This window comes from Chiroxiphia lanceolata, chromosome 20 (assembly GCF_009829145.1).
Source record: "Chiroxiphia lanceolata isolate bChiLan1 chromosome 20, bChiLan1.pri, whole genome shotgun sequence".
NCBI lineage: Eukaryota > Metazoa > Chordata > Aves > Passeriformes > Pipridae > Chiroxiphia > Chiroxiphia lanceolata.
In genome coordinates, this window is record NC_045656.1 from 8,532,509 (window position 1) to 8,673,646 (window position 141,138).

The following is a 141,138-nucleotide window of genomic DNA, read 5'->3' on the forward strand; positions in this document are numbered from 1 at the left end:
ACCAACCTACCTGAGCAAACCACAGCTCAGCATTTTCCAGGGAGCCTGCAGCAGGCTGCAGGGAGCCTGTCCCTGTCCTGGCTAGTGATGGGGCCCTGGCCCTGCCTGGGAAGGTTACTGGGGGGGTGCTGAGCATGGCTACACTGGCAGGGAGCCCTGGCCCAGCCCTTCACTCGCTCCTCTGCGATGCTCTACCTGCTGCATCGCTCCACGCCACAGCCGCACGCTGGCAGGGCGAGGCTGTGCCGCCCGGGCTGTGAGCAGGAGCCATGTGTTGCTTCAGTCCCTGGTGCTTCAGTCCCAGCCCCAGGGGCTGGGGGCGGCTCACCCAGCCCCCCGGCCGGTGCTGAGCTCTGGAGGGGGCGTTGCTGTGGGCTGCGGGCAGCTAGGGCAGCAGGGCTGCGAGTCCGGGCTGTCCGTACCCCTGCGGGCTGTGGGGAGTGGGCAGGGTGTGACCCCTGCCCCTGCTCAGGATGCGGCACAGCACCTCCCTGGCACAGTCTGCGGTGAGCCGGGAGGGCACGGGGGCTGCCGTGGTCCCCGTGGGCTGCCACCATCCCCGTGGGCTGCCACCATCCCCGTGGGCTGCCACCATCCCTGGGGGGCTGCCACCATCCCTGGGGACCGGGGCAGCCCTGCGTCCCTGTCCGCAGCACGCCGGGATGCGACCCAACAGGGTCCTGACACTGCGTGGTGACCTCTTCCCCCCCGGAGGGGTCTGGCAGGGACCAGCCCTGCTTGGGCAGGCAGATGGGTCGAAGCCCACCTCCCCATACCCCATCACCCCAACTTCTGCTTGGCTGCCCCGGGGCTGTGCCGGGGAAGGGGCGGGGGGCTGGCTGCCCACGCCGGTGGCCGTGCGGCCGGGGCGGCAGGCCGGCCACAGCCCTCATTCCTCCGCTGCTGGGTACCGCTTTGTTGCTAGCTGGTGACATCACCCGAGAGCCCACCCCCTGCCTCTTATCCGTCTCTGTGTCTCGCTCATTTATTCACAGGCAGCGCTGGCAGGATCAGGGGCTGTGCGAGCGCCAGGGCAGGCGGCAGCAGCATGTGTGCGGTGTCTGGGGCTCAGGGCGCGAGAACCACGTAAGGTGCCCACCGGAGCCTCCCTCCTCACCCGCCTCCGCGGCCCCCGGCAGAAACTTCACGGCTTCCCCACGCACGGTCCGGGCTTCTCCGGAGGGGCTTGGCACCGACAGCCGCATGCATGACACTCCGAAAAGGAGAGAAAATGACCATAAGTATCCAGGAGCACATGGCTATTGACGTCTGCCCCGGCCCCATCAAACCCATCAAGCAGATCTCCGACTACTTCCCCCGCTTCCCCCGCGGGCTCCCCGCCGCCGTCGGCCGCAGCAGTGCCCTGCGCCCCGCGGTCAGCCAGCCCTCCGTGAGCCCCGCCGAGGGACCCCGGGAAGATGATGAGGACGTGGACCAGCTTTTTGGAGCGTATGGCACGACGCCCGCCGAGCAGCCGGCCAAGAGCCAAGCGCCCGAGGAGGTGGTGGACCCCGAGGGCTACGAGTCCGACGACTGCAGTAAGTTCCTAAGTTTCCGTGGGAGTTTGCTGGGTGCTGAGGGCAAGGGTGGGTCTTAGGGCTGGTTCCCCATCCTGGTGCCTGAGTCGCGTGCCCTTCCCGGCTGCCAGCCATACTGCCCATCCCTGGGATCACACTGCAGCAGTGAGAAGCCCCCAGCTTTAGCTGGGAAGGCTGTTACGGCACTGTTTCGGGATGGAAGGGGGCCCTGGGAGTGTCCCTGCTGCAGCCAGGCTGGCCGCTGAACCCAAACTAGGGAAGTCTCCCAAGAGCCACCAGTTGCTGTGCTTTGCTGTTGTGGTTGGTGCACTTCTCTGCCTCGTCCCTGCTCGGCTCCGTGCCTCTGAAGGCTGCCAGCTGGGCTCAGACCCTTCGGTTAATCCACCTCGGTGGTGCAGGCTGCTCCAGCCACCCTGCTGATGAGCTGGCGATACGCTCCAGCATCGCCCGGCTCCACATCGGGGAGATTTGTTTGGAATGACATCCACCCTGGAGATCTCTGCCCCTCTCCCTCGGCAAACTCTGACATGTCATTCCTCCATTCCTCGCCCTCCAGCTGCAGGCAGAGCCCTGCAGGAGACCAGCGGGGGCTTTGGAACAGAAGGCTTTGGTTCTGGTAGATGCAGGTGCTTGCAGCAAGGGTTAACCCCTCCCCACCCAAAACGTCCTTCCCACCCGGCGTGGTGGAGCTTGCAGGCTGCAAGGCAGCTGCTGCCTGGCTCTGCCAGCCGCGGTGACTGGGATAATACGATTTCCCTTGGAGTCAGATAAAACCCAAGGGCTCGATTCAGCCTAACCTTCAGAGGCCAGATCCTGCGAGGGGCTGAGCACAAAGTTTGAAGCAGGGAGGTGCCGAGGAAGGGAGTGGGTGCTGCTGAGCAGTGCTGCGTGCTCGTCCTGGGGGAAGGGGAGGCTGAGCTGTTTACGGCCCAGCGCCGGGCAGGCGGTGGCTTTTTCCTGTGCAGAATGTCACAGCCCTGCCTCGGCCTCACTGTCGGGCTCTGGGCTGGCCTGGGCTGCTGTCATCTGTGCCAGACCCCGCAGCGTGACCCCAAGGAGGGCTGCAAGGAGGGCTGTGCTGCTGCAGGGTGGCACAGCCATCCCTGTGCCCCCCTCTGCCTGCTGACCACCAGCTACAGCCCCAGGAGAGGCTGGGAACTGTGTGCCAGCCCCAGACTGATGCTCCCTTTCTCCCCATGCCGGTGTCAGGGTCATGCTCTCTGGAGAGGCGAGAGCCTCGGCGCTCCCGGGGAGAACATCTCTGCTAAGCCGCGTTTGTCCGAGCCGGGCAGTTAACGGTGACTTTAACCGGATTTGGGTTATTTGCTGCTCTAATTATTAGATCGTCTTTGCTCACTGTGGCAGTAGAAATGGGAGCAACTGGGCTGCAGGGCCAGGGGTGTGTGTGGGAGCCAAAGCACTCGGGGCCCCAGAGTGTGGTGTTTTCTCCGGGTGACTCGCATGGAAATAGCCCAGGGTGCTGCATTCTGCATTTTTCCGCCGGCAGCGCTGGCTGGAAGAGGCTCGGCTCCCTGCCGGGGGCGGGCGGGTGTTTCTCTCACCCCGGCTGGTGTTAGGAAGAGTGTTTGTTGCAGCGTAACAGGTGTCAGGCAAACTGCTGAGGCTCTTTTGCCAGATGTGGTGGGTTTTCGGCTGGTGAAAGCACATCAGTGCTAGGAGCAGAGTGGGGAGGTGGGACTGCTGGTGTCACATCTCTGGGGACAGGACAGGGTGGTCCCAGCCACCCTCAGGACACTGGTTGGCATAAATGTGCAGGATGAGACTGTCACTCCCCCATGTTTAGCAGCCAAGTTGTAAAGCCAGACAAGAGCTCCTTGTCCCAATTTCCCAGCTGGGGAGCTGGGAGGGGATTCGTGCAGCCTGACTCGAGCCATCAGCTACGCTGGGAAGTGTTGTTCAGCTCCCCCACATCCCTGGAGGGTGATTCAGGGCTGCTGCATTAGTCACCTGCACTAAATTTCCCCTGGAGAGCCTGTGTCTGCCTGTACATCAGGGCAGCACTGGGGTTTAGGTGGTGCCAGTCCCCTCGGGTGTCACACAGAGTTCGGGGAGGTGACTGAGATCTCAGGGGATGATGGTGTCAGATCCAGGTGCAGCACCCACAAATCAAAGTGTTGCTGGGCAGCGGCACATCTTGCCTCACTCCCCACAGGTACTCCCAGCCCAGCCCCAGAGAGGTGGAGGGAGAGGGATTTTGCCATGGCAGAGTCCATCCAGAGCAGGAGGAGAGCTCCTTCCCAATTGTCCCATCTGCCTGCGGGTTTCCCTCCTCCAGCGCCAAGCGATGCTGCTGGCTGGGTGAATGGGAGGAGGAGAGCTGCCCCTGCCTGGAGAAATGCAGCATTTGTCTGGGTTTCCCCAGGCTTGTTGCTTCCTGGAGTTGCTGCTCTGGGCTGGTTTCTGGCTTTGCAGCAGCAGCAGCCTCTTAGGTGCCATGGATGGGTTGCTCTGTCACCGCTGCCGTGCAGGGCGGCATCGGCAGGGGCTGGACCGGAGCTGCCATCCCTGCAAAACCTTCGGTACCCCAGCAGGGCTGTGGGGAGAGAGTAGGGTAGGTTCTGCCTGGCTCTGCTGCGGCTCACCTGGGCTGGTACCCTGCACCCCATTCCTTAATCCTTTGCTGAGTTGTGCTCCAGATGCCATCAGCAATTCTTGGAGTGCCTACGGAGCCAGTGGGAGCTGCCTTTTTCCGGATGGCTTCTCCCTGGGATGGGGCAGCTCCAGAGCAGCGCAGCCCTGGGAGAAGCATCAGTGTCAGCTCCCATCCAAGCAGGGTGGCCTGACCCAGGGGTTCGTCATCTGCAGGGAGCAGGGACATGCTGGGGAGCGGATGTATGTGCATGCATAATGTTGGTGCTTTGGAAAATTAGGAATCCCCAGGCTGCAAGAGGCAGGGACAGATGGGAGGCTGATGCAGAGGCTCAGGCTGATGGCTCTGGGACACCTTTCAACCAGCCTGTTGAATGCAGCGAGTGGCAGGGAGCAGGCAGGGCCAGGGAACAAACACAGCAGATAATGAGTGGAGACATCTGGGCTGGCTCTGGGACTACTGGGAGCTGCATGGAGCCAGCTCTTCCCATCAGACCTGCCAACAGTGCTGCTTGAGGATTTGCAGGGTTGTGGTGGGCACCTGCTGCCATCCCAGGACCCTTGGGAGACCCTGGGAGAAGGACTCATCACTGCCCTGCGCCTCCTCCATCCTCCATCTGCAGGGATGCTCTGGGACCAGAGCTCAGGCTGTACAGGACTCTCTTCCTGCAGTGGGTTTGTCCCCAGTGGAGCTGCTGAGGAGGTGGAATGAGACAGGAGAGGTGGGAAGTGTGTATTTGGTGAGAAAGGTGATTTGGTGCTGTTGGACCAGAATTAGCATCTGCTGTGAGCTGAGAGGACCAGCCAGGATTTGGGGCTGGGAAGGGGGGGATTCACTCCTGCTGCCTCGAGACACTTGGCTGTCACCTCGTCTTTGGTTCCTCTGGCTGGTGCCTGGTGACAGCAGCAGTCCTGGCCCCTGGGGTCCCCAGCCACCAGAGATGCTTCCCACCCATTCAGGCAGCACACTGCCAGGGAAACTTGGTTTGCAAGGAAAATAAGCAAATGCCAGCTAGATGGCAATGTGCCACCTGCGAGGAGCTGGCTCTCGCCTCCCATCTCCCCCGATTTCACCCAAATTGCTGCCCCTTCACTTCTCGCACTTCCCCCTCCACAGCACCAGTGGGAATTTGTACCTGATGGGTTTTTAAAGGTCTCTCAAATCCCTGCACGAGCAGCACAGAGGTGGAGACAGTGTCCCTGTGAGGGAGCACTGCTGGGGCTTCTGTCACAGGGGACAGCGCTGGAGGGAGCAGCTGTAACCAGCAAGCAAGTTTCCAGCCCTTGCAGAAATGCCCTGTTCCCCTGAGCTGCTGTTTGGCTTTGGAAAGAGGCTGTGGTCACACTGGAATTTTCTCCCTCCTCCGTATACGTTTGGCTCTGGATTTTCCAATGGGAACACAGCCTGAGGGCAGGGAGCTGCAGTGGGAGCTGGAAGAGCTGCCCCGTACTGTTCCTGCCAGCGCTCCAGGGCTGTTCATATATGCACAAACCCAGCCAATTCCATAGCATGCCCAGTTGTTATTCACAGAGGAGCAGGCTCGTGAGCAGGCTCCGGAGCTGCAGCAGCATGGAAACGACTTCTCCAAAGTACAGCTGAGAGGCCAGTCCTGGTGGCGGCGGCTCGTGACGCCTGCTGAGAGCAGTGCCACGCAAGTTATTTAGGAAGACTCTTATTTTGAGCAAAGAAGATAATTAGGCAGGCAAAGCCGTCATGGAGATATTAATTACTGGCTGCTCAAAGACGTAAAGAGGAACGTCTTAAGGGGTGCAGGGTTTGCAAGTCACCTGGCAGTGCTTTTGGCCAGACAGGGGGAGGGAGAGGAGACAGTGAGGGGAAATGTGCATTGGAACGGGGAGGATATTTACTTCTGAAATGCAGCTCCTTAGCATATGCTGCCACTGCTATTTATAAGCTTTGAATCGTCTTTTCAATCCAGAGAAGGCCAAAAGAAGTATTTTTTTTTACTCAGGAAACTAAACAAACCACCACTGATTTCGGCAGAGCCTGGAGCGTGGCTTTGCCCACCAGACCACAACCCGAGCTGCCAGTGCCAAAGGAATGTGTGTGGGTACTGGGCAGTGTGGAACCGAGGTCTGAGGGCATCGAGGAGCTTGTAGCCTTCCCAAAGGAGACATGAGGTGTTAACTGGGGTGACTCTGGATTAGCTCCTGTCTGGTTTCCTGCGGGGTAGGTGGGTATAGGGAAGGTGCTGGTGTGGGGTGAGCTCTCACGCTTTCCCGCTGGCCACCCCTTCAGTGATCCAAGTGGAGGCTGCACATGTGTTCCTGATCCCCAACGAGCCTTCAGCCCCCAGAGATGCCTGTTCCCAAGGAGTGACCATGGGCAGGGACACCCTGAAGTGCTGAAGAGGAACACAGGGCACCTGGTGAGGCCGGCACACGAGGGTGAGCAGGGTCTGTGTGGGCATCCCTCCTGCAGCAGCGATGGAAGCAGCATATGGGCCGTGGCCTCTGGCATCTCTGCTAATGAAGGAGCCACACGGCTGCTGGTTAATGAGGGGGCCCTCCCGCTGCCTCCTCCCCACCAGCCTGCCCGGCCCTTCACCTTCCGTGGTTCCAGGGTGCAGGAGGAGACACAGTGCCCGGCTGGAGAAGGGAACTGACACCCCTTACTCCACCATGCTGGAGCTCAAGGGGGTTCCCAGATCTTTCATCTTTGTATTTAACAGTAAAGGCAATTTTGGGGGGTTGTTAATTGCAAGACTGTATTTCATTAAAGGAAGAGAGAGGGAGAGATTTTGAAGGCCATCTCTAAATTGAAATTGCTGAAAGTCTAATTGCTGCTGACATCAGGGACCATTTAGTGCTGTAAAACATAATTGCATCTCTGAACTGTTCTGAGCAGATAAGTGTTCCTCTGAACACTCCTCCTGGAGAAGACAGAAGAGCTGATGAGCATCCATCAACCAACCTCGCGAGGAAGCAGCTCCCTGCTCCAGAGCTTACCAGGGGCTGGTGCTGTGTCTCCAAAATGAAGAAATATTAATTGCTGTAGATTTTAAGTGAGAAACCCACGGTCAGGCAGGGAGCAGTTGCAAGAAAGGAAAGTTGTGCTTTTTTCTCATTCCTGATCCTATTGAATTCAGCCACATCTGTAGATCTCCCGAGGAAGGAAAGTCTCCTACCTGTGTGCTGGATCTGGTCCCTGCTGGGTTTTTCTGTAGGAGTGAGGATGTCCTGCCTTGCCTGCAGCAGCAGATCACAGTCCTATGATGCAGCCAGTTGGCACCACGTGGTCCAGGACTCACAGGAATGTCTGAGTCCCAACATGCTGTGCTGCCCCCGGGGCGTGTCCCAAAACCTCCCACAGGATGCATTTTCATGGAATAGCTCCTGGCAGAACTTTCAGAAGTGTCCCATTTCCACCTGCCTTCACCACCTTCCCTGGCTGATGCTGAATCCTGTGGCTGGAGGATCATGCCAGAGGTCAGTGCTGCCATCAGACCTGGGGGTTTGCAGCCTTTAGCTCCTCAGCTGAGCACCTTGTGGGATCCATCCCTGACTCTACCAAGGCATGTGAGTCACAAGCAGCATCCCAAGCAGGTCTGTGCATGGACCAGGAATGCTGTGGATGCTGGATGAGCTCAGCCTCAGCTGCAGGAGGCTGCAGGATCTGATGGTGCTGTTTTCCAGGGATAGCCCTGGAGGGTTTTAGGGGCTCAGGGAGTCAATCGTCAAGCTGCCCCAGCACTGTCTGCCTGCACTGCCCCATTGTGAGCCTCTGGACCAGGTCAAGGCACTGTCATTCTCAAGGAGGCAGGAGCACACAGAGCCACCCACCAAAATGCTCTTCAGCAGTCCTGCTTGGAAATGGCAGGAGATAATTTCTGTTCCTCCTGAGGAGTCATTTACCAACATTTTACATGGGGCTGTAAGTGCACAGAACTACTTACTGCCTTTCAGGACCTTTAAAATTATCTCTATTGCAGGGGAAAATTAAAGCAATGGAAGAATAGGGACCTATCTTTTATAGTGCATTAAAAAATACCCAGTCTGAAGGTTACTGAACCTATGCTTTCTGTAAGGGAGAGCTAATCCAGACAATCCCCAGCAGTCTTTTTACTGCTCCACTCTGATCTCCCTGGCACAAAATCCATGAGCAGATTATCTTGGGAGCAGCAATGCTGATAAGCAGAGGGACTTAAGGCTTTTGGACTTCTTTTTAATTAGTTCTATAGTGGGTTTTTTGTGTGCACACCTCAATTTCTCTTAGTGTGGAGCTCTGCTGTGAAAGCTTCCCTGACTTGGGAAGGTAAGGAGCACACTCCGTCATCTCTTCGCACCTCCACGGGCTTTGCTGAAGCTCATAGGTCTGTTCTGCAAGTCTCAGGGTCTCTTCCATGTCTTGACCATCCCTTGGGCTGAGAAACTCTTCTCCTTGGAGCATCCCAGGCTGCAGAGGGGGCGGATCCCGGTGTGGACCGGGCGAGAGCACGGCGCCTGCAAAGACGGCGGGGGGGGGGGGGGCTGGAGAAGGGAGCGGAGCAGGGATTTATCACCACGTTTTGCCTTTCATCCCGCAGGTATAAATAGAAGCTCCTGCAGCCTCCCCGTCACCCTGGGCGCTGATGGGAAATGTCAGCAATAAACAATTTCTGCCGACTCCACCGGCCAGGGCGGTGCTGCTGCTGGGGCCGTGCCGGGACGCCGCGCTGCCCACGGGCTCCGGCCGCGCTCGCCGCGTCCCCCGGCTGAGCCCGCGGACACATCTGCTGGTTCTGCTGCCCTCTGGTAGTTTTGTGGCCCACTGAATTAATCAAAACGCCCAAAGGTCAGTGGGAGAGGAGGCCGCGTTCCCGCGCAAGTCAGATTTATTTTTCTTTTTAGAGCCTGTGTTAAACGCCAGGCCCTGGCCAGCGCCTTCCCATCAATCTCTCCCAATTCACGGAGAGGAGAGAGGGTCAGAACCTCCTAATGAGTTCAGCTTTCCTAATGGTTATTTTATCATTGGAGCAGAATAATTGTAATAATAATGATACATCCTGCCTGCTGTCTGGAGAGCACCAAGCTGCCTTTGTAGTGCCTGACAAAGACATTTATTTATATTTTTTATTTGCAGCCTGTGTGATTAGAGGACAGTGTTTAGAATAGCCCAGTCGAGTTAAATAATCCTGGTAACAGCGCTTTGAGTCTAGTTGCCGCCCTTTTCTTTTTTAGGTACTTGCTCCCTTAATTAAGAGCACAATCGAGTTGCATCTCTCGTGGGAGGGGGAAAGCAATCAAAAGAGGGGGATTCAGCTGCATTACAAAGGTTTTGGGCCCGATCCTGCCAGCTGGGGAGACAGAACTCCCACAGCCAGGGCTGGATGTGCTGCCAGAGATTTGCAGGAGGGGTGGGAGCAGTGACTCGTGCTGGTGTGGTGGTGTTGGCTTCCCTGGCCGCTGGCTCAGCATGCTGCCCGCTCCAGGAGTGCAGGGTTGTGGTCCCATGGGAATTTAAAGGGAGCTGCTGTGGGGTGCAGGGATGGCTCCCACCCCTGGTGCAGCTGGAGGTCTCCTGCCACCTCCTCGGCCTCTGAGCAGCTCGAGCACCAGCCTTTGTCTCTACCTTCACTGCTGTGCTGGATCCATCGCCTGGATGTGCCTCCCCTGGAGGTAACAGAGGTTGCAGGGCTGTGGCCGTGTCTTGGATGTGTCCAGCGTGTCCTGGGCATCCTCTGGGTCCTGGCTCTGGTGGCAGCACTACTCTTGGCTCCATGGTAGCACCTTGGCTGCCAAACCCAAAGTTTGCCTGACTGCTTTTGTCATCTCCATACGGCCACGTTTGTAAGCAATTAGCTCATGTTCTGCTGGTGTTTCCACATCCCTCTGCTAAAGGCAGGTCTTTCTCTGGTTATCGAGATCACCACCAACAAGAAAAAAAACCTATGTGGAGGAAAACCCCTTCAGAACTGGAGGAGAGCTGGGGCTGGAGCCTGGCAGGGCTGGGGGAACTGTGCACCCCTATCCATGCCCTCCCAGCTCCTGGCAGCTCCAAGAGGAATGGGAACTGCTCAAGGTTTGCTTATGGACTGCCAGCACTGGGAGCAGGACCTGAGTCCCCACCTGCAAAACAAGCACCTGCTGCTTGTTATGGTGATTTTAGGCTTTGCCTGTCTTGCAGGAGCGGGGGGCCCCCCTGCTGCCCTCGCCCCTGGGGCAGGCTGGGGCTTTGTCAGTATTTCCTGGCCAAAGTCTGTTTTCGTGCCAGGCTTTTAATTTGTTTTATAAATTGCCAAATCCAGCAGGCTGAGCTGTGGGCCCCCTCCTGTGATAAAAATAAAATAACAGCTTGAACCCGGGAGGGCTGAGCGGTGGGGCTGGCAGGAAGCGCTGATTAAAGGGCAGGTGGAAATGATGAGGCTCCGAAACCGGAGGCTTCATCTTCCGCTCTCGAGTGAAAAATGCAGATTTTGTGAAGTTTTGCTGACTTGGCTTTCACCCTTGTGCTGTAGAGCCTCACACTTCACCCACTGCCATCCGTGAGCTCCCCGTCTCTAAGCGCAGGCAGGGGCACCCAGGGACTGCTGCGCCTTCCTCCCTGTGGGATGAGGAGCGGTTTTGGGTGGGAATTGCTCTGGAAATGCCCGTTTGGGCCGAACCCAGAGATGACTCAGAATTTGCAGCAGGTTTGGCCTCACCCTGTACGGCTTCCATCTTCCCCTGGCAGGTAAAACCCCACTGATTTGTGACTTACCCAGACCAGCAGCTAATGTGCCATGAAATTGCTCCAGAGCGAGGAGGGTACATTATTCTGGCAGAAAATCTCTTTGGGTATTTATTCTGTTTTGAACTCAGGATATTTGCTCTGGAGCAATGATTTTTCTTTTGCTAGCAGGCAAACCTGTAGCTCATTTGCCTTTGGGCTGGGAGATCACTGTGAAATTGCAGCAGGTACGTTTCGGTCCCCCGAATATCCACCTCCTCTGTGGGTGCCTTGCTGCTGTTAATGCTGGGGGGAAAAAAAAGGACCTTATTTCCTGCCATAAAGTTTGTCCAACTTCCACACACCCCCCGGCAGCAAACCCTGCTTTGATATTGAGCAAAACTGTTCTGGTTTTCATTTTGGATTTTTTTTTTCATGCTCTGAATGCGGCGGGAAGGTGCAGTTACCTTGGAAACAGTGGTGGGATGCTGTTTGGTAGCAGGGCAGCGCTCAGGCAGACCCCTTTTGGGAAGGTGGGCATGGAAAAGTGGGGGTTGCTGGGTCCAGAGCCACCCTGGAAGTTCAAGGCTGGTGGCAGGTGAAGCTGAGCCAGCGAAGATGCTGCTCCATGTCCAGGCTTTGGCGTGCAAATAAGGTCTGGGAGCCTTGGAGAAGGTTAAGCCATGTTTTTGGAGAGCTTGTCTTTTTAAGGCTTTTTCTCTGCTTTGGATTAGCACGACTGGCTCAGATCATTCAAAGGGAAAGAATTTCTTAAATCAAATGTACTTTTGCTGCTGAGGCTCTTCTGGTTTTGTTCCGGTCTCCTGCCCTGTCCCTGTGTCCCATCCCAGGAGATGCCCCGTGCTGCCGTTCCTGGGTTGCGGATGTCGTAACGCAACACTGCTCCGATTAAAAGCTGTTGGTGTTTTTCATTTTAACCATAAAAGTATTTCCATCCCTCTCTGGGTTTAGTTTACAGTTTGCAGCCAGATTGGAGCTGGGAAGGGATCCCATTGGTGGCTCATTTGTTTGAAGGTGTCAGTGTACAAATACATGTTCTGGGAATGCCAGCGGCGCTGGAGCAGGGGGGATGTGCCAACACTGGGTCTCTTCTGTGTCCCAGCCATGCCTGGATCTTCCCAGAGAAGAGCCTTCAGCTCCTGGGGGACAGGAAGCTGCTGGCTGCAATGGGGCTGCTGTGGGATTGGGGGTGACCCATATGAAAGCCCACAGAGGCAAAGCTGGGCGAGCTGCATCCATTGATCCCGCTCAGTCCTCTCCCAGGACTGTGCCAGCCCCACCAGCCAACATGGGGATGGCACCAGCTGGAAACAAGGGCTCACATGAGGATGCTTATGTTTTATAATGTTTACAGCCATTTCTGTAGCATCTTCATCCACTCCTTTTGTGCTCTGAGGGAGAAAAGGCAGCGTTGGCTGGGCCACACAGGCTAACAGAATCTTCTCTCTTTCACAGCCACGCTGGGGACGCTGGATTTCAGCTTGCTCTACGATCAAGAGAACAACGCTCTCCACTGCACCATCAATAAAGCCAAGGTATGGCTCAGGGCGTGGGAACAGGGAGGACTGACTGTGCCTGGAGGTGGGAAACTTTGTCCTGCCTTATGGGGCCACCCGGGTGCTGCAGCTGTGCCAAATGTGCCAAAAGCCGCAAATGTGGCTGTGTCTGTGAAGCAGCTATTCCTTTGCCAGCTCCACTTCTATCCCAACACCCAGTGCCTCTGCCCTCTTCTTCCCCTCCAGCCCTGCCTTTCAGGGCGTTTCCAGCAGTACAGAGACGGCTGCTCTTCCCCTTTGACGAGATCGTTGCAGCTATTGATGCTTTTTAGAGCAGCCCCTCCCGATGTTGTTATTTACTTGGCGGCTGTGACCGGCTGTCAGTTTATAAATGGCTCTTTTAAATGCTGCTAATCACGGCCACAAAGTGCTGCAACTCAGCGCCTTTGCCGTCTGCGTGATTGAAGCAATTAGGGGCTTTTTGCACATTTTGGAGCAGAAACAGATAACTGAGGTCCTGATTCTGCCTCCAGGCCCGTGGGTGCTGCTGGGTTCCTCTCTGCTTCACCCAGCATGAGACCAGAGCAGTGAGGGTACCAGGTCACCATGGCAGTGGTGGGTTGGGAGGAGAAGACCTAAATCCCTGCAGATCTTGGGAAGGTGTGGAGGGTTTTTGCAGCAGGCAGGAAGAACGGGCTGTGACCTGAGCCCCAGAGGATCAGGCCATGCTGTTTGCCTTCATAGGATGCATGTTTGCAGCCCCACCCCGGCACCTGCTGCGCTGGGTGCTGGTCCTGGGCACTGAGAATGCACATCCCCACCCAGGGTTCTCCCTGCCTGGAACACTCCAGCACCAAAGCTTGGCTTTGGGGATGAGCATGGAAACATCTGCCCTGGCAGCTCTAGAGCTGCTCCTGGCTGGGGGCAAGTGCAGCACCCACAGCTCCTGGGCAGGGCTGCCAGGGCAGGGCTGGGGCAGACAGTGGGGTTTGTTTCCCTCCCTGTTTGTTGCCTGTGAATTCTCCAGCAGCCTCTGGGTCAGGCTTCCCTTGGCGCACTCGGGAGCGGTGCCAAGAAGGAGATTTCTAATTGTGTTTGGAGTGGGAGGAAGGAGACCTGTGAGCGGCAAGTGATAGATTTCACATCAGCGAGAGCAAGGGCAGGGCTGGCAAAGGAGACCCCTGCCGTGCCCACCTGGCTCTGTCAGGAATAGTGGTGGCTGATTCCACCCCACAGGACTGGGGGTACCCCTGCACCTCCCCTGGCCACGGGGTGGGCAGACCCCTCCTCGCCACCCTGACATTCAAGCACTCGAGTCCTGTTCATTTCCATTCTGCTCTCATTCTCCCATTTTTCTCTTTTATTTACATTGCCATCTGCTCGCTCTCATTTCATCTCTCGCCTGGGGAAAGCTGCCAAAACTTGACTACAGAAAGGTAAGGGCCAGGCCCCGGCTGCCGTCGGTGGGAGCCGGCGCCGGCTGTGTAGATGTTACAAGTAGTGCTGTAGAGGAGGAGATGGGCGAGTGCCAGGGCTGCACACACGAGCCCCAGCAGTGCTGGGACGTGCATTGCCCTTGCACATGGGCTGGGTGTCCTGGGTACCTGTCTCGGCCCTCTGGGGAAGGTGCCCTCAGGATATATCCAACTCCTGCAGCTCCTGGAGCCTCAGCTGCTGCCAGCAGCCGTTAAAACCTGGACTATTTCAGCCATGTGAGACATGTTTTTCTTTCTCTCCGATAACCCCAAACAACCCCTCTCTCTCCCTTTAGATCTCTTTGCTTCTCTCCATTTATTTTAGTCTCCAGCACTTTTCTATCTGCTGATGTCCCTCACGAGTCCCGTTATCGGTTCCTGGGGAGCAGGAAGAGGGGAGCAGGCTCTTGGAGGCACCGGCAGCAGGTTCAATCCAACCTGTTGTGCTCCACCACCAATTTCCTGCTCTGCAGCCGTCAGCTGCTGTACTTTGCACGAGGCTGGGATAGTCACTCCATGTGGGAATTTACCCTGGTGCTGTGCCTGGGGACATCTGAGGTGTTTCTTGGTGTAGGTTCACAGCAGGATCTGTGAGATGCTGGCAGTTTCCAGGCAGCCACTGTGCCACCCTCTGGACTCTGTGCTGGCAGGAGCACAGGATCAGGTAGGATAAGGTGGGATCAGGTAGGATCAGGCAGTGTGGCCACCTCACACTAATGGCTCTCAGTGCTGGCAGTAGCCCTGCCATACTCTGCCTATCACACTTCAGGCACGGCTGAACTCAGACACCTTGCAGCTCAGCTGGGATCAATAGGAGAATAAATCAGGGCATTATGGGAGCTAACTCCTGGACTGTGGGAACAGCCGTGTGCCCAGCTGGCAGGAGGGCTCTCCCCACTCACCTGCTGCCCTGCACAGACCCTGTGTACTCCCCCGGGGTTGTGCTGATCTGTACTGTCACATGTGGGAAAGAGCTGGGATGCTCTGGGCATCACTCTCTCCTAGAAAATGGGGTGGAGAAGGTTCAGTGAATGTGCAGGCACCCAGGCTGCTCAGTCCTACAAAGCCCGACCTGCTCCTTGGAGCGAGAGGATAACCTGCTATAGGGGGATCACAGAATCATAGGACCTATGGGATCTATAAGGGTGTGTGGCAGCACAGACACGATGGGCTGTGCTACCCTGTAGCTTCATTGGTCTCCTGCTTTCAGGAGGCAGATGCCCAGGATAAGCCTCAAGGGGGTGTATGGCAGTGGTGAAGGAGCTCCTGGCCCCAGGCAGGCCATCCCAGGCAGCTGCTGCCCGTGGGAGCATCCTTGGGCTGCTCTCCCCGTGCCGCTGGCCAGAAAAGACCCGGGAGTTTCCACCCTGCCGAGCATTTGGAAGCTCCCTCCCTCCCAACAGAAGCGAGTGCTGGAGGTCTCAGCAGTAATGCACTGAGCATTACTTATGGATTGAGTCATAAATATTTATCACTGCAGGGAAATTCCTGAAGTGTCTCCTCTGGGCTGCTGGGGGGGAAAGCGCAGTTTGCCCCGTTTCGGAATGGGATGCCTTGGCCTGGGAGGTATCCAGGCTGGTTTTTGGGCAGTGGGGATCCTGCTCAGCAGGCAGGCAGCTCGTTGTGGGGTGAATGATGGAATGAATCCATCTCCTGTGATTGCTGTGTGCCTCCAGCGTGGCGTTAATCGGCAGCCCGATTAGCCCAACTTGTAATTAAATCCTATTGATTAGCTAAATGTCACTGGCACGGAGAGCAGCTGGCAGAGGCTGGGATGCAGGGAGCTGGAGGTCTCCGTAGGATTGCAGCAGAGATTTTGGGGTTGGGCAGAGGAAGGGAAAAGACGAAACTCAGTCTCATCTCCATCGCCTGTGCCGTGATGCACAGCACCATAAATCAGTCCCAGCAGCAGGATTGGCTGGAGCCAGGGAGGTGCCCTGGATGGATCCAGGGGGAGGCTCTGCTTCCATATATGAGCCTTGTTGTTCTTCTCTGCCTCTCAGCTCTCTTGGAGCACCTTTAGGCTGGCAATCCCTCCACACAGGTGCTGATCACCCTGTGGGTCGTCCCTGTGGGAGGGATGAGCTCCCACGGGAGCAGCTTTGCAGGGCAGAGCCCTGTTAAATTCAGTTGTGTGCTGCACACGTATCAAGTGACATGGGAGGGAGGTAGACGTGACATTAGGAGCTATTTTCCAGGCTCCTGTCACTCCATCTTCCATAGCACATCTATTAAAAAAGCCTTTAATAGCCTCCTCAGAAGGTAATTTAATTGAGCTGAATTGATGGGTGAATTACAGAGCTGCCTGTCTTTCTCCATCCATTTTCATGGGAATCTGCTTGCTTGTTTCTGATTTCATTTGCTGTGCAGCACTGGGCAGGTGGGCACCTCTGACTGGGGAGGCTGGAGAGAGCCTGGGTCTCTGTGAGTGGACTGTGTAGGTGATCCCCTCTGGAGTCTGGGGACAATCCAGCCCATTCCTGCCCTGTCTGCCTGTGGAGGCACAGCCAATACCACCACCTTCTTCCCAGTATGTGCTGGGGCAGGGACATCACCCACAGGCTGCAGTTAAAGCAGGGACATTTCACCTCCATTCGCTGCTGGTATTTTTATCCTTTTGGCTGTGCTTTAGAAGCAAAATCCTCTTTCCTGAGCACCATTTGGCCTCCCTTGCCCCAGGGCAGCTTGCTTGTCTCTGAAGCAGAGCCCTTGTCTCTGAAGCAGAAGCCTTGCTCCAAATCAGAGACATTCCCAAGGTCAGGAACATCCTGCACCCTTGGCCAGGTTATGCAGCTCGGGAGGGGGACAGGGCATCCCAAGAAGCTTCTGTGGCTCTGTGGGTTAGGCTGGGTGAGTTCTTCCATACGTGTGAAATATGGAAGCAATTTCCCTCACTGATTTGCCCAAATCCAGGCCTTAATGATTAGATTTCCACTGCACACAGCCGTTCCAGCAGCAGTCCATACAAATGCTTTCCTGCCAGGTGGATCCCTGGCAGCTGCACGGACTCATTATCCAGACAGTGAGTACTCTGCTTATCACAAAAAGGGTGTGAAAAGTCTTTAGCATCACCCAGCCTGATCTCCACGCCCAGTTTGGAGCCAGAGTTGGATGGATACTTCTGCAGAGAAACCCTCCTCTGATCCAGGCACAGAATTGCCTTCAGCCAGCCCAGCAATAATTCCTGCAGGGATCCCACAGCCAGGCTGGAAACAATCCAAGGACTTCCACGATGGAGCCATTCTCATTTCTGCTTAGGGCTGGTGAAAATTAGGCTCCATTTTTCATGCTCCTCAGTTGCTTCCCTGCCCTGTGGAGTCTGTTTCCATGCAGTCTGTGCAGTTATGGCTTTGGGCTGGGTTTGTGCATCGCCTTGGGTAATTTTCAGGTTGTTTAGAAGAGGCACAGAGGCACAGCTTGTGTCCTCCCTCTTCCCAAAGCAGGATCAGCTCCAGAGCACTGCTATAACAGACGTGATCCACGTCATCCTTTAAGAGCTGTGAGGGTGTTGTGTAAAATCCATCAGGAATGGCTGCAGCGAGTATTTCCTTGTGTCTGTGCTCTGGTGCCCCCAGATTTCCTTGCAAACACCACAGCATTCAGCTGGCACCAGCCTCCCACTGGCCTGAAGCAATTCTTCCTTCAGCTGTGCCTTAATAACACGGAGTAGGTAGGTGCTATCACACCCTCTGGGAGCGCTTAGAAGTAGCACCACAACAGCAGAGGTGTGTGTTTGCTCATAAGCAATTATTAAATGACAAAACCCTGTAATTTCAAACCTCGGAAGTCACTGTGCTGATTTGCTTAACCCCCAAATTAATTGTGATGAGGATGGCAGAGTCAGGCTGCTGGGAGAGTGCAGCAGTGCCTGGTGGCCGATGCCAAGTGCAGGTGAGAAGCTTCCCACTTCCCACAGCCCCTCCTCGGCTCCACAGATGGCATTGGAATGCTGAGCATGTGTGGATTTGCTGCCCAGCCTGGATCCTGCAGCAGCCACGCTCCCCTCCATCCCCAGTCCTGAGGAAATGCAATTACTCCTTGGACCAGCCATATCCCAGGGAATCAGGCATTGGTGGATGGGCTCAGTGAAGCCACCCTACCTGCCCAGCATCCTGCTGTTATCCTGACTCCTGCTTTTTGCTGTTCCCTCTCCAGGGCCTGAAGCCGATGGACCATAATGGGTTGGCTGATCCATACGTCAAGTTGCACTTGCTTCCCGGAGCCAGTAAGGTGAGACACCTTTTCACTTCTCCTTCTCTTCCTGGGGCTTTGCCTTTTCCTTGGAAATTAGACCCAGGAGGTTCCCTAGGGAAAAGCTCCTCAGCCAGGGGCTGCTGCAGCCAGGCCTCGAGCCTCCTGCCCATCTCTTGAGTAAAAAGTCCTTAGAGAGAGCAGGAGGTAAGAACTGGGGCTAAATCCATCCTCATGGAGTAGAAAATACCTTTCTGGGAAACCACTGCCTGGGAGTCAGGTGCCATCCCTGACTCCTCATCTTGGGAGCAGGGGATGCAAATGCTGCTTTCCAGGAGCCCCTGGGAAGCACTGAGTGAAACAATCTGAAGCTATAAACAAACCAGACCCTTTTAATTTATTTTTTTTTTTGCCCTGTTTCCTTTACATTTTAAACCCCTCAGATCATAATAAAACAGAGTATAAATCATAAGGGAAATATTTCCATCTCCTTAGGTTCAGCGCTTGCTGGAGAGAAGAGTAATTAAAGATATTGATGTGTAGTGAGAGCTTGGTGTAACTGATGGGGATGTGGAATTTAAATGCTAAACGTGTGTGTTATGAATATTAATTGCACTCCTATTCTACACAAAAGGAAAGACCTTTTTTGGGGAGGTATATTTACTTGTTACGGTTCAGTTGAATTAATTCATAATGTTCAGGGCGGTAGAGGGAGTTTTTAACCACATTTCAAGTTCCGCTGGAATTAGGAGAGCCGGGAGCGCTTTCATCAGCGATATTATCTGTCATTTCCATGTTTTGCAAATGCATTGATTAGCATTTCTGCTGGAGGTGGTGGAGAGGCAGGAGGGGAGCGCTGAGCTGAGGGTAGTGCAGGAGCTGCAGACTCCACAAGCCCGGAGCGGCCGTGGGGGGACCCTCTCCTTGCCCCCACATTCCAAACAGCACCGTCCGGATCTGCCCTGGGAGAGGTGAGCAGGTCTGGGGGGATCACGGGTGTGTCCTGGGCTGGATGTTCCTGTACAGGTGTTCCAGCAGCAGGACTGTCCCTGAGTTCCTCGGGTGTTTCTGTCCCAGTCTTGGGCTCTCAGCCACCTGTGGCAGAGCTGTGGGAAGCAGGGCTGGAATTCATTCCCCATGCAGAGCTGGAATTCATTCCCTGTTCAGCCCTCCACGTGAGCCGGTTACTGACTACTGAGTCATTCCAGATGGGAGAAAAAGGCATTCCCAGAGCTCAGCTCCTCTGATCTAATTCATGTCCCTTGTCCAGGGCAGCGTTGGCTGCTGGGTGATGCCCATCGTGTCACCCCTGTGGCTAAACCCACTTTCCCTCCTGACCCCCAGAGCCCCAGCCCCAGGATGTGTTACCCACAGGTCTGAGCAGGCAGTGGGTGCCATCAGTGCTTTCCCTGCTGTCCTTGTCACCCTTCAGCAGGCTTTAGACTCCCTGTCTGATACGTATCCTGCTGCTTGGGCTGGAGCCTGGCATGGTGGCCATGATATCACCAAGAAATGAGGTAAAATAGATGTGAGATGGAAGCTGGTACAATAAAGTGCCTCGATTGAAGCAACTTTACAAAGTCAGGAAAGATTTAAGGCAAACAAGGTATTAAATCAAAGGTGACAGGAGGCCATAAACGAGAGCACCTGCCTGCAGTCCCCTTCAGTTTGCATCACTCTGTCGTTGGGCACGTGGGGATGGACTCAGCAAGGCTGGTGCCCGTGCACAGCCAGGCTGGCAGCTTCTCCTCCTGCAAACCAGCTCCTGCCTGAGTGATGGAAAAGCCATTGGCATTGCAGGGCTTTAGATGGTGCTCCTAATTGAGACCCTGCCCCTGCATCCCGCTCAGCTCATGGAGCATCCTGCCTTGCTCCAGGGGTATCCTCCTCCTAACGTGGCACTGGGTGTTTTGCAGCTCCACAGCTCTGGACAGGGCATGGGTTGATTTCAGAGTCAGAAATGGCTTTGGAAATGCAAGTGAGAGCACAGCACAAACTCCAGAGGGTTCTCTATCTCTGAGGGACCAAACCCAGAGCAAGCAGCTGCTTTGCACAACACACTGGAAGTGAGCCATCCCTCAATAGTTCTGCTGCACTGGCAGCTCCAACTGGTGGCCACCTCTAGCTGATCTGGAAGAGGTTGTGTGCTTGGTATGCTTTTGGTGTGGGAAGGACATGACAACAAAGTGACCCCCCTCGTGCTGCAAGAACGAGTTCTCTTCTTCAGCCTGTGCTTTGCATCCTGCTCACATTCAGCTCAGGGCTGGTGAACCCCAGGTGGGGAATGTAGCAGCTTCCCATAAAGACCCACGAGATGAGGTGTTGATGTCCTGAGAGTTCCTTATGCCCAGCAGCAGCTGAGGCAGGGATTGAGCTGTCTGACACCTAATTAGAGGGAAAATTGCTGCTCTGCCAGGCTGGGCTGGGCTGGGGGCTGGTGAGGAAGCCCCATCTGCAGCCTCAGACCTTTGCTCCTGCTCTCCCCCTGCCCCAACAGAAACAAGGATCTCAGGGAGTAAGGAGATTAGTGTCCCCTGAGCTGAGGAGTGGGTGTGTGCCAGGATGCCCCACCAATGACAGGAACACAAGCCGTGCTGTCCCTGTCCTCCCACTCTGCAGAGCTGCGGCGCTGGAAGGAGTTGCTGGTGCTGACAAAACGCGTATCAAGGAAGTTATTTTGAGTCAGGCAGGATTGGGAGCTGTGCTGGGAGTGGGAATGCAAACAAACAGCCAGAACAGCAAATTGGTATTTTTTAATGAACCTGAAAAGGCTTTTTTTCTTTCCCCTCTCTCTCGCTTTCTTCTACTGCATAAATGAAATCCGCGTCCCCGCTCCGCGCTCTGCCAAGGTTCCCATTTTGCTGGCTGTTTCCAGGATGCAGGATGTGGGGTTGGATTGCTTGGCAAATCAGTGAGTTGCTGTGTCTCTACCCCTCTTGCTGCAGTCAGGGTGGACTTGGGCCACCCCATGGAGGACTGGCCAGGTTACAGTGCTCGGGAAGAAGGGCAACAGCACCCATTGCCCCTTCATCTCCAGACTGGGCTTCCTTTTCTCCCCACTCCCCACCCAAATGACCTCCTGGGTCTGATTCCCACTGACCACAACCTCCTTTGCTCTTCCAGGCGAATAAGCTGAGAACCAAAACGCTGCGCAACACTTTGAACCCCACCTGGAACGAGACACTCACCTACTACGGCATCACCGACGAGGACATGATCCGCAAGACCCTGCGGTAGGGCCCGGGGGGTGAGGGGGTGCTGAGCCCAGCGCTGGGGGGACACAGCCCTGCCCCACAGGAGAGTCCTGGTGCTGCTCACAGCAGAGCAGGGCAGAGTTCTCACCCACCAGAGCCAAAGCCTGCACGCGTGCCCTGCACACATCCATCACCCCTGCGGTGACCAACACATGATTTACAGGCAGCCTGGGCTGGAATAACCAGTGAGGGGCATGTTCCTGCTTTGTCATTAACTTCATAACTCACTGGCTGGCTCCTGCCTGCAGAGGAGGTGGTGGTGTTTGGGTTTAACCTCTTCGTGCCCAGCTCTCGAGGGCACATGTTAAGGCTTTGTGGTCTTGCCTTGCTGAGAAAATCTCCCCAGGGAAGTTCTAGGGAACTCTCGAGGTTGAGCTTTTTGGACGAAAGCTGGAGGCATCTGTGAATTATTGTCAAACTAAACAAAGAGTGTTTGTGTTTATTCTATGATTTATATTCTGTTGGTTTGGTTCAGTCTCTGTGCATTCAGCATCTCCCAGGGGCTGGGAGAGGTTGTGTGGGGCTGGAGGTGGGCAGGGGCGGAGTGATGGGACGGGGTGAGGTTGGAAGTGATGCTCTGCAGGGAGCAGACGCCTGTGAATGCAAAGATTTTTATGTCTTGGCCTCTGTCCCACCTGGGTGAGGGTAGGGAGTGACCCAGATCCTGAGGACAGATCCTGCTCGGGGGGGGGTGCTGGGCATCCTTAGCTGCTCCATCACTGCGCTGATCTGGGACTGCGCTGCAGGATTTGCTGTAAGATCTGCTGTCAAACAAAGGAGGATTTTGCCTCCTGCTCCAAGGACTCAGGGCTTTGCCAGCTCCGTGGCTGGAATCCCACCCTCCTCATTTGCAGGTGCCCTGGGAGTTTGTGATTTTCCCCATGACAGGAGCACAAAGCTGCCTTATAAAAGGTCCTGCTCAGAGGTGAACCGGAGCAGAGCCCACCTGTTGTCTGCAATGTACATAGAGATGGGAAATTCAGCGCCATGGATTATTATTTCACTTGGAAAACATTAGTCATGCTGGAAGTGCTGCAGGCTGATGGGGCTGGAAAGCCTCTGGTTTGTTATTATTATTGGTGAGTATTTTTTCACTCCAGGCTTTGAAGTTTTCAGCCTCCTCAAGCGTGGAAATCAGTTTGTAGGGAGACGCTCGGCTGAGTTGTTTGTTGGAAGGCAACAGGGAGCAGGAGGACTCGACCCCCACCTTTTCAGGGCCCTGGGAGCTGCTTCTCCCTGGGAAAGGGCTGTGATCCTGGAGGCAGCAGGGAGGTGTGAGGTGTCCAATGGCTGGGGGGATGTGCAGAAACATGTGCAGAGCTGGATTTGCCCTCCTCCCCATAGAAATCCAGTGTTAGCACATCCCATTCCTGCCTGCCAGCCTGGGTGCTGTGGAGCTTCACAGGGAGATTCCTGACAAGGATGGTTAATGGCAAATTAACCAAGGCAGCTCCAAAGGCTCCTTTCCAGGGAGTTGAGGGAAACCTATGGCCCAAAGAATTCTTCTGCTAAAACAAAACTTATGAGCACCATGGCCTCATCTCTTATCTTGTGTGGGGAACCCAGAGCCTAAAATTCAAGAGCTCTTCATTTTTCTTAAGAGCAATTCCCCAGCCCCCTTTTCTCTTTTCTCCATCTTCGCAGTTGAAGATATTGGCAGAGGAGATTTTATTTATCCTGAGTCAGGTTTAGATAAGATGAGACTTCTTGCACACCAGACACAAGGTAAAAAAACACCCAGTCTTTTATTTAAATATCTTGCTTGGATTTGCTTCTCTTCAAACACTGCATGGTTCTTTGAGTAGAAGGATGCTGAGAACTTGAACCTCCTCATTTAGATATCAGCTGAATTACAGAATCTCAGAATGGTTTGCACTGGAAGGGACTTTAAAGCTCATCTCATTCCACCCCCTGCCATGGGCAGGGACACCTTCCACTATCCCAGGTTGCTCCAAGCCCCTTCCAACCTGGCTTTGGACACTTCCAGAGATGGGGCAGCCACAGCTTGTCTGGGCAACCTGTGCCAGGGCCTCACCACCCTTTCAGGAGAGAATTTCTCCCTAAAATCCAACCTAAACTGACAATCTTTGAGTATTTTGTTGTGGCTTGAGCTGTTTCTCTTCTCCATGACACCAGTGGCAATGGCTCCTCACTCTCCCAGTGCCCCTTCCCACAGGAAGCATCTCCCATTGCCCTATCTTTGGTGCTTTGCTTCACCCATCCATCATCTCGTCGAAATATCTCCTTCTCCATCAGGAAAAGCCAACTTCAAAGCGGAGAAGACGCTGGTTTTCCCTGTGCTAATCAGTCCAGGCTCCTGCCAGGCAGCTGGTGGTACTTGAAAGAGCATGAGTGATGCTCCCCTCGGTCTGGGTGGTGACCGTTCCCCGGGAGCCTCCCTGGTGCTGAGATCCAGGGAGGGGCAGGGAACTCGATTGCAAAGTCTCTTTAATGTGAAAATAACGGCGGAGATCAAAGCTGCCGCCAGCCTTCACCTCCCCGCTGCCTGGAGAGCTGGAAAAGCACCCAGAAATCATTCCTGCCCACCTGGGCTCCTGGAAGGGACGTGTCCAGCATGGATTGGTGGGGTGGTGCTGGAATGGGGCACTCTGCCAGAGCCTGCAGCTCTTTTCAAGGGGATGAGTGGCATTTGTTGGAGCAGCCGGAGTAGGGACATCCTGGAGAGCTGGGTGATGGATCCCCTCTTTCCTGAGCCCTCTAGCTGTACCCATTGTCCAAACTGGTCAAGTGGCTTTGCAGCGACAGACCCCAGGAGCCACCAGGGTTCACCTCCCCAAGCAGGGCCACCCCCCCGGGAGAAGGAGAGCTGAAGGCAGCCCAGCTGATTGCGCTGACAAGCGGGATTTTGTTAATGAATCAACCCCCTCAAATAACACCAGATACTTTGGATTTCATGAAGCACAGCAGGTGGGAGGATCTCGAAAGGTCTCATCCATTCATTGAATTAAATATCCCTGAGTCTAGCCCAAGGCTTAACAGGGATGAAACCACCCACCAGCCTGGGAGAAAGCAAGTTCACAGCCGTGTGGAAGGTGCTGGACTCCGAGTGCACAGATGGATGGGCTGGGGAGCAGGTTCCCTGGCAGCACTAAGAGGGAAAATCTCACCCCACAGTCCCCACTCCCATCTGGGCTCCAAGCATGACCGTGTGGCAGCAGTTTGGAAGCTCTGTCCAGTGGTGGGAAACCAAGGTGCGTGTCAGAGGGAGGCAGAGAAATGCTGCAGGGGAAATTGGAATAGGCAGAATACAATTACCTACATTTAAATAATACATATAATATGCAATAAATAAATTGTATTCATAATAAATATCAGAGCTGACCAGATATTGGATACAATTATTCATATCCAGATGTATTGGCAAAGTGATGCATTATTCATATGATACTCAGCTAGCCCACAAATGCCAGGAATTCTTTGTTTAATCATGTGTTTGACAAACATCATGACTCATTAAATATATTATTCAGAAAATAGTATTTGATCAGGACTAATAGGCGTAGTGAAGACACTTGGAGGTTTGGGGTCCTTAATTGCTTTACTCTGGAAGTGCTGAATGGGATTTGCTCAGAACTGCAGGTGCCCTTTTAATTGTATCTCACTTCTCTGTGGTTTCTGTGCTCACATTTTGAGGCTTTTTGTGATGGAGCCCAGAACCGAATCCTCCTTCTGTTTTTTGGACAGCTGGACAGTTCCCAGATGCAGACTTTTGCTGTTTTCCCTCCTTGCCTGGTGTTGCCTGTCCTTAAGCCAAGCCAGCATCACCTGCACATTCGCTCCTCATTGAGAGCCAAGTTGCTATAGGGACCAAAAGGGATCTTAGGCATGGAGGATGCATCCTCAGGCTCTGCTGCCTATTGTGTGTGTGTATGTTGTGGAAAAGGGTCTTTGTTGACCCCCATTTCCCCTTTCCACACTGGGAAAGAGGCAGGAGGAATATGTGTGAGAGCAGAAGCCGTGAGTCAGCGGAGCAGGGCTGCTGGAGCTGCACGGTGAGTCAGGGCTGTAACCCAGGAGCCCGGGCTGAGTAGGAGGCAGAATAAGTTTAATGAGCAGTGATTGTTCATTTGCTGCTTAGTTTTCTTCCAAGGTGGTTTTCACAGCCCTTAACTTAAAGATCAGGACCCCACAGTGAAGATATCAGACCAGACGCTGAGCTGGAGGGATTGGGATTCACAGGGAGAGACGAGGTGGTGCTCGAGTTACAAGCTCAGGATGGTAGGTGAATGAGGCTGCTGGAGGCGTCTCGTGCTGTTTGTCAGGGAGCTGATTTTCTAACCCAAGGCATAAAAATTCCATCACATCGATTTCTCGTAATAAAATTCAAGCTGGTGTAATTGCATTATGCCATTTTCCAAAGGGAGGGCTGGGGCTGGAGCTGCCTGCTCATCTGACTCACTGCTCCTGCCTTCACTGATGGGCCAGGGCACTGCCAGCCTGCCCGAGCTAAAAATACCATCCCAGTGGGGATAAACCACAGCCAGGCAGAGGGGTTGGGGTTGGGGACTGAGCCTGAGGCACTGGGAGGGCTGGCATGAACCCCTCTGGGCATCACACACAGATGGGCACAAAAGGTACGGACCCACCTGAGAGGTGGCTGGAGATACCAGAGGGAAAACAGGGCTGGCAGAAACCTGGTGATGTCTCTGGCTCCGTCGTGCTGCTCAGGGCAGCAGTGCTTCCCAGGTCTTGCAGATGTGCCAAAAACTACTTCCCAAGGGACACGGTTCTGCATAAACACAGGGACTTCCCGTGTCCCTGTGAGCAGTGAAACGAGGCTTGGTGGGGCTCTGGGGCCTCTCCCAGTGTGACAGTGGAGATGCCCTCCCTGCCACCACCATGGAAGTTTTCCATGCATTTCCTTCCTGGTTTTCTGCCCGTCCTGGACGTGCCTGGGGCTTCACAGCAAGCAGGATCTTGTTGTGCTTCTGGAGTGTACCTAGACATTGTCAGGACACTCCGTTATTGCTGGGTGTACAAACATTCCCAAGGCTGTCAGCTCCCTGTGAGGCCATGTCCCCTCCTGTCCCCCGCCCCGTTCCCTCCTGTCTCCTTCTCTCCAGCCTAGCCTTCACATCCCTGCCCTCTCCTTCCCTCCCCAGCTTTTCCCAGATGGACACACGCCTGGCAAGTGTTGTCTCTGGAGGTGCTGCTGCTCCTTTTTCAGTTTTGTTCTTTAAAAGAAAAGGTAAAGGAGGAAAGGAAATAGGGAATATTGTGCCTGCATTTGAGATCCTCTTTGAGGGTTTTACTGTTGCAGTGGGGTGGTTTTTTCGTGGGTATCTATAGTAACGCTGCATCCAGCTACAGTTTTCCGGAGAGCAGCATTCCCTATCTTCCCGCTTCCATTGTTTTTTTTCCAAACCCCTTTCCTCTGCTGCTCCCTGATCTTTGTGCCATGCCACTGAGCCATCCCATGGCTTCCTTGCTTCCTTTTTATTCACCTGTGAGCATGAGGGTGGTCAAACTATCTGTAGATAAGCCACTAAACTATCCACAGATAAACCTCCCATGGACAAACCATCCATGCATAAACTATCCACAGATAAACCATCTATAGACAACCCATCCACGGGTAAGCCATCCAGGTACTGAGCAGACTAGAGGTGTGGGGTGCAATTAGTTACTCTCAGGTGGGATCACAGCACACTGTTTATCTTTAATTACTTTTTCCCCCTTCCCGTGCCATCCCTGGAGGCAGAGGTGCCACCCGTGGGAAATGGACAACAACAGGAGTGGGTGAAAGAGAAGAAAGGCAGGTAGCAAAAGGATGGGAAGACACTGTAGGAATATTTTTTAAAGAAAGAGAAAGCAGAGAACGTAAGGGAAGGGAAATGTCTTTCCTTTATGGGCAGGGAGCCCAGCCGCTCCCTGCGTGGCACCAATGAGGATGCGGGATGCTGGATGCTCCCTCTGGAGGGGGATGGGATGGCATTCCCTGTCCCCGTGTCCAGACAGCACTGCTGGGGAACAGCTGGTCCCTCAAGGCAGCCACCACCCTCCTGGCCCCTCTCTGGGATTTCGGGAGCAGTGAGCAGAGGTTCCCTGCAAGCACTAACTTTGCTCTTCCGTCGTCTCTCCTCACACCCAGAGCGGGCTGGGAAGCAGCAGAGAAATGACTCATTAGCTGCCAGCTCAGGGAAAGGCATTTGTAGCTTTCTCACAGAAAACAGCCTTGGCTCAGCTCCACTGTCACTGCCCTCAGCTGCCATCACAGGGATGCATCCCGGGACCCCAGCAGGGCTGGGAGAGCTGCTCCTGGCTCAGGTGTGATGCTTTCCACCCGCTGGGGATGTAAATCCTTCATGTGCTCGTCTGCATGGTGGGAGAGGAGGTGGCAGATCTACCCCGTGCCCCAAACTGGCAGCCAGGGTCACCCTGAGAGCTGCCACGCTCTGAGCAGTGCCCGAGCCCCTGGGGTGGAAGGGAAGGAGCTCTGTGGGAGCGACACCTCTCCCGGCTGCACAGTCTGAGGGTGCTCTGAGGAAGAGTCTCCATGGCCAGGCAAAATGGAGCTGGGCTGGTGGCAGCTCAGTAGTTTTACTTTAGTCACCTATGACTTTGATGTTTTAGTGGAAGAGCCACTAGGATGTTTGAGGTTGCTTTTCCAACAGTGCCTGGGCTGGGACCTGCGTTAGTCACCGACTCACAGCAGGAGCTGCCCTGGGCAGGCTGTGGCAGCACTTGAATGCCCTCCAGCTGCCTGAGGAGGAGGTGCCCAGTCAATGGGCTGGGGAACAGTGACCTGAGTTGTCCCCTCTCTGAGGGGACCTGCAGTACAGTGGGGCAGCCCCTTCCCTCGTGCCATCACCTCCCCTCTCCCCAGCGTCCCCGCTCACCCCGTGCCCGTTGCAGGATCTCGGTCTGTGACGAGGACAAGTTCCGCCACAACGAGTTCATTGGGGAGACGCGGATCCCGCTGAAGAAGCTGAAGCCCAACCAGACCAAAAACTTCAACATCTGCCTGGAGAAGCAGCTGCCGGTGAGTGGGAGGTCCAAAGCCACGTCCCCACCGTGGGACAGTGTGAGAGCAGCTTGCATGTGGGACTGTGGGAGCACCCCTCGCACTGGGGGGGGTGGGTGTCTGGCTACGGAACAGCTCCTGGACTGGGTGCATTCCCTCCTGCAGATAGATAAAACAGAGGACAAGTCGCTGGAGGAGCGTGGCCGGATCCTCATCTCCCTCAAGTACAGCTCTCAGAAGCAGGCGCTCCTGGTGGGCATCATCCGCTGTGCCCACCTGGCTGCCATGGACGCCAACGGCTACTCCGACCCCTACGTCAAAACGTGAGTCCTGCCCCGCACCAAGTGAGGCACGGCCACGAGCTGTGCTGTCCCCTCCCGCCTCTCCCTGTAGTGGAAATTAATAGATCTCATTAGGAGATGCAAATGAGGGCGCCACGGCAGCAGCTTGTGTTTGCCCGGAGCGGCGTGTTTCCCTGGCAGTCGTTTTGCAGAGCTCCCAGGTAAGGTGGGTGCAGGAGCTGCCTGGTGGTGCGTGGCTGTGCCCACCCTGTGCCAGGGCATCCTGCCATCCCTGCTGTGATGCTCATTGCCGGGCTCAGCTCTGCCCTGGGAGACGGTCTGCAGAAGGGATGTGGCCCTGGGGACAGAGTTGGTGGCCCAAAGCAGACAGGTACAGTCGGGTTTTGCTGACGGGTTAGGGCACAGGCATCCCTCCCCTCCACCCCCAGGGGATGGGCAGGTAATCACCCCCTTCCCCAGGTCCCAAGGGAGAGGAGATTCCCAGTCCAGCTCTCTAGAGCCCAGCTCCCAGCCACCACCCTGCACTTGGGAAAAGCTCTAATAACAACGTGTGTGTAATTAGGTCAGACAGCACTTTAATGGCAACCCACGGCTCCGGCGGCTCCAGGGCCCTGTTAACAGAGCTGAGGGCACGTTTACAGGTCCGGCTGACACTTCCCGATGTGAATGACTGGGAACACCTTCCTTTTGAAAAACACCAGCGGTATTAAGTACAGTCATTCAAAATGACTGTAATGGGCTGCTGACTCAGCCTCACCCAAGTGATTCAGGGGAGTTGGTATCACCCAAGGGCTTTCCAGAGATGCTGAGGGAGGTGATGGTTTGCTGATGCAGAGCCTTTTGGGGGGAATGGTATTTCTCACATTCACTCTCTGCAAAGAAAGGGAGGTCATGGAATGGAAGGACCAGCAGCCCTCCCTGTGCCCATCCCACATCCCTGTTCCCACAGCACTCACGCAAACTTGGGCACTTTCAGGGACAGTATTTAAGGCAGAACTACTGGGATAAACCACGCCTGGGAGCCCAGTAATGGAATTTATCAGCAGGACACTTTGACCTTCCTATTTAATTGTTCTTTAGGGGTGGAGGTGTTTGTATAAAAATCTCCTCTTGCTTTTTTAAATGCCCACGAGCAACACAATTCCTATTGTTGTACCCAGCTGGTTTTGGGTGCCATCCACAGGAGACTGTATCTGCAGGGCTGGAATCAGAGCAGATAGAGAAGTGATGCTTCTCAGTACAAGCCCTAATTTTTTAATTATGAGCAAGATCTGGAAAGTGTAACAAGGAAGCAGAACTGATATTTAAAGGCACAGCACCAGCACAAAACGACAGTGGATTGACTCTGCTCTGGCCCAGATTTCAGGTGCTCTCTCTGATGACACTTTAATCTTGTTTGCTTTCCAGCCCTGCTGCTGTGCTGCAGAATATCCACAGGGAACAGTGATGCCTAAAGCTGCAGTTGCCACATTCACTCCTGCTCCCTTTTCCACACTGCATGTGCTTCCTGTCTCCTGGAGAGACTCTGGATGAGGAGACTGGTAGCAGAGTCCCAAGTCTGGACTGGGACTGGGCTGGGAGTGATTGGTTTTGGGAGCTGGGAGCGTGTGTGCAGTGCCAGTGTCCCCTAGGGACTGGAGATGGGATAATCAGTGCTCTCTGCAGCCAGCAACTTGCTTGTGCTAAGGTCAGGAAATGCTGCCTCCTCCCAGGCATTCCCAACATTTTAGCAGGGGAAGACAGGGGAAGGAGAGCCACAGGTTCATGGGACTCAGTTGCCCACCTCATCCTGCCTCCACTGGGATCTGGTCCCATCCTGCCCTCCTCAGCACCCACGTGTGATGGGGCTGCTTCCGTCTCGTTGCAGATACTTGAAACCAGATGAGGACAAGAAATCAAAGCACAAGACAGCGGTGAAGAAGAAAACACTGAATCCTGAGTTCAATGAGGTGGGTTTGGGGTGGTTGTGCTTCTCAACGAGGGGCTTTTCTCAGTGTTCAGACTTAAAAGATAAAAACAACACCTTAGTCACTATGTGGGGGATCGGGGTTGGGTTCCCTGTGGGTGGCAAAGGGCAGCAGCCCGAGGAGGAGGATGGGCAGCCCAAGCTCCTGTTTCATCCTGAGCTGTCTCCGCTCCCCCACAGGAGTTTTGCTATGAGATAAAGCACGGTGACCTGGCAAAAAAGACCTTGGAAGTCACCGTGTGGGACTATGATATTGGCAAGTCAAACGACTTCATAGGTGAGTGGGGCACTCCAGAAGGTCTCTTTTTTAATTTATCTTCACTGTCTGTGCCTCTTACTTTTTTATCTGCTGCTCTTCTGCACTTCTCCATCCCCACATTCATTCTTGTTGGGTTTTGGTTCTGCTTTTATCCTTCTCCTGCACCTGAGCCTCTTCTCCCACACGGACATCCCCCGTGTAAAGAGCATCCAAGCAGGGAGAGGATGCATCTCCCTCTCCCCTTCTGTTTTCAGATCTTTTCCTCTGTACAAAAAAATCAGGTTTAACAGGGAGGTTTCATTTATCTCTATTGGGTATCTGGGCTTGTTGTGATTTTGCTCCTGGTCTCTGTGATTTATCACTAACAAGTGCCTGGTATCTCTGACAGCTGCTGCGACTGCAGTGAGCCCTTGGCACAGGAACAAGCTGCCTGGGACAGGCCCCAGCTCCCAGCCATGAGGGGGGAGGGAAAGATGGGCTACAATTGCCTGTGTGTCACATCAGGTCGTGGCATTGGATGCTGTGAGGATGGTGTGTGCCCTGGCTCCATCCTGCATCCTCCAGCATCCCCTGGGCATCCCTCAGCATCCCTCAAAGGGCTGATGTTCCCGCCTCACCTCTCCCTGTCTCTGTCTCTCTCCCAAGGTGGAGTGGTGTTAGGAATTAATGCCAAAGGTGAGCGGCTGAAGCACTGGTTCGACTGCCTGAAGAACAAGGACAAGAAGATCGAGCGCTGGCACACGCTAACGAACGAGCTGCCGGGCGCCGTCCTCAGCGACTGAGCTCCACGGGGCCGCTCCCGGGCGGCCACAGCTCCGCCACAGCCTTTGGACTTCTCTCCTTTACGGCTTCGGATACGGGGGATCGCGGCACCGGGGCAGCCGGGAGAGCGGGACACCCCTCGGCACAGCCTGGCTGCGGGGAAACCCCTGCCAAGGGGAGAAGGCGGCGGTGCTTTGCTCCGCCCAGCCCGTCCCAAAACTGCCTCCCTGCACCCTGACACACTCACGGCCCCGCCCACGGGCATGCACGTGCACACACACATATATGTGTACACACACACACACACGTGTGCACACACACACACACATATGTGTGTACACACACACACACGTGTGCACACACACACACACACACGTGGACACCTCACGCCTGCATGCTCTGCAGTCTGGCTCCTCTCCCAATCCTGGCTGTACTGAGTTACCTTCTCGCTGCCTTGCAATTCAAGTGGCAACAATGAATGCGTCCGTCTTGCGTCCGTGTGTCCAGCATCGGCAAAAGGCGTCACTTAAAACCTGGAACTGTTTCCTCAAGGCAAAACTGTGCCATATCCCTGGTGGTTTGTCAAGTCTCTGTGGTTTGGGCCTAAACAGTCTTTTATGCATTTAAATCTCCTCTGTTGGAATGATTGTGTCCCTGGTAACCTGGAAAGAGTGTTTGCTTTTCTTCCAGGAGTGTTGTGCTCGTCCTCTCCAATAACTCATGTGAAGTCAGCACAGCTGTGCAGACCACGGTTTTCCTCTTGGGATCGGGCAGCTTCACGTTTGGGAGGCAAAATAAAAGGCTCAGTGAAGCCTCTGGCTGTTCCTGCAGCCACCACTCTCCTGATGAAACCACACCTTCCCGCCCAGAGCCATGCAGCAGCACAGCTATTTTTCCAGCAAAGCCAGTTTTCAGGGTAAATTTTTTCTGTCATTTCTCCCTTATTCATCCTTTTCCAGTTCATGCCATTAAATAAAACCCAGAGAAGATGCTGAGCCTCGGGACTGAGCTGGAATGTTGTTTGTGGAGATGCTTGGCTCTGGCACAGCTATCAGGTTGGCCCGTTTTCTGCCTCAAACAGCATCCAAACCAAACTTCTGTGTATGGCACAGTAATAATATAATAATATTATGATAATAATAATAATAATCCCAGATCTCATTCTCTGTGATCTACCTTGGCCTGTCTCTGCATCCTCATCCCACTGGACATCCAGAAGGATGAGCTAAAACTTTCTATGAAATGCTGCACGTTTCCCAAAATTTTTGAAGCCTTTAAACCATCATTTGTTAGGAAGAGCTGCTCTTTCCCCACAGATCTCAATTACCTTCAGCTTCCAAGCCCTGTGCATGCACATGAGCGTGTTGCTGACTTCTTCTTTTTCTTGGAAAACAGTGGGATCTCTGGAAATCCACGTTTACTTTTCAGTGATGATCATGTTACACCTTGTTTGATATGGTGGGGGGGATAAAAGAAATCAAGGTTCCTAGGGGTTTTTTTAATAACTTAATATTTGTAATGCATTCTACAGATATGCATGGATTTTATTTGAATGCTGGCAGCGTGTCAAGTCGGATGTTCCCAGTAATCCTTTCTGGTCCAACACCTTAAAACCTGGTTTGGGTCTGAGCTTCCAGGAAAGCTCCAGGAGCACCAGGTTGGCTGTGCCTCCCTTTTTCTTGCAAAATTCCTTTCACACCGTCATTTGTTCTGGCGTATCTTGCTATGAAACTGGTTTATGCCTGAGGTGGAGTAGGACATGTGTGTGTGGGTTCCTTCACTTTGTATCCCAGTCTTTTCTAAGCGGGCACCCCGTCCGTCCGTCCGTCCCAGCTGCATGCAGAGTTGGTGGTTGTCATGCCAGGCCTCGTGAAATGTTTGATACCAATGTTTTGCTACCATGTGAAGGCTGCAGAAACCGTCCTTACCTGCATCCTGAAAGACTTTTGTATTTCAGTATTACCTATCCGTGTACTTTTTGTCGGATTTGTTAATATTTATAACGAGAACCGAAAATAAAAAGGTTAAAAAAAAAAAAAAAAAAAAGCTGATGCTGGTGGTGCAGCTTTTGAATTTGGGGTCTGGCAAAGATTTGGGGAACAGGAGATGGTTTTAAACTAGAGCTTTGGGGGCTGCTTGGCCCAATGTAGTATATATACACTACGTGTATAAATGTATATAAAAATAAATAAATAAATACAGAGAGAGAAAGAAAATATATGCATGGCCCAATGTAGTATATACAGTACATGTATATTTTTATATATTTGTGTATATATATGAATATAGTAGCCTGCAGCCCAGCAATTCCCCCAGAGCACAGGGAATGACATCCCAGGTGCCAGGGCTGGGCAGGGGTCACTCTTACAAGAAAAGACAGCTGGAAAGCACAAGGAAAAAAATATTTACTCAATTAAATGATGCTCTGTTCAGTCATCAGATTTTTGTTTAAGTCAGTCTTTATCCCCTCGGGAATAAAGAGCTGATTATAAAGGGGGGGCCAGGGGCACAAACCCTGCAGATTAAAATAAAGCTTAATGCATTTGAATGCAAAGCTGCTCTGGGGCACGTCAGACCCTCCTGCTCTATAAAGAGGCTTTGCTTTTGGGGAGGGTCACCTGCACCAGGTGGAGCTCCAGAAGACCCATGTACTCCCCCGACAGCTCGCAGGAGCCCCCGAATAACGGGACCCCGGGGCCCTTTGATGGCCCCCAGTGGCCCCACCAGGCCCCACGGGCCGTGTACCTGTCGGTGGCCGTGCTGATGGGCCTCGTCGTGGTCTCTGCCTCGGTGGTGAACGGTTTGGTCATCGTGGTTTCCATCAGATACAAGAAGCTCCGGTCCCCCCTGAACTACATCCTGGTGAACTTGGCCGTGGCCGACCTGCTGGTGACGCTCTGCGGCAGCTCCGTCAGCCTCTCCAACAACATCAGCGGCTTCTTCGTGTTTGGCAAACGCCTGTGCGAGCTGGAGGGCTTCATGGTCTCCCTCACAGGTAAGGGCACGGGCCTGGAGACCTGCCTTGGTCTCTGGCTGGTGCTTTTGTCTTCAGCAAAATGGCTTTGGGAATGTTTCACCGGCTTTCTCATCTCCTGAAGTCAGTGTTTTCATGTGGTAAAACTCGTGTCCTTCAGCTCTTCTTCAGCACAGGGGAGGGTCAGGTAGATGGTTGGCTGTGCCAGGTCACCCTATACTCTGTCTTGGTCCTCACAGAGAGGGAAATGTCACTTGGGCACATGAGGAATCTGCTTGGTGTGCTTTTTGTGGGTGCTGGTGGCTGTGTCAGCACACCTGTGGGTGAGGGTGCACCAGGGACTGCACAAAACCCTTTGTCAAGGGCACTCCTGTGGAGAAACTGTGATTGCAACCACAAGGCATCACAGACACCCATTGCCAACTTCATCTTTAAGGGCCAAATACCCTCACAGCTCTCCCTGCTGTAAGAAAAACATCCGAATTCTTGTTAAAACCATATTTACTTGGACAGCTTTAGATCATCATCTACCACATCCTGGTGTGGGCAGCAGAGCCTGTCCCTAAGACACAACCCCTCCTTCTCCCCCCAGGCATCGTGGGGCTGTGGTCCCTGGCCATCCTGGCCCTCGAGAGGTACATTGTGGTCTGCAGACCCCTGGGAGACTTTCGGTTCAAGCACCGACACGCCGTCAGCGGCTGTGCCTTCACCTGGAGCTGGTCACTGCTCTGGACAACCCCACCACTCATGGGCTGGAGCAGCTACGTGCCTGAAGGTAGGGGAGGGGTGCATCAGACTCCACTGGGTCATCTTGCATATGCTTTTGAAGCACAGAGTAGCTGGAGAGTGTCTGTGCTGGAATTTAAAGTGTTGGTATCTCCTGCTGCTCAATAATCCTCCCTGGGAGGTTGTTCTTTGGAAGTTGCCCGCTGCAGGACCTGCTCTGGCTGCTGGAGCACTCAGAGCAGCATCCAGCATGCAGCCAGCCAAAACCTGCTTCTGTAGGGGCTGATCTCCAGGAAAAGTGAGAGGTGCTTGGGTGGCATTGCTAAGCGGGGTCAGCACTGGCTGTTTTGGAGCCTATTACTGAGTCCTGATCCAAGCCTGTCATTGGTTTAACCTTGTTTCCAACCTTTATTCCAGGTCTGAGAACCTCCTGTGGGCCCAACTGGTACACGGGCGGCAGCAACAACAACAGCTACATCCTGGCCTTGTTTGTCACCTGCTTTGTGATGCCCCTCAGCCTGATCCTCTTCTCCTACGCCAACCTGCTGATGACCCTGCGAGCGGTAAGCACGGCGGGCACAGGTGAGCTCACGGCTTTCTGCTCACAAAGCAGGTTTTTGTGAGGCTCAGTGGAGCTGACACCTCCTGGCACTGACATCGGGGCACCCAAGGGATGGAAATGCTGCTGCAAGTTGCTAACAGGCCTCTCTCTCCCTTCCAAACCCCCCGCAGGCTGCGGCGCAGCAGCAGGAGTCGGACACGACGCAGCAGGCGGAGCGGGAGGTGACCCGGATGGTGGTGGCAATGGTGATGGCCTTTCTCATCTGCTGGCTGCCCTACAGCACCTTTGCACTGGTGGTGGCCACCCACAAAGACATCACCATCCAGCCAGCTCTGGCATCTCTGCCTTCCTACTTCTCCAAGACCGCCACAGTTTACAATCCAATCATTTACGTCTTCATGAACAAACAGGTGAGAAAGAGAGAGGAGTCAGCCAACAAACCACAGCTTCCCTGGGGCTTCTGGAGAACAACTTAATGGGCTCATAAAACATGGAGGAACCTTGTATCCTATCTGGGAGCACAGTCACAGGCTCGATCCCGGATAAGCAGCGAGGTTTTGGGGAATAAATGGAAAGGGAGGGAGCAGCCTGCAAGCCCAAACAAGAGCTCATTTTCCGCTTCCATGATTTTATGGGGTCAGGCAACTTAATGTTAGATCACAAACGGCTCATTGAAGACACAGAACAAACAGAATGAAAATTTTATTGTCAATAAACTGCAAAGAGCGGGGCTGGGAATAGAGATGTCACCCAAAATATAACCAGCGTCCCACCCCTCAGAGGTGACACCAGAATTCTGCCATCACATGTAACCCACCCCTCCCCTGCCCAGTTTCAGAGCTGCCTGCTGCAAATGGTATGCTGTGGTTACCATCCCCGGGGCACTGGGAAAACCTCTCCGGCTGCCCCCCATCCCCGCCCAGGCGTCGCTGCAGAGGGGCTGCAGAATAAGGTGACGCCGTCTCACCCCGTCTGAGCGCTGCCAGATCCTGCCTGCACCAGCACCAGCGCCAGCTCCAGGCTCTGCATGGCCCACACAGCCTGGTACAGCACGGGCACAGAGCGGGCTCAGTGCTGGACATGAGGGAAGGGTCTCAGAGGTTGAAGTCCCCAGCAGTCCACAGGGTTCTCCAAAGAAAGCCATGAGTGTCTTCTTGCGGGAGAGGAGCCACCCATCATGGAATAAACCACAGACTTTTATTTCACTCTCCTAAGGACACCCCCTCCCTTCCAGCCCCTCACCTCGGGCAATTGTGAGCCTTTCAAGAACAAAACAAACAAACAAACAAACAAACAAAATAAATTTTTAAAAAAATAAAGAGCAGTATTTTTTCCTCGATGTAAAACATCCCAAGTTGCTGTTTGGCCCAGACGATCTGGCTGTGATGCCACATCCCAAGGGGTCTGAGGACAGAGCTGCACATTCCCCACCCTCAGACAGAACAAGTGCTGTTTGCACTGCCCAAGCTTGCTGTGAAGTTCAAGGTCATGCTGGAAATCTGGCATAAATCCAGCAGGCACGTTTAAGTGCAGACTGTGTTAATAAACATTAATGAACACTAACCAGTTCAGAGGCATCTGTTTTACCAGCTGATAGAGGGTTCGACAGAAAACACATCCCCTCCTGGCACGTCTCTTGTGGCAAGTGCCACATACACCATCATAACAGAGACCAAGAAAAAACTCAGTTCAAAATCACAAAAGTATTTTTTTTTAATATATTTAAGGCAATAAGGAAAGGTCTTAAATCCACTGATTTCCCAGCGAGGGTGAAAACAGAGTTGTAACAGGGCCCCTGAGGTCAAGGTACAACAGAGGCACCGCTGCCCATTAACAGAAAACAAAAGATGCCAAAGGCTGCAAGAGCAAAATAAAAGACAAAAAAACCTCCGTGGGGCTCTGCAGCTTTACACCTGATCTTGAATGTGTTTATCTAGACAATCACACTTCTGGTTTGCCAGGCAGATTCTGTGATTTAGGAGCCCAGGGAAAAAGCTTCTGAAGACAATTCTGCAGATAGCAAGTCTCTGAATCTCATTTTTACCCAACTCCTCTATTTTTAAAAAGAAACACCTGTCTGCCTTCAGAGTTAATTGTCTTTCAAATTTTTGCTCCTGAACACTTGAATTGCTTTCAAAATGAGATGATCCACAGTCACAGGATTCCAAGGCTCTCCCCTCCGTGGTTCTATAATCGCGCACAGGGATGAGCCCCAAACACGTTCCCTCCTCCTCCCACCCTCTCCCACAGCTTCTGCCGATGCAGCAAAGCCGTGAAGGAGTTAGAGGGAAGCAACGCTCCAAGTTGTTCATCACCTCCCTAAATTGCCTCACTAACATGCAGCCCACAGCCCGCCACAGACGGGCAGACCAGCAATTTGCACTGCCACGGATGATGAGATGTGGGAGACTGAGGGTTTTTTTTTTTTTCCTCCAGCTGAGATTCTCTGCTCCAAACCAAGAACAGAACAAAAATCCCCACACCAGACCGGTACCAAGGAGTGAAACAAGCTGGACGGGGCTTGCAGCAACCTGGTCCAGTGGAAGGTGTCCCTGCCCATGGGAGGGGGTTGGGACTAAATGATCTTTATTGTCCCTTTCAACCCAAACCATTCCATGACTCTACAACCTGCCAGTGCAGGGAGGTAGGACATTCATCCTCATCCCCATCCCTGTGTCTCAACCTCCCTCTCTCCACTTGCTTTCCTACGTGCAGAACAGCTCAGCTCGCACGTGAGCGGCTCAGAGAAGAATTAGAACAGCTCAATATCACTGTTTTAATTTAATTAATTGGCCTTTCATTCTCTGGGAAGCTGAAAAGCAGCATTAGATGGGCCCCTCTGATCTTCTCTGCTGTCTTGCACTGGTCCTTGTTTAATTGTTTCTGTTAATTACAGCTTTTGTGCCCATGCTTTTTGTGATCTGGATGATTTACAGTCATGCTAAACTTAAATCTAGAAAGTACAAGTGGCTGAAAAACTGAAATCTCTGTTGTGTTCTGGCCTCGATAAGGAGAGCAGACAGGCTATGGGGCTACTTGAAAGGCTCCCTACCAACAGAAATAAAAATTCTCCACATTAAGATTAAAAAAAGATAGGGAAATGGTTCACAGTCTGCTCACCATTTGGTCCGACAGATAAAATAGAACAAGAAATCCAAGGAGCTGAGGAGATTTCACATGTTGCAGACCAAAGTGATACATAATTACGTGCACGCAAAAACTCACGTGTGCCCCCCTCCACCACCCTGCTGCAGCCCTACGGGCTTTAATTACTTTTTATTTAATTGAGCAAGTCTGAAACACAACAAAACGTTGTCAAAGCGAGAGGGAATGACCCTCAGCTATGAGTCAGGAGCCACCAAGGACAGAATCACACCATAAATTTGCAGTTTCACTTTTGCATGCCAGTCGTTTCCCTCCGTTTCTCCAGTGTAACACAAGGCTCTGCTCAGCCCCAGGGCCATGAGGAGCAGGATCTTGTTACAGCAGCTTCTATCAGGAATATAAAGTTCTTCTGCCTGCAGCTCACAAAGCTCCCAAACAGAGAAACCAGTTGGTATGAGCCCGGGTTAGAAAATATTCAACATGTGCTTAATATTTTTCTATTTCTATTTCTATTTAAATTTCATATTAGTATTTATATTTTGCAGTTTATATTAAAATTATATTTAAATATTTCTATATTTAGCTTTAAATCTTTGCTTCATATTTATATTTAAATATGTCTATATTTAGCTTTAAACCTTTGCTTAATACTCTTCTACTTAGATTTTAATTTTAGATTCGTGTTCATATTTCATATTTTACTTACATTAAAATTTATATTTAAATGTTTTATACATTTATATTTAAACCTTTGCTTAGCATTTTTGATGTGATGCACAGGGGTGAGCCCCATTCCCAGGCACTGGCCCTGCTGTTATCCCGAGGTGCAGAATTCCAATCCCAGCCTCCTTGCTGCTGGCACTTCTGGTCCAGCTCTGTCACTATCACAACATGATAAATGGATGAAAGATTTCTATTTTCTCTTGATCTTTTCTGAAGAAAGCTCCCCCACCTCTGCCAGTCCGCAGCACCTTCCCTGGAGCAGCTCCATCAGTACCTGGTTGTGTCATGGTCTGATGATGGGAAACATCATTAATAACAAGTAAAAAACCCAACAAAACAGACCCAAAAAAGAACCTCCAAACCAAAAAAAAAAAAAAAAAGAACAACATGACAGCACAATAACTTGGAAACTTTTATTAGTGTTGTTAAACCAAATTAACAAACAGTTACAGATGGGGAGCATTTCTTTACAAAAACAGGAGCAAAGAGGCAAATGTGGCACACCCAGATGTACAAAACCAGCTAAAATCCCTGTGTCTGTTAGACAGGGAACAGGACAATCCTCCCTCCTGCATGTGAACAGAATTTATCACATATGAAGTCATAAGTATCAAATATGAAGTTGCTGTGCCCATCAATATCTTAATCCAAAGCTCAATTATGTCCATTTTTTTATCCATCCTACCAAAAACGTGGTTGAATTAAACAACAGGTATCTTTTCCACATTTTCTCATATTCTTGTCTAATGCTGGCAGGGAACATATTGCTGCACTTGCAATCTCTGGAGAACACTGCTTTTTTCCTCATTAGCTTTTTGCACAGCAATTAATCCCCTTAATCAGTCAAATCAGTTCAACACTAGATCACAAAAGCACTAAGTAAAGAGAAAACAAGAAATTACCTTGTTAAATTTAATGAGCAAGGAAAAACACACACTACATGGGCTGTAACAGTGCTCCACACTCCAGCATGGAAAAATTTCAGTGCCTGAGCAGCACCAGCAGCCCACAGAATTCCAATCATTTTGTTTGCAACACCAAAAACTGCATAATGCAACAAAATTATTGTGCTTATGAAAATGGGCACGTGCAGGAGAAAAACCACCCCGTAGCAGGTTCATAAGGATGTGATATTGGGAAAACACTTCAGTTCTGCAATATTGGTACTGCTTGTGATATTGATATTGATACTGCAGTGATGGCATAAAACCAGTGCAAACAGTATTATAACATAGAACATCAGATTTTCTTCTGTACTTGCTGCTGCAGTTAAAAGAAGTCTGAGCTTTACAATTTGTTTATGTGGCAAAAAAACCCCGCAATTCAGAGGCTGTACAAACAGCAGTAAGCAGATGATGGGTTAGAACTTATTCATTATCCATTTTAATCACAGAGAGAGCTCTCATCCAAAACAATTATCCTGTATGGGGGAAAAACAAGAAGAAAAAAAAAAAAGGTTACACAGTTGTTTTTTTTCTTATATCGAACTACAGGTTGAAGGGAATGGTGCCTCTCTCACCTGGAAAACAGGAATGTATCTCATGCAGCCAGAGAACAAAAACTCCTACCAAAAACCCAGTTTAACTCACAGTCTCACCTGAAGGCCGAAGCTGAAGACAGCTGCTGCTGCTGCAAGGGGGATGTCTGATCTTTGGGGTGTTTGTCTAAAAAAACCATGTAAACTGAGCTCAGAACCAAGAGGAACATGCACAACCACAACACTTCAGAGACAAGTCAGCACACAGCAGCACACGAATTAAGTGCTACAGATCTCTCTGCTTTGTCCATGAAGTCACATTTAGTAACCAGAGCCCAACCCCAGCTCTGCTGCTCCTGGGGCATCACACAAGGCCCTCACTGGGATCAGAAATCAATCCTGTTTCCCAAACTTGAAGCCCAATCCCTGCCAGCCCAGGTCTAGGGGCCTGACAGAAAACAGGGGCGTATCTGCTAATGCTGTGCAAACACTGAGCACAATGATGTTACCCTTGGATGTTACTTCTACATTTAAAAAAAGTACCATCAACATTTCCAAAATTAACCAGTGATTTGGGACAAACTCTGGGTGCATCCAGCAGCTTTACAGACAAAGAGCACCTGCTGAAGTCCCTGCACAGCTTTCTGGCGCTCTGCTTCCAGCCCCAGCTCCTCTTTCCTCTGCTCCATTCTTCCTTCCAGCATCTTCTGGATCCTGCAGGCTTGCAGCCCTTGAATGACAGAGTTTTGTGTATGATCCTAATTTTTCCTCACTTTTTTTTTTTTTTTTGTTTCAGACAGGATGAAACAGAGCACTAAACCAGAAGCCTCTGGATATACCACATGCCTTTTTGTTTTTATCCTGATCTATAATGTGCATTTACCCTCCCCAACCCCCAAACAATTTGGTTTTCCCATCCAAAACTGCAGATGTGCTTTAGCTTTACATCCACACACAGACTCCAATGATTCTTTATACAACAGCATGAAGTAAATGTACTCTGACTACAGAGCACAGGGCTTTGGATCAACAGGGAAGTACAGGAATTGCTCTGCTCTGTTGGCAGGATCCTCCTGGTTATTGTGACATTTGCCTTCTGTGTGCAATTAAAAAAAAAAAAATTCCTGATGCCAAACACAAGAATGTCTCATGTTCCTCAGTGAGACAGATGTGAGGAATGACTTCTGACCACTCACTCACTGGCATTTACTGTGGAGTTGTTCAGAGTTACTGGGCTCTGATCTTTAGTTATAAGAGGACAAAAGTTATTTTGGGCTATGAATCTTTTCTTTAAAATGCTGTATATATAACTTCTGCCACTTTCTTCATTTCCTAATATGCTGACATGAAAACATAACCATTTTCCCAAACTCTTCTTTGCAAAGAGTTTTTATGATGCTGTTCTCTTAATGTACATTTTCTCCATCTCAAGAAAAAATCCCCCATTCTGTCAAATTATCTCTGATTTCTGTGAACACTAAGTACTGCCTTCCAAACCAATTGAAGTATTTGCTTTCCACCTACGGGAAATTATATTAACAAAACATTCTTTTCCCTCTCAGTTTAGCACAAAGAGTTCACATTGATGTCTCCAGGGAAGTTCCCTGACACGTTTCTGTCTAAGGACTGACAACCCATCTTCTGAAAAGTCCTGCATAGGTCCATACCCACAACACAAAATAAACTTGTGAACACAATACAAATTATCTGCTAACCCAAGAGTGTGTCCCCGAGGTTGTTCTTGGATCTCCTCATCTCCAGGAACTGCATGGAGCATTCTTTCTAAAATATCATCAAGAGTAGAGTGAGCCCTGTAAAATAAAAGATTAAAAAAATTATGGTGATAAGTAAAATACTATAAATTTCAAAATAAACCAGTCATAATTACCAGAGTATTTAAAGCTCGCTTCTGTAAGCATTGGATCTTGTTAAAATATGCTGAAACCATAATTCTAAATATTTGTAACTCAAATACAAACATGTTTTATCATCCTTTTTTCATACCTTTCTGTGTCCTCTGCTAGAGTGAATGACTCCTTGGTCCATGAACTCTGATTTTGCTTCTCATTTCTCTCAGATTCTTCTTCTGACTCTCTGCTTTCCATTCTAATTTGATTGGGAACTACTCACATAAACAGAAAGATTTTAATATCAAAGGCATGTAGGGAGATAACAAAGGAATTAAAATGTGGGTTTATTTACTGCACTTGGGTAAGCTTCCAGTTGTCCACTTCTCAATTACTCTTCCCTCAGTCTCCTGATTTTCCACCAGTTAAGCAAATTCACATTACCTACAGCCAAAGGTGGCCAGCAGCAAGGCCTAGATAAATATTTCACTCTAACACGTTTTCAGATTCACAGGACTGAACATTTCCCTTCATACTAAAATGAAAAATGCATGGGGAAAATCAATCTTTAATCTCTCCCCCTTACAATCCCAGATATGGGAGAGAAATCAAAGGAAAACCTGTGGATGTTTGCTTTGTTACCCTACTTAGCAAAACCCAGCGATATCCCCCCCCCCCGGACTTATCGGCAAGTTCTGTTCCCTACAGCCTGGGAATAAATTCAGCACCTTCTGCTGCGCTATGATAAGCAGGAAGCAGGAGGCTGTCACAAAAAATGGAGTCTGAAATAGCTGTGCTTTATGCAAATACAACAAAACCCACAGTGAGTGAACAACTGCTGCACTCCTCACCACCTAAAAACAAGATACTCCCCTGAATAAAGCCAAGGGAGCTTCTGTCCTTCAGGAAAAGATCTAACAGAGCTGGAGGATAACACAAAACAAGTGCCAGCATCATTCTCAAGTGACTCTGCTATTTAGCTTTTACAGACTTAACTCATGTTCTGCCTTTTTTTTTTTTCCCTTTTTGTCTTTTTTTTTTTTTTTATTTTTAACTGCTGTTCACTTTGTGACTCACTGGGGAAGAAAAGGCACAGCCTATAAACATTTTGGTTTCCTGCTCCTCTGACAGGACGTGTAAAAATGATTCCCACTTAGTGTACCATTTGCAGTTGCAGAAGCACAAAGATTCACCACTCCGGTGTCTTTGTAACAGAACAGGAAACACAATATTCATGGGGAAGCAATTTTCTTACACTGTGAGATCAGAGGAATTATTTCATGATGGAGGATTAGGAACATTAGCAGCTAGTGTGTGCACTGGCCACTTTTTTAACTGAATCACCCTCCCAAAACAGAAACTACAGCTCTGTTTGACATCACCTGCCCACCACCTTCACTTTTTTGTGGGTTTTGGCACCTGTGTTTGAACTACAGTGGCATAATAAAAGTAGGAAATTAATTCCCACAGTTAGACCTGCAAACCTCCCACACCAGATCCCCGTGGACTTCAGAGGGAACACACCAGGAAAGGCAGCAAACACTGGTGGAAGGGGTACTAAACTAAAAATTGCAGTGTATTATACAGCTGAACATACAGTGACAAGTATTCAGAGTCATTTTACAGCAATGCAAAGGGAAAATTCTATTTTTAATCCCTACATTAGGACTATTATCAACTAACCATTCATTTGCACTCCACAGTCCTGCAGTCCCACCTCTTTCAGGTCTGGAGTAATGGAATCTTGCTGCTTTAAGAGTTCTGTTAAAAACAGCACATTCCTTACTGATCTGGGTGCTCTAATTTGGCTCTATCCACTCCAAAGTACCATATGATTTATCCATCCAGCCCTACACAAAAACCCTTACAGGATCTACAGTTAGTTCATATTTTAATCCTAAAAATTTCCCCTGGCCATCATTTATTCACTTGATGTTGATCCACGTTGTTTTGGTGAACTGGGAAATAAGATCAGGATGTGCCTGGGTGTCTCATTCCTAAAGCAGCTATGGATATTTAATTATGCCAGTGTCTGGTGTTAATTTAGGCAGAGTTTATCACTGAACAAGCAAAGCAAACTCTTCTGAAACACCCTCCCCGCGAAAACAATGCAGAGTTTTCACACCTTCTGTCTGAAGATGCATGTGAATACAAAAAGAAATGTAAATCACTGAGATTAAGCTCTGCACAAGGACCTGAGGGGTGTAGCTGCCTTCTAATGGAGAACACACATTGCTCCAGGACAACTTTGAAAAATTCAGTGTACACAAAATTATCTCCACGTTAAACTCCATCTGCACTGGCTGTGCTGGCTGCTGCCAGCAGCAACCAACCCACGAAGTGAAAAGCAGAAGCTTCAAGGACTGCCAGTTGTTTAAGCTGTTGATGCCCAACTTCCTAATCATTGACTGCAACTCATCTGGAAGCTCTCGAGTATTTTGGGCAGTGAATGGTTTGGGAGGAATCCTGATTGAACACAGCTGGGAAGCCTCACACCGTTCTTTCTGGGTGAAGTGCCTCTTACCAATCTCATCCAGCAGCTCTTGGACTGGTGGAGGCAGCTCATCAATGGAGGGCTGAGATGCCTCAGAGAGTGCTGAGATGGAGGGGAAAAAAAAATCTAGTTAATTAGCAGTGATTAATCCTTAATAACTGTGACATGGGCTTACATTTTGATAGCATCTTGCTTACAGACTTTATTTAATGCCCTGCACGAGCCTGGCTCATTCACATTTATCAAATATCCTGAAATAATTTCATAATGGAAAAACCATTGAGAGCCAGACTTGCACGTTCAGTTCTCAATCCTGTGTCAGAAATCTGAGGCCAGTCATATTTACACTTCAAACACAGGTTGATTAGAGGTCAGAGTTCTTAGTCTGCAGGTGCAAACACAAAATCCATAACCTAATTAGCATTAGCAGTACACACTTGTGTGCAAAGCTATTTATCCCTATAAAACAAGATGCCCAGGAGGAAAAAAGAAAGAAAAAGGGGGGGGGGGGAAGAAATAAAGAAATAAACTGCAAAAATTTCTTTCAAATCTCATGGCCAGGAGGAAAAAAAAAAGAAGGAAAAAAAGGGGGGAAAAAAAGAAATAAACTGCAGAATTTCCTTTACAGTGTGTTTATTTGTTTACTGAGCAATTTATTTGGGTTGGGATAAAAGACTTACCAGGTGCCTGCCTGGTGTTCCTCAAGGATGGAACAACTGGTGGCAACCCATCCTGTGTAAGACCAAACAGAATGAAACACAAGAAGGTAAAATTGGTAAACTGCTGATCTTCAATCCTCCCCTTCAACATATTAAACACAAAATGAGGTAGAGCCTTCAGTTAAAGCCTTGGCTGAACATTAAATTTTAAAATAAGGTTTTCAATCAGTTCAGAATATGAAAACAGAGTAAGGTAAGCCATCCAGGGTAGCCAGATGTGCCAAAAATTTTGGTTAGGCTGCTGTGTACTCATCTTTTAGCTGGTCATACATGATCTTTATCCATTTCAACACTCTGAATGGACAACTGGATGGGAATTCTCTGAAAGGACAGTTCCAGCACCTCTTCAGTGCTGGAATCTTTAATTACTAAAGCCAGACACACCTATTCACCAGAGAGCCCCCCCCCAAAAAATCAAGGATTTGTAACCATAGGCAAGTTCTCAAAATGGAAACAGGGGCTTAATGCTCTTAATTCTAGAATAAGATTTTAGGCAAGGAAGTGACACAATCAGGGATCTCTGCAGAGCCAGGCAGGGCAGCTCTGCACTGGGAATGGGTTTAATGAATTCCAACCCTGCCACAGGAGCAGAACACCCAGACCCAACCTGTGTCAGGTCAGTCAGGCAATGAACAGACACTGCTGCTCAGGCAGAACAAACTCCTATTTAATCTCTAAATGACAAACCCCATCAGTGAATAATAATAAGAAAGGTGTAAAGGCAAGTATTTTATATCAAACTGTCAGGGAAGGCAGTTAAGATAATGCTGTGGCTCAAGAACACCTTCAGTTCCAAACAGATTACTGGAAATTACTCCAGTGACCTTGGAAACTGTCAGCTCCAAACTGATTTTCTGATACAACAAAGCTGATGACATTATGCCAAAAAGGACATTATGTCCAAAAAGGACAAACTTAACCCCCTCAGACAAGGGCTAATTTACTTTCTCCCACCAAGTTCTGAGGGCTCTTCACTTCCACATGAAGACTTTCATGCTCATGTGTTTATTTCCATTCAAGTTTATTCCCAACTTCCATGTCAAAGGCCTGTGGTTCCCAAATCCCTCATGAACGCAGGGGGGTTCAGGTTGTTGCCCCATCCAGAAGAACAACTGATGAACTCCCTCCCTGCCCAACCAAAACTCACCTTTTCAACCTAACCACTCTGCAGGTATTTACCACCCTGGTGTTCCAAGATTACCAGACCCAAAAAGACTGGGAAATGGCAATTCCTTACAGCCAGGGGAAGGCCACTCTGACAGTGGTCAACATTTACATACAATTAGGTGCAAGAGGAAGCCAACTCTTTGTACCATCAGTGGCAACACTGCTTTGAATTCAATCAGCCCTTCTGCCATTGTACCAACAGATCCAGGATTCCAAAATCCTCACAAAGACCTACAAGTATTTCTGCACTTCTCTTGTTGCATTCATTTTCAGGAAAAGTATTTTTAAAAATATTTTAAAGCATGGCTGGCATAAACTAGAATTTCTGACTTACAGGCTCTTTCAGTTCAAACTGGCAAACCCTTGAAGCAGCCCCTGGAATTTCCATGCTCCTTTCCCCTTCATAGGCTGTAGTGAATGTCTTGAACATTGTGGAGGAGGCCTCTTGAGAACCACACAGGGAAAAATCTGATGCTAATTCATGGCAGTGTTTGTGTTTCTCAAAGGCTAATGGAACTTTTTCTTCTAGAATTAAAAAAAAAAAAAAAAAAAAAAAAAAAAGCGCAAAGCTGGAAAATTATTTTTGGAATTTTTTTCATCTTTATTAATTTCAAGAGAAGCAGAAAAAAAAGTCAAAAGAGAATAGGCACCTGTACAAGAAACTCTAAAAAACCAGTATCCATAAATGACCTCTAAATAGAAGACCAACTGAAGTTCCACCTCAGACCTTATTTATGCACAACTTTGCCAACTGAGGAATTCCAACTCCTGTGTTACACCAAATTAATGAAGTAGAAAGCACATGATAAATCACTTGAACACCTGAGTTCAACAAACAGAGATCACTTTATCAACACCCTGAGTGCTTATTTACATTGTCTTTAAAACGCTAAAATCCACTTCAATTTTAAATATCTAAAAGAACATCTGATTTATGAAGGCTGCCATTAACTAATAAGCAATCATCTTTCAGAGACCTTTCAGACAGTGCTTTTTTCAGCTGCAAATTCTCCTTCGGTTCGGTGTCAGAGATGCCCTTTGTCAGTGAGATTTCAAACAACATTTCTTGTGGTTACTCATTCCCAGCCTGACATTCCTGCACTGGCACCGTGTGAATGGAGCCTCCAGGACTCACCCCGCTGGAAAGGTGAAGTAATTCCCTGTGAATCCTCCCCTCCCTGCATTACCTGAGCCGAGGGGGGTGCTGACACTGGTCGGTGCATGGCTCAGTCTGGGCGTTTTACACTCCACATCCCTCTGGAAGTTCTCCTGCTCACAGGGGATACTGGACAAATCCTGAATATCTGCCACTGATCTGAATTATTGAAAGATGTTCTGACAGTTAGAATAGCCGCTTCCTGCATCTGTGAATCACCAGCTTCTGCTATTTTCAGGCTCTTTAAATTTTAATTTCGGTCGGTCTTATCTAGTTCACCAGAGGGAAGAGAGATATTCCCTTCGAAAACTTCCCAGAGAATTCTTGGAAGGCTCAAGATCACCATCTTCAATAATGTTGCAGAGACAGAAAAGGTTAATTATTTGCTTTCCCTTCCTTTACAGGATTTCTTAAATAACCCTCCTATAAAAGCAAGCTCAGGAAACAGCCTCCAGAAAGGGCAAGAACTTCAAAAGGGAACCACAAAGTAAAAAACTCTCCAAAGCCCAGGGAAAACCTCAAGGGTTAACAAAAATTAACAGCCCATTAAATAAGACTAACTGTAGGTTTAAGGAGCCTTTAAAAGAATTACTCAGATAAACTGAAACTGCTGAAGATGCACAAGGCAGTGATACACACCCAGGTTACAAAAAAAATGTAATCCCAGGACTGGGAATTATATTAAGCAAACCAACATTTGGTGCAGAAACACCCTGGATTACATCGTCCTCAGAAGGCCATGAAAGGACAGATCTACTGGTACCAAATCAGGAATTTCATGCAAATCTCCATTATCTGTAAAAATAAACTCACTTTATTGGTCGAGTCACAAACACATCCTGCAAAATTTGGTTCCTGAAAATCGCGGGACTATTTTTGTGATGAAATTTTATTTGGCTCCACGGTAACGATTTGCTCTTTAAAGTGATTTTATTTCCTCTGTGCCATATGGAGAGAAGAAACGAGGAATCCTAACACTTGAATGCGAAGATTAACACCCAGTTAATTACTTATGAATATGAAAATATTTCAAACTAAGGACAACTGTTTGTGATAGCTCTTTTATACCAATCTCACAACTTATGACGAGAAAATACTCTTTCAGTACTCTGGAGAGTTTTCTTTCTCTCAGCTTTGGTTTGTCTCATCTCCCTGTTTTGCACCAACACAGAAGTTTCACAGTGATAATGATCAGCTTGCTGAAATTTTGGTGTAATATGGTCTTACACATCTTTTTCTTGGCATCCTTCCTGTGGCTCCCACAGTATCGCTTCTCGTGCTGCATCAACACTGAAATGAGGGAAGAAAGGTCTTATTCACTCTCTGAAAAGTTATGAAAATGGAAGCATTTAGTCTCTTCTCTCTCAAAAAATTTAAAGAACTGCCTTCTCTCTGAGACAGACCACAGCTCAGAGAAACTTTTTGCTTAAAACCTTAGAAATATGGAGAATGGTAGGAGACAAATGTCATTTTAAACAGATGATGGATTTGTATTCAGTAAGGAGGAAATTTCTAATTGACATACAGAGCTTCAAAGCAAAACTGAAAGTTAAATAAAAATCCATGAATACAAATCATCAGGTTGTTTTATCATCCTCTGATCTGTTTTGTAAGGTATTCTCTCAAACTGTGACAAGGCCATTCAAGGTCAGAGGGGATTAGTCAGATGGTTGGGGAGGAACAGCCCTCTCTGCCCTGCTGGCAAAAGCTCAGTTCCAAAGTGAAGGGAGCAACCAAAACTTTTATCTTGAAGCCAAGTCATTCCCACACTTTCTGCCTCCTTTGAGACAGGTACCTCAGTTTTTCAGGTGGAGAGGAGGGAGGACAACACTGACAGAGAGAAGAGCTCTCACTCCCACACTGAGAGTGTGAGCAGCTCCAGCTCTCCAGTAACACAAGGAAAGCTGAGCTACAGGGAGCACTGGAGCTTTTAAAAAGCCTCAAAGCCACTGCTCAAAGACTTTCACTTAAAAAATCCTTGCCCTGAACATCCCCCCTTGCAGCACGAGGTGACTCTGGCCAACTTCTCTGCCTGACAGTAAAACACAAAATGTACAAAACGCTGGACATAAAAACCTCCTGTTTGACACATGAGCCTGCAAGTCTCCAGGCACGGGCTGATGTTACCTGCAGGCAAGATCCAGGGAGCAAACTTCCATCAGGCTGCTCCCACAGGAGCAGGGAGGGGAAAAGGCACCATCTTTGTGCCACTTGAGCTCCGAAACCAAAGCACAACAAAATTAAAACAGATGACTGAAGCCTTAATTTGAATTAGCTTTGCTCTGTTAAAAGGAATTGTGATATGAACATGACTTTATTTTTCCTATTTTAGCTCCCTCATTAAGCAGAAAAACCCACTGAACACTGTAAAAGACAAAACCCCTTGAGACTTGTGAAGTCCTTTTCTTGGCAAGGAGCTGAGATATGTAGATAATCATTAAAAACCACCACTGGCATCTTATTTGAATATTAGATATATAAGCAGAATTAATGAAGAGAGCACACTTTATCATCCAATTTATGCTTGAAGGAACAATGAAAATGAGTCTCTCTACCTGACTACAGGCATTTGGCTCAGTCGATTCACTCCCAGCTTGTTACTGCCACACTTCTGTGTTCCCGTGCTGCAGAACAGCTTTTTTCCTCCTGAATACAAATAACAAATGTTCCCCGTTATTGGGTTTTGCAAGTACAAAAGAAAACAACAAAACTCATTGAACAGGAAATTGCAACTTTATTAAATTTTTTTCGGTTCTTGTGACCTTTGTTGTTATCAAGAGACAAATGTGTTTTAAAGATGCATTTTCATAAACATACCCCAGCTGCCAGACAGTCACAGAAGCACTGGGGAATATCTCAACATTTACAAGTTTGAGCTAAAAGAGACAACAGACCAGAGAAACAATGATGATTCTTCCATTATTCTGCACACGCACCATCAGCTCTTACAGTCTTTAAGCCCAAGATCCTCCTAGCAATAAGAATATTAATGTGTAAATACAACTTCAATTCAGTTTCCAGCGCCACAGCAAGTTGCATAAAAAGATTAAATGTAGCCTCGGGGTAAAAAAACCAAAAAAAAAGGTTCCAAACAACTTTTGGTTTGGCTTTTTAACTGAAGCACAGCAAGTACAAAACCATGGCATTCAAAAACATTTCAGGTACTGCAATGCCAAACCTCACCTTCCAAAATTCTCAATGTCCTGAACTCTCACTAAAATAACGAGGAATAAGAGACCAAGTGACCCTAAAGGATTAAACTCCAGCCTTTTGACAGGAGTGCTGCTGGCAAAAGTGTAAGTGCAACAAGACTCAGTGCCCTGACTCAGAAATGCTTCAAAACAAAGAGCACATTTACCTGAAGTCTGAACACTTGATTTTGCATCTTTAGGCAGTTTCTGTAAAAGTCCTTCACAAGCATCTTCTGATTTGCCCTCAGTATCTGAGGTCTGAAAGGGGAAAAAAAGGAAATTAATTCAATTTCTGACAGGGAATATGCAAAGGGCAAGAGGACCCTCATGAGATGATGTTCCCAAGAATCAGAATGGAGAGACAAACAAGAGCTCATCAAAAACCAGCCAAGATTGGATTTAATAGTCTCTACAAAATTTAGAATCTTCAAGAAATTAAGGAAGACTCTTTTAAGACTATTGAATACCATCATTGATAGAGCTGTGAAGGAAAGGCTGAGATTATCAACTACCAAAAATTTTTCTCAATTACATAGTAAATAAATTAATAAAACATACCCCTGCTGTTTTGGGAGTCTGGGTGTTTGTGGGGTTTTAATTGTTTGGGGGTTTAGAGCTTTTGGGGGGGGTAGGGTATGTGTTTTAAAAAAACAGTTAGAATTTTCTTAGTTTTATCTATAGCTTTACTTGCAGATATTATTTCAAAAGAAAAGAATAAAAACTAAAAATCATTCTCCCATTTTCCATAGCTCTCTCCAAACCAAATGGGAGCACAATTACACATGTTGAGTAACTTAGGTCCAAAGTCTTTTCTGTTATTTTTACCTCTAGTTCTGAACTTCCCTGGGGAGGAAGGAAATAATCAGGAGTGAAGAATTCTTCAGACACATCAGGAGGTGAACTAAGGGAACAATGCAATTCCCTCGAATGTCCCTGTGAAAGACATCATTACCTGAGATGCTTTCCCCACTCTATTAATAAAGAAATCACATTTCACTCAATAAACAACAGAGCAAATTGAAATTCCACAGACTTTGCTCACTCTGAGTTTCATCCTGCATTACATTATCTGTTCCTTACATTACCTTGATGGTTTGTAGAACCAAACAACAACAAAAAAAGGGAGATTGTTACTCAGATCAGCAGCCAGGCTGAACTGTTCCACAGACAACTAACTGCACCTGGATTCCTTGGATTTCTGTACATACCCTAGAGAGATTCTCAACTTGTTGAGGAAGGACTGAGTTCTTATGAATGGTTATTCCAGACTCTGCTTGTTCATCCTGTGATGGCAACTGGCACCTCCTCCCTAGGATGTCAGAATGGAAAAAAATTATTAAGCAAAAAATAACATGGGGTGATCTGAGCCACTGATGGAATATCAATGAGAGCAGACAGTAACACTAATTGTCTGTCAGGAACACGGAGAAACGATGACATTTAAATGCTCCCCTCATTAATCCAGGCAGGGGAACCTTTCCTTGTTCCTTTATCCATAAGTATTACAAAAGCACTACCCACTAAGCTGCTACAGAAAAAGCATCTCTGTGCTCAGACTGAAAGAAATAAAGTGTGAAAACACTGGTGGAGCTGTAAACTTTGGGTCTCCCATGCTGGTACATGACAGTAATCAATGGTGATGAAGGGTCTCCAAGCTCACTGGGAGTTACCTCCCCCTATTAACACCTAATACTCATTCTATTCTTTATGTTCATCAAAGACTGAGTGATTGACCTGCTTGGGGGGCACTACTCTGCAAGATAACACTGACAATTCTTGTCACAAAATCACAGAAGCTGAGAACCGATTGGAGATGGGAGACAAAAAAAGAAGAAAGGTTTTCTTTGCTCCTCAACCTCACCTGCAGAACTTCTGAGTGCAGACTCCAGATCACTCTCCTCGGATTCAGTTCTCTCCTCCCTGCCAGGATTCCAGGGCACAACATCATCCCCCGGCTGCCACTTGCATCTTTGCTGGGCTTGTCTTTTTTGGGCTCTAGCAGTGACATGTTGGAAGGGTTCCTTTGCACTCTCTGCTTCACTTTCAGATGTCCCTTCACTGGCTGGGCAGGGACAGCTGAGCTCCAGCTCTCCTGAGGCCACTCTTCTGGCCATTCGCTTCACTTCAGCTACAACACAAAATGAACAAAGCTGTCAGTTCACATAACAGAACCTGGACCTTCGAAGCATTCCCCGTGTTTCATTGTGCCTGCAGACTTGGAAATGCTCAAGTTATACCTTGTAAACGCCTTTGTCGTGAAAAGAGCTAAACATTCCCTTCTATTTTAAGGGAAGCTTTAAAACCTGCAGGAATTTGATATGGACAAGTCTTTACGTGAACAGTTTTGGTTAGTTCGATCCTCTATTATCCATGCCCGTGCTGCCATCCACTGGTCACTGCCATCCTGCCCTTCCTAAATCCACACACTGTCCAAAACAAGGCTAGAAATTCCTTCAGCTACAGAAATCAAACAATCTTAATGTGGTTGTGATTATTTTATGCTCCGAATGTGCAAGACACAGGATCCCACTCACTTGGTTTTCATCCAAGAACAATCCAAGAGATCTTCAGCAATTAAGGCAAACAGACCTTTCTTCATTAAGAAACGAAGCATTAAGTTTTAATGCACTGCAGTAAGACTTGATATTAATGCTGATTTAACAGTGATTTACTTACTCCTCCAGTCTGGTTGCATCATCCTCCTCTCCTCAGTTATTTTTTTGCCGTAAAATTCAGATCTTGGCTTTGAATAGCTCCTGCAATAAATGGTTATGAAATGCACAACCTCTGTTAATGCACAAGTGTATTGTGTTAAGTATTCCCCAGCCAGTAAAAGACTAGAAGTTGTTTTAACATTAATTAGAACACGTGTGCTCTCAGCCTTTTAACAACCCAGCAGATCCAGCAGATTGAGCTGTCAGAAGCTTAGAAAGCACAGACAGTTATTTAGGTCTATTACAGATTAACCAGACAAGCTGTACATTAAACTCTAGATCTCAAAAGCTGTCACTGCCTTCAGATGATGCAGTTCTATAAACACTCAGACAATGAATCATGTGGAGATGTGTTTTATTCCGGTGATCAGTGGACAACTTCAGCCTTGGGTAACAACCACCCTGCCACCAACCTAATCCTAACCCTAACCTGACCCTCTGACCACAGGAATATTTCTGTTCTAACCAACTGTATCCTTTACCAACAGGTCTTACTGATCCAAATGGGTCATGAATCGATTTTAAAACTGCAAGTTTTCCTGACTGATTTAACCCAAAGACTGAAGGAGGTATCTATCCTCATCTTTCCAACCTTCCAGGTAAGATACCTTAATTTGCACAAGTTTTGCCAGGTGCTTTTAACATGTGATTTCCACTCAAACTCAGAAATACAAAGAGATGACATTAAAAGTATTTCTACTGGGAACTGAATGAGGCTGTGCCCAGAAAGGAGAACCAGCCTTCCAGGTAACTCACCAGATTGCTCTCCTCAGGCACTGGTAGTTTTGGGCCACTGACCTCCCTCACAGAGGCATCTGAAATCTTTTCACCAGCCCTCTTAAATTGCCCTGTCACAGCAGCTCCCCCTCAGCTCTGCAGCTGCCAGTGACTCACAGCAGGGTCCTCACTGTGCTTCTGGCTTACTGAAGAACATTTAATGCCAGCCTTGATCCTCGTGTGTCTCCCTCTGACAGGGGCTCTCTCAAGAGGAATCTGTCAGAATTAAATCTTCTACGACCACCATCAAAACTCACCATCCCCATTCTTCACTTCTTGCTGCAGGATGTGAATCAGCTCCTCTCTGACACTGCAAGTTCAACTTTTTTTGGCATCTTGCAGATCCACGTGGGAGTAAATGCTGAAATGAGTCCAACAAGCCGTGATTCAGCACACATTGGGCATTCTGGCAATTACTAGTTGAGCTGTCTGTGAGATACACTAAGAAGCAGACCGTGCAAACTTGATTTCCTGGGTTATATTTTAGCTGCACTGCTCGGGAGAGAGGATGACAAACCCAGGCCTCAGCCTAGCAAATACCCTGCCCAGGATTTACAGCAGGGTTCATATGTAGGCAGGCAGACTATCAAAACATGTGGTTTCCAGGGGGATGAGGGGACCTAAATGACTCAAGATTATTCCCACAGCAGATCTGTACATGAATTTCTCTCTTTCTCTTTGGGCTACTTGTATTTAATACTGAAAATGATCCAGAAGCCCTTACTAATGACAGCTCAGACCTCAATGCAAACAAAAGTCTTTCTCCACTTGGCCTTTTCCCTGGCCAATCTCCATTTTACTACAGGATTTTATACTGGGCTAGTATTGTGCTGGGAGGAGTGGGGAGAAAGAGGAAACAATACTGTTGCACTGCTGAGCTGACTGTTTTCATTCCTATATATAATGCACATGGTATGTGCATATATTTTAAAAGACAGTTCATCCCTCCCCTTGGACACCATCCAACCCAACATCTCTTCACCTGCTAAGGAACACAGAAGCTATAAACACAGCCATGCTGCTCAACATTTTACATTTTACCTCGTGGTTTAGGTTCATTTGATCATCCAGGCTTTTCCTCACGCTGCAGCCAAGATCACGATGGTTGTTTTCAATTTTACTCTTCCTCTTTTCATTTTGAACAGCCTGTGTTTCCCTGGCTGTCTTTGGAACAGCCTGGAAATTGTCTTCCCCCAACACTCCTTGTGCCTGACATGTCATGGGGGGTGGAATACAGTCACTGGATGGTGGACCCACAGCTTTGGGTAAAAATGTGTTCACTCCCCAAAAAGGGTGACTGGTGTTCTGGGAAGCATCATCAGACCTGTTACAGTGTCCTTCTTGAAAACTCTGCTTAGAAAGCTGACTCATTCTGATTTTTTGGAGCAGCTTCTTTTGCTTTCCAATGGCCTTTAATCTGTCCAGGTTCTCCTCTGTCCTGCACAGGGAATCTGCTGCCTGCTGCAACATGCTCTGAATAATCTTTATATTAAGGACACACTTGCTGATGTGCTGCTCATTTGGGGAAGGACTGTTCCCTCTTCTCCCAGCATCTCCTCTCCCCTGTGCCAGGTCAGAGGCCTCACTCACCTCCTCCTCCTCCTCCTCTGCAGTGAACTCACTGCCCGACTCCGAGGAGTCACTGTCCTCCTCATCCTCACAGGATGCTCCAGAGGACACAGACAGGACTCCCAGGGGACTCTTATCTTCTTCCTTCTGCTGCCTTTCTGCATCCTTTAGAGTTTGATTTAACCCAGATCCCCCTTCCAGGAAGTCTTGGTGAATTTCTGGATAAGTGGCAAAGATTTCATTGATTTCAAAGCTACACAGACTTTCATCCACGTCGCTCTCACTGGGGGTTGTCTGGACTTCAGAAGCCACATCAGGACTTTTGTCCTGTGCAACTGGCTGCACACTGGTTGATGCCTCTTGGACCACCAAAGCCCTGTTCACCTCACGAAAAACAGGGTCTCTTGGGGCAGGAGAGTCATCTGAAAAATTTGATTTTAAGCATTAAGCCATTTCTCTAGGAGTCCATCAAACATGCTGCTTTTGCACATCTGGGAGTTAATTTTAGAGATTACATGAGCAGCATTTAACAGCTCTGCTGAAAACAGTGTGCCTGAACAACAAATATTAACCAGGCTCAGAGTCTTGAGTCTACATTAACAATTAGAGTGGCAGCTAAAATGCAAAGCCACCTTCTTTCTACTCTCAAACTATGTCACCAAATCTGTAAGTGCTCCCATTTCAATTACTTATGTTAGATTGTTATGGACTGAGGAACACATTAAGTAAAGGACACATCACATCTTGCTACAAGGAACTCACCAGCCGTGGCTGTCTCTTTTTCCTGGAATTCCACTGTTCTCTTCTGGCAGCTAAAAGCTGATGCCCAACAGATGTTCACGTCTGCAAAAACAGCAGGTCTTCGTGCTTTTGATATGTCATCAGCATGACCACTCTGAGATTTAACTAAGTCCTGAAACACCAAAAAAAAAAAAAAAAGGAATAAAAAAATACAGCTATATTTGACAGCTCAGTGTCTCTGCCTTCTCTTCTAAGGTGGTTTCCCTCCAAGATTAAATACTCAGTGCTGGATTGCCTCCCACCCAGACTGAAGCACAACAACTTGAATCTGAATGGACACAAAACCGAAAGATTACAATCCTGGAAGACACCTTTAAGTCATTTTTCAGTATATACTGAATATCCTGAAGCTTCATGGAGCGGTTCCTCTGCTTAGGTTCAAGCCCTGACTTGACAACATCATAATAGAGCATAGGCAGCCTGACATCTGCTTCCAACTGCTCCCCTGAAATCATGAGCTGCTTAATAACTGAGTCTTCAAAACCTTTCCAGGGGGGGCTCTCTGCAAGACACAAGTACAGACTTTATGTCACCAGCTGTAAATCAGTGTTAATTAAAAGAAAAACAGGAGCATTATTGCCTTCCCATCCCCTAATTTACAGCTGCTGTCATGAACCAAATGAGCATCTCCTCCCCATCTTATTCCAACACTGGAGGCTTTAAAGGGAGCTGACAGCAATCTCTAAAGGACAGTGACACTGCAAACAACTGCTCTGGATTCCTCATTACCAACCAGCTAATAGAGGAATTTATTTTTAGGGTAATTGTTTATCCCATTTCACTGTCAAAGTAATCACAGTAAATACAAAACATACATTACATTACTTGCAATAACAGTAACAATGCATTATCTGTGTTAACAGTAACTTATCTCTAAGTTATTACAGTGATCAAAGACATGAAAGCTGCCCAAGCTCATTGTGGACACTGCAAAGAGTTAACTGAATATTATGAAGAAGAAAAATAAACGGCAGGAAACCACACAAAATTGTGTTTCTCTAATACCAACGTCAATCTCATCCTTAAGCTACACAATTTTAAGCTTTCTGATTACATTTTACAGAAGTTTCCAGTAATCTTTGTTATTGTCACTAACATTTGGGTTTGGGTTTTCTTTTTTTTTTTTTTTTTGCCTGGTTTGTTTTTCAAGTTAACTCTGGATGAGCCCTCAGAGCCCAGAGCTGTGGATTTACCTGTCAAGGCCTCCTGCAGCACTGCACAGAAGCTGTAAACATCTGATTTGACTGTGACAGTCCTCTCAAGGACAACTTCAGGAGAGCACCACCTGTACAGCTGGACTGGGACAGGAATTCGGGTCAGATCACTGTGTTCTCCACTGTCTTTGCTGTATAAAGGGGGGAAAAAAGTCATAAATTGGGACACACAGCATGCTCACGCTCATCTACAAGGTGTATCTTCAGGAATTAAACACCTGAGTGTGTCACAGCTTTTAGCTTAAATACCTCCATACGCAAATGCAATATTTCCACTCCAGTAAATGTCTTTTTGGCAAAGACTTTCTGGGGAAAGCAACAAATTTGCACTCAAAAAGAATGAAGGAAAAGCTGAGCATTTCCCAACAGGAGCTTTACAAACAACCCTTCAGCTCTGGCCATGGATAAAAATGCAAGAAGGTGCCACCTACCCCGCCAGCATTTATTTTTCAATGTACAGGTGTGCTTAGAAGAGAACTTCAGTAATAATTAACAGAGGAAAGGAACGATGTCCCTTACAAAAGAAACACTCTTTGTATCACCGGTGGCACTTAATTACCACCAGTTCCACGAGGTGTTGAATCTTGGGTGGTTTCAGGTAAACTTCTGTTTGCCCATTTAACAGCAGCACCGAGGGAAGTTCTTTACCTCTGTATCATGTACTCCAAGTTGCACAGCTTTGCCTCCCCAGCAGAGACAATCTGGATGGCAAAGGAGGACAGGGAACGGTGGATGAAGCCCCGGGAGTGCAGGAAGCGCAGGGCGTCGATGACCTGCAGCAGCACGTGCAGGATGGTCTCTGTCTGCAGCACTGGGAACTCTGTACGCTGGAAAAAAACACCCCAGAGCCACCAAATTTACACTGCAGGGCTTTAAAGCTCGAGCCAGGGGTGATCATCACAGTGCAGAAGGCAGCAAACGAAGCCAACTGAAATACACTGTGCTGAAAATGAAAAGTCAGATGAATTGCACTCGTTTGTTCTCAGTACCAACCAAACAGCAATACCTTAAATAATTAAGAGCGAAAAATATATTGGCTGTGCCAAAATTCTGAAGCAGAATGAGCTCTTATAATCCCTCGCCTAGGACTGCAATATCTTCCAAGTAATTTAGATGTCTGCACTCAAACAGTTAAAAGAAATAAAATAACTCAACTGAAAAAAAAGAAAAGGAGGGAAACATCAAATGACAAAGATAAAACAGAGATCAGTGATTAAAAAAAATAAGAACCACAACAGAAACTCAGATACATGACTGAGGATTTTGTCTTCTTTTTCTTTGAGTGAAGATGTTGGATGTAGTTACTAAACTTAATTAATTACTGTTTAAAACCCAAGCATTCCAGTTACCCTTTCATGCAGGATGCTGTACAGGGAGCCAAAGTGAACCCTTTCATACACTAAACGGGTTTTCTCCAGGTCACTGGACAGACAAACAGACATGAGCTGGAGCAAGTGAGGATGGCGGAGTTTGCTGCAAAGGGAGAGGGAAAAAAAAAATTGTAAGGCAAATCTGAGATTGAAAGAAGAAAAAAAAACCACCCAGAAGGACGGGAGTTATCAACATAACACGAATGCTTTTCACTTTTCACTGAAATATATGATTTTAAAAGAACAGATTTTAGGAGTGGGAAGAGACAAGAGGAGAGAACTGTGTTTTTTTAACTGGAAAGAAAGTGCAAGCCCAGCCTGCCAGTCCTCCCGAGGTGAATCCCATCCCTCCCATCCCTGGGGACACCCAAACCCCAGGAGGAACATCCTTCCCCACCTGCTGTGCTCCTGCTCTGCCAGGAGGAGGTCGGCCAAGCGCAGCTTCCAGCTGTGCTGAGGGGGCTGGAAGCCCAGTTCCTTCACTGTCACTCTGCTGCCTCCCCACACGAGGCTACAAGGAGGAGGAGAGGAATTTCCACCAGGTGCTCCCTGCAGTATTTTTTTACAGTTATGCAATTTTTTTATGAGGAATTTTGTAATTCTGAAATGCTCTGGTGCTGCCTCCTGCTGTTATTGAGTATCCTGGCTATTGCATCTACTCTTTCAAACTGGCAATAAACACACCCTGCTAAGGCTGATTTTCACTGTCCAAAAACACCTTTCCATGACCCCAGGTAAAGAATAAGGGCACTCCAAAACTCCTTTCACTAAAGGACATCAGCCCACTGTGACACAAGTGACAGCTTTGGGAAGATTAAATCACCAATTTGTCAGCTCTCTGGGTGCCTCTGAGACACAACTATTTGCTTAATATACAGCAATTAACACACAACACCAGAGACAGAACTACTTGCTCAACACACAGTAATTAACACACAATGCCAAAGATTTTTTTTAAAAGGCTCAGTCTGCCCTTGCAGCTCTCCTTTCACCACAGGTTTGAGCAACTGGGCTGCCAACATGCATATCAGGAGGCCTGGCCTAATATTTATTTACAAGGGCTAAATGCTGAACAACACAATCTGTGCAACTCCAACCATATTTCCCACCACAAAGGAATCAACACTGAAACACTGCAATCAGTGATTAGCCATAATTGGGTTAAAATTGCCTGTAGGTTGCTCTTGTCCTTTCAGACACCAAGGGAGTCTGATGTTAATCAGTGAATGCAGAAAACAAGGTGCAAGCAAGGAAACAGTGAATAAATATAGAATGGACGTGGAAAACTATCCAAACAAAGCACTGGCACAACCACCTGCTGTGCAATAGTAAGAGAGGGGCTAAAATCCCTCTGATCCCACTTACTTGGTCATGATCATGAACGGCCCAACGTGGTAAGAAAATGCTGGTTCATCATCTGCCTGAACCACTTCTTTCTCCCCAATAATTGGGAGAGATGCCAAGTAGCCCAGGTGCCCATTGCCTGCAAGATAGAACTGGAACAGGGCATAACCAAAGGGATGTGCAAGAGTTCCCAAAACCCATCACGTCTGCCCCGAGCTCATTAATGACATCGGTGCAATCACTGCACCAGAAGCATCAGCCCAAACACCAGCACGAAATGTTGAGGTTTCAGTGTCAAAAACTTAACTTTTCAATGAAGCTGAAACAGGGAAATCAGAACCAGTCACTGGGACCTCCCAGAGGTGACATTTAACAGGAGTCTCTACTGCCTGTTCCAAAACTGCCTCCTCCGACAGGGCCCATTAACCACTAAAGGCCTGAGTTTTCCTGCTTTTCACAGGGTTTTTTCCCACCATTTCAGTAGAAATAAGAATGCACTAAAAGTTAAAAATAGCAACAGGTGCGATAATCACTGTGAGTCTGAAAAGCTGTTCTAACATCTTTAGAAAACCATCACCCCCAGGATCTTACCTTCCCAAAACCGAAGCTGTAAATGTTCTTGGCTACACTGGCCTCTCCTTTCAGTAATCTACCCAAAGCACTGTCAATGTTTCTGAACAGCAAAAACACAAGCAAGAAGAGTAATTATTATGCCAAGGCTTGGAGAAAAATACAAATCTAGAGAGAAAAAAAATAAAAGCAGAATTTCTGCAACAGCCACGTAATTCAAATGTTGCATTAGACTGGACCCACACGTGTAATGTGGATGTTAAAATTCCAAATTATTGTGCAACTCATTAAACCTTTTTAAATACGCTTGTGTTATGATATGTATTTGTTTTTTAAGCAAGACAGCCAATAAATATATATATATACACCCACACACAGGCATCTTGCATTGCTTTTCATTCACAAGTATGTATTTTTCCCAACATGTAGCTGACACAAAAGCTCTTGAAACAGTTGGAAACGCCCCCAAAAGATCCGCAGTGACCTTAAAAAGCCAAGAAACAAACTACTTCATGTTATCACCACTTTAATGCTACTAAAATCCAGTGCTTTATATACTGATTTCAAGAGTTCCTCTTAATATACAGATATTTACAACCATCGAGTTGCCATTTGGAGCTGAGCCAACAGGAATAAAAAGTACCATCATTCCTGACACACAGTGGATGTTGTCAAAAAGATACAATTGTTAATTTTAAGACAATAGAATGTGCAAGCAGAATATCTTCTTACCCCTGGACAAGGCCACCAAACCTCGAGGGGCTGGAGACCAGAGCCTTTGATGAGCCAACTTTCCTGAGCAGATCAGAGGGGAAATTCTGAATGGCAGCCTGCATGTGCAGTGTACACTGTTGGATAAATTCCAGCATCTGGAGAGGAAGGGGAGAGGAAAAAAAAAATAAAAGAAGTTACTTCAGAATGAGATAAACCACTTAAAATTAATAAGTCATGACTACTGAAAAAAATAACTGGTTACTCGCAATATTTAAGTGGTATTTTGAGAGATGCATACACGAAAAAAACTGAAGAAAATCAATTACATGAAAATGGAAGAAGAGCTTACTTCAAATATTAGGTGACAAACTTGCAAGACTTCACCTGTAGAAAATTGTAATATCACATTTCTTTTTAAGAGGAGCATTGTAATAACAGGAAAGAGGAGTATCATGAGCTTTAAATCAATACTGCAGTCATGAATAAGCCTTTCTGATGTCACATATCACTGCAAAAATGATCCACTTGCTGGCACTGTTCATGCACAGACTGGGATACACCTGAAAACTACTTCAGGGTCACTCCTGAGTGGCACATCCACACAAAAAACCTGCACATCAGGGGTGGAAAACAAGGAGAACAAAGGTCTGTTGTTCTCTCCTTGCTCACTTCGGGTCCTAACAAGTTCCACAGACACATCCCCACAGCTGAGCAACACCTCAGTTAAACAGCTCAAGTCATGAAGACCTCAAAATACCATTTTTGACGTTGAAAAATAAGGCTGAATAATTATCTAGCACGTTGAGAATTTTCTAACATGTAACTTTATTCAAGCCAAGGGTTTCTCCCTGGAATGTCGGAGTTTCTCCAGGTTGAGATGAGGATGTGAGCACGTATTCAGGTGTTCACACACATACCTGGGCACTGCATTCCTTCCTGGCTGACAAAGCCCAGTGCTGAGGAGTTCTCCCATATTTATCATGGGCTCTCAGGTCACCTCCTTCATCCAGCAGCTTGCTGAGGATCCACTGGTTTCCTGAGAAAGCAGCTGCATGGACTGGGGTGCTCCCGTCGAGACAGCGACTGAGGAACAGCAAAGCAGGAATGTTTCATGTTTGGGTCTATCCCTGCTCCACTCACCAGTGCAGGGGGGAAAAGCAGCACATCTGGAATGTTTATGTACCCCCAAGTAACAAAATTCCTCTTCAAATAAGGAAAATTACACACTCACCTCCGAGGAGCTTTGGCTAAAACAGCAACGTGCATCTTAATCCTTTTTCATTTTATGTACAGTGAATACTGGGCATCAGGTTGACCAAACCCACTAAAAGGTTAAATATTCACTTTGGTTTTAAAAAGAGAAGCATTTTATACTTAACTGATTGGCGTCCGAGCCGTAATCCAACAGCACATCCACGATTTTACTGAGACCCAGCACGGCAGCAGTGAAGAGACAAGTCTGGCCCATGGAATTCACGGCATCAACCAAAACACCTACGGAGGAAACAGAAGATTCCGAGGTGGTGCTCGTTCCCCCCTCACCCCAAACAAAAACCCACTGATCCTGATGATGATATTCCTCCCCCTGAGGCACCGCAGGTATGAAAATATAGTAACAGAAATTGAAAAAAAGAACAAATGAGTTTCCTTGCGACTTTCTATGTGTATCAGGCATTGCTTGTGCACAATTATTTTAAATAAAAATAATAATAAAAGATGGTGCTTACATGAACTTATATGTACTGTCTAAGTAAGGAGTAAGTGCTTATGTACTTACAAATGTGTATTTATAAGTCCATTATAAGTCCATTATATGTACATATATATACCTTATATTTACATATAAGTACATCATATGTACATATATGTACATATAAGTACGTTCTTTATGTATTCCATTCTTTATATGACATGACATGTACATATATATAAATATGATAATATGATATATAAATATATATATTACACATATATTATATTTCATACATAATATATATTATATATATTGCATTCTTTACATGTACATTCTTTTTATGTACATATAAGTATATTCTTTATATATTACATTAAATATTACATGTAAGTACATTTTATGTACATATATGTACATATAAGCACATTATACATATATATGTATATACTTGTATATATATACATATATATGTGTGTATATGTATATATATACATATACATGTGCATATGTATATATATGTGTATATGTATATATATGTATATATACATATGTACATATATATATATGCACTTTTGTGTACATATATGTATTTGTAAGTACATATAAGAACTTACATATGAGATGTATAACTTCCATATCCATCTCTGTAAGCACGGGTGGATGAGCACAGATAACACCAGAGGAGGGCATTAATAAATACCTGAATTATTCTTAAGTAGCAAACAGGAATTAGGCAAGTGTTGTGTTATTTAAGCGACTTGGCCCAAAATAGTGAATTCCATTCATTAACGAGGAAAGAGCAAGGGAAGAACCTAGTGGAAGGTGATGAGTCTGACAGAGCAGGATGAGGAGTCTGTCACAACAACAGTGTGGTGAAATCAGACGCTTTTTTAAAGTCAAACTGTTTTTTGAACCACAATAAAAAAGAGGGTCACAAACCACTCAGCCCGTCTTCTCTCCCTCCCGGCATCACTAAGGACACCGAGAACGGTCTTCAATGGCGAGCGGCTCCTGCCCAAGCAGCACCGCCCGCCCGCTTCGCGCTCAGGAGAGAACACCCCACTCCTCCTCGTGGCTTGTGACGCCGATCAGGGAAGATCACTCTCCTCTAGTGACCAACTACAGAAATGATCCCTGAAAGTATAGTCTTAACTCACCACCCCCCAACAGCCGCGCCACACCCGCACGCACCGCCCGCCAAGACACGGACACCCCAAAACACCCACCCCGAGCATACCCAAAAGGGGTCCCCGCGCCCCCACCCAGCGCCCGCCGCACGGGAGCGCGCCCGGAGCTCCACGGGAGCGCTCGCCACCCGCGAGGGTCAGTTTTCGGGACACGCCCCCTTCGTTTGCATGTTCTGCCGCGGCTGTCCAATCAGACGCGGGCGGCTGTGCGGCTCCGCCCACGCCCCCCCCCACGGCTCGTGGTGGAGCCGCCGTGCCCGCCCCGCGCTGGGGTCACAACGCACCGTGGAAGGCGAATCCCGAGCGGGTTCTCCCTATTCCCCCGTCCCTTTCTGATGGATGCACTTGGGTCACAACAACTCCCTGCTACAGGCTTTGGGAAGTGCGGCTGGAAAGCTGCCTGGACGGAAAGGACCTGTGAGTGCTGGGTGGCGGCGGCTGAACACGAACCAGCAATGCGTTCTGGTGGCCAAGAAGGGCAGTGACATCCTGGCTTGTACCAGCAACAGTGTGACCAGCAGGACCAGGGCAGTGACCGTCCCCCTGTACTCAGCACTAGTGAGGCTGCACCTCCAATTCTCTGTATAGTTTTTGGCCCCACAGGACAAGAAAGACATTGAAGGGCTGGAGCATGTCCAGGGAGGGGAACAGAGCTGGAGAAGGGGCTGGAGCACCAGGAGCGGCCGAGGGAGCTGGAGGGGCTCAGCCTGCAGAAAAGGAGGCTCTGGGGGGACCTTCTCGCTCTCTGTAACTCCCTGACAGGAGGGTGTAGCAGGTAGGGGCTGGTCTCCTCTCCCGAGTAGCAAGTGCCAAGATGTGAGGAAACGACTTCAAGTTGCACCAGGGCGGGCTTAGGTTGGATATTAGGAAAAATTTCTTCACCAAAAAGGTTACCAGTGGCACAAGCTGCTCAGAGCAGTGGCTGCGCTTACAAATCTCTCTAGGGATTTATAAAACATGTGGCTGTGACACCTGGGGACATGGGCTAGTGGTAACATGGCAGTGCTGGGGGAATCGTTGGACTCGAGGGCTTTGCCAACCTCAGTGACTGTGTGATTCTATGATCAGTAACAACTCCAGTGCACCAAGTCACCACCGAGTAAATGCACCACCACGTACTACGAGCTTCCAAAGCATTTATTTTCACTGAAAAAGCTCAGCCCATTGGACAGTAAATCCTAAAACAGGCCCAGGCAGCCTGTATTGTCAGATATTAAAAATTTACTACGGGGGTTGTGAGAAACTAAGTGCTGCCCGTTCCGGACTGGAGAGGCAGCCGAGGGACTGAGCTCGCAGGGAAACGCCCTGATCGTGGAATACCTCCTCACTCCCACTTTAAGCTCTATTTTTAACCAGAATAAAAAAAGGATCACAAACCACTCAGCCCGTGTTCTCTCCCTCCCGGCATCACAAGGGACACCGAGAACGGTCATCAATGGCGAGCGGCTCCTGCCCAAGCAGCACCGCCCGCCCGCTTCGCGCTCAGGAGAGAACACCCCACTCCTCCTCGTGGCTTGTGACGCCGATCAGGGAAGATCACTCTCCTCTAGTGACCGACTACAGAAATGATCCCTGAAAGTATAGTCTTAACTCACCACCCACCAACATCCGCACCACACCCGCACGCACCACCCGCCAACACACGGGTACCCCAAAACACCCACCCCGAGCATACCCGGGACGGGTCCCCGCGCCCCCGCACAGCCTCTGCCGCCGCGGGAGCGCGCGTGGCGCGCGGAACCGACACGCGCGTGGTGGACTGAGGGACACGCCCCCCTCTTTTGCATGTTCTGCCGCGGCTGTCCAATCAGACGCGCGCCCGCAGCCGCCCCTCTGCCCCTCCCCGCCCCGGGCTGTGCCCGTTGTCGCGACACGATAGAAGGGACCGTCTGAGCCCCGTCCTCACTCGCCCCGCGCCGACAGAGGACAAGAGCCCGGGCACCGACACCAGCAGCCCGGTACGACTGGCGCCTGGCGCCGAAGGGGTGCACTGACTTCCAGGCGCTCCCGAGACTTCCAGGCACACACTTACTAACAACAAGAACCACTCCACAGGGCACCACTTAATGAACACTTTACATCTCTGGATCAAGCCAAAGCATCACGGACCTCCACGCCATACAGAACAACACTGAGCAGTCTCCCCGTCCCAGCAGACACCCTTTGGCTCCAGGATCCAACCTGACATATCCCGTCTTCCGTGGCTCTGCGCGGCACAGAGAGCACAGCATGGAGCGGTTTCTCCCTAACTCCCGTCGGACTCTGATGAAAGGTTTACCACGCTCCAGGTCCAGCCTGAGTGACGCAGGTTCCCACAACACCTAACGACAGGTGAATCCCGGACAGAGTTGAGAGACAACTCCACAGCACCCCCCTGACTGGTTGGGGATCGCCCGCACTGTGTCACTACTGCGCGCAGGAAGCAGCGAAGGGCTGCGTGATCCTGCTGGTCAGTGTAAATCCCTTTATCCCCACTTTAACTCTGTTTTTGAACCAGAATAAAAGAAGGATCACAAACCACTCAGCCCGTGTTCTCTCCCTCCCGGCATCACTAAGGACACCGAGAACGGTCATCAATGGCGAGCGGCTCCTGCCCAAGCAGCACCGCCCGCCCGCTTCGCGCTCAGGAGAGAACACCCCACTCCTCCTCGTGGCTTGTGACGCCGATCAGGGAAGATCACTCTCCTCTAGTGACCAACTACAGAAATGATCCCTGAAAGTATAGTCTTAACTCAGCAGCCACAAACACTCGCACCACACCCGCGCGCACCGCCCGCGAACACACGGACACCCCAAAACACCCACCCCGAGCATACCCAAAAGGGGCCCCCGCGCCCCCACCCAGCGCCCGTCGCACGGGAGTGCGGCCGGAGCCCCACGGGAACGCGCGCGGCGCGGCCGCGTGGGCCAGTTTTCGGGACACGCCCCCCTCTTTTGCATGTTCTGCCGCGGCTGTCCAATCAGACGCGCGCCCGCAGGCTGGCGGAGGAGCGGGCCCCGCCCCGCGCAGCCCCCGCACCCGCGAACACGGAGATGTCGCAGCTCTGGAACAGCGCAACCCACTGACGTCCTTGATCGTAAAACAGAAATAAAACTGTATTAAGAATTGGGTTTCATTTACACAATCCCCTGTTCCTATCTGCTTACAAATCAGGATGTGAAAACACCAGTACCTAAAACACTCCTCAAGCGCTTTGCTTGAATAAATACCCCGTTTAAAGAGAGTATTTCTATCGCAGACTTTCAGAGTTTCAGTTTTACAAATGCCTCAATCAATTCCTTCTGAGCACCATACGAGTAAAAGATTAGTTTTCTTTTAAATTTACTTTAATAAATAAAATAAAATTTCATCCCAGGATTGCAGGGATCATTTATTCTTTCTATTTTAATTTTATATCATTTATTTATATATATTTCATTCTTTACATTGATATTTTAAATTTATTTTATTTTAATGTAATATCTTAATAGATTTTTTTTATTCAATAACTATTCCCACTTATCAGAAAAGGGCGACTATAAATCATTTTGTGTGTATATATATACACACAAAATTATTTATATATACATATTTCACTCAGAAAACTGAACTGTGCAGGCAGTTGATGACTGTTTTTTACCAGACATAAAAGTATACAGGAAAAAGTAAATCTTTTCTGTCACTACTTGCCTGAACTTAGCTGTTACCTTTTTTCAGAAGCTTCTTCACTTTCACATAGTTCCCTTCCCTGACATAGTCATGCAGCTCAGCTTCCAGGGAGTCCCCTTTTATACTTCCAAGCTGGACTGGGCATGGAAACGGAAGAGGGACAGGATGAGCCATCTTCTTTCCTCAACAGAGCCGGGAAAACGTACGAAACGTCACGAGAGCTGCAAAACACTACAACTTAACTTATCTCCGAGTTCAGCACCTGCAGCAGCCGATGTAAAGGGCTGTGGCTGCTCGGCCCTGGAGGACCCCAGGCCGGCCGGGACACGCGGGTCCCGGTCCCCCCCGTGACCGCAGCGACCAACGACCCGAACGGGCGCAGGAGCGGCCGCCACGCGCGGCACCGCCCTCGCGGCTCCGCGCCCCGCGCATGCGCAGCGCCCCCGCCGGCCTCGTGCGCGGCCGCCGCTTCGCGCGCCAGAGGGGGGCGGGGCCCCACAGCAGGGGGCGGGGCAGAAAGAATGACGTAATATCCCCGCCCTTCAGTGCGTGGCCCGGTTGTTGGGGCGTGGCCTGTGTTTGACCCCCGCCCATGGGGGCGTGGCCTATCACTCCGCTCCCGCCCGTTCCCGGTGCCGGTGCTGATCCCGGTCCTGATCCCGGTGCTGATCCCGGTGCCGCCAATGCAGCGGGAGGTGGGCTCGCTGCCGCTGGCCCCCGCCCTGCGGGCCCGCCTGGCCGCCGCCGGCTTCCAGACGGCGCAGGAGCTGCTGGAGACCGGCCCCTGCGGCCTGAGCAAAGGTACCGGCGGCGCTTCGGCCCCACGGGGCCTCCCCGCGCCCTTCCGCTCTCCCCCTTCCCCTTCCCGGCTCTGGGACCCCTTGCTGAGGCTTCCGTGTGGCCCGAGAAACGGGCACAGTAAATACTGAGTGAGGTTCACAAGGTTCTGGTAGATCTGTCTTACACTGAGCGATGGATGCAAACGGGATGCAGGAAAACGAAAGGATTCTGCCAGTCTCGTCCCTCTTCTTTCCCCAGCTTCCCTCTTCTTTTTTTTTCTATATGATTTAAACAAAATAAGCTTCTGTGGAGTCAGGAAATTGCCTCTTTCAAGAGCTGTAAATAAGATTTGCAGACTTGATAAGGGGGGTGTCCTGACACTTCCCTGTGAGGGTGAGGAGGCCCTGGCACAGGTTGCCCAGAGAAGCTGTGGCTGCCCCATCCCTGGAAGTGTCCAAGGCCAGGTTGGATGGAGCTTGGAGCAACCTGGAATAGTGGAAAGTGCCCCTACCCGTGGCAGGGGATGGAATGAGATGATATTTAATGCCCCTTCCCACCCAAACTAGTCTGAGATTTTGATTATCAGTAGTTTTGTTAATTATGATAATATGTGGTAATAGTTTTTGCTTTGACAATCAAAGCTGGATCTGTCAAGGCAGGTGTGTGTATAAAGATATTTGCAGGTCTCTCATCTCTGTTCTTTGCTCTGTGGTTCAAATATAAAAATGAAGCATCAGGTGCTCAGCTCTGGGGTACCCTGAAAATACCCACAATCAGTGAGTGTCACTGGCACTTACTGGTCTGCAACCTGACTTCTTTTACAGGGCATTGTTTGCTTCAAATGAAATTATGGTGATAGTGCATTTGGTGCAGAGTAGGGGAATTGCTGTGCCAGAGCTCATCCATCTGTGAACAGCAGGTTTGATTTTATTATTATCTGCAGATGCTTTGATTTTATTATTATTTGCAGATAACTTGCTGTCACCTGAACCCCAAACACGGCACATCATTGCTCTGAGTTCTTTTGAAAACCCCACCATTAGTCCCAGGGCTGCGTGTGTGTTACACTGAAAGGGTGGATATGGATAATTCTGTGTTATGTTCTGTCAAACACGTTGAATTACCTCATCATTCTTTAAATCAATCGCTGCTTATAAAAATAAGGTGGTTTTGACTTTTCCAGAGATTGGGATTTCCAAAGAAGAGGCGCTGGAAGCCCTGCAGGTGGTGAGGCAGGAATGTCACGGGGACGCAGCAAGGACTGCCAGGGGGTCAGGCGCCACCAGAAAGTTCACAGCCCTGGAGCTTCTGGAGGAAGAGCAAGCCCAGGGCTTCATCATCACCTTCTGCTCAGCACTGGACAACATTCTGGGAGGGGGTGTGCAGCTGACAAAAATCACCGAGGTCTGCGGAGCGCCCGGCGTGGGGAAAACGCAGCTGTGGTATTTTACCGCCGGGTCACCTTTGCGCCACCAAGAACCCCTTTTTGTGGTTTCCCAGCAGAAATGTCCCTTCAGGAGCGGGCCAGGAGAGGTCTGTGGTGTAAATGTTTCCCTTTTCTCCTGTTTCCCGTGGCAGTATGCAGCTGGCAGTAGACGTGCAGATCCCGGAGTGCTTTGGGGGCGTCGCTGGAGAAGCCGTGTTCATTGACACCGAGGGAAGTTTCATGGTAGACAGAGTGGTGGATATTGCAGCTGCCTGTGTGCAGCACTGCCAGCTCATTGCTGAGGCTCAGCAAGAGGAAGGTATGTTGCTGAGTTGTTTCTTTCTGCCTGGTAGGCAGGGATGGAGAGAAACAAGTGTCTCGTGGGCTGCAGTGCTACATTTGGGGCTTAGGGAGTTCTTGCTGGCAGCCTTTTATTTCCACCTGTGTGTATCAAACCCTGGATTGCATCAGTGTCTGGAGCTGTGCTGCAGACTGAGCTGGTTTACTTTAAGAATAATTCTTTTTCTCCATGATGATCTGGGGGGGGTTAGGTATGTGGGGGTTTGGTGTTTGCCTTTCCTTCTTTCCTTCTTTCCTTCTTTCCTTCTTTCCTTCTTTCCTTCTTTCCTTCTTTCTCTCTTTCTCTCCTTCTCTCTTTCTCTCTCTCTTTCTCTCTCTTTCCCTCTCTTTCTCTCTTTCTCTCTCTCTCTCTTTCTTTCTCTCTTTCTTTCTCCCTTCTTTTCCTTCCTTTTTCTCTCTTTCTTTCTTTCTCTCTCTCTCTCTCTTTCTCTCTCTCTTTCTTTCTCTCTTCCTTTCTCCCCTCCCTTCCTTCCTTTCCTTTCTCTTTAAAGGTCAAATTTGCAGCTAAACCCAAACACAACTCTGTTCAGCAAAACTGAGGGATTATGTGCTGCAACACAGCACATTTTTGGGTGGGGAAACAGAAGAGGAACAGCAGAACTTTTTGAGGCACTGTTGCTGCTGAAGCCCCACATAGTAAAACTGTAGCTGGAATTCAGCTCCTCCATAAGGTCAATATAGCCAGGCTGCTTTTTCTGAGGATTTTTATTCTCTAAGTCATCAGTCTGTTGGGGACAGTGACAAAACTTGCATGTTGCTCTTGGAGAATTTATGCACCAAACTTCTGCTTGAAGTGAGGTGAAAGGGCACCGTACTAAATGAGCTGCTGCCTGTACATTGAAGAAAGGATGATTAATAGTCCCTGATGGCCTCTGGTGGTGTTCTGGCTTGAAAATGATTTACTGGAAAAGTTCTTGTTTCAGAAATGAATGTTTCATTTTTGGAGCCCTCCCTTGGAGGCTCCGGTGTCTCTGTGTGCAAATGCTGAGAGAGCATCTGCTCACCACCTTCCTGACTTTCAAGCCAGATGGAAGGGATGTCTCCACACTCTCTACCTTGCCTGTTCTGTTTCTGGGGGCTTTGCTGTTGCTATGTGTGGAGGGCATAGTTTGGTGGAATGATGAAAGTAACAATATGCTCGTACAGACTTCTGACTCATTTATTCATCTGTTTGCTTGTTCTCAGATCATCTGAAAGCTTTGGAGACCTTCTCTCTTGAAAGTATCCTTTCTCACATATATTACTTCCGTTGTCGTGACTACATAGAGCTCCTTGCCCAGGTCTACCTCCTCCCAGAATTCCTCTCAGAGCATTCCAAGGTAAGGGTTATTGCAGGCTTATCAGAACATATCACTCATCTTCACACTAAAGATTTTTGTCTGTTGTAGTAACATGAGTAAACACCTTGGTACCTCGGCAGCTTGGCAGTAATGTATTGGCTGATGCCAGAGTACAAATGTAAAGCCTTCTGCTTGTTTGCTTTTTCATTTCCATCCCAATTACTCTTGAGAGTAATTTGCTTTTGCTCCCACTGCTGCCACCATCCTGAATTTCCAGTTTGGATCCTGGGTCTGTGTTGCCACGTGTTGTTACATTTCTGTGAGCTCTGAGTTATGAATCATCACAGAACTGCTTTACAGAAGAGTCTCTGAGCCAGGTGTGCCTGTGGTGACCACAGTGATGGGATCAGAAAGGCTTTCTTTTGTCCTAGAAGATCACTGAGGACCAGAAACATCCCACAGCATCTTGGCATCCAAAAAGTGACTTTTCTCCTTCTTTCCAGTCCATCTTCTGTTGCTACAAGCAACCAGAGCCTGCAGCCTGACTCTTGGGTGGACTACAGCCAGAAAGTTTCCTAGTACCCCATGTCTTAGAGAAATGCTATTGAAAGGCAGATTATCACCACCTCCCTTCCAGATTTCCAGATTCTGCACAGCAGATCCCCCCCTGTCAGGATCTGGGGAAGGTGGCTGGTGCCTCGTTCCATCAGAGCACAAATCCCCGTTGTTTAGTTAGATTGTCTTTTGCATATGTTCCAAAATTTTCATTTTTGGAAGCTGTTGTGTTCTCGAAGGCGCAGATGGGAGCCTCACTTTTGCTTGGTGTAGTCTGGTACTTCCCTTTCTCTGCCAGGTACTAACGGTGCCCTGTTGTGTTTGCTCTTGTGGAAAGTACATGGCTTCATTAGCACAGTTACACTGGGCTGCAGCTCCCTGGTACCATCTGTGCTGCTTTATCTGTGCTTGGCCTGGAGCCTGAAGTACTGAAGGTTGCAGGAGAACCATAAGACCTTCTGCTGATTCCTTGGACAGGCTATAAGTGACTTGACAGATTGCTCATTGCAGTCCAGCTCTCATTAAAATTAGTCTGATCCCTCTGGAGCCCAGTCTGGGACCACAGGGAAACTCCAGGTTTTAGGTTTGTTTGGTTTTTTTTTTAAGAGAGATAGTTGTAGAGATTTAGAGATAGAGAGATGTAGGGATCCAAATGTGTCATTTGGAAATGTGAATTAATTTGAGATCTTGTCATTAATATGAGAAAAGCTGTTAGAAAATATTCTTATCACAATAAACTGAATTCTTTAAGGTAGAGCCTGGTCTGGTAGAGCCAAGCTGACATGGAGAAGGAAGATATTACCAAAGCCCTACTTTTAATACTTTAAGTCTTCTTGTTTGCTATTTATAACAAGTGCAACTGGGAGAAAATTGACTAAATTGCATCCTACCTGGACATATTCATCTGATAGACAGGTTATATAACCATGTATACATTCCTTTATAGCATGAGTCATGTTTATACTGTTAAACTGATTGCTCATAAAGAAATTAGGCATGAAGAAGATGTACAGGCTCATAAAAAAGAATCTGTAGGAAGGAGGAAAAATGAGAAAACAGAAGAATATCTTCTTTTGATTCTAACTATTTAATCTTCTTTTGCAAATTAAGATTTTTTTTTTTCATTTGGAGGCCTGGGGCCATTTCACAGGGTGATGTTTATGCAGGCTGGTATGTTCCAGTAATGAGTTAAATCAATAATACAGGAAATCAGGGGGGTTTTTGTTGTTTCCAATTTGTTATCTTGTGCATTAATGCAAGAACTTGTAGATACTGAGGATTTGAGTGACATCTGAACATGAAGGCACTGTAGGACCATCCATCTCCCTCCTGTATTCCAGACAAACTTGGGTCATCAAAACAGCTACAACAAATGAAGTTAGAATAAATCAAAATCCCAGACTAATGTTTATACAGTGTCTTGAGGGTGATGAGCCAGCAGCTGCATCGTGCTCTGACTTCAGCTAATGATTGCTACAAAAGAAATAATTCAGCAAAGCAAACATCTTCAGGCACGACAGATCCCATTGCAGTGTGTCTGGAATACCTTTAGGCATCTCTTAAACTCTGTGTTTCTGAGATCACTGATGTGAGCTGAGTTGTCTCAACAGTGACTCCAGGCAGCACAAATTTTGAGTTTGGTTTGGATTTAACTTTTGAGGGAGAAGGTGAAATAAATCAGTGTTAGAAGTACAATGTTTAATGATTATTTTCTCCATCTTCTCCTTTGCAAGGCTTTAAGTCCAGCTTTGTTGTTTTGTATTCCATATCAGGAGATGCAGAGAAGTCAGGTAGCTGTAAGTGAGCTGAAAGGGGACATTTGGGAGGGCAGCTCTGTGCTGGGTTAACTCATGGGAGAGCTTGGGGAGCATTTTGTTGAGCTTAGTGCAGTGTTTTGTTGGAGCTGGTGCAGCTCTGGCCTGAGCTGGTCCCTGTGCATGATGCAGCCCTGCACTTAGCACGTGTTCTGGAGTGTTTGGAGCTTGAGGCTCTTCACCTGCACTCCTTTGAGGTGCTGATTGTCACTGATATATAGAGAGAAATAAAGGTTACGTGGTCGTGCTCATCGAGGTACGAAATAGAAGATGGCCCTCGCCTTCTATAAAACACTTCTTTTTAAGTGCACTTAAAAATAGGTATTGCTGCTTGTTGTCATTTTTTTAATAGGATGGTAATGGTAGTTTTTTTCCTTTCCTTCTGCATTTAGGTCCGACTGGTGGTGATTGATGGAATTGCCTTCCCTTTCCGCCACGACTTCGAGGACCTGTCCCTGCGGACGAGGCTGTTGAATGGTCTGGCACAGCAGCTCATCATCGTAGCAAACGACCACAAAGCAGCAGTGAGTCCATTAAATCCCAAAAGATACCACTTTGGAATAAGTATCCTGCAAAGAATTAAGCAAATGTGATTTGTGATTGTCTCCGAACAGCAAAATAAAACTGCGAGAACGTTCTCCACGTTCATTCTTGGCCAGGTTTAGTTAGTAAATGGAGGTGGATCACACAGGAACAACACCTGTAAGGTGGGAAATTCCTAGACTTGCAAAAATAAGTAAAATTTGCATTAACAGCATCCTGTGGATCTTCATTCAATGGTAGCATCATCTCTAAGGATTTGGTTGGACAAAGAATGCTCCTTTGGTGACTTTGCATGAAAACGCGTCGGAGCGTTCAGCAGTTCCACCACAACTTTCCACTCTTGGTTTAAAAATAAACCCTGGTCTTAGTGGAGAAACTGTTCTTAGGGAGGAAAACCATTTTATCTGCTGGTTTGCCTTGCTCTTCTGGCATCCATGGAAACCCAGGGCTTCCTTCCTGGGCATTGTTTCCATGTCATTGACGCCATGGAGGCAGCGGCCCCGCAGCCAGCAGATGGCACTGGGAAGCTGCAGCTGTTCCAGAAGTTGTTTTGGGAGTCTCTCACAGCTCAGAGAAGCATTGTTCAGGAATTAGAGCTTCTACAGCCTCAAAATGGTGCTTGTGCCTCTCTAACGGTTTCCAGGTGATTTGTGACCTTGTCACCCACAGCTCTCTGGTGCAATTGGCTTTTGTTCCCAGTGGCTAAAAATAAACCTCTCCTTGTGCTTCCACTGATAGATGTGGGGAGGGGAAGAGCCCAGCTCCGTGTTCAGACTGGGCTGGCTGCCGAAAGGGTGCCCTTGCTGTCTCCCTGGTGTGAGTTATGGAGCTTCTTCCCGCTGCTGTGGGTACCAGGGAGATGGATGTTCCCTGGCTGCTGGGTTTGCACAGCCTCTGATTTCTTGAGTCCTCTCACTCACAGCTTGGTACCTGGTGACCTTGAACAGCAGCAGCTGTCATTGGACACTTTATTTTTCTTTGGTCGAGGGAAACATATATAATTTATCTCTTCTGAACCAGGGAGCAGTTTAGTACAAAGGCTTGCTAAGTAAACTCTTGCTAAAGGAGTGATCAGTCACAGCTTCAGGGTGACTTCAGTTGGTGCCTGGGTTAGTTCCATGAGCCTGTGAGCAGGCTAAATCCAGCCTGCATGCCAGGGATTGCTTGTCAGGCAGCCTGGATGCTCTAATATGGTAGGAAGTCAGGCCCTTGTGTTTCTAAAGCTGGACTCAGTGGGCTGTGTGAGGATGCCCAGCCCAGCCCTTCTTCAGCAGTGAGATGGGGAGCCTATTTGGGGCTGTTACCATCCACTTATGATGAGTTACTTCTCTAAAATGTGCAATATATGTCCTGGGCTTTCAGCTGTGTAAATGTTTTGGGGTGTGCCCCGTGTGCCCAGTGGAACTGTTTGCTCTCACACACTTGCTCAAGCAAGAATCCTACAAGCTTATCAAACAATGAAAACCCCTGGGGGTTTAAGATAGGTACGATTTTTTTTTTTATTATTTTTCATTTTTAATGAACTTTGTGATTAATATTCCTGGCTCTTTTCTGTCTCACCCACCCCCACTTCTACCAGGGATCTAACCTAGACTGTCTGTGAGCCTCCCACGAGTGATTCGTGCTGCGAAAACACTCCCCCGCTCTGTCTGTTCACTTTCATTCTCTTTGTATATTGTACCCACTTGTGCATTTTTAGACTACAAGGCACAGAAATTTGGTTAATCACTGGGCTAATGTGTGTTTTGGGCAGCACCACCAAGTTCATTCACCCCCAGTGACTGAGAGCTCTCTCTTCATGGAGCGCCAGTGCATCTAAACACAGCTCCAAACAGTATTTAGGACAAATGCAGTGGGATAAACAAGTTGTTTGGAGTTTGCATCCCTTGGGAGGGGAGAAATTTAGGTTTCTTCAAAGTCATGAATGAAAGAAATCTCCCTTCCATTCAAAAATGCATTTTGCAGGGTCCTCTTATTTTGTTTTGAAGAGATGAGGCACATCTACATTTTCTTCTCGTTGCCAAGAGTTTTGCCTGAGCAACTACTTTATCAGTAGAAGCTTTTTGAAAATTCCCTCTCTTCCCTCCCACCAATATGCTGGTTTCCTGGAGGTTTTCTTATTTGTTTTGCTTCTCTTTCCTCTTTTAGGTAGTTCTGACAAACCAAATGGCAACAAGAATCGGGCAAAGCCAGTCCACGTTGGTACCTGCTCTAGGTAGGTGTTTAGCTTGTGAGTTGAAAACTGATATGTGGTTTCCTTTCCTTTGGCATCATATACAAAGGAAATGAAATTGCTGAATCTCCACAGTGCAGCAGAAGCCATGGTGAAAATATCAGACCCATCTGGAACTGCTGGCATGGTGGAACTCTAGAGCAGTGCTGAGCTAGGGCAGCCTTGTGGTTGTAATTAAAAGTATCAGATTTCATTCTGTTGCTGAGACGTGGTGTGCAGATTAGACTCCTGGTTAGATTTGTGAAAAGAGATTATAAATATGTTTGAAAGTCATGACATTTTCAGATTGCAGAAACTCACGGGTTGAGAGGGTGGATGGACTTTTTTTTCCCTTTTAAACCCAAAATTTGTAATACTGAATTTGATATTAGATTTAACAATATTCCTTAAGATGACAGACCCTTTCTGGGGAAGCACTAGGAACTCAGAGCTCTCTGAGTAGCTGGGTTTTTAGATGTGCAGCTAATGGATTGCACCTTCCCCTGAGGATCTTGTGGACTCACCTCTGTCACAGCTGAGGAGGCCACTGTCCCTCCTGGATGTCACCACCACACCCTGGGCTGTTTGGGTGATTGTCTCCCAATCCACTTCTGCCCAAAGTGGCCAAGTAATCTTGAGCTGTTTCAATAATAAGTAAACTCTGATAAATCAATAATATAGTCTGAAATTGGCTGGTGAATGATCATCCAAAAAATGTGCCTGGGAGCAGTAAACCTCGAGCAGGGATGGGGTGATGAAGAGGTTAAAGCCCTCAAAGAAGAACTTTGCTTAATGGTTGCACACCTCAAACTACGCTGCAATTTGCTGAATTCCCTGAGAACCATTTGCTGCCTCTCCAAAACAATTTAAATTGTTTATTTTCCCATTACCCTTGAACACCTTCCATTAATTATTTGCAAAGGCATTTCATATTTGCTGCATCGCTGGAACTCTCTGCAGTTATGATGGAGGGGGAAGTTCTGTGTGGGATCCTCAGCCTGCCCAGAGCCAGTTTAAGTGTTTTTTTTTCCAGGCTGCTCAATTTTGCCCAGTAATGAGCAGAGTACCTCATACAGACTCATCTGCTGCAGTCACAGGGGAAAAGAGAACAGTTCTGAAGCAGAGATTTCAACAAATTAAGGGAAAGTTCAGCGTTTAAATCTTATTTCAGGTTGTAACTTCGTATTATTTTATGATTCACTTAAAGGGCACAAATTCTCTGTGCACAGGTTCAGTTTCTGTGAGCTAAGCAATGATTCCCCTGTTCTGGAGGGGAGGGAGAAGGGGACAGAACAAAGGCAAAGATGTTCCCAGTGTCTGTACAGGCACTGAACCATTTGGCACAGTTGTAGGGTAAAATGAACAAACACAGACCATCTCCTCCAGGAATGTGAGGAATGTGGAATTTGGAGCTGTGATGGCAGACCCAGCTCCCAGGATCTGACCCTTTTTGTCAGTTTTGCCTCTTGCTCTCTGATGGATTATTTTTGGCAGCCTTTCTGGCTACAAACTCAATTAAAGCTAATAGAGCCTGTCTTTTTTCACTGGCCAGCATTGTTTGGGAGCTGTTGTGTTTGTTGAGTCATAGGGACAGTAAAGAATGTGAAGACATTCAGAGTTGGTTATAACTCAAAGATATCATGTATTTTTTCATTATAATTCAAAGATATCATGCATATTTTCTTTCACAAACATTTAATTTGGCATATCCTCACGTTGAACTGATTGTGGCTCTCACCAGAGTGTGTGTGACCACATAATATCAGTAAACTGAGTGGTGTGTCCTCCTTCAAAAATAAAACTTTGTACCAGTTGGTAAAATATTTAAGCAGAGAGGGACCCCCCCTCATCCTAAACAGCGATATCTCAACTGGAGCATTTCAGAGTGGTACAAAACTCTTTTCATTTTAATGTGAATTTATGCCACAGACTCGGTGCAAGTATTGAGCTGGTGGGTTACAAGGTGATTTTTATGCCCCACTCTGAAGAGATGCTTTTTCAACAGTCTCATCAAAAAGGCTAAAGAACCTCCCACTCCTCCCCAGTTGGTTGTAGCCAAAGGAACTACTGAGGGAGGAGTCAGCACCAAGCCCCCAAGTAAAATTAATCAAACCTATTGCATCCCTTAAATAGCTTTTTTCCCCCCATTGATTGGTAAGCCTAAGAAACAGCTTTTTCTAAGATTTCACAAGAGCATTAATCTCTAAACTCTTATTCAGCTCCTGAGCAGAAGGGAAGGTCTTAATTATGACAAAAAAAAAAGAAAGAAAAAAAGCACAGATGCTGCAAGGTATTAAATCAAGAGCTTTGTGAAGGGGGCAGCTTTCTTTCCCACTACTGATAGCTAAGCTGGGTGTTCCTAGACATTTCTGCTAGATATATTTAGAAAGGAGGTCAAATATTAATCTACAGCCAGTTTAGCTCAGAAATATCTCATTTTACAGTAGCATTTTTCAATGCAGTTGGAAACGTGCCGGTGTGGAATTTGTACCCATTGTAAAATGTGTTCTGAGCTCTGACTCGGAACCGTGTCTGAAAGCCAAAATCTTTAATCTCAACTTAGATATATAGTGGAGCAGGGTCTGGCAAGATGCCCAGAGGGTCTAGGTCTTCATTACAGCAGAATCATATTTTTTCTTCTCTGGGCTCTAATGAATATCAGAGCACAGGGGGCACGTGGGGCTGGAGATGTGGTGGAGAGCAGCGAGTGACTCCAGGGGCTGTGGGCAGGGGAGCGGGAGAGACTTGGAGCACTTAAGCAAAATGACTGGTTTAAAATCCATCTTTTGACTGTCTCCTGGGACAAACAGACATAAAACTGTCTGTGCATTGACTGTGCTTGTGGTCAGGTGTGAGCTGAAACAGTAAAACTGTTCCCCTGAAGCAGGATAACAATCCGAACTTCCTTCTCTCCTTCCACCACGCCCCCCCTACTCCTTGCTTTTGGTTGTGTTCTTTTGCATTTTGCTGTCAGAAGCAGAAGACTGCTTCAGGGGCCCTTAATATTTTAATAATCACTGACTTTCTCCCAAAGCTGGTATCCCAAAGGGAGTGATGTTTGCTCATAATTATGCCTGAGAGACAGAATATTGCAGTTTTGAAGTAGGATTTAGACATACTCACTCGACTTCTTTAGTAGTAATTAGACAAATCTTTTCTTCATGCTGCCTCTTTTCAGGATTTGTCTAGTACCTGTCCTTTATTTGGCACCTATAAAATCTTTCTACAAATATGGGAGCATCACATCAAGATTTCTGTAAAACACACTGAGTACAGAGGTTATTCCTTGTCTTGGTGTATTTGTTGTGAAATCCTTGTACGTATGAAAAAGCTGTGATTCATCACTGCAAGTAAAGGCACATATGTTTTAATCATGGTGGGGTTTTTTTTGGAAGACTTGGTCTAATTTCAGCATCAGATGGTGATGCTGGTGTAGGAGATTACTAAAATGGCCTGTCATTTTGTGTCACTCAGGAGAAAGCTGGGGACACGCTGCCACCATCCGTTTAATCTTTCACTGGGACAACAGTCAGAGGTAAGTGAAAATCAGAATAAAAATCGCAATAATGACAAGTGTGACACTGGGGAATCTTCTTAGACTGACCACAGCGGCCAAGCAGGGATTTGAATTTGGTTTCTGGCCTTGTTCTGCCGTGTCCCAGCCTACTGAGGCTCAAGAGTTTTCTTGCTCAGGCTGAGCCAGAGTGGGCTGAACTGTCAGGCTCCTCCTCCCCACCACAGGGCACCTTTCTGACCAGATGCCACATCTCATCAAAATATAACATCCTCATGGCAGCTGTTCAGACACAAGGATTTAGGGTCTGGTGGCTGAGTAGACATTTTTTTTTTTACTCTCTGCATTCTGTAAGCAGGGAGGAGAATTTCTTTGCCTGGGTGTTTTAGGCCCCAGTCAGTACAAAGCCAGAGATGCCAAAGAAGGCTTTAAAGCCGCCAAGATAATGACCCTCAGGAAGGTGAGCTGTAGCCTCAGGGACAGCCTCTAGACCCTTCTGCTTTGGGATGCAGCAGGATGGGCCTGCAAAGCTGGGCAGAAACCAGAGACCAAGTTCCAGTGACCTGCAGAGAGGCAGAAAGAGCTGCACTGACAGGCAAGGCAGGGCTGAGCTGTGGAGGGTGGGTTTAGAAAGAATGAGGGTGACCCTTCTAAAAACAGTGTGTGAAGTTCTGTCTGTTGCAGTGAGATCTTCCCTGTTTCCTGCTTCTTTTTTCTCCTCTTCACTACATTGCAAGGTCATTTCTCTTTCCTGGTCAGTTAAATTTGTCTTGTGTATACTATCACCGTGCAGCAGCTTGAGATTAAGGAGCTGTGCTTCAATTCCCTAATCTTCTGCAAACAGGGAACAAAAATGCTACTGGAATGTTGTTGTGCATAGTTTTTGGTTGTTGAATTTGAAAGAGAAATGCAATGACACTTTCTTGTGGGGTTTTGTTTTTAAATTCTAAGTTTGAAGGCAATGCAGAGTGATTACAGCAAGCTGTTTAATTTGGAATTAAATTAACATCGCTGATTAGTTAACAGCCTTTATAAGACAGAAGTTGCATCAACATAATGATTGCAGAGTGAACAAAAGTTAATTTTATATATCAAAAGAACTTTTTTCTTCTGCAACAGAGCTAGGAAGTCTGCAGATACAAGTTCCAGAAAATAAGGCAAAGAGAGACAAACGTGGCTTATTTACTGATCTAAATCTGCAGCCTACATGGAGCAGGGCCTGCAGAAACAGCAATTCTGGTTACAAATGCCTCTGTAAGAAGCAGAAATGCTGTTGCATTTTTACATAAACTGCCTATACCTCATGATCAATCGTAGTTTTGTTCTTAAATTGTTTTTATATTACACTGTCGAGGCACGAAGACCATTTGAGAATCCATTTGCCTATTTATTTATTTTTTTTTTTAATTTTTCAAATGTGCTTTGGCCAACCCTGATACCTGACTCCTTTCTCTCTACTACTGCAAATGTCAGAGCTTAATTCCAAGGGTTCTCACTGCTGGGAAGAAAGATCCTGTTGAGTCAGAGGCTCCAGCTGAGCGCTTGTGAAAGCGTGGCTTCTGCAGCTTCAGATTTGGGCAATTTTGTCAAGTGTAACCCACCACTTCAATGTTCTGAGGAATTCCCTGTGTAGCTAACATGAAGTGGCAGCGTTCCTCAGGCTGTAATTACGTGCTCTCTAATAGAATGGCACCTCAGGGAGGAAAAAAAAAAACCCCAAAATAATTAACGGGATTTTTGGCAGGGTGTCTTGCTACTGAGAGCAGAACACTTCCTAGATTGGCTTGTGTAAGTTTGGGGGAGGTGGGCATGGAGCAGACTGGCAGCCCTGGCACTGGTTCAAAAACCTTTTGCTTTTGAGCTGCTTTGCAATTTTCTATCAATATTATGCAAGCATTTACTGAGCTGTACAACCCAAATCAAGGGGTTTTGCTTAGAGCCTAAATGCCCAAAATCAGGGAAGTGTCAGAGGAGAAATGAAAGGGAAACTGTTTTCTCAAGGTTATGCTGTATGTCAGTGGCAAGGGCAGGCTTAGAAATAGAACATCATCTTCTCCAGCCTCTAGGTTATATTGACAGGCTTATGAAATCTCTGGAAAAAGCCTTCCTGGAAGTACTGAAATTCTTGAGGGTCTCCCCCAGTTTAGAGAGGTCAGTGAACAAATGGAGTAGGAAAGAGTTGTGCTCAAAACCCTTTTTTGTTTGCATTTTAAGAAAGTGACATTAGGAATTAATTCATAATGAATATTGTTCCAGAAATGTCATCAAATACTGTGATGAAACAAGGCTAATTAATCATTCACTCCTTTTAGTAGGTCTAGATTGTGTGTGAGCTGACAGGTCATGTAAGGATGGGAATTTGGCATCATCCACAGTTTAAATGACCTATATGAAAATACATACCTAAGAATCCCACTGGTACCTACCCCAGGATTGTGGGAAAACTTGGGTCTGGTCATTGGGTTAGTTGGAATTTTTATTACTGTATTCACTAATCATAATTTACCTCCTTTTTTTTTACCAGGTTGGCAACGTTGTACAAATCACCGAGTCAGAAGGAGGCAACAATCCCCTATCACATCACAGTCAGTATTTCAGGGTGGAGAGTCAGAGAGGGGAGCACAGTGGGAGCTGTAAAGGGACTTTCAGACACAGAGATAAATCTGAGAACCATGTTTGCTTTTGTAGGGTTGCCTTCTGAAGGTAACCAGTAATGCTGGAATGTCTCCAGATTTATGAGTATTTTGTACCTCTTCTCTTTAGAAAAGTGACCCAGCAGTTAGTCCCCTGAGTTAAAACATTTTGATTTCCAGATCAAACTTACAGGCAGCCTGTCCCCATCTGCTCTGCTGCTAGGGCTGCTTATTTTATCTGCCCTTGATGTTAACTTGTGGCCTAAGTGCAGTTAGTGAGGACAATCTGAGCCTTCATTTGGGAGACTTGAACCAGCCAGGCTGTTTTCTCCCTTCTCAGGTAGGCTCTTCTCTTAATCTCTTCCACTTGGGTTTATCTTTTTAGGACCAGGATGACCAGAACTATTCCAGAGGTCTCATCAGTGCCATATATATTTCCCCATCTCTGCTTTATGTGTGTTGCCTGATATAACCCAGGCTGTACTTCTCTCTTTCATGGCTCCATCCTACAGTGACCCTATGCCCAGCCAATATATACAGATTTTTCTCCTCTGTCACTATCATATAAGGAGCTTCCAGCTTATGGCTGGAGACCTCATTCACCCCTAGTTAAATCCTGTGATTATTTCCTTTTGTGGAATGCTTAGATACATATTAATGAGAATACATGCTGTCTAAGCTGTATTTAGGTTTAAAAAAACCCCCACCACTCCACTCTTACATCTTCAAATGTCAGATCCATAGGTACATGCCATAACTATTGGCTACGTGTCCTCATGGAAACACGTTGCCATAGCATTTCCTGCAGATTTTAATGCTGCCATAAGATGAGATCTTCAAACTTTCCAAGAGAAATCAGATTTTTCTTCACCCCTGGGTTTATTCACCTGGACAGGAGAAACACTGCAAATATATACTCTTAGCTCTGTGAAGACTGGAAGGGTAAGTGGGGCTACATCCTAAGGTTGTTTGGATCATGTGATGTGAGTCCTTTTTCTCCAGCTGACAAACAGATGGATTTTATCTTAGACAGTTTAATTGCCTTTTCCTTTCAGTTTTATATGCACCATAAAACAGCTATGCTCTCTTCTGTGTGAATGTACACAGGCTTGAAATACAGTTGAGAGTGAATCCCAATCAAAGATTAGTTAAAACTTGAGATTATCCCTGTGTTTTTCCCCTTAATCCTGATGAACTGCTTCAGCAGATGATTCCTTTAAGTAAAAAATGTATTATCCCTGTTTTTTTCATGAAATTCAGGGCTGATGATAGCAGTCTGCTGTTATCATTTCTCATTCCCATCTCTGTGGTTAAACTGGAAGACGTAAATACATGTGCACTGTTTCCAAGTCAGATTTAGCACATCTATGTATAACCAGCGTACAAAAAAAAGATAATTAAAGAAATAATAAATTCCTTAAGCCTCAGAAATGTTTAGACATGGGCAAATGAGGTACCATTGACAAACTGGCTGTTCAGGGCCTGTAAGGCAATGGAGAAATGTTTAACCATGACCAGGCTTTGGTTGTTTTTTATCCGTGTCCTTTCCAACACTCTGGAGAGTCAGTCACCACTCGGGGGGCTGTGGAACACCTCTCCCATGAAATCCTTTCTTTCACAGGCTGATCAGGATTCATTCTTAAATGCAGAGTATAGAAATGTAAGTTGATTTATGCACAAGGGAGTAAGTGGCTCCTGCTGATTCACCTAAATTTCCCAGGAATGTGACCTGATTATTTCATGGTGAAAGATAGAGACCCGGGACCTCTATTCCGGGTAGGAACTGTCAGTGTTTCCCTGAACTGAGGAGGGTCTGCCAAGTTAGCAATGGGAACACTGCTCAAGTAATAAAGCCATCTACCTCTGCCAGCCTTGCTGCAGTGTGTAGATGCCAGAGGACATTAGGGAACAATTCAAAATGACAGGAGACTGAGCTTTGTCCTTGATTCCAGTAGCCACCTCCCCACCATCTAAAACCCACTAACAAGCCTCAAAAATATGCACAAAATTCATGTATTTTTGAGGGTGCCAGACATCCATACTAGGCAGCCCACTTTATCATGTTCTGGCCTTTATAACCATTGGAATGCTTTTGCTGGGAGTCAGCCTGCTGGATTAAGTGGATTCTTGGCTACAGATCCACCTTTGTGCCTCAGGGAAATGGCAGAGATTAGATGCAAGCAGCAGTGAAACATTAAACTTGAAGATTCCCCATCAGGCTCTTTAGAATAACACTTGAGTTGCTTATAATAGCAGAGGGATTGCACAGATCCTGCCCTTGTGGCACCTCTTGCTGTTTGTTCCTTTGAAAGCCCCGGGCTGGGTGAGGTGAGGCATTCAGAAATAGAAGTACAGGGATGGCAGACGTAAGCAAGACGTTTTACTTGGGTTTGGGATTGATCTTGGTGTGGGACACGCTGGCATTTTGGAGGAGTCACATGTCTGATAGTAATTCCGCCTGCTTTTTTCACACTGCACCAACCCAAAATGTCGGCGTTCCTGAAATGCTCCTGTCCCCACCTGAACATTTTGGATCACCAGAGCGATTTCCTTTTCTGATTAACCCCTTTTCCTCTCTAAGTCTGCACTGAGAGTGTCCCCTGAGCTGTCAGCAGGGCTCCCTGCACAGCATTTGTCTGGAGATGGGAAGACAGACAGTTGCAGGTTTTCACAACATCTCAGTATCTCCATCTGCATCCGTGACGTGTTGAACTAACTGATTTTCCAGATCTTTCTTATTTTAAAATAGTTAAAAAACATTAAATTGTGGAGCTGCAGTAAAAGAAAATACAAATGGTACTAGGTCAGATAGATCACTTCAAGCACTCTCCTGAGTAGCAGAGTCTAGTTTTTCACTTCTGCATTTAGTTTTTGGCAGTTAAAGGTTTTCATCCCGTTGTGTCCCATAAATTACTATGCTGGAACAGTCTTTGCAGTCTACAGACTGATTCAGCTCTGCTGTTCTCTTACAACGTCTCATTGATGTTTTCAGTTCATTAAGTAGGTACATGGAACAAAAATATCCTAGGTTGTAGGAATTCACAGTTTTGTTTCTGAAAATGATGGTGGCAATTAATCCAGTCATCTCCCTCCTTCTGGGGGAGCTGATGGATTTGTCTTTTAATTTATTTAAATAGGCAACATAAGTGAATTTACAAAGAAGCAGTTCTTCATAGCCATAGGGGTGATTAGTAGTAAAATGAAAATGATAGCCTGGTTGGTGAAAATAAAATATCTTCAAGGAAGAAAATGAGGAGACACAGTTAATAGTCGGCACATGTGTTGAAAAGTTTGCAGTGCTGGTCTATAAAAGCTCTGGGGCTGCTCATTTAACATAAATGGCAGCCTCCTCCCTTATCCTGGTCTTCTGGGAACTAGTTGCTCATGCTTAATATCCATACAGGCTTTAGCACATGATTTCCCTTACATCTTACAGCCTCATGGCTTCCGAGATGTGCAGCCTCCAGCTGTCACTCAGAACGCAGAAGGGACTGAAATGAACCCTCGGAAGCGGCCGCGGAGGGAGGAGGAGAAGCAGCAGCAATTCCAAAGTTGAATGTTAAAAAAATGTGAGCTACAGGAGAGCAGTTGCACAGTGAATGTGCAACCAAAGGCAGCCTGAGAGACTCTCAACTTCAATTCCTGCTCTGGGTGTTATTTTAACGTTAAGACTGCAATATGCAAATTTCTGAGGCAGAAGATTCCTTTGTGTGTGGCATAATTTTACTTTTATAATAAAAATCTATGTTTTCTATTACAAGGGACTTCAGGGTGGTTTTTTTTTTGGTTTTGGGGTTTTGGGGTTTTTTTTGGTTGGTTGGTTTGTTTGGGGGATTTTTTGGGGAGGATGGAGAATCCAACTGCTTCTTTTAGTGCATCTAGTAGAGCACATTGAATGACACGGGTCTGGATCACTCATCTGGCTTTTTGTGCCCCTGAATTTTAAGGGGGTTGGATGCAGCACTGTGCTCACCACCTGCTCAGAGCAGGGCAGGAGGCAGTGGAGATGCTTTAGCCCTTACCTGCTGCAAAGTCCTTGATCAAGGACAATCAGAGCTCTGCTTTGAACTTCTGGTGACAACAACAACAGAGAGGAAAGGCTGGATCTGAAGGACAAAAGATTTAATCCAGCACGGTAATTTTGTGTTCCCATCTTAGTAAGTAAGAATACTTTGCCATCACTCAGGCTCGAGCCAAAGTGCTGCACAGCTCTTATTCCCAAGTTCTTAATTTCAGGCTGAGGTGCTGTAATCAGGATCTCTTTTGTCCATGGCTTTAATAAAGAGGAAACCCAGACCTCTTAGACACCAGCCATATATTAGCAGCTCTAAACCAAAAGAATGAATGTACACTGGAAACACCGCAGGGTTTTGTCCTCTTTTTATTAAGAGAAAACAAATCGATGAGATTATTAGAGGAGAAGAAAGGTGCTGCAGTGCAAAATAGTAATTACTTCAATTATGGGAAGTGTTTGTACACATGCACACAGATGACCCCTTTCTGGCAGAGAGCTTGATAACGTTAGAGCTGAGGAAACTCAGCCAGCAGCTAAATGAAGAATTCAAGTTGTGGGAGTCACTATCTTGAATTTTTAATCTAGTATACACTAAACTGACTTTGCCTTGAAACAAAATTCAGTGCTGAATCTGAGTCATAAAAACTCTCTATTCAAAAAAAAAAAAAAAGCTGAAAAAAAGAAAAACAAGCCCAAAAAAGAGGCAGTGGTTTTTGGATCATTATAGTGTTTAGATATAAATTACATAATGAAATATTAAAAGGGAAAGTATTCAGTTGCCATGCAGCAAAACTGGGCTGTGTCAAAATTTAAAAACTGTGAGTCAGGGAGAAGCTCTGAAGCAAGCAGCATGACATAGGGGAAGGGAGGCAGCGGGACTGGTGACTCAGACAAACATTTCAATGCAGGAGACACAGGCAAACAAAAGGACCCTACCGCATGTGATGTCAGCAGGCAAACGCTCCGTTCGGGAATAAAAGCTTCCTACGTATTGCAGGGCAGGAGGAGGGGGGAGCTGGCACCCTGCACATGCCTACGTAGCCACAAGGAGAACCATCCATTAGGAACGTTGTAGCAATATTTTAAGAAGCACTTCTGGTTCCCAGCAATAGCTGCTCTCCAACGTGTTTGATATTTACGGGGAAAAATCCGTTTTCCCTCCATGTATTGTGCTGGGAATTAATATCCTCCACACGTCCTTCCATGTGTGAGGAGAGTAACGGCGTGTCTCTCGTACACTATTAATTTCAGCTGACTGTGGGTTTTAATTTTGTTTGTAGTAGAGCAGCATCCAGAAGCCCCAGCTGAGATGCTGATCCTGTTATAACAAGATAAATCGTCGTGGCTGAGTAAATGTTAGATCTCCCAGTATTCCGGGCGTCGTTATCCAAATGAAAAAGATGCACAGTTACTGGTTAACAGTGGGAGTTACAAAATGTCCAGAGGAAACATTGGAGGCTCTCAATGCTGTGATTTTTTTAATTTTTGTCTTTTTTTTTTTTTTTCATACTGAAGCTATTATAAAAATCAGCTCTGCAGACCAGAACTAGGGAGAAGGATCTGTTGGCGGAGACAAAATTAGATTAAATGAGCCAGATTTCATTCTCATCTGCTGGAGACAAGGAAGCTGTTCCAGGCTTAGAATTGCATATAAAGAAAAAATTTGACCGTAGCCTCACCAATAAATCTTCCATGGCCAGTTGATTTTTTTCCACCTGTGCCTGGAATTCTCTTGCGTGCCACAGCATCAGTGCACAACAGCAAGAGGCAGGAGAGAATTTTATTACTGCACAAAAAGTAAGATTCTAAGTAGCCAACCTCATGGCACCGAATCAAAAAGAAAATGGGTTGTTTGATTTGCTGCTTAAGTCCCAGTTTTCTGAAAGCCAAGAGCTTTAGCTATCATGCTGAGTTTGAAATTATTCCATTTTGTAGGGACGACATTCAGTTGTGGTGTAGGAACTTACTGTGCCACCACAACAAGAATACAAATCCTACCACAGGCCTTGGCAACAGGCAAACACTGCGGTCACAGGGTGGTTCTCCTCAAGCTCAGAGTCCTGCCTTGAAACTCTTTAGTTTGGACAGGGAAAACAACAATTTATTTATTCCTGGTTTTATGTGTTCTGCACCTTTTCCATTATGAAACACTGAGAAACCAACGAGCTTCTAAGTAGAATAAATCTACGAAAATATGGAGAAGGAATAGCTTAGCTGGGGGTATGAAGGTGTAGCCAAGGTTCAAATTAGACAATCAGTCTCATATCGAAGTAAATCACAAACTGGTTGAGTCATATGGAGGAAGATTCAGCCATGAACCTGAGTGTTGAATACAGAGATGAGAAAAGTACATTTAAAATATAACAAGTTTCCTATTGAATTTCAGTTACTGTTCCTTCTATTATTTTGGGGGGACTAAGCCTTAGATTTATTCTAAGGCATCTCATGGATTAAGAACAAAGGTGAAATCCTTCCTGCCTGCCTTTTGAACTCCACCCTTTTCCTGAACAAAAGAAAATACAAAAGTTGGAAGGAGGGGTCATTGTGCTCCAGCTTCTCAGAAGAGATTGTCCTTACCACGCTTGGGATCATAATTATTTAGAAAGGCACATTAAGATGTATTATACTGTTTTAACACGTGCTAATTCTTTATGAAATATATGTGATTAAGTTTTGAAGTGTGGCTTGATGATTTCTTGTCCTAAGACAGAGTACCTTGAGGGAAATGGAACAGACAGAGCGCTCACATCACAGTAACAGAAATATTACAGCGGAGCACATAAGGGAAATAATCCCAGGGAGGTCAGCTCGTGATTCCCAGCTCAGTTCAGGCACAAGGGCCCTGCTAGGAGCTCGCCCAGGATCCTGGCTGCAGGGGAATGCAGAGCTGGCAGTGCCCTAGGGCAGCCTGCCCAGCCCTCCTCCGCACCAGTCCCCTCGGCTCCAGGAACCGGTGCCAGCTGCTACCTGCTCCCGGGCTTCCCCTCTCCCTGGCTCCCCAGGCTGTGGACTCAATGTCTTGTGGCTCCCGGCCATGGACTCATTTGGGATGATTAGGGTCAGGGGAGTTGGCTTCCCTTGGCTGGAGCAAGATTCCTGCGTTAATGTTCTGTGCTGAAGAATGAAATCACCGGGAACTGGCCCCCTTCCCAGTACTGAATTTCACCCACAAATGCACCCACTGTTAAACTGTCAGCTCCTGCCTTGCTTCCCACAGGCGAGAAATATTCCTGCAATATCCACTATCTAGTCCAGAGTCTAAGCTCTACACGGTTTTAACTATAGAATAAATGGTATTAAAAACAATAGTTCAATCATTATACAAGCAGTAAAATGTTAGATTGTATGCCAAAAGAATGCATAGAAAAGTATGTATTTTACTAAGTCATTCTTCGAGAATTATAGAAAATACTGGTTATTTTATTGCAAGAATTACTTGCCATTGATTTAAGTGGAGCCAAAGAAGCATCAGGATATTAAAAATAAATAAATAAATAATCACAGTTTGGTTTCAAACAATGAGAAGGGGGAACATTTAAAATATTCAGTATCTAGCACCATACATAGGAAAGACAAAAAGCAACTCTACAGACCTCAATAAATGGTTCTAATTGGATCTGGAGGCTTTTCTCAAAGCCCACAAATATGCTGCTCGAATACTCGCTCAGTTTGGTATCTCACATTGCATTATTTTGCAGGTTTACGCTTCTGACACGTTTACTTCTAATACTCTGATTTATTTAGTGTGAACCGCTGCAGTTTTAGCAACACAGTTACAACTACACTTACTTAGTAATTCCTTTTTGTATCATGTATGTTGCTAAAATAAAACATTTTGGACTACAGAACAAGTTGTCTCCTTAGCAGGGGAATGATGCCTATACAGTGTAGCACGGGAATATGAGATTGTAACACCTTTTTTTTTTTTTCCCCACTATAAAATCTTACCACACATTTGATGTTATGGAAAACATCACATGAATGTATCTCTTTAAAAGTTATTCATTCATTAATTTGTAAAATTAACACGAATTTCTATGGCTAAATCATAGGATTTGAGACTGTTGGAAGAAGTTAGAATCAGCTGCATACATTCTTTAAAGCCTGGGAGTCCTACCATTCTATTTTATCTGCACTCTTAGAGCACTTAAATTGCAAAAATAATGCCCAGAGCCTGGACACAGCAGTGGCTGGTTTCTGGTACTCATAGAAGTGGCTGATTTTTAATTTTTAATCTTCTTAATCTTTTAATTTTTAATCTTTTTTTAAGGACATGTTTCTAAGCAAGTGACTGTAAAATTTAAGGTCTTGTGGCTGGAGCAGGGTATCACAGAACCAGGAATCTAATCTGCAGCAAGATGGTGAACAAGTCATTCAGAGCAAGACTGTGGAAAAACCAATACATTTTTTTGTTTTAAATCCCACCAGGCACCTGCCTTAAACTTTGCTCTCATTTTAGGATGAACTTCACCCTCCAGCCCAAAAGGACAGAATATGCACACACTGAAAGAGAATATCAATGGGATTTAAGCAGAGCACGGTTTGGTATTGGCAAATACCAAATAAAAACAAGGTTTTGTTTGGTATTTGTTTGTGTGTTATACCTGCTCTGAGAGTGCTCCACACCTCTTCAGTCACTTTGAAGTCAGCTTTTCATTACTTCTTTCTTCCACGTACTTTTCCAACAGGTTTCCAAATCTCAATAAACAGGCATGGACTGATATCCTGTTCCTCACTGGTGCTGTTCAAAGCACCCCCTTTCCTAAGCAGGGGTCTGAATGGAAGACTGAAAATGGAATTTTCCTTTGGAATAGCACCGGAAATTTCCATGACAGCTGGAAGTGGGATTCAGGCCTGAAATCCTGTGTTTTGCAATGGAGGGGGATATTTCAGAATAATCTTTGACTATTAATCTGGAAAAGCTGACTTGACCTCAAAAACTTTAAAAAAAGAAGTCAAGAGAAAGAAGGAGAGAGAAGGACTTTGTGTTTAGGAACACCCCAGTGCAGTGTTTGTTCTGGTAAAGGAGCCAGTAAAACTGTGGTGGCAGAAGTTACTCAGCTTTTTAAAACTGCAGTAGAACAGACTGAGACTAAGAAAATTAACTGGAGCTTGATGCAGCTTGTCAGCAAGAGCCTTCTTGCTGCATTCCTTCTAAATTCTTGCTGTCTTTAGTCTTAAACCACTGGAATTATTAAAACAGAATATAGCTTCTAAAATTAATTCAGCTTTATTGCAAAAGCCCTACTTTTTAAAGAGATCACTTTATAGAGGTATTTACCCATTTACCATTGGGGTTTCCCATTAAACTCTTTTGTCTGGTATCAGAACATATATCACAGGTATATTAAGTATTGTCAAAGCATCCCTAATGTCCCTACATGTTTTCTCTTTGTCAGCCCACAGGAATCACTTCCAAAGGTTACAAAAAATTTCAAAAGCCCTTCTTTTTGCCCTCCATACAATTCAGGTCACCTCCCCAAGGCCTGTTCAAATCCTGCTTATTTCTCCCCAGCAAATGAGAAAGAGGAAGGTGTTGTTTAAAGGCTAAGATAAAACATATTTCTTCTAGAACAATACTGTAAAACCTCCTTTTTTTAAAAAAAAAAAAAAAAAAAGCACAATGTGATTAAGCTGGAAAGGACACAAACACCTGTGTTTCCTTTCTCGAGTCAGGTGCAAGCCTCATCCTCTGTTTGACAGAGTATTGCAATGATCTCAGACACAAAATGTTATGAATTGTGAGTTTATTCCACACACCCCACCTCATCCCATGGGAACCATTCATCCTGCTGCTATCCAAGGATCCAGAGTGTACCCAGGCATTCTAAATTTAGCCCCCAGAGTCAGCGAGCACCACAAACATTTCCTAGCAGCCCCAAGCACGCCTCTCAGAGACCAGGGTGTTACTGGAGAGTACATTGTGCTTGGAGCTTCCCTTCCTGGCAGCAGTGGGGAGCAGTGGGGCTGCCTCCTGTGGGAATTGCCCACCCCACTGGCTCTCCACGGAGCGGGTTCTCGGCTGCCTGGCTGAGCCACACCACCCACAGCGACCGTATGTTCCACCTCCCAGGTTAACAGGGATGGTTTTCCACCTTTCCCTCCCAGAAACAAATGTCGGCGTGGCTTGGAGCCACGAGCTCTTTGTTTGACATGGAAGCAAAATAATCCCGACTTGACCGCGGTGCCAAAAGTTGACAAAGTATCCTGAGCACGAAGTTCTACTCCATTTCTTTTTAATTAGTGCCTTTTGCAACGAGACAAATGATGAAAAGCACATGGGGACTGCCAAGATGAATCAAGGACATCTGGTAACTTTAACATTTCAACATGAAACAGAGTAGGTATTACTTGCAGATACTTTTATGTGCTGTTCGAAGCAAGTAAAAAAAAATATAAAATTAACAAAAATTTTAAGAAAAAGACTGTCTAAATGCTTTTGAATCTCTCCTTGGATAGCCTTAATTGCTGTTTGTCAGACAACATGAAGCTGATCTTATTGAATTAGCTGTTACTTCCCTAAGACATGGTTGTAACGGGAATTTTTAGAATTCAGATCATATTACACTAAGATTATCTGGATTACAGTTTCTTAGAAACTCCAACTGCCTCTGAATTCCTAGTGAAAAACAACTAATCATGAAGTTAAAGCTGCTTTTTGATACTTGCACTGATATGCATCCTCTCGGGGCTTGTGACTCACTGATGATGCAGTACACACAAACCTGAAAAAATAAAAACAAAACCCAGCAATGACATCATCAGCTGCCACTGGGACTTATCTGCTCTAAAAGAACTGCAATGTTTCGTCCCTCCAAAAACCCACCTGGCATTCCTAAATAAATGAGCGCTAAATTGAAAATATAGAAATGGCATACTGAAAAATATTACTGAGACATATTCTTTCAGGAGAAGAGATGTGATTTTCTGTCACTGCCGGCTGTGAAAGACTAAGACTAACTGTGACAATCACATTTTTAACTCTCAGGGCTTTTACATATTCACAGGATTGCAATATGATCAGTCAATGCAGTTGCCGGAAATCTTCTAAAATTAGTTTGGCTCTAAAATAATTCACCAAACAGAAGACAGATTTACAGGAGCACCTGACATGCAGAGGTAATTACTACAATGCAAGGAACAACAGGTTTCAGCAAGATACTGTCCTTGTTACAAGCCATAAAAATTTGAGAATATTTTTGCATACGAGGCTTGTGATTTGGCCATTTTTCAAGGTATATCTGACATTAAGGGTATCGTTCCCTCCCCTGTGTACAAGCTATTTTAAATGTGTGGAAATTATACCTGTTCATTATCGGTATTTATGGACCTGGTAGCTCTGAAAATAGCTTTTCAGCAGCAATGAATAAAACAAGCCAAAATGCCTTCTGCAAATGAAAGGCATTTATTAGACAGCAGGAGAACATCAGCTGCAGTTTGTCTCCCACTGACTGGTTGTCTTTTAAGTTTCATTTGGTCCAACATCTTCAGCTTCTCATGAGCTCTCCTTTGCCAGAAGGGGAATATGAATATGTAGATAAGGTGTAATGTGTCACTTATCACAGAATCATGGAATGGTTTGGGTTGAAAGGGACCTTAAATATCATCTTGTTCCAACTCCCTGCCACGGGCAGGGACACCTTCCACTAGGTCAGGTTACTCCAAGCCCTGTCCGATGTGGCCTTGAACACTTCCAGGGATGGGGCAGCCACAGCTTCTCTGGGCAACCTGTGCCAGGGCCTCCCCACCCTCACAGGGAAGAATTCCTTCCCAATATCCCACCTAACACTGCCTGCCCTCTGGCAGTGGGAAGCCATTCCCCCTTGTACTGTCACTCCATGCCCTTGTCCAAAGTCCCTCTCCAGCTCTCTTGGAGCCTCTTTAGGCCCTGGAAGGAGCTCTAAGGTCTCCCCAGAGCCTTCTCTCCTCCAGGTGAACACCCCCAGCTCTCCCAGCCTTTCCTCACAGGAGTGGCATCCCATCCCTCTGAGCATCTTGGTGGCCTCCTCTGGTCTCACTCCAACTTTATGATTATTCATGGGCATATTCATATGCCCATCTTGAATGTAATTTTACACAAGTTTTGTCGCTAAGTGTTGCAAGTGGGGTAAAACGACCCCAAGCCGCCCTTCCAGGGGGTTTAGGGGGACGGAGAGGGTTGAGGGGTTGGGGCTTGGGGGCCTCACCACTGCAGGTGTGGGAGTGCGGGTCGGGCCCCACGCGACAGGCTGGAGGGGACATTCCTGCTTAAACACCTAATTTTTAATCATAAAATCATAGAATGGTTTGAGTTGGAGGGGACCTTGAAGATCATCCGGCTCCAACCCCCCTGCCATGGGCAGGGACGCCTTCCCCTATCCCAGGTTGCTCTAACCTGGCCTTAGACACTTCCAGGGATGGGACAGCCACAGCTTCCCTGGGCAACCTGTCCCGGGGCCTCATCACCCTCACAGGGAAGAATTTTTTCCCAATATCCCATTTAAATCTGCTCTCTTTCTTTTTCAACGGCCAGTTCCCCTCACGCAAAGCCGCTCCGGTGTCAAACCGCCCCCAGAGCCTTCCCCCCGCCCGGGTCGGAGGCTCGGGCAGGGACAGCTCCGTCCCCACACCGCGGGACCAGCCCGGCTCCCCCCTCCGAGCCCCGCTCACCCTCCGGGAGCCGCGGCGACGCCGGCGGCGGCGGAAGCTTCAGGGAAACCCTGAAGGAGGCAGGGGGATTAGGTAACAGGCGATGTGCGCTCAGGTTTCCTCCGGGTTCCTGTGAGGAACCTACGCGTCTGGCTGCCTTCGCATGACTCATCACAGCGGCGCGGCTCTCGCAGCTCCCGCTCCCCCCCTTCCCCGTCACTGCCGCGGGCCGAGCCGCCCCCTCGGGCGGCCGCCGGACGCCCCGAGCCCCCTCAGCGCCGCCCGCGCTCCCGCCGCCGAGGCGCGTCCCCCCCTCAGCCCCCCCCGCCCGCCACCACCCCCGCGGCGTGCGCGGCCCCGCGGGCCCGGCTCGGGAGCGCGCGCGCAGGCGGCGGGCGGGAGGCGGGAGGAGGAGGCGGTGGCGGGCAGGGACAGGGAGCTCTCTGCGGGCGCAGTGCTGATCCGCCGGCGGGCGGCCGGGAATGCGAAGCGATGGCCGCGGGCGGCTCGGGCAGCGGCGGCGGCGGCGGCAGCGCGGAGGAGAAGACCTACCGCCGCTTCCTCGAGCTGTTCCTGGGAGAGTTCCGCGGGCCCTTCGGGGCAGAGCCGGAGCCCGAGCCGGAGCCGGAGCAGGAGCCGGCGCCCCCTCCGCCCGCTGCCGACGCCGCGGGCGCCGCTGACGAGGAGCCCGGGGCAGAGGGAGAAGCGGGAGCGGCGGCCGAGGCGGAGGAGGGAGAAGGCGGCGAGGGCGACGCCGGCGACCCTCAGCCACCCGCCCCGCCGCCGCCGCCCCCGCCGCTGCCCCCGCTGCCCCGGCCGCTCTCGGAGTACATCACGGAGGAGGAGGTGGAGGGCGAGTGCCTGGACCTCTGCCTGCAGCAGCTCTACAAGTAGTGAGTGCCGGGCTGAGGGGAGCGGGGCAGGGCGCGGGGCTGAGGGCTGAGGGCTCCGCTGTGGCGAGCGTGAGGGCTGAGGGACCCCCCCATGTGGGGACTGAGGGATCCCCCATGTGGGGACTGAGGGACTCCTCAGTGTGAGGCTAAGGGACCCCCCAATGTGGGGACTGAGGGACCCCCCGTGTGGGGGCTGAGGGACCCCCCAATGTGGGGGCTGAGGGACCCCCCGTGTGGGGACTGAGGGACTCCTCAGTGTGAGGCTGAGGGACCCCCCAGTGTGGGAGCTGAGGGACCCCCCAGTGTGAGACTGAGGGACCCTCCAATGTGGGGGCTGAGGGACCCCCCGTGTGGGGGCTGAGGGACTCCTCAGTGTGAGGCTGAGGGACCCCCCAATGTGGGAGCTGAAGGACGCCCTAATGTGGGGCTGAGGGACCCCCCAGTGTGGGGCTGACGGGGCTGAGGGGACCCTCCCGTGTGGGGAGCGTGGGGGCTGAGGGACTGTCGCGTGTGGGGCTAAAGGGAACCCCTCCTGTGTGGGGCTGAGGGAGGGAGGCGAGGGATCCCCGAGGCAAAAAGAGTTCAGGACTTCGGCGGTGCTCGAGCTGTTCGGGGTCACAGTGTCCTGCCCTGCCCGGTTCCCCCTGCCCAAAAGAATCCTCTACCCTGTGCCCTCTCCTTCCCTCCGGCCGGGACAGGCGAAGGGAATAGACAAGGGAGAGCCACGAGCATCCATCTGGAGAGCAGCTTGGTGGGGAGGGAGAGTGGTGGGGGAAATGTCTCACGCTCTGGTGTCAGAGCAGGAGGGGGGTTTGCCTGTGGTTGATTGTGCCGAGGGTTTAAATTGAAATGTTCCCTGTGTGAGGGTTTGTAAACGGGGGAACCTCTACCAAGAAAAAAGGAAGGGGAAAGAGGAAGGGGACAAGGTGGTCCACCCCCTTCACCCTTCCAAAAAATCACCGCACACGGAGAAAACCGCACCATGTATTCACAGACCGGGGAGAAAAGAGGAGTAGAAAGCCTTGGGAGAAAGCTATCCATAATCATGGGGATTTTTCTGCCGTCAGCTGGGGAAAGCCGGCTATACTCGGTTCTGTACGGAGGCAGTTTCCAGATCTGTGCTTTCTAAAGGCTGGTGCATAAAGAGGAAACAGATGGGATCTATTCCCAGTGTGGAAAGTCTGTGGACTGAAACCTAAAGATCAGTTCCCAGTGCCGTGTATTGTGCTCAGCTTCGGCTTTGAAGGCTTGAAATAGAAATGGTTGTTAGTGGCGATTCTTTAGGAAGCTTTTCAAACTGATGCCACAGGAGGAGACAAATGAAGCTGTGAAAATCCGCACAGCACACCGGGGAGCTTTCTGCCATTGAGCCGGTAATTGTAATGAGAGGTGTTACTCAGTCCCAGAAATAAATAAATAATAAAGAAAGAACCGGGTTTTACAACTGCATGGTCTGTTTCTATTCAGTTCTCATCTGCCCTCTGCGTTTGTGGACGATAGGGACGACACAATGATAGCTGCAGAGGACAAAGCTCTCCTATTCACACACGCTCACCCTGCCACCTTTGGAAAGTCTCTGGAATACAGCAGCACATTCATGGGATGTGGTAGAGAGCAGAGAGGCAAGTCCCTTCTACCTATTTAGGACGTGTTTTGTTGGGTTATTTTTAAACACACTTGTGAGATCAAAAGTCACGTTAGTGCAAATAAAGTTTTAGACGTGGAGCAGATTATTTGAAAGTGTTATTTAAAGTGTATCTATGAAATAAATTTGAACTTGAATTCTTCCCCCACCCTTTCTCTCTCTGCCTGTCCTCATACCCCAGGACAGGCAGATTCCCCAGTTTCTGAAGCCCATATTAATGGCTGAAATTATTAAGGAAAAAAAAAAAAGACATTTTGAGAGGATTCTTTTTATAGACACAGCTCTTGCCAGGTTGTGGTTGGTTGGTTTTTTTCAACCTTCAGCATAAATCTTTCGATGGCCACTGAATGAAACATCTCTTGGCTTTGTTTGTGGTGAAATCAATGCAGACTTTCCTTCCATAGGCAAAAACTTCAAAATTAAGGCAGCAGGAGATCACCTCATAAGAAACTTGTTTTCCAGAGGTTTAAATAATTTTATCAATGTATAGATAATTCGTTTTCAAATAGTAAATTAATATTTTTTTTTAACTGAAGAGTGATAGAAATTGATTTATATCTATCTAGCTAAGATAACTGCAAAGTAATTCTTTAAAACATTTAAAATGTAAGCCGAATCTGATAACTTCTAAGGCAGAGCTAAACTGAAATAGGTTTTTCTTGAATGATGGTGAAATCTGAGGTAAGTGCAAGTATGCAAAACTATTCTTCAGGTAAGCTATTGTATTTTTAGTATACTCTCCAGTCACCAGAGAAACTTAAAACCGTGACAAGACTATAAAACAGGCAAAAGCAGAATGTTTTCACCTTTTACAGCTGAGGGTTGGACTGGTCAGATGACTCCAGAGAAGGGAAACTTCCTGCATATCATTAAAGCTACTTTTATGCCAAATGGTTATGATAGTGTTAAAAACAAACAAAAAAAGCACTTGAAAACTCCTATGAAGGGGAATATTTTATTGGTTTGTCATTAGCAAGAGGGACTGTATTGTGAAGGCATGTTTTCTGCAACTATATATTAGTCAAATGACTGGTTTGCTTTATATGTAGCATGAGGATAAAACCCATTGCTGTGAAAAATCCAACAGCTGTTTTTCAGCTATTTTAGGCACAGAGCTTTGGATCTTTTTGAGGGAAGTGAGACCGTCTCAGAAATGAGAACATATTGCCAATCCTGAAGAAATATAATGGTTTTGTACCACTGTGTATCAGTATCAAAGAGTTTTTATTTATGAGCTTTTCCTCCTCTTTTCCAAAAGACTCATATTCCCCTTTGAGATTTCCAGTTCCTGTTTTGGTTTTTTTTTTCCCTAGAGACAACATATGCTTGGAAAATTAGATTAATGTAATCTTTATATCTACCTAAATGCCACAAAATGTGTCCCGTGTGCTTTCTTGGGGACCCTCCACAGAATAAACTCTCCAACAGGAGGTACAGGAGATGAAGAAAATAGTCAAAAACCCGAGAGTGTCTGAGGAATTTTATTGGAACACTGGCTGAAAGCCTGCAAGTTCAATTTGTGGTTATCTTCTATAACATCTTATTCCAGATAAAAATATGTCATTTACAGAGTTTCTGTGTAGGGACAAATACACCAAGCCCTTAATCTCTTACATATGAGACCCCATCACTTCATCTGAGTCAGGAGCAGAACCTCTTTTCTGACTTATTTTCAAGGAAGAAGTTACTAACCTGATGTAACAAAGTTGCATATCATGCTCTGTTCTCTTCCTACTGATACTTTTATTAAATCTAATGCATTTTGAAAGCTGGTTCTTGACAAGACATCTGAAAAACTAATCAGCAAAGTTGTGGTTGCCAGGAGAGGACAGGGCCAGACTCTTGCAAGTTGTGTCAGTAGGAAGAACAAATTCATCTTGCTGTTACATGTTTTTTCCTCTGGAAATGAAATAATTTGAAAAATTCAACTGCATATTGTTCTTTTTCTCTCTTTTTTTAACCCAGACTTTGCTGGGAATAGATATAGTTGGTATCATTTCTAGTTTCAGGTTTAGTTTCGGTGATTTTGGTGATGCAACGTTTTACTTTCAAATATTTGTTTAGAACCATCTTGAAGGAGCTTAAATAGTAGGCCTGTTTCTCCAGTGCTGAGATTTTCAAAAGATGATAAGTGAAATAAAACTAAAATTAATTGTTATGCCATTTTAAGTGCTCAGCTAAGGCACTGATGACAACATGGTTATTTTGAGGATTGCAAAAATCATGCTCTGACTTGGAACATGAAAAGAAAAACTTCTAAGCACTGCCCTTCCAGATTTCCTCACAGAATGCTATACAACATTCACAGAATATCTCAGAGTCTAAAAAAATGCAATATTTGAAGTGAGGTTTTTTAGTTGTTACTTTCTTTGTATTAAAGAAAGAAAATATTTTTGTTTAGGTTTGTATATTTCCCACGGTCTTGCTATGAAAAATCAAGAAAGGCAACACAGGCTCAGCCTTTTAACGCTGGAATTATGTAAAATGTAGACAGTAGTGAAGGTTATGCCCCTCAACTTGCAATTTCAAGCTAAAGGGGAGAACTTCTCATGGTAATTTTCCATGAGCAGAAATCCTTTTTTAAATAAAGTAAGCTCTTAACTTGCAAACAGAGTGTTCTGCCTGCTGTCCATCACTGTTGAGTGAAGAGATGAAATTCTCTCCCTTTAAAAAGCAGATGTACATGTTTTTAACTTGCTTTCTTAACCCCTATCCTATCAAAGCTGGCACTGTTGTCACTTCCTCTGAGTTTAAATTTATAGATGATTCTAGATTGCCTTTCTTAGCATCATATTAAACAGGCTCTGATGTTTTACTCCTTTATAATTTGCCTTTTATCACCTGTTCCATTGATTGCAATCTCAAAGCCCTTTCAGGAAATATAATTAACTGCTTGCCATCTCTAATATTCATCACAAGGACCAACAAAAAAGAAATACCGTCCTTTTTAAGGTGGTGCTTTTTTTTTCCATCATCTTTTGTGAGGTTTTACAATGGAAATGATAATGTTGGCCTGGGCCCACAGTGAATGACTGGAGTGGATACTGATTGCATCTGTTGGGGGTATTTTCCAATGGTTAATGAGATTTGACAGAGAACATTAAATTTAGATTCAATATTAGGAATATTTAGTCTAATCTAGGTTTAGATTGGGATATTGGGAAGAAATTTTTCCCTGTGAGGGTAGTGAGGTGCTAGAATAGAATTCCCAGAGAAGCTGTGGCTGCCCCATCCCTGGAGGTGTTCAAGGTCAAGCTGGACAGAGCTTGGAGCAACCTGGGCTAGTGGAAAGATGGGATGAGATGATCTTCAAGGTCCCTTCCAACTCCAACCAGTCTGGGATTCCCCACACCCAGCTGTAGGTGTGTGAACCTCTCACAGGAGCCCCCTCCAAGATGAGGAACCTCTCCCGAGGGTCGTCGTCGGGCTGGCTGGGGCTGGCTGTTGATGCTCATGTCAGACCCGAGGGATTTGGGGGTCAGACCCGAGGGATTTGGGGGTCAGACCCGAGGGATTTGGGGGTCAGACCCGAGGGATTTGGGTGTTTCTCAGCAAAGAAATCCCCAATCATCTCATAGGAGCGTGTGCAGAAAGTCAAGGGAGCTTTGGTGTTGCTGTTAGTGCCTTTTTACTCCTTAAAAGAACCTGCTGTGGAACTCCAGCCATCTGCTGGATGCTGGTGATGTCCTGGCCATACAAATGGGCATATTTCATCCCCTTTAGCCTGGAAATCATTGTAATCTACAAATAGGTGGTGTTTAGAAATAAACAGTTTCAAAACACAACTAATGCTCTGCACAGTGAGAGATTCTTCACGTTGCTTTTGAGACATACTCAGTTCACGCTCCCACGCTTTTAAAAATACTGAAGTAAATCAAATATTTTGATACTCATTTTAAAAAAAGGAATATCAGCTGAAATGAGCTATTTAAATTGCAGATTTACATTTTGTAATGGTTAACATATATGGTGACATTTCAAAACTTACTACTTTATGATTAGAAGGATGCTGAGTTTTTCAAGCACGAGGGTGACTGTGCTTGGAAGTTGCTTTATATATAGCATTAAAAAAAATCATTCTTAGTGAACAGATTATGGAAATAGATTCATTCCCGTGCTTTTATTTCAATGAATGTTGCTAGTAGTACAACACATTGAAGGGAATTAATTTTGTTAGGAGCTTTTCACACCAGGATTTTTTTTTTTTTCTGACCCAAGAGCAATTTGCACAGATTCTGCTACTCCTTTAGCAAACTGATTGAAAAATTAGATCTGTGCTAACACCTTCTTTTTTTGGACCTTATACAACCACTGTTAAAACTAAAATCTTATTTGCCATCAGGTGAAACTACTTTTGGCTCTGCCTTTCGGATGTGATGAGCTTCATTCCTTTGGAGAGTTTGTGTAGTAATTCTGTTTTACACAAAACACTCGGCATAGAATATTTTTATCCTTAAAATTCCTCACTGTAATTGCCTTCAACAATAGCAGAGTATTTCTCCACCCGTTCTTTGAAGAAAGGATAATCCATTTAGTTGTGGTTCTTTTCACAGAAGGTTTAAAAAATATTTGTATTGATGCTAAGGTTCAACTTTTAGTTTGTTTTCCAGTACGTGAGTAGAAGTTTCAGTGCCTCGACACTGGTGTGCACTCATTCATTTTTGTTGTCTTGCTAAATTGCCTACATGATCACATTAAAAGCAAAAGCAACAGGGCATGTAGTACACAGATAATGAGAATATTATTTATTCCTACATTTGCTGTCATATTCCCTGGCTGTTCTGCACCATTTTCTCTCTTCACATCATTTGGTGTGTGCTCTTTTTTTTTTTTTGGCTCGTTTTCTCCTTGGGAATACTCTCGCTGTCTAGGAAAGACACATGAAAAATGGGATGAAATGGAGTTAGTGGCTTAAAACATTAGATGTTCTTTGAAGCATGCTGCAAGACTGACTTATGCAATGCAACCACGATTACATAATGCAAATGATTATAAAAATAAATGTATCCTGGCCAACATGTGTCCGTGACATGTTGGTAACCAATGACACTCCACTAAAAGGTAAATGGTCATTGCTAAATGTTATGCAGTAGGGCCTCATGTTTGGGTTGGCTGAAAACTAAATTACTAAACAAATATTCTAGATTTTTGTTGTTCCAACACACTAGTGATTAGATAAAATGATTGCAGATTGTGGCCTTGTTTTACAGCAACATTTCTGCTGCGCCTTTGTACTTCATTAGGAAGAAAAACAACATTACCCGCCTTTAATAAGACATTTTATAAAGAAGTAATCATCAGAGTCATAAATTAGGAGTGCGTGGGAAGTAGCTGCCCTTGGGTACTTCTATAATTAATACAGAAGTTAAACAAGTTAACTAGATTGCAGGATTACCTCCGTTTGTGTTTATACTGGATGGAAAACAGCTGAGGGCAACTCCTGATTGAGTAACTGAGCCAACATTTGGAGCTGTGCTGCTGCTCCCAGTCCTGAACTTTCCGTGCACTCCGGTGAGGAGTTCCATGTTTTTCTGTTGGGAAAGCAAAGTTAAAAAGTTGACTGCTAAACTTTGATCCTGGGAGAATGTGCTTGGCTGCAGACAAACCTGAACTGAGAAACATTTGCGCTTTCTCGTAGCTGTAATTACGAGAAAAGGAATATTTGATTAATTGGGGAAAATTGTGGGTAGCTCCTTTAAGTTAATTTTCTCAGAGGATGTGATTTTGAAGCTATTTTTCCTGGCCTTTGATGATCCAGTAAAGTCTGTCAAATTGCACCTAACAATTTTTCAAGTTTAGCTTCTTTTGCTCTTCATTTACAGTAAAGGCTTTGAGTGCTTTCTCTCATTCGAGAATATGATTTTTTCATAGGCTCTGTACTTCCATCATGATGTAACTAAAAATAGAAGCAGTGTATAAAAATAGGCCTTGGCATTTTAACTTCTTGGCACTGTCTCCAGGGCTGTTCCTTTCACCTCAGGCTGTGACCTTCTTACTGAGGTTCAAAGATCTGAAATGAATGTGGTAAGTTGTTCCTCGTTAGTGTAACAAACGCGGTGCTCTGCATGTCATATTAATTAGCTTCTAGAATGATTCTGCTGCTTTCAGTCCTAACTTGAAACTCTGGGAGGCTGAAACCCCCCCGCTCTGGTTGAGAATTCAGCAAATAAATTGTGTTTTCTTTTTCTGTTTCCCAACAGGATAAATATTAGGTACCTAAAATTTGGTTTTCCGTGTTTAATAGATTTGTGTGCAACGAGCTTTTGCTCAGTTAGGCATCGCTTGATTGTTTTATTCAGTTATGTGACAGCATTGATAAAACTCATAATGCATTTAGAAAAAATAAGGTATTTAGTTTATTGGCTTGTAATAGATCACCTGAAAATTCAGGGAAACATTCAGTTCTTATTAGAACCTATGGGCCCAGTTGACAACAGTGATAAACTATCTAAAATTCCTACCTGCAGAAAAAGCAGGAATAAGTTCATATAAACCAATGTACACACTTACATACAGAGCATGACATGTATTTTGAACTAAGGTTTTTTTCCAGCTTTTCTTATAAGTAGTGTCATTCTATTTGTCATCTCATCTCTGTGTTTGAGGCAAATATGATTGGATTCATATATTTATATATAAAGGTCTTCAAAGGGCTTATCCTCTGAGCTGTCTTACTACCTTTCTTCAGAAAAGCTGGGTAAAAACCTACATGTTTGGTAATGAGAAGTCAGAAGCCCAATATTTCCAGAGATTAGGAGGAACATTCTTGTCTGGGGACAGATACACTTTGTGCTTGCAGAACATGGGTGGGTTGGGGTGTTCTGGGTTCTGCTTCCTCACTGGAATGTGCTCCACAGGGTAAGGGATCAATCTGGTGCAACAGGAACTTAGTCTCTCCTCCTCTTGGCACTCCAAAAAAAATTCAGATTTTGAACTAGCCAAACCATCAGATTTTAGAAGAGAATTATTTGATCTTAAGCTTAGCATAGGCATGTGAATTACTGGTGAAAGTACCCCCAGTAGAAATGAGCATCGATTAAATAAAAGCGCGAGGTCTTTTCTCGAGCCTTTAACCTTTTACCTCTGTGGTACAACTGTGTAAAATCAATGGAAATAATTGTCTGCCATACAAACAGAGGGTTAGAGTTATCACTCTGGGAAACTGGTGCAATTCCCACTGAAACCAGTGGGAAAAGAGAGGTTTTTCCAGGGAGCCTGGCTGGGGATGTGTGTCCAGGCTCCTTGGCTGGACAGGGGAACTGAGCCTGCATTAAGTAACTGGTGCCCTTCCCTTCAGCTGAGAATGAATTTTAAGTGCTTTAAACTTTCCTTGGTGTTCACCTTTTTGGGTTTGGCTGATTAGGAATGACCCAAATGATCCTATGGAATACTTTCAGTCTCCCTAATTATGTTGAGTACTAACTTTAGAAGGGCATTTTTGGCCATTGGGTGCTTTTGGTTCAGCACCTCACAAACCCGAGTGGGTGCAATTCACATTCACTTTTTTTTTTTTTACAAGGGCTGATGCTGTTTATAACACACAATACTCATCTCTGAAAACATGAGCCAAGCCACAGAATTCTAAATCTGGCTCTGGGGATTAAAGAAAAAATAGTTTCTGCTACAAAATTACTAAATATCCTAAAATATTTCTCCCCTCCCCCAAATCTTACAAACTCTCCCTATATCTTGGGAGATACAAGGAGAAGGTTCTGTCAACAAGGAGTAAGAACAGGCATTTTTAATTACTTAGAACCAGTCTATATAGTAGAATCCAACAAATATGAAAAACACTTGTTAAACTCATCCTAACTAGTTCAAAATTTAATGCAGAAAGCAATGAACTCTAAATATTTTGATCATTATCTTTTAATAGGCTGTTCTTCTATTTCTGTTAATGTAACTCTGTGTTAAATAGATTTAGGAAACCACTCATGAAATATATATTTTACACATTACAAAATACATAATTTACTTAATAAAAAGCTACTTTTGTGTTAACATGTTGAAAATTATTCAGTTTAATTCGTTGTCCTCTGAAAATCGATGAAGTCACACAATTCTTGTGTCCATGCTGGGTTTGTGCATCTTAACAGGAACAAAAACACAGGTTTTAACCTATAATATTTAAGCTGGAATCGACACCTTGTGGGGGGTGTTATTTTTTATTTTTAATGCTGAGAAAAATGCCTTTTGAAGTAGAGATAACAAAGAACATCTGTTGAGGAAGCAGAGAAAGAAAAGGAAAGCACTTTGAGGAAGTCTGCTTTTTTTTGGTAAAAACATGAAAATCAGCTAATCAGGTAGCATGAAAAAAATAAAACAGAAAGAGGAAGAAAGAATTAAATAATACCACAACCTGTGTGGGCCACCCATGTTCCTCCCATCCATTCCTCAGAGAATCATTGTCAGGCTGTGAAATGGGTTTGCAAAACAGAGAAACTCCTCAATTATTTTTTAAAGCCCCTGTTTTGTTGTGGCAGAGTTGCTAAATTCAAGCTGATTATGCACTGCTGTGTTGGTGCTTTGCCATCCCTGCAAGGTCTTGGGGCTGTGCTGTAACTTTAATTTTCAAAGTTAGAAAAAGCTCTGGTACTTTCTCATGCTCTTGCTTTCGTGTGGTTTGCTATTAATATCTTGTTACCAGTTACAAATTCTTTTCAGGGAGCTGCTTCAGGCTGCACTCAGAGGTTTTTTGGAAAGACTGATAAAATAATTCAACTGTCTCCTTGTAGTGGGGAAGAAGGTATGACACTGTTCTTTTTGCCTGTGGCTGCCTGGCAGACAGAACAGAAAACCTTCAGAGGTGTTAAACCCTGGCAGTAATACTGGCAGCAACAATAAACACGGAGAGTTTCAGGAAAATGCCAACCTAGACAGTGTGTGTGGACAATAATTCACATTTTCTGCATGTCAAGAACTTCCAAGTTGTGTCAAAGGAAGTTTGGGCTGAGTAAAAAGGCACAGGATATGACCCTCAAAAACTGCTGCTTTTAAATCCAAGAATAAACTAACACATCCTCCAGTTTCATAAACCCTTATGTTTCACAACTGAGTTAATTAATTTACTCTATATTTATCCTTTATTTTGAGGAAGATGATTTGTTTTACTTTCCTGTGAATGAGGAAGGATAAATACATAAAACAGGGCAGGAGGTTGGAAAAATTTGTAGGGGGGGGAAAAAGAAAAGAGCAATTCAGTTTTGGTTTAAAAGTAAACATTAAAAAATTCTTCTCCCCTCAAGAAAATTCTTTTCATTCTTAATCTTTTCTCCCCACTCTCTACCCTTCCCAAAAAGTTTTCATGTCTTTCTCTAGTTAGAAATTAAATGATAATTATATTGTGCTGCTGCTACAAATCCAAATCCAGTTAGGAGTCTTGTTTGACATGTGCTTTCCTTATGCCTCTAGAAAAGTGCCATATAAAAATGACATTAAAAAAATGCCACTTCCTACAACAAGGATATGCAAAAGGTGAAGTAGAAAGTGCTGTCAAACCAAGTAATCATCGTATCACAATTTAGCTCAAAATGATAAAACTGATGCAAATTTAAAATAATTGAGAAAAAAAACCCCACTGGTGTTGGTTTTGCTTCTGAAAAAGGTACTTAGGAACCTTTTAAACTTTTACTCTGCAATCAAGAAACTTGGAAGCTTTCCTTAAAAATAAGAATAATCTGAAATTTGAAAGTACTTGCTTGTCCTGAATAGTTGAAGCTTGAAGTAAAACACAAAATACTACAAGACTGGCCATGAAAATGCACAAACTGGGATCAAGGGGTGAAACTGTGCCCTTTGAAGCCATAATTCTCCAGTGCTTCCTTTGGACCACAATTGCATCCACTGTACAATTTTGGGGTTTTTAGGGGTTGGTTGGTTGGGGGTTTTAACCTGAAAGCAAAGATCAAGTGGGATCTGTCAGTGCTTGGGAAGAAATTTAAGTGGGGTCTTGTTTTCAATTAGCACTTCAAGAATAGAGGGACAGAATGAGAAAATGTAACAGACACAGTGTCAAAGGAAAATAAATAATCAAAAAATAAAATCCTAATTAGACCTTCTGAAACATCAGCTCGGCTAAAACCACTAAAAGGAACTGCTGGCCTGCTCTCTCTGCAGGTACCTGCCAGCTTCAGACCTAACAGGCTGTGTTTAAACATCAGGAAAACACTGATTGAACCTAATAACCTAATCAGTTCCATTTAAAGTCTGGGCAGCTGAAATCAATAAAACCCAACAGACTGATGCTTTTTCTCCCTCTCCAAGGTGAAAAACTGTACATTCCCTTCGATTCCTTGATGAAAACTGCACATTCTTTCCCAAACCATATTCACTTACTTATTCAATAATCTGTCAGAAGTAACTATAGTGCAGCAGCTTAAATATCTTAACTCTGGTTTTATAGGGTTCTAATCTCCCTCAGGTTTCACCCTCCTCTTTCACCAGCCTTAAGTGTTCCTTGCATGACAGAGGAAGCCTGGCAAGGTAAATACAGGGTCCAAATTGTTCTGTCCAACTGATGTTTCTGTGACCAACCCACCCATAGGTGCTTTTGTGTTTCCAGGAGCAGTTTGAAAAGATAAATCTGTTGTTCTCTACCGGTTCCTCTTGCTGTTTTATAAATGAGAAATAAGAATTTGTCATAATCTAGAAGTCTCACCACAAGCACAAGTCCATTGACAATTCCCCCAGAAACTGGTGCTGATGAACTTTGGTTGCTGCTTGTTGGGGATTGTGAGGAGGAGAATGTGCTTTGCTTCCAAGGTCAAAGACTGCAACTAATCTACTAATTCCAGCCTGCCAAAATACATCAGTTTGGATGGAATTGGCAATTAGCAGGTTTGTTCTTTCTGATGTGTAAGAGGAATTGGTAGTTATTAGATTTGTTCTTTCTCCTGTGTAGGAGATCTCTTACTCTGCTTGTTGCTGGCAGAATCGAAGTGTGGAGTGATATGTTGACTTAATAACAAAATAAAGAGTTTGCAGCTATATTAAGTATATTTGTATCTTCCAAATTAACTATATTTGTGTCTTCCAAATTCTTTTTCCAGCCTACATGCTTGGATATCCTGTTAAAAAAAAAAAAGGCGTTTCACAAGCATTCTTTTGCTCCTCAGATTCATCTGTTTTTTCCACCTCCTGGATCCAAATATAGTTTACACATCTCTGTTGTGTGAATACAGTTAATTGTATGAGGATGATGCTACTCTCTGTATTTGCTTGCAGAGGTTAATTATTCATTTGTTACAATCATAATCTGAGAAAAACAAAAATATATGCACGATAAGGCAGTGTTTTAAAACAGCCCTGGTGGCTGGATGCAAGTCTGATTAATTCTAGTGTAATTTTTCCTGTTGCTTTCTGTGTGTACTTCTAAAACCTTTCTAGTACTATCTGTGAAAACAGTAGACACTACTAGTGTCAGTATGAGTAGCAAATACAAGCTGCTTAGTCTCACTTAGTGCAAGGGTAAGTGACATGATAACGGTATTTTACAGTGAAGTGTCTAAAATTGCTGCCCTTCTCATAACACTGGTGGGAACAACAACAAACTGGGAAAGTTTCCGAAAAATGGCAACATCAACAAAGCACTTTAGGAAGTGTTACCCTTGATATCATGCTTGGAAATATCATTTAGATTATTTTATCTCTGCAAACTATTGGCCAAGCCATGATGTTCAATAATAAAAAAAAAAAAGCAAGCACACAAATACACAGCTCAGCTCCTGTCTAGGGCAGCTTTTAACTGTAGCCAAGGAAGCAAACAAGCTTGCCCATGGTCACCACCAAGATCAAATTAGATTCCTTAGTTAAAAATAACATGATTGTAAGCTTATTAAAAACTATCAAATCAGTTAAGTGATGTGTTAACGTGTGCACATGTAAGTTCTTGTGCTGGTTTGGTTTGTTCTGAATTCAGCATGCAGGAGAATGGTAGAGTTTTCCTCCCAGCTGTGTCTCAGAGAACACTGTGTGGACATAAATAAGCTGTACATGCTCCAGGGTGATTTATATCACTGGAGTATAAAAGAGGAAGCAGAGAGTCAGAGGTGATGGCTCAGGCAGGAGTTGGGCCTTGACACCTGTGGGAAATAAACTTCTCTCAATAAAGTACCTGAGGCACCTTAAGGAATGTCCTTTTATGGAAAAACCAGCTATAGGTGATAATGTGTGGCTGAAAGCTGGTTTAACTTTGTCTGACTCTAAACTCATTCCCAGTTTTTACTGAGATTTGCTCCCCTGATAAGGCTCTGAGCCGTCATCTCCCTCTTTCTGAAAAACAGCTGAACTTGCAGAATCGGATGTGGGTGGCACATAATCCCTGACAGCCACACGGGGCATGAATTCCACCTGTCCCTGCTCCCTCCCTTTGTCTGCATGGGTTCCATTCAAGCCCTATTGATCACAATTAAGGGTTGAAATTAGAAATTGACTTTCATTAGCACGAGGCAAATTAATCTCAAGGCACTGGAGTAGGTTGGACTCACTTTCTGTCAGGGAACTTGACAGTCAGGTTCAGCTGGAATCCGAAAGTGCAGCGGGAGGAACTGTATCCCAATATCTTAATGTGACAGCTACCAAGGGAATTACTTTCAGAAGCAGAAGAAGGGAAACTGGAAACACTGAGGGGGTGGATGCAGACAGATATGACAGGATTCTAAGAACCTGGGATTCCTGTCAGCGTAGGCCTTCAGAGACCACCCACTGAGCTTTGGCAGGTAATAATCTAGGAAATTATAATACACTTATTTTAAATGAATCTGTTGAGGTGTTTGATCCGAGACCTTGGTTACACGTACAGGAAGGCTTTTGCTGCTCCTGCTCTCTTACTTCACCAATTATATTGAAGACAAGAAGAGATTTCAGAATGGGTTTTGTAATGGTGGAGCACCCAGTTAAGTGAATACAAGTATGACCAAATTCTGCAGAAGCTGTTACGATGTTCCTAATATTCAGTCAGCTTAGATCTGCTCCTCCTCAATGGTACTGGCGTGGATCCTCGTGCTCTGTGTGTGTGTGCATATGTGGGTAATTATACTGGAAAAATCTGGCATGGAGAAGACTCATTGCGACTAAAGAGCTTAAGATTTAACCCCCCTCAACAGCAATGTTTCTACAGCAACTTCTTTCACAGGGTAACTCCGTGCAAACGATGGGAATCAAATGCTTACAAACAGAGTGAGGTGTTTGTGTTCTGCCACACAGCTCCTTCCTCGGACACAAAGCCATGGGACAGCTTTTCCTCTTACAGCTAACCAGATTAACTGGGCTGGATGTTACAAAAGCCTCCCATCTTCTCCCCCTCCCAGCCCCACAAAGCCCAGACAGTTATTTTGAATCTGGACTATGAAGCAGTATGGAGGTAACTGGGGAAAGAACTGGAATATATTTACTGGTGGCAGGGGAGCTCAGGCTCTAGTGGGACAAGCGGCAGCACCTTTAATGAGCTTCATAACCTAAGATTTAGTGGCATTCCGTGAAGGAATTCCTGTCAGAGTGGGGCTCTGATAGGACTTATCAAAGAGTACATGCTACTTATCTATCTTCAGCAGAGAACTAACTCCCTTTAACTGTCAGCACATCTATAATCCTTCCAAGTCTGGAATTGTTGATAAAGTGCCAAATATCTTGGATTATGGATTGCCAGAAAGAGGGAGGTCTGGGTTTGTAATGTCAAACAAAGCAAATGTAGCTATTTAATGAAATACTGCTGAGCTTTTAATATGGCATAACATAAGCACGGTTTGTTGTGGGTTTTTTCCAGTATTGTATTGCAGATAAAATAGAGGGATTTGGATATAGAGAGATTTTGGGATTACAGCTACCTATCTACAGATAGATAGCACAGATAAAACTAGCAATTTATTTTGTTGGTTTTGCATGATGGGAGTCTTAATATACACACTGTTGGAATGTTCTGGTCAATTAGTACCTTTGTGGCACTATTGAAGTACACTGGAGATGAGACAGTGTTGTAGCATTCAGCAATGAAAAAATGACATCAAATAGGACAAAACAGCCTAGTGCTGAATGGTGTAATCAGCAAGGAGGCTATTTTAATTCTAACTCTCCACAAATCAACATCTGTCTGCTTGCTGTTTTATCTTTAGAGGCATGCACACACAGATGTGCATGCACAGGCTCTGTAAATAAATACAGTTTCATTTAGGGCTGACAGGGACTGTTGTTTCGCTCTTAAAACCGAAGTCCTGCGTTAAATCTCAGAACAATCTCTGCCAGCTGCAGTACCACGAGTTTGCTCAGGGGTTCTTGCAGTTTCTGCTCCCCCTTCCCCAATCTGTTCTCATCTAAAATTTCACCCCCCTGGCACTTCTGCTGGTGATTTACGTGGCAGTGACAGTGGCACATGAAGAACCAGAACCATGTCACCAATTCCTGTCATCTCAGCTCCTTGCCAAATGAGGAGATGCTCATGACTTTCAGCTCTCTGGATGCAGCTTTACCTTATACCCTTCCCCAGCTGCAAGATGTGTCTGTTGACAAGAACATTCAAGGCAGATGAATAATTCTTATTCCCCTTTAGAAACAAAAGAACCCTCTTGACACCAGTAGGATTATCAGGCACTGGAACAGGCTGCCCAGGGAAGTGGCTGAGTCACCATCCCTGAAGGGATTTAAGAGATGTGTGGATGTGGCACTGGGGGACAGGGTTTAGTGGTGGGCTTGGCAGTGCTGGGGAATGGTTGGACTCAATCTTAAAAGTCTTTTCCAACCTAAATGATTTTATAACTTTTTTTTGTTGTTGTTGTTCACCCTTAACAAAGCCCTTGGGCAAACAGCTCCTACAAGTCTACATTGTTCGTTATTTCCTTTTCAACTCAAGGGTAATAGCAGTTAAATCTAGTAAAATAAATGTTGATTGATGGAGTTTATTCATCATGCCAAGCTAATGAGGCATCATAAATATATTTGCAAGTGTGTAAAATCCACTGGGGGTAATGGCTTCAGTTGGATAAAAGATACAGTGTCTTCTTGTTTCACTTGTTTTGGAGCAAGGAACTAGCTGAGCATGTCACTCAGTGTTGATTCAGATTTTTTCAACCTTCACTGGTGCAAATAGGTTCTTTTTCAAAATTCTCCAGAGAAGAAACATGACAAAGGAAGCCTGTCTGGTTTTTGAGTTTATCCCCAGAGATGCAATAAAACAGCGGAATCAGATCCAGAATTTCAGTAAAGTAAAATACGTGAACATTTCCATTTTTCTTCTGCTGACACATTTTGTTTACAGGATTGTGGCTGACAGGACTGTTGAGGCTCATCAGTGTCCTTGTTTTGTTTACCTCTGTTTGCCACAGAGCTGGTTTCTGTTCTAAAGGAAAATAAAAGGGTTGCTGCATATATTATACTGTATATTGGTAGTAAAACAGGGATCTTGACCTATGCATAATGTGCAAATCTGCAGGTAGTGGTTAGAAAATGTCTGCCTGTGTTTAGAAATGTTTGTCATAATACAGGGAATTACAAAGGCAATTGGTAGCTGGAATTCCTCTCACATGGGCTGCTTGCTTGCATCTTAATGAGATACTCTCACGTTAGTCCAAGAAATGCAGGTCAAAGGATCCGGTCAAAATCTGCTAATTTTGCTTCTCTGTACTGCTGTTCATCCCCAGGAAATTTGGGTTGAGTGAGTGAATATGGATTTATGTTTGTTAATTATCAATATTATTTGTGCAGGGAGAAGCAAATTAACCTTTACTTGCAAAAATGCCTCACCACAGTGTCTGAGTATTAAATCAGTGAAAGGTTTGTTATTTGTGTTGATATCTTACTGTGTTTTGCAAAGTTCAAGAGAATAATATTTCAATGTCATATTCCTTTGGGTATGATGATTGTACTAGTTAAAATTTCCTGTAAATTGAAATGTTACTTTTAAGGTCATTATTCTTCATGCATAAGAATGGAAAGAACATGATGCATTTGTAATGGAAAAGAGGATTGCTACGGAAAATGTCAGTGTAAATTGTTCCTCTCGTGTATACAGAGGTTCTGATGTCAAAGGTAAATGTTCTGATATTAAATGGGATTTCTTTAGCTATAGAAAATGTTCCCAGGCTCAGCCATTGTTTTCTGATATCAGCCTGTCTGCTTTGGTACCCAGTTCTCAGAGCCCGGCACGAACATTTATCATGAACAGCAGAGCCAGGAGCGAAGCCACAGCAAGTGGCAACACCCTGACTTACCAGAGGAAATTTTCCTCCTGTCCTTCTCCTTCCATTCAGGTTTTCAGTGACCCTTCTGACTCAGGAGAAGTGTGCAGGTGTCCTCCTAACCTGGGCACAGGAGCAACAATTCAGTGCAATAAATGAAAACAAGAAGGTGAGGGCTCTGATGCTGGACTGGGAGGTGGTTCAGCTGATCATCTTTCTTCAGCAAAACCTGGAAGTAGATCTGAATGTTTTGACCCTAATTTTCCTGGGATGGGATGTGACCATGGAAGTGTAACTGGGCTAAGTTCTTGCTGTGCTGACTGCCCTAGTTTGATGCCACCATAAATGGGCTGCATCCCACAACATCCCTGACTGGAAAAGGCCCACAGGATCCCAGCTGGGTTCACGAGAGTTACAGCTGAGCACACTGGAGTGGAGTGTGAGCTGACAGTGCAGGAAAGGAGCCCTGCCAGTGCAGCTGAGTCCAACACAGCCCACACACCAGGAATTATTGCACTGCATGAAACACAGCTTGACCCAGCCATTCACGTGATGGGGGGAGCACAGAGGGGGGAGATGACATTTTTTAACCTCTGAAAATGTTCTCGAGACATAGATAAATATCTTTCAGTTATTCAAGTTTAAACATTAGCTCCTGGACCCCAAACCTTTTTTCTGCATAGTTCCTATTAGCATTTTGGGGGGGAAAGGTTGACTTTTGGATTTGCCTCGTGAGGGTGTGCAAGAGCACACAGCATATCCAGTATGTTGCTAGTCTTCCATTCAAGGAACCTTTTTAAAGAATATAAACTCTTAATTCTTCCTGAAAGAGCAGCTGTTCCATTCCTTTCATCTTTTTTTATTGCCTCGTGTGTGCTTTTGCTTGTTAGTCTGTGTGTGTGTGTGTTGGGAAGGGAAGTTGTAAGGAGAGAAGCTGGACTGAGATCCCAATCAGAGATAATATTCATGCTGCACACTCAGGGTTTATAAAGTAATATAACAACCTTCCTGTTCCCAATAACTACCACCATTCTATTTGCTTAATTTTCCTTTAGTGAAGAGTAAACTGCCTTTTTAATAGCCCTATTTATTATACCTTAGAAAGAATGCTTCTCCCAAGTGGCAATAGTTCAGAGCCCACTGTTTTGTATGTGAATTTAGGATGGATGTTATTTTCCCTTCTGCATCCCTTTACATTCATCCACAGTATAATTTTGCCACTTTGCCACCGTCACCCAACAGCATGACATTGTTGCAACTAAGTTTATTCTACCCTGAGTAAATATTATATTAAGATGTGTCACTTTAGAGATGTGTTTAGCACTGTTTAACTTTTAAATGGTTAACAGATCAAAATAATGAAAATAAACTGCTCCTGAGTTAAGTATAGGAGGAGGCCCATGAATTTTAAACAACTGGCCTCAATTATCCTTCCTCCTATGGTGCTTTCATTCAGATAAGCCTGCAGCAAAGCACTTGGCCTAAAGATGTTCATATGCTCTGGTCTCTCCATGGAAACAGTCTTAAACCATAGAAAACAATTCCATTTTTAAAAAGGCTGAATCTCCTTTCCAGTTGGCTCCTAAAATAACTTTTAGCTCAGCCTCGCACATGCTAATTGTGAGTTAACCAGGCAAAGGCTGAAGGAAGTTGCTAGAACCATTTTAAGGGCACAGCTGGGGACACTCAGGACTCTCCCTTCAGCTGCCAGTGTGGTCCTAAAGATTGATCTGTTCCTTTACCACTGAATTTGTGGCCCTTTTGGAAAGCTGAGGGTTATGAGCTTTACCAACCTCATATTGTGGGATCCTGCCACCAGTTAACCATTTGCACTCTTTTCCAGAAGCAGGAATTACAGTTGAGGTTCCTTTTTCAAGCTCTTTTGGCAACTGCTGGTCAGAATGTGAATGACCTTGTTTGTATTTCCCTGTTCCCTCCAGACAGCACCAGATTTTCTCTAACACACAGGAAAGGGAAAGAACCACCATTTTGGTTTAGTCATAATTAGCCTGAATATTAAGCCCAGCAGGCAGTTTCAATACCTATTAAAATTAAATGTGTATTATAAGTTCCCTTGGAACTGAACACTGATTAGTTTTGCATCCTTTTCCCCTCCATAGCTCTCGCACAGTAAATTTGCCTTAAAACAAGGTGGTATTTAAGAAAACAAACCAAATTATTCTGACCATATGTCAGGAATACCCAGCACAGCGTATTTTGCAAACACGACAGCTTGATCCAAAAGACATAAAAAAGTCTTTATTGCCTCAGTGATCTTGGGTAGTACTTTTGAGTATTATTGTGAACAACCTGGATATTTTAGTGACCTGCACACAAAGCCCCCACTATTCACAGGGTTGGGAACTGGGACAAAAAGATAAGTCAAGACTTTCCTGGCTGAATTCCAGGCCCTTTGTGAACTGGCTGAAATGCCAGCACCAAAGGACTAGATTATGTTGATTCCTTATCACCAAGAGAAACAGCAAATGCCTCACAATTGCTCCGGTCACGTTGCCATGACATGACATCCTTTGGGGAAATTATGATCTCCTTTTGGAATCACAATTATTTTTACCCTCATTTCGAAGGTTCCACCTTATTTTAGTCAGTTGATTTCCTCTTTGTTTATGGCCTGTGCTGTCCCAGCTCCTGGCAGTCTGCTGTTCCTTTGAGCAGCCATCAGTCTGTTCACCTTTCAGACCCTCTGTGCCCATTATGTTCTCTCTGATCTGGAATGATACTGTTTTCCTCTCGTCCTTTAGCTTTCTGCAAGATTAATGTTTCCATCAGCCTTCTGCTGCTGACTCATTCCTGATCTCTTAACTGACTTTGCTCCCACAAACTGTAATATGTCAACCTATGAAAATGATTTACTTCATAGGGAGAATGACCAAGAAAATATATGGATAATTAAATAACTTCTTGTAATTTCCTTTGCTATTCTGTGCCTGTCAGGTGTCCTCCCCATGAAGCTTAAAGATTTACCCTATTTTTACCTGTATTATTGCATATATCCAGCCATGGACCTACAGAACACTGCATTTACCTTTCTTTTGGAGATTATTATCCTTTGTTCAGAAGCTGCACAGCTACTTTCCTTCCTGACAGTTCTGGGCATTTTTCTGGTGTTTTTCATCCATGAGTTTTCAAACTCATCATTCATCTCCCTGACTATCCCTACTCACATGTATTAAATTTTGTCTTGAGTTATTTCTTAGCATGGGGAAAAATGGGATTCTGCAGTTGATGGATTTACCAAAGAAAGCCTGTATTAAAGCTGGGCACAAGCCTGAGCTTTCTTGATTTCCTATCCTGGCCTCTATCATTTCTTCCTTTGCCAAGCTAAGACGTAGCAAATAAAATTCCAAAGGGTTTCATGGTTTTGGTTTACACAAATTTTAGCATCATTTTCATCCTGTGGGAATATTGTCTCTAGTTAATCTGACGTACTTAGAACCTCTCAGGAAGATTAAATGATGTTGCTTCCTGTTTTTCTCCCTCAACTACTTTTGTCCTTCTGGAACTTCAGTTATACCTGAGAGGGCTGGATAAATCTGGAAATGCCTGTCAGTCTGAAGTACTTGTTGGACCTGGAGTGGATGATAGGTTTGAGTGCTTTGGTTCTATTGTACAGGTGTCCTGGTGACAAAACCAGGATGCAGCTGATGCTTTCAGAGGTTGGATGGTGGCAGAAGGCACTGCAGGACGAGGACAAGCATTTATCTTCATTTAGCAGGTTTTTCTCAGTGCTCAGCAACCGAAAACTTCCTCTGACGGGCACGGAGCTAATGGAAGATGGAAGCCAGGGTGTTCAATTTTGGGTTGTTACTGTAGCTGCTGCTCTGGCCATCTGGAAAGAGAGATTTCAAGTCTGCAGCAGAAGAATGAGCAGGGGATGAGGAGCCAGAGAGGCAGTGTCTGAACTGAGGGCCCAAAATGTCCTGCAGTGTCTCTGCTCTTAAGATGCTCTGGCCTGTGAATAAACCACTGAGGAGGTAAGAGGTAACCTGTTCCTCTGGAGCTGCCCTTGGAACTGGTGTTCCACTCCCCACACCAGTGTTTTTCACATGCCCTAACATTTAAAACAAACTGGAAGTATTTCAGGATTGTGAGTATACACAGTCTAATCTGTTTAATTGCTGTCTGACAATATGAAATCAGTTTTGAATGTATAGCATTCAGTAAAATAATAATTACCATAGCAACACACACTACATCTGAAACATAGCTCTTCCCTACAAAAGCCCAGAAACAGAAAGCCTGAACCCTTCACACAGCTCTGAGAGCAATTAGTGAGGTTTCTTCTCTTCTTTCAAATCACTGTGTTTGAAAGAGGCCAACAGATGTCGAAAGGTAAATAACAATCAAATGTTGTTTCTCTACTTCATCCTTAATTAGGGATAAATCAGTGCATTGTATCTTTATGGCAGAGATTGTAACTGTATCCAAAGATTGTAACTGCATTGGAATTATAGCCAAAGATATAAGTGCAGCAGAGACAGGGGGTCAGCAGGGAGACCATCTTGCTGCTTCTGACATCCTGCTCCCCCTTGGCCCAAAGGAAAATGCATATTTTGGGACCATTTCTGCAGGTTCTTTGGTGCAATTATCCTTCTCCTGGCTCAGACCTGGCAGTGAAGCTCCTGACCAGGTGCCCACCAGGGAATGTTCGCTGCACGTTAGAATTTTAAACTGTATTTCTCAAAATGCAGTGGGTCAAATAGAGATGTGACACTATTTTATTGTGGCAGCTTCATGTTCTTAAAGATGAAGAGACTTGGCTTTGTGTGTGTGTTGCTAAAAAATATTGGAAAAGCACAGGGTGGCTTTCTGTGAATATCCTCACAAAATGAGGTAAAATGCTTCAGTTTGAACAATCATATGAATTTTCCTTTACCTGGATTTCCCTCCTCCCCCCCCAAAAAAAAGTCCTTTTAGACCCTGATAAGATCCATGTTTCTATTTCTAAGTTTTACTTAGAGAATATTAGTGAGTTTGACAGGTATTTTGAGCCAAAGGCGTGTGCAAGAGCATGGAATCATTGAACCAAAGTTAATTCCAGTGAGTTGGTGCAGTTCAGTCTCTTTCTGTGGTAACATCTATGTGAATATTGCTTGATTTTTGTTTATTCACATACAGGTGTATATAAATGAAGAGTTTAGTGGTTTTAACCACACCATTACTGTCAGCACAGTTCAGATGCCTGAGCTCAGAGTTCCCAGCCACAAAATGATTTAAAAATTTGGTCTAAGAAAGAATAAAAAAACCCAGCAGTGGTCTTAGGTGTGTGATTTGTTCCCTTCTGTAGTTTAAAATGACAGAGCAAGGATGAAGAGACTTTGCCCTGCAGGGAGTAAAAAGCTCCTGAGCTGGGGGGATGATGGATGGCTGCACTGAAAATGGTTTTCTTTCCAGAATGAATTTAGGAGTCATTGGGTCCATAATGTGAACTTTGTGGTCTGTTGCCCTTGGGTTTTTTTGGTGTTTTGCTTTGGTGAGGAGGAGAAGCTCTTTTCAAGGATTAGCTTATTTACAGCAGTGCTGATTTCCTGCCCGTTACTCCAGCAGCAGCAGGAATTGTTCAACGGGTGCACTGAGGATATTTGGCCAAAGCCCTGGTGCTCAAACCACTGAGGATTCACTTCCAATCCACCTCCTGAATATTTAGAATCCATGGCAAACCCTCTCTCATTGTTGATTTACACAGGCAGGTGGTCCTTGCTACAAGTAAAAAAACCAACTGTTTCCTTCTTTCTGAGCCACTGGGAAGGTGCTTTCAGTGCAGGCCCCTGCTGTCCCTCGGGAGGGAAAGTGCCACTTTTCCATACTCATCCCTAATGGATCCATCCCGAGCCCTTGCCCCCTTTGTTCCACAATACCTGACCAATATGGGTTATCCAGGTACATAAGAGCATTATGCCATTAGCACAACTCATTTGTACCATTTCAGTAAGTGTTACCTAATGAGAGTTTTAAAGCCAAAATGTGGCTAATTGGTCATATCTGCACAATTAATTGCCATTATTTCTTGATGTAGCTTAGCACCGTGTCAGGAAATATATTTAAATTAACTTTTTTATGTGCAAAGGACTATAGACTAAGAGATAACATCAATTTTTACATTCTATTCTGCCTGTTCAGAGTAGCTTCATATGAAACAACCAATTTTTAATAAGTAATTTGTGTTCAGGGAATGGAATTATTTCTTTGGCTACCTGCTCAAAATGTATACAATGAAAATACGAATGTGGGAGAGGAACAGAGAACTATTTTTCTCCAGATAAATGCAGAATCATGTCCTTTTTCACCCCTCTATTGATTGCTTCAAACAGCACGTCTGAAGTTTCTGCATTTTCAGCAAACTGGTTCTTTGTGGGTGTGAAAACACCGCTTCGATAACTCCATCTGGTTTTTTTATTCCTTGTCCTGTTTATTGTTTTGTTACAGTGGATTTCAAATTTTTATCTGTGTTTCTCCGGGGAAGAATTTGTAGTTTGCAGTTGCTTAGATGCACAGCAACAACAACAAAATCTTTTGGAAGGACTTTTTCCGGGAAGCAGGAACATGTTTATATTTGCAGTTTAAAGTGCTTTTTATTCACTTTTCTTTTTCCTATCCTGTGCTTTCTGTGTTTCCATAACAACAGAAAAACTCTTTCTATAGTGCCTTGGTATTTTTTCACCAAAATACTTCCTTTGTTTCCCCTCTTTTCTCTCTTTTTTTTTTTTTTTTTGGATTCACATCAAAATGAGTATAAATTGGAACCAATAGTGGGAAGAACTTCTCTTAGTAAGGAATTCCTAGGTCAGGATTGTTTCTGACTTCCTGTAATCAAATACACTTTTTCCAGGGAACATGTCTGCAATCTTCACATTTTCCAGAGGGTTTTTTTTCCCTATTATTCCATAAACATATATCATAGCAACTCAGTCTCCAGCCAGGGAGCACTGGGAAGACTCTGCCAGCACCTCTGGGAGCTGTGACAGGAGCTGATGGCTCAGGACAGACACAGAGGCTTAAGAACACTCTCTGCTCATTAAGTCACATCCTTAACAATCAGAGTGGCCAGGCCTTGGTATCAGTGTCAGGCTTCAGTGGATGCACCTTTTGGCAATGCTTTCCGATTAAAAAAAGCTTAATTTTATTAATTTTAACCACTCTTGTCAGTTTGAAAGCATTAATTTAATTGTGCGTGTGTGTGGATCTCTCCGGGGAGATTATTTGTGACGTGAAGGATAGAACACAGAGAAATTTCATGGCTTTGCATTGATTTCTTTTCCCCCCCAAGCTATCCCCTTTCTGCTTTAGATTTATTTAAACCTCAGATTTTTAAAATAGCATTAAATTTATGTGGCAACTTTGGATTGCAGCTTGAGAATCGTGGAGTAACTGCGAGCAGAGAACAATGCCACCTTTAAGTCACTGGGTTGGAATTTTTCTGTTTGTTTTTTGGTAATAAATAATTCATCAGGAAAAATAGTAGTAAAGAGATTTAGTAATGCTCTGGTGCTGCTTTGATCCTGCTTACTAAAGATAACTTTTCAGAATTTCAGCACACGGGGGATCAGTGTCACTCATGTTTTTTGAATGCTGATAGTCTGTGAACGAGCAGGGTACCTGCTGAAAATCCAAGTGTTTTCCATCCTATTGAGGCTAATTCAAGGTCAGTCACTGTTGGCAGAAATCCTCTCTCTGCAATTCCCTCACTTTTGATATCACACATTAGAAAAATGGAATGGTTGATAGTGAATAATCCTGAGTTAAGTTTTTTGATACCGTTCAAATCAACATTAACGTTTATCTTCTGTCCCACAGCGTCTGTTCTGGACCATATCTTTAAAAAGGAAAAAAAAAAGGTAGTTAATAAAAACAAACTTACCAGTCAGAAGGGCAATTGGGAAAACTGTTCATAAAATCACACAGTGGTTTGGGTTGGAAGGGACCTTGAAGATCATCCAGTGCCACCCCCTGCCATGGGCAAGGACACCTCCCACTATCCCAGGTTGCTCCAAGCCCCATCCAACCTGGCCTTGGACACTTCCAGGGATCCAGGGGCAGCCACAGCTTCTCTGGGCAACCTGTGCCAGGGCCTCCCCACCCTCCCAGGGAAGGATTTCTTCCCAATATCCCACCTAACCTACTCTCTTTTGGTACAGATACATTTTTTTTCCTGATGTTTGTGCATAGCTCTTGGGTTTTCTTTCTTAAACACTCCTCATAAAATTACCAAAATGTTAAACCAAATGTTTTTATAGAAGCTGAAAGAGCTCTATACCAAGAGATTTTAATGGGTACAAATTCTGGTACGTGAGCAGATGGCAGCACCTGCAAAGTTACAGATGTTTATATCCCTTTGTGCAAAACCCAAGTCCCATTGTTTTTCTAAAGATTGATTGCTGAGAGTTGACTTCCAAAAAACATTATATTAGCCACAGTAAATATAATATGTCTTTTCTAGACAGAAAAGCCTGTCATTTTGGAAGGTGATTTGGGAAAATACGTGCTGTGTATGGAAGTTACTACCCAGAAAAGCCAGATCATTTTCTCTCTGTTTTGCTCTCATTTTGTGTGTCAGAGCTGTAAACCACACCGTTAAACTGTGAATGTGCTGGAGTGATTTGCTTTAAGAAAATGTGTTAAAAGGTTTCTCTGCATGTAGATCTTATTTCATGTGGCGTTAAAAGGTTTCTTTCAGTTCCCCAAAATTTGGTGTGGTTGTTACTGAAGGCTTGGCCATTAGATTTTGGCAGTGATCATTATTCCTTTCTCCATTTTATTTTCCACTTTCACTTGCTTCATTAAGTATCTCAAGATGAGGATTAAAAAGATGGGTTGGAGGTCACATCATCCTCACCAACTTGTAATTATGTCCCTATTATCTCTAAAATCAAGACTGATCTTATTAAGTAAGGAGATTTCCCTCCCACTCCCATGGGCCTGGTAACCTGATTAACACAAGGTCATTCTCAAATTCTTTAAGGTGCTTGAACTACTTGTTTTTTGCCATATCCTAACAAATATGTTGCTTTCCACCCCAGGCAAGTGGGTTGCCTGTTCTACCACACTTCTCCACTGGGTGTGTTGGCCTCCTATCTTAGATCATCAATTCACAAGAGGCCCTTCAGATCCTGGATCCTGAATCCTGGACCAGAACTTCTCTGCTTTGTCCTGCCTGCATCCCAAGGCAGTTTTCTTCCCAAGACAATTTTATTCTCCATGTTATTTTTCTTTATTTCCTTGCTAACCACAGCAAAGCCTCCTGCTCCTCCTCAGCCTTGCAGAGTTCAGATACTGAATTTCAGTTGTTTCTCATCCCTTTCTTCATCTTTTTTATTTTCTTTTTTTGGTTTGGTTTGTTCTTTTAGAGAATTGTGGAGAAACCACTGCCTTGAGCCTTTTAGCCTTTCCTTTCTGTGCTGCTTCCTGCCTTGTGTATAAACCAGCTTGGAAATCACTCTTAAGCTCAGTACTGTGTCCAATCCTCCAGCACACAATTTAAACCCAGATTCCAGCGGGCCTGAAGGAAAGGTCACACTTCAAAGTGTGGAATTCCTGTCCAAGGGAAGAACAGCAACACCAAGCGTGTTCTTTGATATCTGCTGGATAATTGAACACTTCTCCCTTCTTCAGGAAGCTCTCCAATAAATTCAGCTTAGAAAGTGGCAACAAAACCACTGTCTGCCACTGGGCTGTAAATCTGCCCGACACCCAAGTCCTACTCGCTGCTTTTTCAGCATGAACTGGTAAATCTTAATGTGTTGGGCAATCAGCTGGAAGCAAATTACCAAGAAAAACTTAAGCCTGGTTTTGCCCTTTGTGTTGCAAAACTGTTGCCTTGAGCTGGAGGCGTCTGTCTGAACACGAAGTGTCCTGGGGTGAAGCACGGGCAATTTACCTGTCTCTGCATGAAATTAGTAATTATTGATCAGCAGCTGCAAGATGAACAGTTCTGGGCTGGTTTAGGATCTGTGTAGGTGTTGAATGCATTTACAGTAATTATGTATTTACAGCTAAAATCAGAACTGAGAGAAGAAAAGATACAGGTTCACAAAATGTCATGCCCTCCTCCTTTTTGCTTGAAAAATAAAGCAAATATTCTCCTGATCCCCGTGCCCCAGGCACATGTGCAGTTCCTGCCTTTGTATAATGCACACACTGCATATTTCCAACGTCCCAGTGGAGTCTGTGAGCTATTTTTGTTTGTGATTCCAGTTCCCAAATAACAGGTCTTTTTGGAAACAGTAGGAGGGAATTTTTCAGAAATCCACGTAGCCTTTTGTGCCTCCTTATACTCTGAAAGGCTTTGCACCTCCAGAGCCTGAGGTGGGCAGGGGTATGGATTCCACCAGGCTCTGAAAATCACCCTCCATATGGGAGAAGTGGTTTGTGATCAGCATTAGAATATACTTCCTTCTTTCCTAATCCTCACAGGGAACAAACAATTCACTTCAGTAATTGATATTATATTCTAAATTGTGTGCAATAATAACAGTGTAAAGTGGAGTTTTAAAAAACAATTATGTCCTCTACATGCCAATTTTGGTGCTGCCTGGTTGTCTGAGCTCCTAATTTCTACTTCTCCTCTTACAGATATCTGTGATTTGGGGGCAAGATTAGACATGGCCTAATTCTGCAGATGTTGATGTGGGTCTGGAGAAATCTGCACGTTCATCACGGCTTTGATTTGCTGTTTTTATTGTAGGAGAAGCTTCTGTAGAGAAGGATGAGAATGGTTGGCTCTTACATGTATTTTCACAGGTATTTGGGCATCACAGCTGAACCCTGGATGTTCCAGGTGCCTGACACAGGCAGTTGCAAGTCAACTTCTTGGTCTTCTCCTGCATTGGCAAATTTTAGACAAATTTAAAGCACAGAGGTGGCATCTCCTGAGATCAAAGATCTCATTTATAAAGACTTGTTTTGTCCACGTTGTTCCACCTCCTCTGGGAGGAGGAGATGTGTCTGCATGGGGGGCCTGTGAGACTCTCACTGCTTTTAATCAAATTGTTGCTTAATTTACAATTTTGCCACGTAATATGTGTTTTATACCAGAGACTATTCCACTACTGAGCCTGCTGGGCTCTGACATTTGTCATTATATTAAAAGCTTGTTCAAAGACAGCAAATAAAACACTTTTTCCTCTGAGTGGAAGTCAGATAGACAAATCCAGCTGTTCCATGTAAAAATAGCTACAGATGTCCTCAACAGGAGAAAGGTTTTCACACGTTGTTATAGCAACAGAAATTCAGGAGAACTTTAAGATTAGGTATTGTCTATTTTTTTCAAAATTGCCATTAAAAATACCCATCACAAATTATTTGCTTTTTAAAGAATCACCCACAGATTTAATGGGGAGAAATTATGCAGTATAAAATTAATTCCAACTTACAGGTGATGATTTTACACGATATAAAACATGATCTAACTGTTTTTAACAGGTGGTCCAGTGTTAGTTTTGTGTTACCTGTATGACATTTTTTAGATCTCTGGATGTGGGACATCTGTTACCTTCTCCTCTCACTAATTGTTAGCACACACACACAAAATTGTATAATCACCTTTTTCATGCAAATAGTGGTGTTGTGGCTGAAGGTCTGGAAATACCATGAGGAATTTTGTTTTTCAGGACTAGTATTCTGACTTGAAAGCATAAATATTTCTCCTATGATTAATGGGCTTTTTTTAGCAAGTGTCAAGTCAGCTCATTCTTTGTTTCGCAGCTGCTTTTGCTCTGAGTCCAATTTGTATTCTGGGTGTTGCCCCACAGTTCCTTTCCCTGCGTTTAGTGGATTGACATATGTGGCAGCCAGACTAATATTTCATTAGAAAATCTTATCATTCTGAGTTGCTGCTCATTTGTAGCATCATTTTGTTATGGTTTAGGCCTCTGTGGTTGGAAGTTGCTCTGTCTCCCTCTTTCACCCCGTGTTTCTTTGTGCTTTGTTATCTGTCCTAATTTCATGATAACATAAACAATATTGAAATAGAAATCCACCTCCCAAATGGTGGCACTGACCCGAGGGGCAAATCATTATTCTTTTCATGCCTTTCCTACTTAACTTCTCTTGCCCTTCTTCCCTCTCCCTTTGAGTGACAATTTAAATATTGAAATCAGAAGTTCTTTGGGTCAGGGAGCATTTTCTGCAGGGTGCAGTGGCCACCACTTGGAATTCCACTGGAATACAAGGAATGACAGCCCAGATACTGAGACTTCTCATGCATATCAATGTACTCCTCTACATTTATGGGGGCCTGGAGGCCAGGCACTGACCTGAGGGCTGGGGGTTTCCATCCCCACTGACCCTTGTTTGTCCTTTCCTTTGCTGCTCCTTTAACTCATTCAGCCTTTGCAAAGTGCCTCCAAACTGCTTCCCTTGGTGTGGAGGTGACAGGAACACTGTCCTGGCAAGTGCTGAGTGGCAAAGATGACATGATCAGGGTTCTTGTCACTGCCACTTGGCAAAGTAACACATGGAGCTGCAGGAGGAACGAGACAAGGACACAGAGCTGCTTGGGGCGGGTGTGGAAGGAAAGAGGGGCACAGGGAAGGTGAGGAGGTGGCACAAGAAGCAGGCACTGCTCTCTTTTGTTATACACAGTCTCATTTCTCTGTGATGACCTTATTTATGCAGCTACCTCAGGAATTCGTGAAAATGGCAACACAAAAGATGACAAATTCATATGGAGAATTCCAGCTAAATATCCAAGTGCTGAGCCACTGTAACTGAGACAAGGAATGGAGGAATGGACAGGAATCAAAATGTTCCTTAGATGTTCCAGTGCCTAAAGGGGGCTGGAGAGGAACTTCTCACAGGGGCATGTAGTGACAGGACAAGGGGGAATGGCCTCAAGCTGAAGGAGGGCAGGTTTGGATTAAATATTGGGAAGAAATCCTTCCCTGTGAGGGTGGGGAGGCCCTGGCACAGGTTGCCCAGAGAAGCTGTGGCTGCCCCTGGATCCCTGGAAGTGTCCAAAGCCAGGTTGGACAGGGCTTGGAGCAACCTGGGACAGTGGAAGGTGTCCCTGCCCATGGCAGGGAGTGGAACCAGATGACCTTTTAAGTCCCTTCCAACCCAACCCATTCTGTAATTCCATGTTCTGTTTGCAAGAATGATCAAAACCTGCAGGTAGCAAAGTGTAATATTATCTTGCAGAACTTTCAGAGGAACCTTGATTTGCTTGAAAGTGGTTTTGCTGATAAAAATGTAGTTCCAAAATAATTCAGTGATAAATCTGAGCAATCCACTGATTGGAGTAGAGGTAATTTCTTATATACAGCTAAGTTTGCAAATTGATTCTCATTTGGACTGATTAAATAATTGCAATATTTCAGTTTCTGGGAAGTATAAGGAGCCTTATTTTTTTTTTTTTTAATTCTAAGTTACAATTTTAGATGTCCCTGCTATTGTGTCCAAACATACAATGATCAACTATCTAATACCTGGAAAATTAATGTAAGCAGTATGAGACCTAATTGAAGTTTATTAAGCATCTTTTAGTGCCAGTTCAGTGTAACTTACATTGCAGAAGCAAATATGTGTATTTTCTCTGGGGTTTTTTATCACTCAGATTTGTTTCCATACGAAACTTGGTCTTGGAAATTTTTTGTGACTAATAAGACTAATGTTACTCCTTAGGCTATAACCTGAAAGATCTTAGGTCAGCCTTGGATTCTGTAGGAACACATTAAGTTGAATCATCAGAGCTAAAATAGATCATCATATTACCAGGAAATCTGCTGCTCTTTGCAGCCTGGACAGGACAGGGACAACCTCAGCTGAGGGGATGTTTTACAGCTGTGAGAGGAGACAGCTGAGGGCAGGAGAGAGGAGTTACAGAGGAGGCAACATCAGCCCCTGGTGTGAGAAGGACACACATGTGTGGATCTATCCTTGTTTTAATAAACTGCTCTGTTTATGGCAAGATGATGCATCAACTGCTGAATCCAAACACCGATGAACCTCTGCCATCAGCCACCACAAGTGAATTGATGCCAAACAAAATCCATGTGCTCCTGGTTTTCCATAGGCTCCTGTAGTTTGGGCAGTTCTGTGCTGCTGTGCCTGTGTCAGGTTTGGTTTTATGTAAAAAAGGAAATGGAAAATGAAAACGTGAGAATTCAGTGTCACGGCAGCGCCACGTGGTCTCCTCGCTTTCTGGGAGCTGCTGCTCTTGTTATGTCTGGATGCCTTAATGAATCAGCAAAATGCAACTTTTCCCAAGGACAGAAATTGCTTCTAGTCTTTCCATTTTAGCTACCCGTGTGTTTGTGGTTATCTGTGAGCAGGATCATAAAGTAATCCTGGATGAATTACAAAAGTGCTCCATTATGGTCTTCAAGGCCAGAGAAGAACTGGCTTTGCAGTCAGGCCCCTTAAAGATCATTCTCTGTAACAGCTTTTTATTGCTGCAGTTTGATTTCCTTTCTGTGTCATGAGGATATAAAGATGAAAGTAAAAATGTTCTGGAAATCAGTAAAAACTTGCTTTGCATCCTTGTGTAATTACCTTTAGCTCAAAGTAACCAAATTAATTTTCTTTTTATACATACAGCAAGTGGTTAAAAATAACAACAGGTTTTCAAATTAGATTTGACCATACAGTTAAATAAATAGATGAGTTCCAGGGCTGTTGAACCATTAGAAAACAGAAAGTTGATGAAAATGAGGAGCAAAAAGGAAAGGGATATATAAAACACACAGTATGTTTAGCTCCTTGACTACTTAGCCTTATAAATAGCACACAGAAATCATGTTACACTGAATTGCATATGGAACAGAGCAAAAATATGCAAATGATTGCCTTGAAAAGACCCAAGCATGAAAACAGCTTTGCTTTTCTTCTGCTCTCTGCTCTCCAGGATGTTGTTTCTCCCAAATGTTTACTCTCTCCTACCTTGCACATCAAGTCTTCCATGAACAGCCTGGATTTTTCTTTTCAGGACTGGTTCACGTGAGGATAGTCCATCAGAGACATCCTGCCTGGCATGTAATTAAAGCAGTGTCCTACCTGGGAAAGGATCCTGTCCTATCTGAGCAATGGACCTGATTATAGGGAACCATTCCGTACCTTGGGAAGGATGTGGTGGGATCCAGTCCAGGAATACAGAGTCATATTCTCACCCAACGACCTTTTGTGTTGGTTTTCTCATCCCTTGCTTTTATTAGCAGATAATAATCCACATCACAAATACTGCTGAATATTCCCATGAAAAAAAGTCGATAAATCAGCTTTGAAATCCGCTCATAATTAAATATTAGATGCAGTTCCACTTAATGCTGTCATGTGCATTCAGTGGGACCTTGCCCAGTGCTTGGTAAACAAATCCAAACACATGGTTGTGGGAGCTTTCAGAGTGAAGCTCCCCTGGATTGCCTGCCAGGCTTTCCATTATTCATAATCAAGATATTTTTTTAATAAGCTGACCTGTTTAATGATAAAAATGCCTGTGAGGATAATTAAATTGAATTCTGTGCTTAAGTGACCCTGTGCTTCATGGGCATTTGCAGCAGAAAGAACAAAAATAAAATGAAATCCTTATTGAAAGGTACAGTAATTAAGTCTCTCAATTCTGATTATCACCAGCTGGGCTGAGAGTGTTGGATCAGCAAAGAGTGTTGCTCAAGCAAGAGGCTGCCAGGGCAATGGACCCAAAAATCTGGCTAAATGGGAGATGCTTCCTGAAAAACATAGATCTTTAAAAAATTTTTTAATAGGGCAGAGAAGAGTTGAAATCCTCACAGAATCATTCTTTACAAACAGATGTAGAGGAGCTGGTTCTTCAGTCCTGCATCGTTTTACAGCCATAAATGAACATAAATGAGCAGCTCTGGCTGAGAACAACCACAAAATGTTATGGTCAGTGTAGATTTTGCTTTGTCAGGGGGTTGGCTTCTCCTTCCTTAGGTGTTAAGTGGAAATGTGAGAGAGAACAGACTCTGGGCCTGAGAAAAAATGTCTCTTTGCCGGGCAGTCAACATATTATTCGGTGCCTGTTTTGAATTATTAAGCAGCTAATCGGATTCTGAAGGCATGTCTTTCTATTGCTTTGGATTAAGGGCCTGATTACAATTCTTAATTAGTCACCTCAATTCCCATTGATTCCAGAGAGTTAGGACACACCAAGCTCTGCCTGATCAAGCTCTAAATTCTGTAGCCAGAAGACACTGGTATGTAGGACAGGAGCTGGAGGGGGCACACACAGCCCTGCACAATGTTACTGCAGGTTACCTTATGAGGTTAATTAATTAAGGGCTATGCTCTGGAGATCCTGAGGCTCTTGAATTACCCTCCTTCCTTTAAGGAAAAGAGCTAAGGGGAATTTCACATGTTTTTAATAGAATAGCAAAGCCACAGAAAATAGGGCTGAAAAGCAGCTCAGGAGGTCACCGAGTCCATCTTTCTACCTCAAGGTAGAAGTGAAATCTAAACCATATCCTGGGAGGGACTTTTCTGACCTCGTCTCAGTTGCTGGCAGTGGAGATCCCACAACCTCCTTCTGCAGGATATTCCAGTTCTTGGTGATGTAGTTACAGGTGGAAAGTTTTCCTCACTGCCTAATCAGAATCTCTTCTGTTAATTTTCTCAATAATGTTTGTCCCTTCCCCATTAACAAGGAAAACACTCTCCTTTCTTCCTTGGCCTCATTGTTCTGTGTGTGAATTCCTGTGTTTCCTTCTGCTTCATCACTTGTTCATGGGTAATATTTTTTAAACTTTTGATCCTTCTCATCGCTCTGATTCCCATTTTTAGAACTAAGGTCTTCACTGAAGCTGAAGTCGTTTGGTTGGTGACAAAAAAATAGCAGAAACCAGACATTATCCTTGAATCCTCTAGCTATTACAGGATGTATCCATGTATGTATGGAGTGGCTGCAGCTTGAGGACTCTGGATGAGTACCCAGTGCCTGTGAAAGACATCACCTCTCCAGCAAAATGTGGGATAACCCGTGATCCTTGGGCTGGAATTCACTGGAGGGGCTGTGCTGGCGTCATCGGCGTAGGAACGGGACCGGGGGCCCAGAAGTGAACTGGGGCGTGCAGTCCCTCTTTAGCCATCTGTTGTGGTTTTTGTTTTTTTTTTTTTATGACAGCCTCCAAATCCTTCATACTTTGATTTTTTTTTCATCTTTCTCTTCAAATCTGAATGTCTTTTTTTTTGTGCTCCCTCAAAGGGGAAGTTGAATTGTAACTCGAAAAAACCCAGAGGAGCCGCCTCGCTGTGAAAATTGTGGGGCGCGTTTGTGTTTTGTTTTTCCAGTTTCTATCTGTCCTTTTAGAAAGCTCTTTCCAACAGGCATTCCTGGGTGTGCTCCCTGCTCTTTGCTATTTCCATCCTGGATCTCTTATGCACAGAAATTGCTCCTGGAGCGTTGGGCTTTTTGTGCCAAAGCAGCAAATGGATGATTCTTTTAAATCTCTTCTGCATTTCCCAAGCTGAGAATCCTGGTGTCTCCTGGTGAGTGGCTTTGAACTCACTTAGACCCTCACTTAGGTCTTTAGCAGATGAATTTCTTAGAGAAGAATTATTAGTATTTGAATTTACTGACCATTTATGGGGAAGAAATTGTGAGTTATTACCTATTGCACTGTATGATGGTGCACTATATCAAGTTGAGTCCAGCAGAACTTTTAAATGAATTCCACTCTCCATTTTTAGAGTTGTGTGTAGTTTTGCATTAAATTATATTAACTACTGAGTGTGGCTGTGATATGTGTACTGCTCCTTTTAAAAGGGTAAAAATCAGGTTATCGGAAATGTCATGGAGTCATATTTAAAATTCATGTGACAATGACAGAATGGATTTAAAAGCAAGGTAAAATCATAACTTAGAGTTTGCCTGGTGTGCATGAACAACCTTTAAATATTGTGCTAATGTTATAAAGGAGAGGGCAGCAGACTTTAAGAACATATTCTGAAGTTAAATAATGAATTTTGCCTGAGACTGAGCACTGAGTCTGTCTGGAGCCTGGTGTAATTGCTACTGGAAGCCTCAATCCCAACCAAGCAGTGCCATGGACTTCATCTAACAGCATTTTTCTGTCTCCAATTTATGTAAATCCAAGTGTCTCCCTGAGTACTCCCACCTACTAAGGGTTTCATCAGGAAACAACATTATATTAAATACATGAAGTGAGAAATCTGGGGGTTTACTTTCTTTTTTTTTTTTTTTAAATTTGTTGCTACTTTAGATTCTTTAAAATATGATACTTAACTTCAACAGAGAGCAGCAAATGTCTGATTCTTGCTGCCATCCTGGCCCTGTATCAGAGGCTCTGGCAGATTTAGGATGCAGAAATATTTGCAGTCCTGACTAAATGTTATTCACTGTTTCTTGCTCTTATCAGTCTTCCTCACTATTTGCTTTAATATATTCCAGAGAGTGTCTGCAATGGAAGAAAATACATTCCAACTTGGAAGTAAAATATATCAGTGTGTCAATCTCCCTTATGAATGAATTGACTGAGACATTCACATTATAAGAAAGAGGGCTTTAATTATTGCAGCAGCAAGTATGCAAATTAATCTCAATCATTCCTTTAATTTTCTCTTTCTTTCTTTCTTTTTTCTTCCTTTTCTTTCTTTCTTTCTTTTTTTCCTTTTCTTTCTTTCTTTTCCTTCTTTCTTTCTCTCTTTCTCTCCTTCTCTCTTTCCAGACATCCAAACCTGAACAATTACTCAGACATGTCCTATTGCACACTGTTGTTCTTTTCCCTGCAAATCTTTCTGCTGCTAAACATCAGAGAAAAGCTTTGATCACTGAGGTGTTAAAATCAGTAACATTCACTTTTGTTTTCAGTTGGAATCACATTAAACTGAACATACATGCTAAAATGGGCACACATACTCCTTTTTCAGCCTAAATAAAATTTGCTATCAAAATGGACATTTACTTTCTAACAAGACCAGACCTGTGTTTAAGAAGTGGCTATAAATGCTAATTTTTGGTTCCAGTTCTTCCACTTTCTTTGCTGGGTAGATTGGGGCAATACATTTTGCAAGAGGAAGAATATTGAAGGAATATTCCTTTGTTCCTTTAAGCCATTCCTGCAGGAGAGGGAGAGAATCAGAGCTATCAAGTCCTTCCCCAAACATAGAAACCCATTTCCCTCGTGCCCAAGCCTATGATTGTTCCCTGTGATGCCTCCTGCTGAAGATTAATGAAATTTTAATCCTTTTATCTTCTTAAAAAAGAGAAGGTGTGAGAAATCCAACATTAAATAAATAAATAAATAAAATGTGTGGTCCCTTAAGGGCTACACGAGACTTGAGAAAATAGATAATTTATCCTTTTGTATTGTCTGAATTCAGCTCATCTTTCCCCAACATAATGTGACCCAGAGCTAAAGGCAGCAGAGGAGAACTGTGCATTGACAAGTTATCCTAAATATCAAGGATTAATATCCAGCTATAAACAGGGAGCCTGGGAAGTTTTCCTAATTGGATTTTTTCAGCCCTCCTGCCGTGGGCTGCCCTGGTGGGTGAGAGAGCCTGGTGTGCCTTGACTGGCAGCGAGATGGAATTCCAGCCTTGTGTGCAGCGTTTTTCCTTTGCTTTGTGGGTTTTTACAGCTCTGTTTTATTGTCCTGAGCACTTTCTTTCCCTGCCATCTGTCCCAGGTGAAAGTAAATCAGTGCTCAGGGCTCCAGCCTTGCTGTGCTTTATTTGGGAATGAATTGATTTTCTCGCCGCCTTTGGTACTACTAAAAAATCTACAAATCAGATGCAAAAATGTGGCATGGCTGAGGATTATACAACCAGCCCTGATCAAAAAGAACAGGTTGAATATTAGAAAACACCACGTTTTGAAAAAGTTTAGGTTTTGTTGTCAGTTCATTGTTGTTTTATAACAAAACCAAAACATCTTATTCTTGTTTCGTCTTCCTGATCCCTGAGGAGTTCATGTTGCTGCCCCTGCATTCCTCCAGATTTGATTTTGCTACAGCTTATTTATCTGATTTGAATTTGGTTTTTCAGTTTTGCAACAGCAAAGCAAAGCTGATGAATATCTGTCTAACCCTTAAATATAACATAGGACTGGACATGCCCCTTTTTCTGCATACATCAAAATCCACAGTATTTTACACTTGTAAAGGTTTTTGGATGGGCTGGTTTTGCTCATAGTAAAGGGAATAAATAGTAGAGTTTGATTATGGAAGGTGCTTCCTCTGCATTTTTGGAGGTTTTGAGGGTCTTCAGCTCATGCCAAATCGAGCCCCTAACTTTTCATCCTCATTAATGTCAGGAAAGATTTGGACCTGGATTACTCTTTCATCCCCCCTGTAGTTTTCCCATCTGCCTCTTACTGTACTTCTTAAGTAAGACTCAGAACAATCTTTGTGACTGGGTGGGTGAAGTGTAGGATTCCTCTTGGATTCTCTGGATATTATGGGAGCAACTGCTCCCTGCCTGTCCCAGCTGTGGCTCTGCTGTTGCTGCTCGTGACCACAGCTCTGACCTGAGACTGAGAAATGGGAAAGGTGGGAAGTGCTGTGGAATCCTGAACTGAAACAGGACAGAAACAGATGAGGCTTCACTGAAGTAAATACAAAAGTATTTTATGAGGAAGCCTTAACCTGGTAAATATGCTGTCCTTTCCCAGCACCTTCCATCCAAGGATTAAAGCATAGTTTTCAGCTATTAATGATTTGAATTTCATGGTACTCTTCTAAAATTTTAAGGCAATAAACCTCCTTGACACTCAGATGGATGAATGTGTAGGGATTAAATGATTTGCTGGCAGAAGTGTCATTTGTCAGACCCAGACCTGGGAGCAGAGCTCGGGCTCCTATCATGTTACATCTTCCAATTTACCCCCGCTGTGTTATTATAACTCCAATCTTGCTTTAACAGTAACTTTGCCTGTGTTATCTCCGAGCTCAGCTGGTGTTCCTAATCTTTATTTTTTCCCTGGTATATTATTTTCAATCTCAGACATGGCAGTTGTGTCTCTTCTGTTGACTCCATGCCTCATTAAAAAGCTCATTCATGCAGGTGCACCACCTGTATTTTTAGCTGAAAACTCTCTGCCCTTGAGGCAATCCTTGTGCTGCCTGACTGTACTTCTGATAGATCCAGTTGTGTGCTGTTAGGAGACTGTTACAGCTAAATCCAACAGAAACCAGTCACTGCTATTTTCAGTGTGGGTATAGAATGCAGATATTTTTTTTTTTTTACTTCTGACAGTTAAAAGTTCTTGCACTTTCATGTTTTTTCTCTAAACTCTTTTCATCCTCAAACATACATAAACATCTTTTCTCGATTGCCTCCTCCTGAATTTGTTCTTTTGTGATTATATAATTACTATTCTACTTTACTGCTGCCCTTAGTCCAGAACTGGGGCTTGCAGAGGCCTCTTTGTTTCTTCATTTTTTCCAGGCCGTTATCATTGGTAGATAATGAAACCCACCAACATCACTGTCATTACCATTGTGTGTTTTGGAGACAGAAGTGATTGAATTTATTTTCAAAACATTAGTTGGTCCAGGTTTTTAATGATGTCTTTTCTATGTTAACTAGGTGATTTTGTGTGATCTTTGATCTTCTACTTGTTCTAGTAGTCTTCTTTTTCTTTTCCCAAGGAGTCTGTGGTGATTGTTCATATTTAAACACATGCATGTGTGTTTCAATACATATAGGTATTTATATTATTGTATATTCTATGTATTTTATATATGTGTGTGTGTGTATTTATTGAGTATTTTCCTTCAAGGCAGTGTCTCAGTATGATGCTAAAAAATGGTGAGAGAAGGATGATGTAGATTAGGGGATGAGATATCAAGTTAGACAGAGGATTCTGACCTTTCTCATTTTTATCCCATCATGGGTGTAGAAAATCAAGATGCTATTCACATTATTCTGTTATATTTTAGCTTGGACAGCCTCGATTTCTCTACAGAGTCCTGCTGTTTTTTCTAACATGGTCCATTCCTTGCTGCTTGTTCAAAACAGTTGTGTAATCTTGCTATCCATGGTTAGCAATTTGCTGTTTTTCATCCAAGGTAGCTTGGATGTCAGTGCTGGTAGAAGTAATCATTTATTTTTAGCTTCTAAATCCTTTAGGAACGCACAAAGCACCGTAGACATAGAAGATAATAATTTGTCTCCAAAGGTTCCTTATTTTTTATTAATGTTTTGATTTCATATTCTCTCTGTCTGCATATCACTTACTCCCTGAATATGTATTACCAGTGTAATTGATAGTGTGGCTCCTCAGTAACTCTCTTAACTGCTGATTACAGTGGTGACACTGCTCCATTTGAAGAAGCTTTGAGCCTACTCATCGCCCTGGGTGAGTCAGTCCTCACGGGGGATTATTTACAATCCTGGGTCAGGGAGCTTCAAACAAGCCCTCTCGTGTTCCAGGCAGATTTTCTTCTGATCTGAGCAAAATTTTTGCCACATCCTGAATTAACTCCCAGGTAAATGTTGCTTGTTTGCATTCGTTTACCTTCCACAGAGATAAACCCCCCCCCCCCAGAAGTTTAATTATTCAATATTCAACAGTGGTTGAATATTCTCTGTGTGGACCACACTGAGCAAAGGCAGGACAGTGACACACATTCCCATCCCCTTCCCACTCTCACTTTACCCAGGCTCTGTTGCCTACAGGCTGTTGGGTGCTGCCTCCTTTCCTGGGCTATTATGTAACAGAATCTTTCTTATATTTAGAGCTCGTCCGTCTTGTGAAGAGATCACAGGTTTAATAATAAGCTTAGGGGAGAAGATGACAATCTCCTTTGGGGAGGTGGAGGGAAAGGGGAGCTCTTGGGTAATTCTTACATGAGCTGCACTAGATTGGGGCAGTGTGATCTGAACGTGTTAATCATACAAAATCAAATGGAACAGAGAAGATTTTAAGAAAAGAGTGATTTTTTTTTTTTTTTTAAATAAACAAAGCCCCAGATTTTGGGGAACATCAGGCAGAATTTGTGTGGGAGATTTTGTGTTGTGTTGAAGTCCATGGCAGAGACACGGTGCCTATAATCTGGCAAGATCTCCTTTGTAATGTCACAGCTATAAAAGGTGGAGCTCCTTTTTTTTTTTTGAGTTCACCTCCTAGCAGTGATTGGAACGTGAACACAGATTTGGTTTTAAATGGGACTGGGAAATAATTTTAAATCATTTTAGGAGGTGTTTTGCAAGTTTGAAATAATTCACTGTACCTTTCAGGACGGGAGGGAGGCTACAGCACTGCAGGCTTGTTGGAAATCCTCAGCTTGTTGGGAATCAATTCCTATAGCCTCTGTGAGCAAAAAGAGCTATATATAGCTGCACACTGCAGGCTGTGTGTTCCAGAGGCCCCATGCAAAGCCATATTCCTCATCTCTGGAGTGTTCTTGCTCCTGGGACACACAGGGATCTTCCCTTCGACTGCCTCGGTAACCTCAGAGGGCACATTGTCAGCAAACCTCTGAGCTGGGAGGGGGGAGCTGAGCCAAGGAAGTGGGAGCAGGGAAGCACAGAGATCCCTGTCACTCGAGCCTGCCTCTCCCTGGGATCCTGTGGCTCGTTCCCACAGTCTGGCATGTGATGGAGCCAGTTTGAGATGCCTTAATATTACCTGACATGGCCTCAAAGTGTTATTCCTCCTGTGTTTCATTAGTATTTAGTAGGAGGACGTTTGGTTGGTGTTTTACCTCTCCAGGTTTTCTTTTTTTTTTTTAATTATTCTTTTTGCTCCTTAGAGATGCTACAATTTGCAGCATTTCCTGCTGTAAATAGATCCATATAGAAAGTGGAAGGTGAACTATAAAAGGAAAATGGTTTGGCTTAAGCTTGTGTTGCTACAACTACTCCCCCAGTTCTCTCTGCAGCAGCTGAGTGGAAATCTCTTCTTGTCATTTGTGGGCACGATTCTCCCTGTGAATCGATTGTGTGGAGAGAATTTCATCCTGGTGCAGTCCCCTGTGATGTCAGTCCAAGGTAGGAAAGCAAGACATTCCCAAATTTCTACCCAGACATTGCTCAGCAGGGACACGTTATCCCGTCAGCCCATCCAGACAGGCATTTGAACACATCTTCTGAGCTACAAAGAGCATTAAACTCAACATCTGTGTTTAACATAATTTGTCAAGTTATTGTCAAGGTAATTTCTGTCCCTGTTGGTTTTTGTCTGTTCAATCTTTCATGATGTGGCCTTTTAAAAAAGAGACACAGAGGAGAGACAGGACTTGAGATTTCCATGCTCCAGCCTCGAATGTGGAGCTGGATCTGCCACTGTAAAATGAAGATATCTTTGCATTTTTCCAGCTGAAGAGAGGATTATAGGCAAAAGAGAAGAGAAACACTGAGTTCAACACCATGAGGTGCTTTTAGGTCATTAACTGGAGAGTGTAAAGCAATGCTAAATAACTTGTAAATAAATAAGTTCTGCTTATTTATAATAATTTAAGATTAACAATAATCATTTAGGATTAACAATCCTAAATAGCCATTTTGACCTGTCCAGTCAAATCAAAGTTTGTGCCTTTTTTTTGGTGGTTTTGGTTTTGTTTTGGTTTTTTGTTTGTTTCTTTGTTTTGTTTTTTGTAGGTTTTTTTGTTTGTTTTGGGGGGTTTTTGTTTGGTTGGTTGATTTTGGTTTTTTAAATAAAATACTGTATTTGGAGGACTCTCTCACCTGCTCTTCATGAATGTGATTACTGAAGATGGAGAGCTGTGGGTTTGGCTGCTGTCTCTTTAGGAAATCCTTTACACTAGGATTGGAAACAGAATATTTTACAGCCTATGGAAAAACATCTAAAGGCTGCTGTTGTGTCGCTCAGGCCAGAACAACCAAAAGCCCTAATGTATTTTATCTTCTGTTCTGTTCCTCAACACTATAAATAATTCAGATCTGTTGGCTTAACTACTACTGGCAACTGTTATTTATTAAGAATGACTGAAATAACTACGTGGCTCAGTAGAACAGAATGCATTAGGGACTTTAATGTGGAACAGGATAGCTGAAAAATGTCGATTATCCTTTCAAGAGAAAACCTAAACCCCTAAACCTGCTGTCATCCTTTGCAATTGTGCAAAGGACAAGTGACAGTGGGAATTAGGATGTGGTCTTTCTGAGTAAGGAAGGGTTTGTACCTCTAAAAGAGCACCAGCCCCGTTTATCCCTCTGGCATCTTGCTCTGTTGGGCATCAGGATCAGTAATTTTGAACTTGAGGTTCCAATAAAATCTTCTCTGTGCCCCACTGTATAATGTTGGAACCTACTTGTTGTTATATGTTTGTCTGTAAAGTTGTTTCTGAAGGTGATACATTGTTTTTTTCATGTTTGCTTTTCGTTTCTTTGTGCTGCAAGTCAGGAAAGAGCAGCGGGATTTTCTGGGATCAGTGCAAGGGAACTACTGCTCTCTCACTCCATCCCCCCTTTAGGGTTAATTAATAATATCTGGCCGTTCTTGGTACTTCATCACTGGTGTTGAAAT

The 141,138-nt window shown here is 45.6% G+C and overlaps 5 protein-coding genes and 3 non-coding genes across 13 annotated transcripts in view; 4 read left to right on the plus strand and 4 right to left on the minus strand.

Annotated features, from left to right (window-relative positions):
- The first annotated feature begins 995 nt into the window (after window positions 1-995).
- On the plus strand, window positions 996-31,821 carry DOC2B (double C2 domain beta). Its single transcript, XM_032707528.1, has 9 exons — window positions 996-1,538; window positions 12,274-12,353; window positions 17,945-18,019; window positions 21,104-21,213; window positions 28,111-28,237; window positions 28,385-28,542; window positions 30,389-30,470; window positions 30,668-30,764; window positions 31,392-31,821. The coding sequence occupies exons 1-9, from the start codon at window positions 1,208-1,210 to the stop codon at window positions 31,526-31,528; spliced, it is 1,197 nt and encodes a 398-aa protein (XP_032563419.1). The 5' UTR covers window positions 996-1,207; the 3' UTR covers window positions 31,529-31,821.
- Window positions 31,822-34,063: 2,242 nt separating this feature from the next.
- LOC116796643 (pinopsin) lies at window positions 34,064-37,051 on the plus strand. Of its 2 annotated transcripts, none has more exons than XM_032707407.1 (5): window positions 34,064-34,503; window positions 35,075-35,257; window positions 35,626-35,790; window positions 35,941-36,180; window positions 36,603-37,051. In XM_032707407.1, the coding sequence occupies exons 1-5, from the start codon at window positions 34,155-34,157 to the stop codon at window positions 36,719-36,721; spliced, it is 1,056 nt and encodes a 351-aa protein (XP_032563298.1). In that variant the 5' UTR covers window positions 34,064-34,154; the 3' UTR covers window positions 36,722-37,051. The 2 variants fall into 2 exon arrangements, with proteins under 2 accessions (XP_032563298.1, XP_032563297.1); XM_032707406.1 differs by having other exon boundaries at window positions 35,626-35,771.
- A 2,940-nt stretch (window positions 37,052-39,991) lies between these two features.
- On the minus strand, window positions 39,992-69,649 carry TEX14 (testis expressed 14, intercellular bridge forming factor). Of its 3 annotated transcripts, none has more exons than XM_032707411.1 (32): window positions 69,514-69,649; window positions 69,290-69,443; window positions 64,102-64,216; window positions 63,640-63,805; window positions 62,741-62,877; window positions 62,030-62,111; window positions 61,460-61,590; window positions 60,492-60,605; window positions 60,074-60,197; window positions 59,373-59,551; window positions 58,704-58,855; window positions 57,822-58,012; window positions 57,472-57,622; window positions 56,182-57,131; window positions 55,398-55,501; window positions 54,326-54,405; window positions 53,511-53,777; window positions 52,858-52,958; window positions 52,475-52,582; window positions 51,817-51,907; window positions 51,014-51,104; window positions 49,686-49,748; window positions 48,490-48,617; window positions 47,637-47,746; window positions 46,097-46,148; window positions 45,447-45,518; window positions 44,606-44,683; window positions 43,080-43,197; window positions 42,791-42,886; window positions 41,696-41,805; window positions 41,196-41,262; window positions 39,992-41,018 (listed from the first exon to the last, which is right to left on the minus strand). In XM_032707411.1, the coding sequence occupies exons 2-32, from the start codon at window positions 69,423-69,425 to the stop codon at window positions 40,982-40,984; spliced, it is 4,401 nt and encodes a 1,466-aa protein (XP_032563302.1). In that variant the 5' UTR covers window positions 69,426-69,443; window positions 69,514-69,649; the 3' UTR covers window positions 39,992-40,981. The 3 variants fall into 3 exon arrangements, with proteins under 3 accessions (XP_032563302.1, XP_032563301.1, XP_032563303.1); XM_032707410.1 differs by having other exon boundaries at window positions 47,637-47,827; window positions 69,514-69,648; XM_032707412.1 differs by lacking the exon at window positions 41,696-41,805 and having other exon boundaries at window positions 47,637-47,827.
- Window positions 65,353-65,565, minus strand: LOC116796921. Its single transcript, XR_004360534.1, has one exon. It is a non-coding gene; the product is annotated as a small nucleolar RNA U3 (small nucleolar RNA).
- LOC116796920 lies at window positions 66,978-67,190 on the minus strand. The gene has a single exon (XR_004360533.1). It is a non-coding gene; the product is annotated as a small nucleolar RNA U3 (small nucleolar RNA).
- LOC116796912 lies at window positions 68,119-68,331 on the minus strand. The gene has a single exon (XR_004360525.1). It is a non-coding gene; the product is annotated as a small nucleolar RNA U3 (small nucleolar RNA).
- Window positions 69,650-69,831: 182 nt separating the features above from the next.
- RAD51C (RAD51 paralog C) lies at window positions 69,832-88,125 on the plus strand. 2 transcript variants are annotated; one of them, XM_032707414.1, is made up of 9 exons: window positions 69,832-70,052; window positions 71,215-71,473; window positions 71,610-71,776; window positions 73,003-73,136; window positions 75,859-75,990; window positions 78,158-78,224; window positions 81,696-81,756; window positions 84,260-84,320; window positions 87,805-88,125. In XM_032707414.1, the coding sequence occupies exons 1-9, from the start codon at window positions 69,935-69,937 to the stop codon at window positions 87,922-87,924; spliced, it is 1,119 nt and encodes a 372-aa protein (XP_032563305.1). In that variant the 5' UTR covers window positions 69,832-69,934; the 3' UTR covers window positions 87,925-88,125. The 2 variants fall into 2 exon arrangements, with proteins under 2 accessions (XP_032563305.1, XP_032563304.1); XM_032707413.1 differs by having other exon boundaries at window positions 69,886-70,052; window positions 84,260-87,919.
- Window positions 88,126-97,460: 9,335 nt separating this feature from the next.
- Window positions 97,461-141,138, plus strand: part of PPM1E (protein phosphatase, Mg2+/Mn2+ dependent 1E) — a 65,260-nt gene continuing 21,582 nt past the window's right edge. For both annotated transcript variants that reach the window (XR_004360412.1, XM_032707259.1), the window contains exon 1: window positions 97,461-97,904. Coding sequence is in view for 1 of the 2 variants with exons in the window: in XM_032707259.1 (XP_032563150.1) it covers window positions 97,504-97,904 (401 nt within the window). In the remaining variant the exon portion in view is untranslated. The remainder of the gene's footprint in view (window positions 97,905-141,138) is intronic.

What these genes read in the sequence shown, in the direction of transcription:
- LOC116796643 (XM_032707406.1), top strand. Translation starts at nt 34,155, where the DNA reads ATGTACTCCCCCGACAGCTCGCAGGAGCCCCCGAATAACGGGACCCCG. An exon ending in CTTCATGGTCTCCCTCACAG is followed by an intron (nt 34,504 to 35,074) that starts GTAAGGGCACGG and finishes TTCTCCCCCCAG; the next exon opens with GCATCGTGGGGCTGTGGTCC. An exon ending in ACGTCTTCATGAACAAACAG is followed by an intron (nt 36,181 to 36,602) that starts GTGAGAAAGAGA and finishes TCCCCTGCCCAG; the next exon opens with TTTCAGAGCTGCCTGCTGCA.
- DOC2B (XM_032707528.1), top strand. Translation starts at nt 1,208, where the DNA reads ATGACACTCCGAAAAGGAGAGAAAATGACCATAAGTATCCAGGAGCAC. An exon ending in TGCTTCCCGGAGCCAGTAAG is followed by an intron (nt 18,020 to 21,103) that starts GTGAGACACCTT and finishes TTGCTCTTCCAG; the next exon opens with GCGAATAAGCTGAGAACCAA. An exon ending in CAAGTCAAACGACTTCATAG is followed by an intron (nt 30,765 to 31,391) that starts GTGAGTGGGGCA and finishes CTCTCTCCCAAG; the next exon opens with GTGGAGTGGTGTTAGGAATT.
- TEX14 (XM_032707410.1), bottom strand. Translation starts at nt 69,425, where the DNA reads ATGGCTCATCCTGTCCCTCTTCCGTTTCCATGCCCAGTCCAGCTTGGA. An exon ending in GCAGAGCAGGAGCACAGCAG is followed by an intron (nt 60,198 to 60,491) that starts GTGGGGAAGGAT and finishes CTCCCTTTGCAG; the next exon opens with CAAACTCCGCCATCCTCACT. An exon ending in TACTGAAAAATGACTTAAAG is followed by an intron (nt 57,623 to 57,821) that starts GTGTCTTCCAGG and finishes TTGGTGTTTCAG; the next exon opens with GACTTAGTTAAATCTCAGAG.
- RAD51C (XM_032707413.1), top strand. Translation starts at nt 69,935, where the DNA reads ATGCAGCGGGAGGTGGGCTCGCTGCCGCTGGCCCCCGCCCTGCGGGCC. An exon ending in CCCCTGCGGCCTGAGCAAAG is followed by an intron (nt 70,053 to 71,214) that starts GTACCGGCGGCG and finishes TGACTTTTCCAG; the next exon opens with AGATTGGGATTTCCAAAGAA. An exon ending in CAAACGACCACAAAGCAGCA is followed by an intron (nt 75,991 to 78,157) that starts GTGAGTCCATTA and finishes TTCCTCTTTTAG; the next exon opens with GTAGTTCTGACAAACCAAAT.